At 40.3% G+C, this 144,179-nt stretch overlaps 1 protein-coding gene across 1 annotated transcript; it reads right to left on the bottom strand.

The window, feature by feature from the left end:
• Nucleotides 1-32,000: 32,000 nt before the first annotated feature.
• Nucleotides 32,001-99,847, bottom strand: OPRK1 (opioid receptor kappa 1). The gene is made up of 4 exons (XM_063450431.1): nucleotides 99,631-99,847; nucleotides 77,964-78,289; nucleotides 38,024-38,376; nucleotides 32,001-32,805 (listed from the first exon to the last, which is right to left on the bottom strand). The coding sequence occupies exons 2-4, from the start codon at nucleotides 78,263-78,265 to the stop codon at nucleotides 32,282-32,284; spliced, it is 1,179 nt and encodes a 392-aa protein (XP_063306501.1). The 5' UTR covers nucleotides 78,266-78,289; nucleotides 99,631-99,847; the 3' UTR covers nucleotides 32,001-32,281.
• Between the last annotated feature and the right edge of the window lie 44,332 nt (nucleotides 99,848-144,179).

The following is a 144,179-nucleotide window of genomic DNA, read 5'->3' as shown; positions in this document are numbered from 1 at the left end:
ATATTGTTTACCCTTAAAAAGTAAAAAAAAAAAATGTACTTTTCTTAAGTGCACAATCTCACCACAGGAACTGCTCCTACTGTGGCTGAGATCATCATTACAGTTGATTTCAGCCAATCCAATGGTTCCCCGTAGGAAGCACTGGGTGGCTAGTGTGCATTTGCTGCAGTCATTGTACTCCACCAACCAGTATCATCCTCATCTCCTCATTGGCAACTCTGTGGGAAGTGATTGACATCTTTATACAGACTTTGAAGATACCGAACATTGATCCTGAATGCACCAGGAGGTGGCCTTAGGAACAATTGACGGCTAGTAGACAGCCACAAAATGTTTATCTTATTCACAGACCAATGAGCAACAGAGAGAAAAATCTTTTTATATATATATATATATATATATATATATATATATTTATTTTTATTTTTTTATTCTTTATTTTGTCTCAGAAAACACGGGAGACATTTCAGAGGATATACATCTTAGCATATACAATAGAGATACAGGGTTGCATAAAAAGTAGAGGGCAATGTGTAAGGCATCAGACATCAAAGAAGGTTATGAATAGATCACTTTTGGTACAAGCATTTCAGTAGCTAGACAGCATTCAGGTAGACCCGGGTAAGGGCGCTATTTTTATAGAAGTAGAACACAGAGTACAAGCGATAGACCTTACTATGTGTCACATCCTGTTCCTCGCTGCGGATCATTTTGGCTATTGCGTCTGGTATCCAGTACTCTTTTTAAGATTCTTGTTTAGTTTTTCTTGTTTTTTTGGTTTTCTAGGTTCATTCCTATATTCCGTCACTGGATTTCCCAGTCTCTTGGATTCATTTAAATGTTTGTTTAATGTTGCCACACCCGTTTGTTTTCCATCATTCCTTTTGTTTCACTGTTCGTGCAGGCAGCTGCTCAAGTCTTCTGCCCTTTCTTGCAGGTAAGTACTATGTGTGTTTTCTTTGGTTGGTTTAGCTTGCATTAGGCAGAGTAGGACCTGCCAGATATGGGGTACATTGGCGTAGTTGGCAGGCTTATGCAATGTATGATCATATAATGTGACTAAATCCCCATGATTTCCATATATAGTGCTTAGTTATGTTATCTTGTCTTGTTTTAGTTTGTATACCCAGTCCATGTACAGTCCTGTTTTGTCCTGCCCATGTTATGTTCATGTTTCCCTCATGTCTTGTGTACATGTTCTGGGTTAAGCTTACTGTCCTTCTCTGGTTCTGGGTTCTATTAGTTCTGTCTTGTTTTCATGTTTGGTGTCTATCTCTAGTCTTGCCTTGTTTCTGTACTGGATACATGCTTGCTGCAGAGCCTCCCTATTCAGCTCCTGGGAGGTCTGCTTAATTCCAAGCTCCTTGTTCCTGGGATCCGCATAAGCTGCATTAGGGTTCTGGTTTGTGACTGCACAAACACTGGTGCACAACACCATCAGGCATACTGGGTCCCGGTCCTCGCACCGCCGCCCGGACAGTGTCTGGGTCCCAGGCTCCGGACCGCCACCCTAACACTATATACCTAAACATGTCAAGAGTGAAGGGGAGTAATATGCAGTCCCGGTTTTCGAGGATTTTATGAGTAATAAGAGAATCCCAGGAGATGTCTTTATTTATATTTTATGTATTTCATTAATGAAAACAATAAATAAAAACAATACAATTAAAGAGCCGTGGCGAAATAAAAGAAAAAAAGTGGACACTGGTTTGTAAAACTGATTCTCCAAAAGAGTCCTAAATACATCAATCTGTTCTGCTAAAGATTTTCTTGTCAAAACATAAAAGCATGTTACCTAAGGCCGAATGTACACTCATCAGCCACAACATTAAAACCCCTAACAGGTGATGTGAATAACATTGATTATATTGTTACAATGGCAGCTGTCAAGGGGTGGGATATATTAGGCAGCAAGTGAACAGTCAGTTCTTGAATTCCATGTGTTGGAAGCAGGACAAATGGGCAAGCAAAAAGATCTCAGTGATTTTGACAACAGCCAAATACTGACAACTAAATGACTGGATCAGAGCATTTCCAAAACAGCAAGTCATACGGTGAGTTCCTGATATGCAGTGGTTAGTACCTACCAAAAGTGGTGCAAGAAAAAACAACCAGTAAACCAGAATCATGGTCTTAAGCTCATTGATGCATGTAAGGAGTGAAGGCAAGCCCAACTGGTCTGATTACACATTAGTGTGGCTCAAATTGCTGAAAAACATAACGCTGGCCATGATAAAAATTTGCTGCGTATGGGGCTGTGTAGCTGCAGACCAGTCAGATTGCCCATGATGACACCTGTCCACTAACAAAGGTGCCTTCAATGGGGATGTGAGCATAAAGCAATGGAAGAAGGTTGCCAGGTCTGATGAATCACGCTTTTATTTAGATCAGGTGGATGGCCATGCGTGTCCTTTATCTGGAAAGAGATGGCAGCAGGATGCACTATGGGAAGAAGGGAGGCCGGCAGAGGCAGTGTTATGCTCTGGCAAATGTTCTGCTTTAAACCTTGGGTGCTGCCATTCATGTGGATGTTACAACTTAGAGATTATTGAGGATCACATACACCGTTAACTTGTTTTAACATGGATTAAATAATGGTGAAACCCAATAACGTTTTCCCCCATACAGCAATATTCAAGAGAGGGTGATTAGAGGGACACTCCAGTCAACATAACCACTACAGCTCGTTACAGCAATGGTGCCCCCCAACGGTAAGTAGTAAACCCATTTTTGAATGGTTTAATTTCTTGCCTGTGGTCTGCTGAGCATCCTTCCCCACCACCACTATTAATGCAAGAGCAAGAAAGTTGGAAGCTCCTAATAAGGGACTTCCATTAGCTTTTTTTGAGAACTAATTACTCTCAGTCAATGATATGTGCAGTGCAGTGCTTAGCTAAGAAGAGCTAGCAGAATTTCCTGCTTAAGAACCTCTGGCTCTCTGAAATTAGTAATGGTTTGACTCCTTACACTGGCCAGGACACCAAAACGTCTAAAGCAAGCTACTGTAGCTATGGTGCTTGGAGTGTTGCTTTAACAAGCCATTTAATACCAACCATTAAAAATAGGCGATTTAATTGTAGACTTGGGGTTTCTTTTCGGTCTCAACGGCAATTCGTCCGAATTTTGGCTAATCAGTCAAATGCTGTACTCCAACTGAAATGTACCCTAATTATGAACCAATGAGAATGTCCAATGGCCAAGTATGTTCATTTTGATTTGTGATTTGGAATTCTGCCTGTGGAACCAAAAAAAAGAGATGATTGATGGAAAAAATGATTGATTCCTAGGGGACAGTAACTAAATGTGGATTTTATTCACAGATCAAGTGAGAAATGACCAAAAGGGAACAGCAGTACAAAATATATATTGATATATATATTTCTTATCTAATTAATAAATATATAATATACATATATGGACCTTTCGTTGCTCCTCCTCTGTTTACCTCTTTTGACCTGTTCATAAAATGGCAGGAAAATGCGTGTCAATCAGTATACTGCACAGCGAAATATATACAGAATATTCATATATTTTGCAGTACACTGATTCACCCATTTTCACACCCTTTTTTGGCATATCAAAATCTTTCTATTGAATATTACTTCATGGATAATTTCAGCCAAACTGAACCAACACAGAAATGCATCGGACTTAAAGAGTGTCACAATTCTCACCATGACATCCAGACGTAGCCAGTCCACATGTGCCAAGAAGTGGATTTGAACTCTGGACTCTTGCTGCCTTAGTCCTGCTGTCTTGCCTCTGAGTCACACATCAGTTCATGCTGCTGCCTGATGTCCTTGTCTGCAGCACTAGGGGGCTGGACTTTACCTGTGGCTGCTCATGTCTCTCTATGTCGACCTGAGGCAGATAGCTCATTAGCAAGGTGTTTAAACCGGACTCTCCATGAGAACATTGTCAGTTGTTGATTCTGGTGATAGTGTGTTGTTCCTGTTTTTGTCTCCTGAAAACCTTTTCTCCTGATTGACCCCGGCTCCTGACCTTGGCTTTCCTCATTGTTTATCCTGACCTCTGGCATCCTCTGACTTTGACTTATCCTCGACGATCCTTCTGCTTGTGTCCTTGTCTGTACTGCGAATTGGAGCATCTTTCATGCACAGCCCCCGTGCACAGATTCACGGTCCTGGTGGTTTCTATCCTTATCATCTTGGACTGTGTGCAAGGGTGAGCACAAATCTCTGCCTATCAACTCCCACCTCAGGTAAACCCTGACAAAATGATCCTGTCAAGTCAAACTTTGCAGCCATTCACAAATCTAATTATTATAATTTTAAAACATTTAACAAAGAAAGACACCGTAAGCTTTCAAATACAGAATAGTATCTAGAAGTAATTATTACCAAACTTTAGGTCCTCCTATTTTTCTAGATCCAGAGCAGTAAAGGCAGCTTTAATCATGCCTGAAAACAATCCTGCAATTGCAAAATACTACGGTTTGAACCTCATCCATTGAACTTTATCACCAGCTGTAATTGGAATTTTTAATAATGCTAACACATAACATAGTCATGAGAATTAAAATAGGAAAAGGGAATTCAAAATACTATTGGCCAAGATTGTTTTTAACTAAATTTAACCTTGCCTTATATGATAAATGAAATATAGACACAGCTAGAATAAGTGATAGGTTATATACATTCTGCAAAAGACTGAAATATTGTCAAATAAAATTCACCACTTTACTGAGTGCTTTAGCATTCAGCAGCATAAGTCTTACGGTCTACCAAGATTACCTAGAATCCAGGTCTGTGAGTAGCCATTGAATCCATAAAATGTGCTTAGGGAATGGTAAATAACAATAATTTTTTTTTTTTTATATATAGTGCACCTTTTTAAGTAATGACCTTTCCATACAGTTTTGTGTGAATAGCAAAATATAAAAAGATGTCTGTACTCCATGTTGGAATGATAAATGGCCATAAGTGGTTGAAGGAACAATGAATATATTTTCTACTATAGTGGCTTTAAATATATGTGCTGCATTGTAATCTGTAGCAATTATTGTGCAGAAATGACTATTGTTCCAAGTGTTATATTCAGTTTCTATATCCATGGGTTCTATGAGCCAGGATTTTTACTTTTCTATTTCTATCATTTTAAACAAAACATTTTCAAAGACATTTACAAAGCAATTTTTCGAAATGGACAGATGCATAGTGGTAAACAACTTTGGCTGAGCATAACGCTACCTGTCTATTAGTGGATTCTGTTCTAATAGCAGTATGATAAAAAAAAATATCTAGTCACTGCCAATAACTGAATATTCATTCTCTTTATGAACAAATAGCACATATGGGATATGTTTACAAATTAAATGTATTTTCAATAGTTTTCTCAAAGGAAAAAAATGTTAATGTAGAATTCTCTGAACAAACAAAACTAACATATAATTGTAGCAGAATCAAACCTGGAAATGCTGCAGTTATAAAATATCATATATATTACTAACGGTAAGTGCCACTTAAAAATAGTAATTTACGAAGGATAAGAGAAATTAGTTTTTTCCTGGAAATCTGTGCAGTCATATAGATAATAACAAAAAAAAATCTCAAGTAACATAAAGAGGAAACAACTGCAAAAACAGAAGGAACAAAAACAAATGTTATGCATACCATGGAAAAATATTAATGTTTAAGTAGAGAGCAGAACGACACTAGAACAATTCTTTGTAGAATTTTCAGTGAGTTGGTATTCCTGATAACAAATCAGAGCTCCTATACAGCAGGTATCAAAACAAATAAATATATGAATTTGCATATATAAGTTTTGGATGGGGGTGGAGCGATGACGTGAGGACGTACGCAGCTCACTTCACGCGGTGTATGCAGGGCGCAAACTGAGCGAGAACCAGGAAAGGCGGTTCGAATGAGAAAAACGCTGAGGGAAAGCAGAGAGGAGAAGGGGAGCTACTGAGAATCAGAGATAAGGTGTAAAGTGCTGGGAAGTCAGAAGCAAGGCAGGAGTTCGCAAGACATTGGAATAACAGTCTGGAATCTGGCAGGCAATAATTGTAGCACCTGAAATAAGAGAAGCCACATGCAAAAGAGAACTGCAAGTACTTGTTAAAAACATATATTGTGCTGGAAGAATGGTCATTTCCTAATATAGTCATATATATACTAGCTAAACTGAAAGATCTATATGAGCTCAAGTGTATAATTTACTTAATAGTTTTTCAAATACTCCTGTATAAATTAAAGAAAATAAAAGAGAAGATAAAGGATGAATATAAACCGTGTCTCATATAAAATATGGAATTAAAGGGTGATATTCACTAAACAGTAAGAAAGGAAGAGGTTCTGGAGAAGAAAAAAAGGAAGGATGGAAAAGGGGAAAATCTTTGTTTGTTTTTTTAAAGTGTTTTTGGGTGTATACCACTGATAAGGATATATATCCTGCCTCCTCCCACCCATGGTGTCCAAAAAAGAGCCAAAGCAAGGTGGAAGAAAGGAGATGGGAAGGGAGTGGGGAGAGGGGGAGGAAAGTAGATTAAAAAAAAACAGAAAAGCAGCTTTCAAATATTTTTTCTCACCACATGAAAAAATGGTGGTCGCAGTGGTGAGAGTGAACTCTAGCCCAATAAACACACTGCCCCCACACACCATACACATTCACACACTGCCCCCCATACACACACACTGCCCCCACACAGACCATACACATTTACACACATTGCCTCACACACACACACATACACTGCCCACCCATACACACACAGCCCCCCATACTAACATTGCCACACACATACACAGCCCCCTCGTACACACATTGCCCCACACACCCTACACATTCACACACTACACCCCCTCACACACACTGAACCTTTCACACACACACACACACACTGCACCCCTTACACATTGCACCACTGCTCCTATACCCTACTACAATGCAGTTTGTTCGCCCAAACTTTGGTTGTATAATTTTGTTTCAAACGAAATTCACGTGAACTGATCTTTAACCTCTCACTCATTGCTTGCCAACTGAAACAGCTCAGCCATTAGACATTTTAGTTGCTTTGGTATTATTATTACATATGGCAATTCGGAATTCGTTTTTCTTCAGCTGAATAGCCCCTTTGCCAAAATTCAGTCAATTCTGATGAAACTGAATCTCCAAGTCTATATGATAGTATGGTGTATGGAAAAGTGCTTGATCTGCCAAGTTGGAATTTTTGCATGTAAACAATGAATGTTAATGAATAACAATTCACGTAAATAACACGAATCCCGGCAACCTTTGTGCCAGCCAATTGTTAGTGGTTGGGTAGTTGTGTGTATGCATAAAGCCTTTAATACAATGTGATGTGGGATAATGTAGAAAAGAAGATTTGCAGCTGACAAATCTACAATAACAAACATGATTACATCAATACCAATATGAACCAACAACATACTCATTACTTGAAGTGTATCTAATAAAATGGCCACTGAGCGTATATGTTTGCCAAGACTAGAGCGGTAATAAGTAAATTTTACACTGCAGGAGTCTCTGGGTTTACATTTCCCACAACGATTAGCCAGGCAAAATGCAAAAAAATAAAGAAGAAACAAAAACAGAAATCGAGAGTAAGCTACACTATAATAAACACAAAACATATTCACAAGGTTATCTTCATTGTAAAAGAGCATTTCATAGAGTTACTATGGAGATAACCTTATAAATATGTTTTGTGATTATTATATTGCAGCCTACTCTCACTTTCTGTTTTTGTATCTTTTTCTTTGTCGTTTTTGTCATATGGTCCTTTTGAAGTATTGTGTCAAAATTAAGGTGGCATCAGGTTTTTGTTTGGATTAAGACATAAAAGCAAAAAACTAAACTTTTTTTATAATATAGATTTTTTTATTTTTTTATTTCACATTACAAGATTCTTTTTTTCCCTACTCTGACCACAAAATACGTAGATTTACTGATCAAAAGTGTATGGAAATCGTATGTGGGCATTGAATTTTGACTATATTTATATTTTCAGACAAAAACTTGGCTGGTAGGTGTATACACTTATGGGAAGTATTGAAGCAAATAGTTTAAAATATAGTATAATATTATATAATTATATTGAATTTTTTGCTATGCACCTTCATATGCTATTTTTTCCCCAGGTAATTAATTTATAATATAAAGATTGCATTCAGTCCATGTTTGCAGAATTTGATTAACAAAATAGTTTTGCATATTCATTAGTTTCTTTAATGCTTGATAGACAACACTAATGGGTTCTTGAAATCAATCAAGAATAGCAATGAGGAAAAATGATGACTCTCTCAGTCAGTGTATCTAGGAGAGAGACGTTCTACAAGCGGGTCACTAGGTGGTATAGAACCCCACACAACTACACAGATTTTGGCCCACGATAAGTGACCAATGTTGGAGGTGTGGGGAGGAACCGGGACCATGGAACATATATGGTGGTTCTGCAGACAGATTAGGCAATATTGGGACCAAATCATACAGACCATACAAGGCATACTACCTCTGAAAAATACACTGACCCCATCCCAGGTTTTGCTGGGATGGCCAAACTCCATCCCACACAAGTACAACCAAAAATTACTACGCCTTCTTCTGCAAGAAGCCGAAGCATTAATCCCTGTTTACTGGCGACAAACCCATATCCCAAATAAGGAACAATGGCTCATCAGAGTAGAAAGTATGAGGGAAAAGGAGGACCTACACTGGTCGGTGGAGGGTAAACATACAACATACCTGCGAACATGGGAACCTTGGTTAGAACACTGGAGACATTAAACAGAACAATCAGCTCCAACAGAGCGGAATTACTGGGTAAGCTAGCAAGATAAAGGCTATAGGACACCCCCTCTACCCCATCCTATCCTTATCCCTTAATTTTCACCTACTGCATCAGTTACTAATGGTCGAGACTTTGTCGAGGGGCGGAGGATTGTGAGAGACCGGGGAAACACAGCGGGAATAGTACCTAGGGAACAGAGGAGACAGTATGTCTGACCTCCATGGAGCAGGTCCATGGAACAGAGACAACATGTGATACTAATTCATACCCTCAGATCGAAGTGACTCTCTGCATCAGGCAGTTGCCAGCAATACCCTCTTAAAGGCTTCAGAGGACAGCCGACATAGCACTGGTACAGCGAGCTAGGTAATACAGGGCCAGAAATGAACCCCCCATGTTCAATGCTCGCTAACCTGTATCACTCTGAAAATGTAACAGTACTTTAACAATGTTAATACATTTTGTCTAAGCCCTGACCCCCCACTATGTATGTAAAATGTTTCCCTTTTTTTTCCTTTCTGTATCCCCATTTTCTTTGCAATATGGAAAATAAAAACATATATGGGAAAGTCAATTTGAAACTCTTGAACTAAAAAAAATTTGTTGTTTTTTAAATAAAAGAACAGCAATGAGTTTTATTTTATTTCTTACTTATGTCTATGTTTCAAGTCATCACTTTAAAGTAATAATTTAAGCACTGTATTTTCATTTTAATTATCTGCATTAGTACCAAAACTGTACTAAATTGCTACTGTGGAAGTAAGAGTAAGATAAGATATTAAATTTACATTTTAGGGTAAGATTAACTATTGGTGAGTTAGATGTTATTAAGAAAACATATTATTTTACTGCAATACTGTACTCTATTGAAAAATCTATTTGCAATGTATTACATTAAACTAATGTAGCATTATAGTATGACCACAACATTGAGCAGGATAAAAATATAAAATGTTTCTGGTTAATATGTTGAATTAAATTGTATGCTCTCTTCAAATAATGGTGTTGCTTTGTGTCCCTGGAGGACTTGTAAACCAGAAAATGTTATGTTTCTTGTTTATGTTCCACAGGCTTTGCACTTCTGAAAAAGAGCATGTAAAATCAGGGCCGGACTGGGGATACAAAGCAGCCCTGGAAAAAAATGTTATGCCAGCCCCATGTCATTGCGACATATATTGCCGTATGTAATATGTAAGGCTATATCTTACCACCCCAGATGACAGATGATTGAGTAATATATATATATATATATATATATATATATATATATATTTTTTTTTTTTTTTCTAATATAAAATATTGGTCCTTTCAGAGTAAAACATTTAATTATACAGTAAGCATACTCACATGCAGACACAGACAATCTCACTGACACACGCAAGGTCATTGATACACAGCCTCATAGACAAACAATCTCACTGATATACATCAGCTCATTGACATAATAACACAAGCTCACTCACTCGCAGGCACACGCATGCAAGCAAGCTCACTCACTAGCAGACGCGCACACACACACACACACAGCTTAATCTAGTGGTATTATTATTATTATTATTATTGCCATTTATATAGCGCCAACAGATTCCGTAGCGCTTTACAATATTATGAGAGGGGACTTAACTATAAATAGGACAATTACAAATAAACTTACAGGAACAATAGGTTGAAGAGGACCCTGCTCAATCGAGCTTACATTCTATAGGGTACTGGTGTCTATAGCATGTCTCTACAGGTTTTCAACATAAACACTGACTTTTCAGAGAAAAGGCAGTGTTTACATTGCTTCAAAGTGACACCGTTAGTGACAGTCACTCAGACGGTCACTAGAGGTGCTTCCTGTGTCATTGCACCTACATTCAGGGCCTCCACACTCTGGAGGCGCTGAACGTTCCCCATAGAGATACATTGATTCAATGCATCTCTATGAGGAGATGCTGATTGGTGTAGTGTTTTGCAGCCAATCCTATGGCAACGCATTGGATTGGCTGAGATCATCAAGCTTGATGATCTTAGCCATAGAGGCAGGGCCAGTCGAGGGGAGACCAGCACGCTACGTGGGGGAAAAAAAGGTGAGCAAAAACATTATTTTTAAAACACACATATACACCATGACAGACACAGAAACACACATATACCATGACACACACACACCATGACACAGACAGAACCACACACACCATGACACACACCCCATGACGGGCAGACACACATCCCATGACAGACAGACAGACACACACACCATGACACAGGCAGACACACACACCATGACAGACAGACACACACACCATGACACAGACAGACACACACACCATGACAGACAGACAGACACACACACCATGACGGACAGACACACACACCATGACGGACAGACAGACAGACACACACACACACCATGACGGACAGACAGAGACACACACAATGACGGACAGACAGACACACACACACACACACACCATGACACAGACAGACACACACACACCATGATGGACAGACAGACACACACACACACCATGACACAGACAGACAGACACACACACACACACACACACCATGACAGACAGACACACACACCATACAGACACTATGACAGACAGACAGACCATAACAGACAGACAGACCATAACACACATTACTCCTACCTGGCTGCCAGGGGGCCGTGCAGTGCAGACTGCTGACTGTGCTGGCGGCCGCTGGGGGACTTGTGCTGGAGTCTGGCGGCCGCTGGGGGAGGTCTGCTGGCGGCCGCATGTGAAGCTGTGCTGTGCTGGCTCTGCTCTCCCGCCTTTGCGCGCTGCTGAATGAGACCGCGGCCGGAATATGACGTCATATTCCGGCCGCGGTCTCATTAAGCTGCACGCTGGGGAGCAGAGCCAGCACAGCTTCACATGCGGCCGCCAGCAGACCTCCCCCAGCGGACGCCAGCAGACCTTCCCCAGCGGCCGCCAGCAGACCCAGGTGTCTGCCCGGCCCCAGGTGCCGACGGCCCACCGGGAAATTTCCCGGTATCCCGGTGGGCCAGTCCGGCCCTGTGTAAAATGTAGTCCTAAATCCCAACTTACCTTGCTCAAGATGTCAACCTGACCTACCGACACATAAGCAGAAAAAGTAAAAATATTATTTACAGATAATATCTACCAATGAGAACTGCATTCTGCCATTATGTTAATCTTATTTTTAAGTTTTACCATCAGTGAAAAGTGATGCATGTATAATTTTTCATAATGTATTTATTAAGCTTCAATGATTCCTGCGTACAGTGGTAAACCAATTTTTAAAGGTCCAGGCAGGAAGAAGTGAATTATAAATAAAATACATTTTACTTGTTCGAAGGCTATTTGCATAGGCATTTCAATGCTAAATAGGTTGACTCAGTACTCTGAACACACATAGAAACCCTACCATTTAAAAACAAATATGCATAGACGGTCATGCAATAAAATCCCTGCTGGTACCAAGGAGTCCCATTTGATACCTGATACATTAGTGGCTCCAGACTGACAGATAAGCTATGTGCAGTGCTTAAAGTAAGCGCTTCATGTAGTCCTATAAATCTTTTGAGATTGCTCTGCTGCAATATTTCTAACTGTGCTCCCAGCCTGCTGCCTTAAAAATCAGGGACCCCCAGGTATCTTTTAATACCTGAGACTACCCTCTGTAAGTCGGGAGCACAAATAGTGGCCCCAGACTGACAGAAGAGCTATGGCAGTGCTCAAAGTGAGCGCATCACACAGTGCTTTAAATGGCCTTAAATACAGCACTCACTTAAATGAGAACTAATGTGATTGTGGTCCTTAAAGGGACACTATAGGCACCCAGATCACTTCAGCTCACTGAAGTGGTCTGGGTGCAGTGTCCCAGGTCTCTTAACGTTGCAGTGGTAATTATTGAGGTTTTTAATAAACTGCAATAATTACCTGCCATCTTTAACTCCACCTCTAGTGGTAGTCTACCAAACAGCCACTTTTGGTTGCTTAACTGACGCTGGATGTCCTCACTCTATGCATAAGGAAATCCAGCATCACCCAAAATGGGGGAAATCCAAAGGTGAGCGCAGCGATTGCCGCTCATGCCCATTAGGTCCCCCTTGCTGGCTGACGTTAATGGGGAAGGGGCAGAGATGGAGCCTGAACCAGTGTTGAGGAAATTGGGTAAGTGATAGAATGGGTTTGAAACCCATTTTGCACCACAGGGGAGAGGGTGCAAGGGAGGGGGGTTAGTATAGGGAACTATAGTGCCAGGAAAACAACTTTATTTTCCTGGCCCTATACAGTGAGTAGAAAAAAAAAAATGATCCCCTGCTGATTTTGAACCTTTGTCCACTGACAAAGAAATGATCAGTCTATAAATTTAATGGTAACTGTATTTTAATAGTGAGAGACAGAATAACAAAAAAAAAAAAAAAAAAAACTGAAAAACGCATGTCAAAAAAGTTATAAATTGATTTGCATGTCAATGAGTGAAATAAGTATTTGATCCTCTATCAATCAGCAAGATGTCTTGCTCCCAGGTGTATTTTATACAGGTAACACGCTGAGATTAGGAACACTCTCTTAACCCCTTAAGGACCAAACGTCTGGAATAAAAGGGAATCATGACATGTCACACATGTCATGTGTCCTTAAGGGGTTAAAGGGAGTGCTCTTATCTCAGCTCGTTACCTGTATAAAAGACAGCTGTCTTCAGAAGCACTCAATCAGATTCCAAACTCTCCACCATGGCCAAGACCAAAGAGCTGTCCAAGGATGTCAGAGACAAAATTGTAGACCTACACAAGGCTGAAATGGGCTACAAGACCATCGCCAAGCAGCTTGGTGAGAAGGTGACAACATTTGGTGTGATTGTTCTCAAATGGAAGAAACACAAAATAACTGTCAGTCTCCTTCAGTGTGAGCAACTAACGCTGCTGGGTTCTGAACCCTAGTTTCCATGCTACTGATCCTCTTCCTTACCAGTTCACCAGCCTGCCTTTTGCAGATTTATTTGAGATCTGATAACCTTGACTCTACAAGCAATGCTATTGGTGCCAACTCTCTTCAGCTATGTCTGGTCAGGTTTCTGGCCTTTATAAGCCACTTCCTGTCTCTGTACCTTTGCCAGATTATTGTGGTTCCTGTACGCTATAATCAAGCTTGTTCCTATTTGTTCTACCTGTTGTTGAATTTGGACCGTTTGACTTTGCTTCTCCTTCCCATTGACCTCAGCTTGCCTTACTATGATTATCATCTTTCTGTTCCAGTCTCTCATCTCTGCTTAAGACCAGATGGCCACTCAAGGCTCAGGGGCTCAACCACCTGGGTAACGAGTGGCTACTTCTGTCAGAAAACATTGCTAATCTGGCTACTCCAAACCTTTGTAACATCAATATCATTACAGAATAATCTGGCCTATTCATGGAGATCGCTGGATCAGATTCTGCACTGGCCCAGCATGTTGCTTTTAATGCAAGAACTATGCAGACTTAGGCACGTACAATTCAAGTGCTGCAGGATCAGGTAGCTGAGCTACAAAATGAAGTTTGTTCAATGCATAATGAACTTACCAGCTACAGGGCACATGATGTTGCAGCTGCTTCTACTACTTCTGTTACCCCTGCACAAGATGCCCACTTGTTTCTACCTGAAAAATGTGGAGGTGACCGCCAAAATGTTAGGGGCTTCCTAAATCAATTAAGTTTGCATTTCATGATGTTAACTAACCATTTTCCATCTGAAAGAGAGAAGTTGTGATTTATTTCCCCCTATTCAAAAATAAAGCCCTGGCCTGGGCTCCCCTTTTCTGGAACAGGATAGTCCAGTCTTGGGAAATGTAAAAGACTTTCTTGAGGCCATGTGCCTAGTTTTTTATTACCCCAATCACTGTGCTACAGCAGAGGCCACTCTCTTTCATTTACATCAAGGGAGGTGGCTGAATATGCTGCTGTGGCTGAATATGCTGCTGAATTCAGACAGTGGGTTGCTGATACTACTTGGAACCAATCGGCCCAGAGGTTCCACTTCGGGTCTCTCAGAAGCTATAAAAGATGGGCTAACTCGTGTTGACCTTCCTGTTGAGTTTGATGCATTTGTGTGGTTGGCTATCCGTATAGATCGGAGACTTTCAGGAAGAAGATGTGATAGACTGGGCTCTTTTAAACCAAGTGCTAGTCCTGCTTTTTGTTCAAGAATTTCTGCTCCGATCCCACAAATACCTACAGACTCTGAACCTGAGGCTATGCAGGTAGATCTAATACTAGGGCCATTGTCCAATGAAGAAAAACTGTGGTGATGCACTCACAATTTGTGGTAGTGCAGGGCATTATGCCATCAATTGCCCTAGCAAGTCTAAAAGAACAATAGCTATGATTGCTGAGGGTGCACAGATCCAACACCAATCCCAGATTTCAGACCAACTGGATTATGTTACACCACCCTTGTTTTATGTGGCTCAGGGTGAAGAGGGTATGATGACTCAACATCCTCATTTAGTGGTGCCTATCACTTTGCAATATGGTAATAATACAATTTCAACTACAATGATAGATTCTGGACCAGGCAGAAACTTTATTGACATTAAATTTGCAGCAGGAAATAAAATGTAGTCTATCCTTAAATCTTCACCTGTTAATGGAAACAGCAAACAGTTCTCCACTTATGTCAGGCCCAGTTACACATGAGACTGTGCCCTTAAAATTGATTCTGGAAGTGAATCACCATGATTCTATATCTTTCCAACTAATTTCCTCAACACAGTTTCCAGTGATTTGGGGTGTACCCTGGCTTGCTGTACATAACCCACAGATTGATTGGAAGACTTTGTCATTTCCTTCAGAACACTGTTTAATGAATTGTAAACCCTCTAAGGCAAAACCGGTTGCCACAACAATTAATGAAATGGTTGCTACAAACTTAATTGAGCTTCCACTACAATATTGGGATTTTGCAGATGTCTGTGATAAGAAGATCGCTGATAAGCTTCCAGCTCACAGGCCTTATAATTGCCCCATAGAGCTGACATCTGGAGCTGCTATCCCATTTGGCCATATATACTCCCTTTCTGAGCCTGAATTGAAAACACTTTGTGAATACTTACAAGAATATCTTCCCAAATGCTTTATTTGACCATCTACTTCTCCAGCAGGAGCTCCTATATTCTTCATAGAAAAGAAAGACGGCAGTCTATGGCCATGTGTCAATCACAGAGACATTAATAACATCACTGTTATAAAACGCTATTCCTTGCCTCTCATTCCTCAACTTCTGGAGAAACTTTGCTCAGCTAAAATATTTACAAAACTTGATCTACGGGGGGCATATAATTGGGTTTGCATAAGACCAAATGATGAATGGAAAACAGCTTTCAGAACTAGGTACGGACATTACGAATATCTAGTAATGCAATTTGGGCTTCGTAATTCCCCTGCAACTTTTCAGGATCTAATCAATGTTATACTATGGGATCTCCTGGATCAGGTTGTTGTGGCATATTTGGATAATATCCTGATATTTTCTGATTATCTTGAATATCACCGAAAACAAGTCTGTATTGTTCTTGAGCGCCTTCATACCCACCAGCTCTACATTTAACTGGAAAAATGTGAGTTTGAACAAACAGAAATTTAATTCCTGGGGTATGTAATAACTCCTAAAGGTTTGAGCATGGACACAAGTAAAATTAAAGCTGTACTGGACTGTCCCATCCTCAAGAATGAAAAAGATATTTAGAGGTTTTGTGAGGTTTTTATTTGTGAGGTTTGCCAATTTTTAGAGGCGTTTCATTAAGAATTTCTCTGATTTTTTTTATTACACCGATCACCGAACTTGCCCATAAAGGGACCCCTTTTCAGTGGTCCGTTAAGGCTGATACTAATTTTCCAGATTAAAAGCTCTGTTTACATCTGACCCTATTCTGGTATACCCTCAGCCAGAAATGCCATTCACTGTAGAGGTAGATGCTTCTGATTCAACTGTTGGGGCTATACTTTCTCAAAGGACTGGACCTAACCTGTTACATCCATGCGCCTTCTATTCCTATCAGATGTTACCAGCAGAAAGAAATTATGACATAGGGAATTTTGGCTATAAAATCTGCCTTCACCAAATTGAGACATCTCTTGGAGGGAGCCACCCATCCAATTATTGTCCTCACAGATCACAAAAATCTGGAATGTGTTCAATCAGCTAAAAGACTGTCAGCCAGACAAGAACGCTGGTCCCTATTTTACTCCAGGTTTAAATCTTTTGTTTAATACTGCCCTGGTTCCAGAAATGACAAGGGGCATGCCTTATCTAGGATAGCGGACCCTCTCCATACTACAATAACCAAAACCACCATCTTGCCAGAGAGTAGATTTTTTTAGGAGTTGCCATTCCTTCTGACCTAATGTCTCGCATTAAAAAGGGCTATGTTGAAGATCCAGTTTTTCGTGATCCTCCTCGTGATATTCATATGACCGTGGTTAATGGGTTTTAGATTTTTCAACATCGTTTGCGTGTTCCAGAATCAGTGAGACTAGATGTTTTACGTCTCTACCATCACTCAAAACTAGCAGGTCATCCAGGAATCCAAAAGATACAAGAACTACTTTCCTGATCCTTTTGGTGGCCTAAATATTATGAGGATGTTAAGAAGTATGTGTCCTCTTGTGATTTATGTGCCAGACATAAGACACCTCGCTCATCCCCTGTTGGATTGCTTCAGCTTCTTCCGATTCCTCATCGTCCCTGGGGATCTATATCCATGGACTTTATTGTGGAACTACCTCCTTCTAAGGAATACACTACTATCCTTGTTGTTGTGGACCGTTAACTAAAATGAGTCATTTCATACCAGCTCGTGGTCTCCCTTCAGCTAATCAGACTGCTGCCCTAGTTATTCAGGACATATTTTGCTTGCATGGAGTTCCAGTTGAAGTAATTTCTGACAGAGGAGTGCAGTTTACGTCTAATTTTTGGAAATATTTCTGTTCTATTCTAGGTATTAATGTAAATCTGTCATCAGATTGCCTATAACAATGTCCAACAATGCTCCATGTCTCTGAGCCCATTTTTTTGCCAATTATGGTTCCAATCTAAACTTTCTAGTGAATCTCCCAATAACTACTTCCATTCCTGCAGTCACTGATCGGCTAACCGCCTTACGAGATTCCCTGGAACAGTTGAAGGAGACTCTTTTGGAATGTTACAAAAGAGCTGCTGATAGTCATAGAAAGGAGGCCCCAGTTTATGTTGATGACAAGGTTTGGCTTTGAACAAAAAATCTCAAACTTAGGATTCCTTCTCATAAATTGGGTCATTAGTTCATGGGACTTTTTTGAGATCATCGCTCAGATCAATGCTGTCAGATGAGACCAAAATCAAACTCTTTGGCATCAACTCAACTTTCCGTGTTTGGAGGAGGAGGAATGCTGCCTATGGCCCCAAGAACACCATCCCCACCGTCAAACATGGGGGTGTTTTTCTGCTAAGGGGACAGGGCAACTGCACCGCATCAAAACGATGATGGATGGGGTCATGTACAGACAAATCTTGGGTGAGAACCTCCTTCCCTCAGGCAGGGCTTTGAAAATGGGTCGTGGATGGGTATTCCAGCATGACAATGACACAATACACACAGCCAAGGCAACAGATGAGTGGCTTAAAAAGAAGCACATTAAGGTCCTGGAGTGGCCTAGCCAGTCTCCATACCTTAATCCCATAGAAAATCTGTGGAGGGAGCTGAAGGTTTGAGTTGCCAAACGTCAGCCTCGAAACCTTAATGACTTGGAGAGGATCTGCAAAGAGGAGTGGGACAAAATCCTTCCTGAGATGTGTGCAAACCTGATGGCCAACTACAAGTAATGTCTGATCTCTGTGATTTCCAACAAAGGTTTTGCCACCAAGTACTAAGTCGAAGGGGTCAAATACTTATGTCACTCGTTGACATGCAAATCAATTTATAACTGTTTTTGTTATTCTGTCTCTCACTGTTAAAATACACCTACCATTAAAATTATAGACTGATCATTTCTTTGTCAGTGGGCAAACGTTCAAAATCAGAAGGGGATCAAATACTTTTTTCCCTCACTGTAGTTTCCCTTTAAATATTGTATAACGTATATAGGATATACAGAATCACATTATATACGTTTATTCTACTATTGAGGTGTTTACTGAAGTGGACACTAGAAGCATCATTGTATTGGTGCAACATGCATCTTTTATTGTGTATATTTTTCTTTTATAACAAAGGGTACTGAGGTTTTTTTTGGTTTTTTTATTCTTTATTTGCCATTCCACAGTAAAGCAAAATGGTATATGTTACAATGATATATAAAAGAAACGTCAGGAATACAACAGGTGTGTAAGACAAAAGTGTAACATAAGCAGATTATCGTTAAACAGACACTTGGGGACTGTGGAGGGGTATAAGCCAGTTAGGCCCATACCTGCTGCTCTCAGTGGCTCCATCAGGTTCTGGCTACACAGGTGTGCTTTGTGTTCAACGTGGCTTCATGCCGTGTAGGTGCCACCTGAGTAGGTGAACAGAAGTTGCTTGGGCAGTCCCCACTTGTATGGTATGTTCTTTGCCAGTAGGTGTTGTAGGAGAGGATGTAGGAATCTGCTCCAGCTGATGTTCCCTCTGGTGAGGTCTGGGTACAAGGCCAGGGTTGAGCCCTCAAACAGTAATGGGGCCTTACTCCAGGTTGCGGCCATTAGAAAAGCCTTATCTTGCAGGGAATAAAGCGGATGATTAGGTCAGTTTGTACCCGCTGGTGCTGTCCTTGGTCTTGGTAGGCGGAACATACCATCAAGTTTCACCGCCTTGCCTGCTTCGGTGGCAGCAGTCAGGCTATTAGTCTCCGGATGTAGTGAGGCACATCAGGAAGGCCTAGAGTCCAGGATACCTCGGACCTTGAGGTTTTAGCGCCTTTGTTGGTCTTCTATGGAGGCAACCCGCTCAGCAGTCACTGTTTGTCACTCCTCTAGCTTCTTTTCCACAGTGGACAGCCGTGTAGCCTGGGTGCTTGATGCGGCTTACAGCAAGGCGATGCGAGAGGTAGCGCCATCCAGGGTGTTCTTAAAGAAGGCCATCTAAAATGTCGGCCGTGATGTTGGCTCTATTTTGCTGGCTGGCAGTGACTGGCTCATCTGTAGCGGGTTGTTTGGGCTTAGGGCCTGGCAGTGATGCGCTTGAGGCCTCCACTCCTATTTCGAAGAGATTATCATGTGAGGAGTAAGTAGAACCCTTATCTCCCATCGCCATTTTGTCCCATGAGGTTGCCTTTGATCTCCGCAGCAGTTGCCCGATATCTCGGGATGTAGGGCCTTTGTCGGCTTTAGGTTTTTTTTGTGCTTGTGCTCAATAGCTTCCACTTGGTGACAGGGCACTAAAGGTAAGTTGGGGGGTAGATTATCCTCATCATACTCCTAACTTTCATTAGTTTCTCCAGGGTACTCTGTTTTAAAAGTAAATACTGTTTTAATTTGTTTAGAATGCAGTGAATACTCTGCTGGGTGGGTTATATTATCTAGGATCTATGTAAATCATGAGCAACAAATGTCCAGTTTCTCTTTACTGCAGTGCAGTATTTGTTCTTTATTACATGTGACCACACAAAACAAAGTTACAATTATAAATGAAATACAATTATATTCACATACATATACACTTTATTATAAATCCGGGCACATGCTGTTTTCCACAAGTACTCTCATTGGATGTGCCACATGACATTTAAGATTTTTATCATAATGCTAAATAGTTTTTATTGTGACACAAATGTGAATTAAACTAAATAAACAGATTTCCACGTTACATAAACATGTATCACCATTGAAATGAAACTCCTATGTAAGCTCTATAACCAACTCGGCTATAGTCATAGCTTGGCTGTTTTATCCCAAAATTTGACATTCACATTTAATTCATTAAAATAATTTTACAGTCTTTATGCATTAGAATTAAAACTAGAAATACTTAGTGGAAATTGTGCCATGTGAAGCTTTGTGTATAAATGCAGCTCTATATAAATCCACTAGCTGTAGGTTAGCTATAAAAAAAGATTATTTACCGAATTTGAGAAATCTACCTAATTGGCCAGGTAATTGCAAATGTGTAATCTAATATGATTTAATTGTAAAAATGATCCCACACAGCTTTTCCAGGTTTGGTATCTGGGTTTAAAATTTTAATTGCAAATCAATTCCCAACAATTCTTGATTGAATTATAACCTTAAGGGTGATTGTTGATAGTAGATTTATTATCGTTAAGTGCTTAAATTTGTGTCTTCTCTTTTAGTGAGTGAAAATCTGGTATGTTATAAGATAATTTCTTCAGGCTTACATGTTTATTTAAAGGAAAACTCCAGACACGCAAAGCATTTCAACTTGCTAAAGTGCTTTATGTGTCTGATGTCTGACATTATTTTTAAAATTATATTGAAGCTTTTCATATAGAAAAAGTGCAAACAATCATCAAGCTGCAAGTCTGCTAAATCAAAGCTGTGTAGACATATCATTGTATGCATGAAATATGGCAATTAGAAATAACAAACAAGTAGGAAATGAGACCTATAAAACTCAATATTCAGTAATGCAACTAGTAAGAGTGGAAGACATTATTGTAAATGTCCATGTGTGGTGGGATTTTGGGATGTGTAGGTAGCCTTAGTACTTGAGGTAAGGGTATCCTAAGCAGTGCTCTCCACTGCCGTAGAACTATAAAGGAAGCAGAGCCATGGAGACCAGGTGAGCTCACATATTTGATAGCTGGAGAGAAAGTGCATCTAAGTTACACCATCACCCTGATGGGTTCCACCTTATCCATCCATTCCCTAATAGAGGGAAGTTTGTTACACTTCCAATGTGCAGGTATTAAAGCTTTATTTGCATTCAATAAGTGTGATATTAGCGAGAGGGTGTACTGTTTCTGGGAGATGGGAGTAAAAGGAGCAAACATAATTCTAGGGTGTGGGGGACCTTTATTCTCAGAATAGCGACAGGAGGGATTTAATATCCCACTAGATAGTAATTTTTGGGCAGGACAACTGCATGTGGGCAGTGACACCAGCATGTGTGGTGCATCATCAGCAAAACTTAGATTCAGTGGGAATGATTTGATTAAGAATCTTTGGTGTTAGGTGCCACCTAACACCAATGTTTAGAGCTAATAATTGCATGGAAGAATCTACTAAGTAGTGATACATGTAAGTACATTTCTGATTTTCTGTTGGTAAATGATACCTCTAATTCAGCAGACCATGTTCTCATGAAAGAGGGAAGGTCATGGGTTACTGCATGTATCAACAGTATTTAAAAGAGATACATGTCAAGTAGAAGCCATGTGGCAGCCTCAATGTTTTGGGTTCAGTGTGGCTCCTATCTTTCTGTTACATTCTGCCTACTAGCCTTAACCCTATTCTGTGTGTTAGGATCTCCCGACCCTGACAGGGAATGAAGCAGGGAAGACCACAGTGACCAAAAGTGCATGTGTATGGCCAAAGGATCCTGTCCCTACTAAAGATCATTAAAACAAGCAATGTAGGGGGCGGAGCCTGACTAGCGAGCAGGGCAGATGTGCTCTGAACAAGCTCCCATGCACCGAGCACAAAAAGAGAGAATGAATCGGGCTACAATGTGCACATCCTCCTACAAGAGGGCCCAATGGACTGGGGAAACCGGCCCGAACCCAGAGACACCAAACTCGATTTCCGAGATAACCGGGCACCGCATCGGCAGACCAGCGCCTACCGAGGGAGACGGCAGAGAAAGGCGACCACTTTCCTGCCAGACGCACACAGCCAACAGTAAGCTTGGTGCACTACCTCCCCCCCCCCCATGGACCGGTGGGGTTATCCCGGTCCCCGCCAGCTGGAGCACCCCGCGCCCGGCACCTTCCGCATGAGCCTGCGACAACTCCAAACAAAACGGGGGAAGGGGCCTCCAAAATGGCGGAAGCATATAACTCAGCCCAGCTAACCAGACTAAGCCATACCAGATCGGACTACCCACTGCTGGACTTACCGGCTGGGCAGTTAAAGGGGATACCACCCGAACGAGACACAGCCAAGATGGCGGCCCAGCAAAGGTCCAAACCAATCGGCACAAACAACCAACTGCCAACGTAGTGCTTGGAGCAGTTTGACAAAATTTGTAAAAACTTCTGGACGACACTCTGCAACCAAGGAATGACCCACAGCCAAGCGGTGAGAGCAGTAGCAAAGCTGATTGGCCCGGACGCCCGGCGCCGCCACTACGACCTCCTGCCTCAAGCCCCCAGAACAGTTACCCGGCTACTCAGAGGCAAGCGACTGATAAGTCGGGAAATGGCGCCAAGAGGCTCGGACATAAACACCTGCTCCCACACACGCTGGAGCCCAGGGCAGGCCCCACACACACGCAACTCACAGGACCCAAGCCCCAGAAACCAGCATGGCGCGCCTCTGCCCCGTGGGATTACAATCTCCAACCGGGTCGCAACACAAGAGCACACCACACAGCTTATGGACAAAGCTAGATTCCACTGCAGAGACACCATCAAAGGGGACCCTGACGCCAACCTCTGGGACACTCCAGCGCTGGGCATAGGTTGAAGCGCCCACCATGCAGCCTCCCAAGGGTATTGCTGTCTTTCGCATGGCCCGTTCAGAGTCCCCACAACAGCTAAGTACCCAGACACAGAGGCCTGATGCATACCCCAAGTAGACTATGCTCCCGTTTTTTTTTTTTACTTTTATGCTCAGCGGTTATGGGACTACTAACCATGTTGAAACCAACTCCCGGTGGCTTAACGTCTGGTTAACTCTTGACCTAACAACTTGTACTTATGTTTAGATAGTTTCAACTATGTTACCTAGTGCTATAGGCATGACTTATCGAAATTACACAACCTTTAACTCCTTATAGCCTAGTATTGTGGGACACACCTATGCGTTACACAGAGCCCAGCTATAGTTATATGGTGCACCATAGTATTGTATTATCACTACACGAGAATAGCCAACCTAGCAAAATGCTTAGCTGAGCTTGCTTTCGAGAATTAGTTGAATCCCTAATAGCAACTGACTAACACTTGACTCTCCGATGTGTAAAAATTAAGCATGTAACTAATGGTCCTTATCTTACAGTTCGTATACGAAATCCACTAATGCTCCTGCTAATGTATAACCTATACGTTATAGAACAGTTTGTAATAGTTTGTTTCTTGTGATAAAATATTTTAAAAATTTGCTAGCCAATCACATGCCATAACAAGTCGATGTTCATGACAAGCCTGCAGATGCTGTTGTGGCGCTGCATGACTAACTGTAAGTTCTTTAATATGCACAAGAAAAATAAAAGAATTAAAAAAAAAAAATACATGTCTACAAATTGGTTTGCATGCCATACATAATTACTCAAATCTATTCTGGTGTATAGGTGCCATGAGCTGTCTGATGAGGGGCTTCAATAAATTACTCAATTGTTGGTACTTAAATCATAAGTGAAATGTTGGAATTCTGGGGTGAATAAGATGCTCTATTGGTAGGAGCTTTACATCATCCAGAATGTGAATTGCTTGTTACCTTCTGTCCTAGTTCCAAGATATATTCTAGCAAGTGTAACTGCAAGGTAATAACCATGTATGTTAGGTAGGTTTAAACTGCCCCTATGTCTAGAACGGTACAGACAGCATCACTAATTCTACATCTGCCAAGAGCCAAGATAAATTTAGTTAGGCAGTGTGCACTGAGCAAAAATAAGAGGAATGTATTAGAACATGTAGTGCCTGTAGCAAGAATACAATTTGGGGTAAAGCAATTATTTTGAGGATATGCACCCTTCCCAGGAGATTAAATCATGGTAGGTTCCATGCCAATAAATCATTTTCAATTGCAGCCAAACATTGTGGAAAGTTAAGTTCATATAGAAGAAATGGGTGAGGGGGGATGTTACCATTATCCCCAGGTATTTGAATGCTTTGACATGCCCATTGGAATGCAAAGTTGGTTTTGAGATTTGTTTCATCTTACTTAGGGACAGTAAGGTTAAATATGTTATTTTTCTCATATTCACCTTAAACTCAGAGAGACACCCATAGAGACCTAATTCCTGTAGCAAAGGAGGGAGATAGGTGGTAGGGGCTGTAAGAGAAAATGCAGAGACTTTATATTCTTGTTATGAGCGTATGGCTTGGATAAGAGGTTCTAAAATAACACAAACAGAAGGGGAGCATTCTTGGCAGGTGCCATTGTGCATATGAATATTAGTGGTCATTGATTAATGTCCTAGCTAAATTAGATAAATTTAAGTGAGTGAATCCACAATCCTTTTGGTGCCAAAGCCAAGTCATTCTAGTGTAGAAAATAGAAAGAACCAGTCCACCCTGTCAAATGCTTTTTCAGCATCAATTGCCAGCAGAATAGATGGAGAAACAGTATTTCTCCCCGCATAAATTAGATTTACAATTTTGGTGGTGTTATCCTTTGCTTCCGTCTGTGGCACAAAACCGGATTAATCAGGGTGGGCCCATCCTGGGAGAAGAGGTTGGAGGTTTTTTTTAAGTCAACATTTATAAAGATAGGGCACAGGAGGGAATCCTTACATAGCTTTGGGAGAATCGTGATAGATGGTTCTGATAACGAAGAAGGAACAGTCATGATGCACTGATGCACTTCTATGGGGGGTTGGCTAGTCATACAACTTAATAGTAAATACAGTATAACATTAGGCAAGAATTTATTAAATGTAAAAATATTAGCAAGAAGCCTGAAGGCATATAAAACCTTATAACACATTACTTGGACTCCACAAATCTCCGAATGTGTCCTGTGGTATCTGACACCAAGACATTAGCAGCAGATCTGGGGAAATTGGAGGCCTAGGCAACATCTTGAACTCTTTGTCATGGGTGGAGGTACGTGTAGGGGCTATAACTATCCAGTTATTTATCAGGCCCCATAAGGTGGGACCTTTCAAGTGGCAGCACAACAATGGCAACACTGCCCCATGGCAGATTAGGACATAGGGAGGTGAAATAGCTCCCTTCTAGTAATATGGGGTCCTTAAAGACTCTAGCAGGCTTTTTATTTTTTTATTTTTTGTTTAGATATTTACTGTGGTGGCTGGCTAGAAAGTGTTGGCCAGCCACCACATGGTTACTCCTGCTGACTATTAGTGATATTGGAGGGCAAATAATTCAGATTTTTTTTTTTTATCCAGGACCGGAAGAAGTATTAGTATTAGAAGTATTTCAGCCATACAGTTGCATTCTAATTAGTGTGAACAATGGCTAGATTGTGTAGTCTGAATTTGGACATTAGTAGATAACCCCATTAGTTTTTCAGAAATATAAGACCATCTAAGTTGTGTCCAAAATCAGAGTGAATTGTGTAGTGTTTTTCCCACAACTGCTCTCTATGGCACCAACACAACAAGACAGTGTTATTATTACTGAGCTCTATTGAGAGTTGTGCATACAAATGATAAGCAAAAATCGTTTATCACTATGACCTTTCGAAAGATAGAGCAATATAGGGTGGGACATATATTTATCTGTGGGGATTTTAATTGTGTTCCAGACCCCTCTTTCGATATCAAAAGAGTAGAGGATAAACCACCGAAACAGTCATCAGTTTACCTTGGTAAATACTTAAGGAATTTATTGCATGATTTTGATTACTATGACCTTTGGCGTAATCTTTACCCAAGTGAGAGGGACTTTACTTACTATTCAATTGCACATAAAACTTTTACTAGAATAGACCTCTGTCTGTTGGACATTAAAACCTTGCCCTTTGCAATTAGCGCACAAATAGGTTCAATAACGTGGTCAGACCATGCGCCTCTAAGCATTTAGATAAAAGTGCCATTTTCTGTAAGGGGGAAGAGTTCTTGGCGCCTAAATGAGAGCTTATTAGATAGTGAAGAATATCTCCCAAAGTTGCAATCTCAGGTAGAAATGTTTTTTAGAAATCACGTTAACTCCCAGACTAATGTCACTACTCAATAGTTAGCCCATAAGGCAGTTATAAGAGGCATGTTAATACAGCAAGGAGCAAGGGTAAAGAGATTACGGTCACAGGAAATGAGCAAATTAGAATTAGAGTTGACAAAGATGGAGGCCACTCATAAAGCTGCCCCTACTTCACGTTCACATTCACAACTGATGGTGATAAAGTCAGCCTTACAAGATTTACAACTATTAGAGACAGGGAAGCATATGAGACTATTAAACCAATCACATTATGCTATGGGGAATAAAGCGGGTAGACTTTTAGCTAATAAAGTTAAACAAAAAAAATTACAAGTTAAAATCCCTTATATTGTCTCCAAAAGGAATGATAAATTATATAATCCTCAAGATATAGCAAATGAACTGGCAAATTACTATTCAGAGCTCTATCAATTAGAGAGAGATACTAATACATATCAGCCAAAGGAGGAGGAGATCAAAATTTTTTTGGAGAAGGCAAATTTGCCTAGGTTAACACCACTTCAATGTACCTCCCTTGATAAACCATTTGAGGAAGAAGAGGTAGCAGTAGCAATAAATTCCCTCACTAAACATAAGGCTCCCGGGCCTGATGGGTTTTCAAATTATTATTATATAAAATTAGCAAAACAACTGATCCCTACTCTTACGAAACTTGTCAATTTTATAAAAGTTACTGGTGCCATTCCCCAAGAAATGTTGGAAGCAAATATCGTGGCTTTACCGAAACCTAACAAACCGCCTACACAGAGTGAAAATTTAAGACCGATATCCCTACTTAATACGGATATTAAGATCTACGCTAAATTGATAGCTTCACGAATTAAACACCTCCTCCCGGATCTTATCTCGGAGGAACAAGCAGGGTTTATACCTGGAAAACAGATAGGGGATAATACTAGACATTTTGTGAACTTGGTGGAATGGGCAAACACTTCATCACAACAAGGATTAATTTTAGCATTAGATGCTGAAAAAGCATTCGATCGTTTACATTGGGGGTATATGTCACTTACGCTTATTAAAATGGGTTTCCCATTACATTTTTTAGCAAGCATATTAGCACTATATCAAAATCCTAGTGCAAGAGTGCTTAATACTGGCTTTTTTCTGACAAAATAAAAATAAGTAACGGCTCTCGTCAAGGTTGTCCCCTTTCCCCTCTCATTTTTATTATATGTATGGAACCTGTAGTAAGGATGATTAAACAAGATAATAATATCAAAGGGTTGATTACACCAGGGGGTATTACAAAAATAGCGTTGTTTGCGGACGATATTCTGCTCTTTATTAAAGACCCAGAGTCTTCTTTACCAGCACTGATTAAACTACTAATAGAATATGGGCAGGTATCGTATTATAAAAATAACATAGCTAAAACACAGGCACTACCTATTAAATTACAACAAACAGTTATAGATAAATTGAAGCTACAATATAAATTTGATTGGCGTAATTCATTTATAAAATATTTGGGAATTAAACTTACTAAAGCAGCTAAAACATTAATTAAAGTAAACCATTATCCAATGCTTCAACAAATTAAAAATACAATGGCAAAGTGGGAAGGTTTGGAGATTTCATGGCTGGGACGCATAAATCTTATTAAAATGATGATACTACCTCAGATACTATATCTCTTTAGAACATTACCCATAGCACTCTCTAACAAATTACTTAAACAGATTCAGAGCACTATAAATGCTCACATTTGGAAGAGGAAACCCCCAAGAGTGGCACGAGGGAGTTCAGGTCTTTCATATGTAAAAGGGGGTCTGGGAATGCCAGACATTAAAATATATTATAGAGCATTCTTTTTAGCAGAAGGGTTTAGATTACTTAGAATGAGAAAAACCTCTCAATACCCAATTTGGCTAACATTTGAAAATGCATGCTTAAATGCAAATAACATAACATACTACTTATGGACATGCTCGGTCCCCAGTCTCCTTTAAAACCCATGTTACAAAGCACAGAACTCTTACTAAGAATATGGAAAAAATGGTGTCCATGTGTAATAAATCTTAATTTGATGTTTAAAGCTGCACCAATAATGGCGTTAGCAGCTCTTTCTTTGGACCTTCAGATGAGAAGGTGGCAAGAGAAGGGGGTAAGACAAATAGGCAATTTAATGATCGGGCCACAAGTAAAATTATTTCCTAATCTTCAAAAAGAATTTAACTTAGATGCTAATGAGATGTTCGTATACTTAAGGATTAAGAATATGATAAAGGCATATGCTATGGATAATCCAGATAATGAGGCAAATATCTTACCCTCACCAGAATTTATTTTGTCACGTAAGTCTATTAAACCACTTTCTTGGTGTTATAATGCACTGATTGAAAGCGAGGCACCAGAAAAATTAAAATATATGATTAAATGGGAGAATGAAATTGGGAAGCAATTTTCAAGGAGAGATTGGCACTTAGCTATGTTTAGCACCAAGCAAGCCTCACGTAGCTTATCGTTATGGGAGGCGTACTGTAAGGTGACAATGAGGTGGTACTTGGTACCGCAAAGATTAGCACATATGTATGCTGACTCATCAAGGCTGTGTTGGAGGTGTGAGAAAGAAGTTGGTTCTATGCTGCATATTTTTTGGGAGTGTCCATATTTAAGAGAGTTTTGGAAGCGAATTCAGAATTTAATATATGAAAAAACAAAGCTTATGATTCCATTGCATGCGGAGAAACTCGTACTTCATATTATTCCTGGGATTAATACACATGCTCACAGAAAGGTAATTTTAAATATCCTTACGGCAGCAAAAATAGCCCTAGCAGGCAACTGGAAGCAGAAAGCTATTCCTTCAGATGAGGCAGTATATGCTAAATTGAACAAGATTAGCTCATATGAAAAAATGGCCAGTGAAGTTAATGGATGTCTCGACAAGTATAAAAAAGAATAAAAAACGACTGAACTATGCTCTTTATATAGATATAGAGGGATTAAATAGAGTACATAAAGGTAATGGGTGACTAACCAGGGTAGGGCGGGGGGAATGGTGGTGAGGGCTTTTTTTTTTTTTTTTTTTTTTTTTTTTGTTTGTTTTGTTTTCTTGGATGTTGTTTAGTTAAGGAAATTAAAAAATGTAAATTAATTGATACTGCAACAAATTAAAGGGAGTATATTACAATTGTAAGATAAACCAGAAAAGAAGGCATTCATTTTTCTTTTCTTTTTTTATAATAGAAATATAATATGAATATAAATGATCACAATGTTAATGAACAATACTAAGGCAATGTTATAATGTAATGATTACAATATTAATGAATGATATAAAAGGCAGTGTTATAATACAATGGGGAAAATGTGCTATTCAACTGCGTTGTACTGCGTGTTAATACTCTTTTTGGAACTAATAAAAACTATAATTGGCAAAGAGAGTTTGTGCATTAGAAATTCAAGTGTAGCTGACCGCATATATCCTTGGCATGACCTAATACAGTTGTGTCACGTGTCAAAGGGAACGCAGCAGGAAATTTAGAGAAAACCATGTTAAATGTGTGTATCTCAAGTTATAATATCCAGTCTGATGTCTATATCCATGTACCAGTGAGTGCCACATCATTAATGTCATTACAATTTATGTAAATGGCAACAACACAAATTATTTCATGTACAGAAAGTATTTGAAATTAGAAATAGTTTTTTTTTTACCAGTACATTTTCCTGAAAATTTTTCAAACTAACAGAAGAGATTGAATTTATGTTTTAATGCAAAACATCTATTTACTGGAATTCTGATTTTTGCCATCATATTCAATGAGAGAGATTGTTTTCTTCAATATAAAAAGTTAAAATGTTTATAAACTAACCAAAATTATCAAAAAACTAATAAATTCACTTAAAGAATGAAATGAAAAGTATACATGCTGGTTTATGTTAGGTTTATATATAAGTGTGAACAATGGCTGGATTGTGTAGTCTGAATTTGGACATTAGTGGATAACCCTATTAGTTTTTCAGAAATATAAGACCATCTAAGTTGTGTCCAAAATCAGAGTGAATTGTGTAGTCTTTTTCCCACAACTGCTCTCTATGGCACCAACACAACAAGACAGTGTTATTATTACTGAGCTCTATTGAGAGTTTGTGCATTAGAAATTCAAGTGTAGCTGACCGCATATATCCTTGGCATGACCTAATACAGTTGTGTCACGTGTCATAGGGAACGCAGCATGAAATTTAGAGAAAACCATATAGAATGAAATGAAAAGTATACATGCTGGTTTATATGTTAATAACAAACAGTACTGATTCCTACTAAATTAATCTTTTATTACAATTGTCTTTATTTCAATAATGACACATACATAATTACGTATTATACTTTAAGTGCTTTGTTTGTTAAAATGACCAAGATGGATATAAGAGCATTTACCTTGTGAACTTAAGAAAATATTTTTTTTCAAGTAACAAAGCTTGTGGAACACACGTTTGTGCAAAATGTACAAATACACTTAGGCTAAAACATACAATTCAATAATACCTATAAAACATACATTAAATAAAAAATAATGTCAAGCTTTTTTTTGTTCTTTAGCAGCAAATGGTTAACTATTTTAACTTTGATTTATTTATCAATATTAATAAAGAATACTTTTTCAAATGAGTTCATGGCAAAACAGCAAGAGCAGTGAAACAAGTACATTGGAGATTGCAAGAACATTTCATTATGTATGAAATGTCAGCACTTGTTACAAAATGGATTACACCATTCTAGTGCTTAGCGTGTATTTAACAATATGTATATTAACTATACAGTTTATGTAAGTTCTTTTTTTAATTCCTTCCAACATTATAGGATCACGCAAATGAAGTGTGGGGTTGTGATTGTGCACTGACGTCCTCACAGTTCTCAAAAAAAATATTATGCTTGCATGGGCACTTCAAATGATTTGCGTTTCACCAAGTTTCTGTTGCTCAGAAGTCGCAGAGAAGTGACCAACTGGAAAATGTACAACGGATGGCAAGAGAACTCTGTGATATGTCCATCACATCCACAACTGGTTGGAAGTGTTCTTCTGAATTAGTTAGACAATAACAAAACACAAAAATATCTCAAAACTAAAAATGATGCCATCACCTTCCATTCCTTCTATCATTATTTGATCCATAATGACCACATTTCTCCCTTATGTCTGTGGTAACAAATCTATTATAGTATATTTAGATATTTTACATGAATATGAGAAAGTACCCCAAAGAAAGCACCTGACATAACTGTAATAGAACACTAGTGAAACATGGCATTTTTTAAAATATTTCATTTTTTTGTGCTATATTTCCTTACAGAAATACTTTTAAATATTTTCTATGAATTTACTAAATACTATTTATCATTTGTGTTCAAAATCGGAATTGGACTGTTTAGCATACGCATGGTGGATTAAGACAAGACGTTTGTCATTGAGTTCATTGAGTATCGATCTAAAGAAAAATAAATAGAGTTCTAACAAAGTCTGTTCCAGTTTTGTTTATACTGCAGAAGTTATCTGAGTTAATCCCAGTTCATTTTGATCCCCTCTTCCTTGGGGTGTAAAAGACGTCATTTCCACTGCTAGTCATACGGGTTTATCTGTCCTTTCACCATCCCTGGTATATGCTGGGTCGTGTACTGTGTTTCTGACTCTGCTGTTTCCTTGCCGATCCAATCTAAGCTTGGACGGAAAACAAAAATCTTTGAAGCATCTTTTGAAATTCTCATCTAAGAATGCATATAGTATTGGATTTAGGCTGCTATTGGTATAACCCAAAGCAATGCAAAAATAATAAATCGAGATAACTGCAATATTTTGTGGTACGTCTACAAGTGCTTCTACGAGCACAAAAATATGGATAGGAGTCCAACAAACAATAAACACAGCTACAACAACAAGTACCAGGCGTGTAATGCGGCGAAGATTTCGGTCCTTTTCACGAGATCCAGAAAGAAGACGAACACTTTTTAGTCGAAGGATCATTAGAGTATAACATATTGTTATAATAAATACAGGTATTATGAAGGCAAAAATGAACACACAAATTTTCATTACTGTATCCCAGTACCAATAATGACTTGGGAATTGTAGGGCACATTCTGTACTACCTAGAAGAAGAGAGAAATAAATGTTAAATTTTCATTTATTCATTTTATTAACACAGGGAAATAATCATTTAGATAATTATATAATGTGATTTGTTAAGATTCTAGGAACAATCTATGCAGTATACTATAATATATAATTACAATATTTGTTTAGTTGACACAATTGTCAGCTGTATTAATTATTATTTTCTAGAATAAGGGTTCTTTCCAACAAAAATAAATAAATAGATTTACAAAAAAAATAGTTTTTGGAGAAATTGAACCTCAAAATGATAGTTCTCACATCATCAACTTTGGTTCTATCATATTCCATTATAGTCACAAGAGATGTGCGAGTGTGCCAATGCCGGACTAATTTTATTCCCTACCCCTACAGATCATTATGACCACTTTTCCATACCCGTGGGTTAGCATATTATGTTCTTGAAAAAAACCTTATGGTTTTCTATGTTTACATCTGGTTATCACAAGAGTGAAAACAATATTTGTGTTTTCCTTTTAAAGTACTATTTAAAAATAAATTTGTAGATGCACATTTTCTGAGTGATACCCAATGTAAAGTTAAGTGTCTGCCTATACATTCCATTGTACATTTATTGGAGGTGTCAAGAATACCTGGTGACCTAATTCTTTTAATAAAAAAAAAAATTGTTACAATCATTTACAAACAAAACACAAATAAAGTGACTACTAATTCTTTGGACATATTTCTACCTTTCATACATTTAAAATAATTGTGAAAAAGAAAGCATTAAATTAAAAAAAATATAAAGTTACTTTCTTTTAAAGCTCCTTTATGGTGCACTAGTTAGTTGGTATCGTTGCAACTACAGGTAGAAGGTGAACATCAAATTCTGGACTTTAGAGTTTTTATTATCTCAAATATTCCTGTGCAGTTGGTGCAGGATGCTCTATTCATCATCAATTTTGGAAACAAGCAAAGTTGTTATGCTGCTTAGAGTGACTGTTTAATTGTATGTTTCACCCCTCGTCCTTTGAAAAACTTACCATGCCTACTTACTTCTAAAATGTGTCATATCACAGTCATATGTGATTGAGTCTTTTTTACTATTAGGTTGTGAGTATATGTCAAGACTAATTTGCTCCCATAAATGTCACATAGTGATGTCCCGAATGGTTCGCTGGCGAATAGTTCCTGGCGAACATAGCGATGTTCGGTCCGCACCCTATTCGTCATCATTGAGTAAACTTTGACCCTGTACCTCACAGTCAGCAGACACATTCCAGCCAATCAGCAGCAGACCCTCCCTCCCAGATCCTCCCACCTCCTGGACAGCATCCATTTTAGATTCATTCTGAAGCTGCATTCTTAGTGAGAGGAGGGACAGTGTGCTGCTGCTGATTTAATAGGGAAATCGATAGCTAGGCTAGTGTATTCAGTGTCCACTACAGTCCTGAAGGACTCATCTGATCTCTGCTGTAAGGACAGCACCCCAAAAAGCCCTTTTTAGGGCTAGAACATCAGTCTGTTTTTTTTTCCAGTTTGCAGTTGCCTGCCTGCCAGCGTGTGTGTCAGGCTCACAGCGTATACTGTGCCCACTTGCCCAGTGCCACCACTCATATCTGGTGTCACAATAGCTTGCATTTAAAAAAAAAAAAACCTTTTTTTGACTGTAATATAATAGCAGTCAGTTTCCTTCACATGTGTGCGTTTCAGGGCCTGCCAGAGCACAGTGTCACACCAGTGCAACTCATATCTGGTGTAACAGTAGTGTACATTAAAAAAAAAAATACAGGGGGTTTGTTGTCACCTTTCGGGGACCCTTGGTGTTGTCTGTGGCTGGGTGGAGGAAGAGACCTTCAATGACATCAGTGAGGACAAGGAGCGGGACATGGCTAGCTTGGTATCCAACCTTGTGCAAATGGGGAGTTTGCGGTTGTGCAAATGGACTGTTTGCGGTTGTTTGCGGTGCGTTAAATGGGGAGTTTGGTCTGTCACTGTGAAGCGGGCGTAACCCTTACACTACCTGATCGATACAACATCATACCTGATGTTTTAAAGCACGTTATTCCAAACAATTTAGGAATGTTAGGTTATTTATGCCCTTTATGGATTAAAACCAGACTCTGCATCAACTGTGTAATTTTCCATGGGAGTTTTGCCATGGATCCCCCTCCGGCATGCCACAGTCCAGGTGTTAGTCCCCTTGAAACAACTTTTCCATCACTATTGTGGCCAGAAAGAGTCCCTGTGGGTTTTAAAATTTGCCTGCCTATTGATGTCTATGGCGGTTCGCCCGGTTCGCCCGTTTGCGAACATTTGCGGAAGTTCGCGATCGCCGTTCGCGAACGGAAAATTTTATGTTCGCGACATCACTAATGTCACAATCTGTTGTGTCACACATACAGGGTTATTCTCTAAACTGAATTGGAAACATAGTTAAAAAGATTTGGAGAATGTTTCCAATTTAACTATTCTAGCCTAAATTTAATTCATTTTGAATTCTCAATGCATTTTGGACAATTCATACCTTGCATAAACATGTTAACCACAGTAAAAATCAAACAAAAAAGAAAAAAAATGCATCTCTAATTAAGATACTGTGAAAGAGGTAGTGAATCATTTTCATTTAGATGTTAACTACTAATGTCATCTTGATTTTTCTGTATTTTCTTAGGTCGGCTATATTTTAAATCAACCACGCCCATCGTGGGTTATTTAAAGTTTTAAAGAATTAGCAATAAAAAATATAATTTAGAGGTACTTGAAACTGTATCAAAATTGCAATGGTAAAATGATCACTTTTTTATTTGCTATTTAATTGACTGGTTAGTAAAAATAGTCCTCCTGATTATTAAATTGACTGGGGCGACAATCCTTTTATTAGACATTGTAGATTATCATATTATAAAAAGGACATTTTGCAGAATTACAATAATTAAAATGTTACTGAACCAACTCCTCCTTCTTTCTCAGTCACCTTGGTGATTTGATGACAAAGGTTTAATGTACATTATTCTTAAGATGAAAACTAAAATGTTATTTTTAGCATATTCATTGTGCGATAAGCTTTTCACGTCTAAGTAATTATTTAGAGGTGCATGTGAATGCTGTAGTTTTCATCAGGAAAAAAAATGATTTAAAAAGTTACTTAAAAACGTATACAAGAACTCCACATATAACATACAAAAACAGTCAGCTACAGATGTTAATCTAATAAATAGTATATATATATATATATATATATATATATATATATAGTCACTTGAAAGAACACTGAAACCATGGTTACTGAGTGTTCACAACAAATATTTGACACTGACACTGACACCTATTTAACGTTTCATACTGTGATATATAATTAGATCTCGGTAGTATAACTATAATACATTTTTGACAAATCAGTATATTTACACTTAAACTGCGCTAAACCTTTTTCTATACTGTATTATTTAAAAATAATAATAATAATAATAATAATATGTTACATGGATAAATATAGAAAAAAGTTATGGATCTTTTGGTCACAAGAGTGTCAAAATCATGATAAGAATAAACAATATGTAAATTAAATTAATTTGCTACAATACAATTCTATTACATGTTCAAATTCTGTGTTTATGAAATGCTTTTCCTAAACAATATAATTATCAAGTGTAGCAGCCAAATACACTAGATAAATTCTTTAAATATAGGTTTTTGCTCCAAACCACAGCACAAATTGAATTTCATTGCTAAAGGAATCAGTACAAATCTGCTTGGCATAACTGCTATTTTAATGTGTTTCTGTAATTGGTAGGTATTTAAGAGAATTGAAGCACAGCAGTATAATAGAATTTAATTTTCAGTTTGGCAATTCGAAATGTACAGCTTTTTGGGGGGAAATTACCGTAAAAAGTATTTATTTTTCTATTAAAAGAAATGGGTACTGCATTTACTAAAGGGTATTGGTGATGTCATCTATACTCATGAGTCGACTAACACATTCCCTAGTGTTGCTAAAGAACAGTAATCAATGTTTTCCAGTTTTAAATATGATCTTTTCTTTTTTGGGGTGAAATTGTACATGATTCACTATGTGTTTACTCCAAATGCATAAGCTCAAAATGAGGACACTAAAGCTGTTTTAAACACTTCATGACATTCAAGATTGTGTTATTCAGTCCTATCTATACTGGGCTTTAATTGCATTAAGACATTCGGACATGTCGTAATGGTGTGGTGTGAGCAGGGTTATAAATTGATACCTGGGGCTCCCCTTTGTCAGCTGGATCCATTTTTAGTGGCTCAAGATGTTCTTTACGCAGTGCTCAAAGTTAGTGCGTCATACAGCCTATTGACTGCAATGCAGTGTGAGCATTTAGTGGCCCCAGGCTGGTCAATAACAAAATGCAATGCGGTGTGAGCATTCAGTGACCCCAGCCTGACCAGTAAGCTATATGCAGCACTAAAAGTGAGCACTGCATACAGACCTTTAAATATATTAGGAACACCATGGTTGAGCAGATTGCACTTAGCCAGAGATCACAGTGAAATCAGCACACCTGATTTTCAGTCAGTAGATCGCAGCAACATGCCACTCTCTACTATTTTAAATAGGAAACACATCTGATGATATCACTGCTGATATCAGTAGAGAGCTTGCTTAGGCTTTGTGTTAAGGTTAGTGTTAGAATTAGGGGTAGTGGTAGGGTTATGGTAGGGCTAGTAGGGTTAAGCTTAAGGCTAAGGATAGGGCCATTTGTATAGAGGCACTTAACGAGAAGCCATTAAATTACAGTTACATATTAAGGTTTTGATTTGGTTCAGAAAATGGGCAATTACCTCTGTCCTTAAGGCGTTAATGTACTTTGAAATTTGAACAGGTCATGAACTATATTGATGGTTACTGTGGGTGCAATTACAATATGTTTCAAGGAGTGTTTACATAAGCATTTTAGGATTACAATCTTGTAAATCCACTCTGGAACTAAGTAGAAAATTTACAGGAAAAGTGGATTAGAGTAAAGTCCCATATTAACAGATATAGAAAGTATATGTAAAATGCAATGTCAATTATCTGTATTTATATAATTGCCTAACTAATATTCATTATATTTTACTTTTACAGCTATAATTATTAGTATTGTGTATAAAATGCATTTTCCAACTTTTCAGCAATTCTAATATTGTCCCTTCTTAAACTGTAATATGTAAAGTTTATTTTACATTGTAGAACATATATAACAAATATTTTTAGTGGAGTGTTATACATACCATCAACAATTTTTGTGCCTCCAAGTACAATAGCAGATATTCCAACAGAGGACGAAAGCATCCAGATAAATACATTAATACATTTTGCTTTCAGTGGTGTGCGGAAATCCAAAGCCTTGACGGGATGACAAACCGCAATATATCGATCAACACTCATCATGGTCAAAGTAAATATGCTAGTGAACATATTATAATAGTCAATAGAAACAACAATTTTACAGAGTACATCTCCAAAAGGCCAAGAACTCATTAGGAATGAAGTGCTTTGAAAAGGCATTGTGGTAGTCACTAACGCGTCCGCTAAAGCCAGGTTGAAAATATAAATGTTTGTTGCAGTTTTCATTTTTGTATACCTATTGGGAACAAAAAAAAAAGTATGAATATTGATTAAGCAAACATGTGTAATATCCTATGTGATGGCTAGCTTGAGCTATGTTTCTACAATCAGCAATTGATTTTGAGATTTTAAAGGATTCCTTTTAAAGAGAAACTATAACAACTGTCCCAGTTTGTCGTAGTAGGATCTTGAAAAAATGCATTCTGTGTTATGAGCCAAAATACATAATCCAAAGGGTTAAATCCCTGCTCACATGAGAAAGTCCTGGGAATCAATCAATATCTGGGGCTCACCTCTGTCAGATATTACCATTTTTAGTGGTTCCAGACTGACAGATGAACTGTATGAAATTATATACTGTCCTGTAAATAGTGATTTAAATCTCCATTAACAGACATACTAAAAATACATTTAACCCCTTAAGGACACATGACATGTCTGACACGTCATGATTCCATTTTATTCCAGAAGTTTGGTCCTTAAGGGGTTAATGAGAATAGCTTTGTTAAGTAACTAATTACATTTTGTATAATATATAATATATTTACAATTTCAAGCCAGTACTAGTGTGTTCCATGTCAACTGTTCTTAAATCAAAGGCATATGTATAATGTGTTTCAATGCTAAAAGAATATCAGTCATTTTAGTTATTGAAATTTCTACTTAAAATACCAACAAAAAAAATTTATAGTTAGTGTTTTCATGTCATACTCTGACACTCCAAGCACCATAACCACTACAGTTCATTGTAGTGGTTATGGTGACAGCAGAGCCCTGTCACCCCCACCCCACCCAACCCTTATTTTAAGGAGTCAAACCATTTCCAACAGCTTAACATCTTACTTGGGGTCCACCAGGAACTTCTTCCTATGAAGTTCTGTTAGCTCATATCAGAAAAGCACTGCAATTCAGGACTTAGCTTATTGATTGAGAACAGCTTAGGGAATGGGAGGCAGGAAGCGGCACCCAGCAGACCCCAGCTACAAAATAAAACCATTTGATAAGGATTTGACTCCTGGCACTCATAGCACCATAACCACTAAAGCAAACTCTAGGTGTTATGGTGCTTAAAATGATCCTTTATAATATATTGTTTGAATATCATCTGATTGGGTTAAATAATTGAAACATATTATCTATCTCAAATGTAAAAAACATTAGAAAATAAGACATGGTGATATTTACAGTAGGAAGAGAACAAGATAACAAATCTTGAAAAAGAGAACGTTGAAAGCTGAATATATAAGTAAAAAAGGGAAATGATCCAGGACAGAAACAAGTGGGTAACTAGACATGTGCAATTTGTTTTGTTCCAAATGTACATTCGTACAAATTTCATGCCATTCGGACATTCAAATGCTTCCGAATGTCCGAAGTGCCGAGGTTCCGAAGCGCTCAAGTGACAAAGTTCGGTAGTTCGGTAGTGCCAAAGCTCCGAAGCGTCGAAGTGATTCGGATTTCTGAGAAGTGGCAAAACAAGAGAGAGGGAGGAAAAATTACGTGAATGATGACAGGAATCTTGACCAATAATCGAATTCCTTTTGTGCAATGTCATGTTTGCTTGCCCAATCCGGTTTCACTATTCCCTGTCCAATAAAATTAGCACATTTTTGTGACTGATGTTAGAGGACAGCCAATTAATGGTGATTTTGTCACTGACACTTGGCCAATGAAGGCACCCAGAGTCATTGAGGTGGGATAGTATATAAATCAGGCTGTCAGGTTGTTGGCTTGCATTCATGTGACCAGATTAGTTGTGATAGCACAAGAGACTGAGAGAGATGAATTACATTACATTTATTGTAATTTACTTGTTGAAAACTTGGGGAGCCATATTGCTTTTAAGTGGAGGAAAAAGGAAGGAATAAGGGTGCGCCTAAAACAAGTGGAAATAACAAATAATAATATAAAAGTAGGTTTAACAGCAATATCAGAAACGTCAGAAAAATGTCCAAATATAATATAAAAAATTGGAATAACAACAGGTACCTATTAGTCCGAATATAAAATATCCAAATGTGCAAATGGTGGTCCTAGTAGTCCATCAGAAGGGTATGTAGCGTCCAAATGTATATTTGTAGTTTGGAGATAAATATGCGGGAAGAACAGAAGAGAGAAAAACTCCAATGGTGTAGTATAAAAACAAAATATGGATATTCTGTAAATAACAGTGGAACTACTCACAATATTCAGAGCTTAAATCCAGCTCTGGTATGGATAGTGTGAAGTGGAATAATCCCCACTCAAGGATACGTGGTGCTCCTCTTTGGTATTGCTTTTAAGTGTTTGTTCCAGGGAGAGAGAGGGAGTTTTGCCTTTTTTCTGCATTTATTTTTTAATTTTTTGAAGCATGGAGGGTGAGAGAGTGTGTGGCTGTGAAAGCCAGATAGTCTGATTGCCAGGGTGTCTCTCTGCTGCACTGTGACTTTGCTACAGTGATTGATACAGTGGTCCTTAGTCCCCCCTCCTTCTCCCCCAGTGGTCCTTAGTCCCCCCCCCTCATCCCCCAGTGATCCTTAGTGTCCCCTCCCCCTCCTCCCCCAGTGGTCCTTAGTCCCCTCCACCCCCCCTTGTGGTCCTTAGTCCCCCCCTCCTCCACCAGTGGTCCTTAGTCCCCCCTTTTCCCCAGTGGTCCTTAGTCCCCCCTCCTCCTCCACCAGTGGTCCTTAGTTCCCCCCTCCTCCCCAGTGGTCCTTTGTCCCCCCCTCCTCCTCCTCCAGTGGTCCTTAGTGTCCCCCTCCCTCCTGCCCCAGTGGTCCTTAGTGTCCTCCTTCCTTCTCCCCCAGTGGTCCTTAGTCCCCCCTCCTCCTCCCCCAGTGGTCCTTAGTGTCCCCCCTCCCTCCTCTCACAGTGGTCCTTAGTGTCCCCCCTCCCTCCTCCCCAAGGGGGGGTACAGGGCCAGACCCCCTTAGCCTCATGCTGTGCTCTGACCGCTGGTGGGTCCACTCACCGCCCGAGCGTTTCCCATCATGGAAGACGGAGAGCGCCCCACTGAGGGACTAAAACCTTGCGGCAAGCCTCTCCTCAGAACCAGGGTGGCTTCTCACTCCGGGCTGTTGCTGCCAGTCGTTTGGTGGGTATGTGATCTGTTTTTTAAAAGTGAAAACTGGGAAAATTTGCAGGAGCTGTTCTGTTGTGCGACCTGCCAGCATAGCGGTCCGGCCCCGCCTCCCCATGTTTTACTGTTTTAAAACACTAATATTTGTGTTTAGTGAAGTCTCCCGAGAATAACAGTACCCCCCCCCCCATGTACAGGTTTTATGGTGTTGAGGAAAGTTAGAGAGTCACATATAAGGCTTGCATTTCATTTTTTTTTACATTGAAATTTTCCAGATTGGTTATGTTGCTTTTGAGAGTGTATGGTAGCCCAGGAATTATAATTACCCCCATGATGGCATACCATTTGCAAAAGTAGACAACCCAAGGTATTGCAAGTGGGGTATGTCCAGTCTTTCTTAGTAGCCACTTAGTCACAAACACTGGCCAAATATTAGTTTTTTTGCTTTTTTCACACAAAAACAAATATGAACGTTAACTTTGGCCAGTGTTTGTGACTAAGTGGCTACTAAAAAAGACTAAACATACCCCACTTTCAATACCTTGGGTTGTCTACTTTTTCAAATGGTATGCCATTATGGGGGTAATTCTCATTCCTGGGCTACCACACCGTCTCAAAGGTAACATTACTAATCTGGCAAATTTCAATTTGAAAATGGAACGTTCTATATTTGACCCTGTAACTTTCCAAAACACCATAAAACCTGTTAATGGGGGGTACTGTATTTTTTGCAGTAAAACCTAACAGTATTATGACATTCACAGCTAAAATGTCAGACGGAAATACAAATTTTAAAAAATAAATCTTATTTTCTCAATTTTTTTTTACATTTTATTCATAATAGATTATGTTCCATATATGAATAGTTAATGGTAAATTAAAGCCCTGTTTCTCCTGAACAAAATTATATATAAGTAAGTAATGTATAAATAAGTGTGGGTTCACTTAATGTGACAGTGGTGAATTACGGTTGAACAGACATATAGCGCAAATTCCAGTTTTTGTTTACGTTTTGTTTTGATCAGAATGTGCACTATTGACTCCGTCCTGAAGGGGTTAAGAAAAAAAACCACAAATGTTTATTTTTCAAAATGAACGACATTCCGAACTGCCGAATGCCTGAAACGAATGACATGGCGAACTGCTGAATGCCTTAATGAATTCCTGAATGCTAAATGTCCGAACCGAATGTCATTCAACAGTTCCAAAGTGCCGAACCGAACCAAATGCCATTGGTTCAACTTGCCAAAGCAGATACATTTTTTTACTTACACGAATTTCAGAACCAAATGTTATGCCCATGCACATCCCTAGGGGTAACCCTATTAATGAATTCAAGGCAAGAAGGCAAGAAAATAAAAAATGTCCTTATAGGTGAGTATAAGTAGTGTCAGTACATTGTAACATTTATTAGATACATACTAAAAAATACATACTAAAAAATAAAAAAAAGTTAACAAAACTAAAAAACCAAAATGTACCAAGGAAATGGAAGTAGAAATAATAATAAAGTTGAAAGGGGGTTGCTCAGACAGTATGATACAATATATGGCTGTGTAAAAGGTATATGTAGTGGTTAGATTATTGAGATTGTATAAGACTCAAGAGAGACCACTAGATCTAATCATAGGAATTGTCCAGGAAGTGATAAAATGTTACAGCAGTGTATCCAAATGTACACCTTGTACACCAAGTTGGAGAGTATGTAACTAATCAATAAGTAATGGGGACGCTGCGACAATTACTAAACTGAATCCAAGCATAAAGCGTTAAGACAAAAAATAATAATAAAGGGGATATTATCCAAAAAAAGTCACATATGGTAATGCAGTAGAATTACACATTTTATCTCTATATTGCACTCCTTTATCGCAATAACACGTCTAAACGGAATGCCTGGGATAACAGAATTGTAAACACCAGTATATATCATCTAATTGAGCTTGAGCTGACAATGTAAAGATCCCTGATGCCAAACTAAAGTAGAGATTAACAATAATCTGTGCCTTCGAGGGCACCTACAATTCTCAATATAGTGAAAAGCACTCTAGTCTGGCTCAGTTAAGATAAATCCTGGACTGCTAAATATTATTATTGCAGAACCACACTGTCCAATAGTGTCCAATAGTGTCAGTGGTTAACAGTCAGAGTAATAAGATAAATGCCGACACCCCAGCCTTGTAGCCTCCTGTGTATATATACATATACACAGTCACAAAAAGTCAGCTGATTAACTGAAAAACCAGATCAGGACTTCCAACAAGGGATGAGGTATCCAGCTGAGCCTGATGCACATTTCACGACTAAACGGCTCTTAGTTATGATAGGTGAATAGGTGTGCTGATAATGACGTCATCTGAGAAGGATTTGTTTAGTTAGGGAAGCCGTAAAAGTGCCGATTACCAGAATGGCAAGAATATACAGAAGTAAGAAGAAGTACATGTAAGTAGTAAGTCTATCCTGAATGAAATCTCAGGTTAGTAGTAAGGTATAAAGGAAAGATCGTAAGTACAGTACAATATCTGTATTGAACGGGTGAAACCACCGGTGCAGATAAACTAGCTGCTCAATGTAATATCCACATGCAGATATATAAAATGTCATAGAGAAAGTATATATGTACCGACTGGTACAACAAAATGGGATGTGATATCCCATGATGATATTTACCCAGACTAACTACCGGTGTAGATGAACTGTCTACTAAATATAATATCCACATACTTTATATACAAAAGTAGAAAAAAAATTAAACAAGCACTCCCAAAACTAAAAGGATGTATAGATGAAGGAAAATAAGATGCACTATACTATCATCCTCAAGGGAAGTAGTTAACCCTGAGTCAGGGGCATACAAATAAGATAATGGAGGTGCAAAAAATCATATACACAAATGAAATTTGCAGTGCAAGCTATTGTGAATTGCCTACCCAATGTAAGGATATCTAAGTGAGAAAATCCTATATTATTATTATTATTTTATTATTTATATAGTGCCATCATATTCTGTAGCACTGTACAATGGGTGGACTAACAGACATGTAATTGTAACCAGGCAACTGGACATACAGGAATAGAGAGGTGGAGGGCCCTGCTCAATGAGCTTACATTCTGGAGTGGGGTATAGTGACACATAGGGTAAAAGTAGGGGTACGAAGTAGGTTGTTAGAAAAGTATTCACTGAGGGTTTAGTAGGTCATTTTTGACAGTTGCAGGAGAGGAGTCATGGGGAGTGGGGGATAAAACCTGCTAATAGTTTAATTGATATGCTTTCTTGAAGAAGTGAGCTTTCAATGATTATGAGCAAAAATGAAAGAAAAAAATATAAAGCTATAAGATAGATGACTGAGTTGATAAAGTATGATGTATTGTATGATAGTAATTAGATATTATTTTGAAGATCATTAAATTAACATCCAAATATGCTGTGACATTGGTGACAGATGCAATGTGCTGTAGTATCCTGCGTCAAAATTGCTGATAGGTCTTGCCGATGTATTGTACACCGCAACTGCAGATAACAAGATAAATGATACAGTGATACTGCAATTTATTAATCGTATATACCGGAATGTTTACTGGTTAGATTTGGCAAATTTAGCGGGCATGATGTACTGGCACGCTTTGCACTGGCCACTTCTAAAAGTACCTTTGGTCTGCATCAGCCAGTTGGACTTAGAGGGAATGGAATTGAACCTGTCCAGAGTAGCAGCATGTCATCTATGTGTTGTAGAATTATTAGGCCCCTTTAAATTTCTGCCTTAGGCCTCATAGTTCAAGTCTTACAAGAATGCTTTGTTCATAGAAATTGTGTGTCAGCGGAAATGTTAGGTTCCTGTTGAGTGAAACATTGTAGCAGCTAGTCTTAATAAAATGTAAAAGCCTTGAGAAACTAACCTTGAAACTAACGTGCCAACTACTCAAAATGGCTGCCAAAGCCCCCCTCCCATCGAGTGAACTCCTCGTGCTAACAAGATGGTGCTGGAATCTGGAGGAGAACTTCATGACGACAGTAATGACATAAGATGATACACCCAGTGGGGAGGGAATTTAACTAACCACTTAACACCTAAACCAATTAATAATGTTTACTTGTTGTTATCTTGAAATTCTATAGTGATGTAATTATGCCTTTATAAGGGTCTGCGCACCCACTTTTTAACAGATGCCATTAAATTTCCTGAAGTTCTTTCATTAACCTGAACCTCGTGTCTCAGTGTGAATTTACTTCTGCGTGCACGCAACTTTATTATTTCTAATTTGGACAGGAACAGATAGTCATTCAAACTTATTGGTTTGCATAAAAGAATCCACTACATATGTATGTTTACTATTTTAAGATGTAGTCATGGTAGATACCATATTTGGAGATATTAGCGACATGCTGTTCCCACCAACCCCGGAACAGGTTAGCATATGTCGGGGAACAGGATGTACCCATGGCAGTGCCAGTGATCTGAATATAGTATTTACCATCAAAGATAAAATAATTATGGGTAAGGACGAATTTCAATAGGGAAATAATTAAGTTATTTTGAGAATTGTCATAGGAAGTGGAATCCAAAAAGAAACCACAGGCTTGTATACCTCTGTCATGTGGGATGTTGGTATGTAGAGACAACATCAAGACTGGCAAATAACATTTAACGGGGAGCTTGTAGATCTTCCAGGGCTAATAGAGTAACTTTAGTATCTTGCAGATAAGAGGTTAGCTCTTTCACCAAGGGGTGTATATATCTATATATCTACTTGTATGTTCTGTCAAGCAGTTTTTGCCTGATACTGTCGGTCTATCTAGAGCTGCGTTAATGTTTTCATGCACCTTAGGTAGGGAGTAAAAAGTAGTGGTAGTCAGGTTTTTGTGTGGTAATAGGTATTTGTAGTCATCAGAAGTTATAATTTGATCTTGTAAGACAGTAGATAGTAAGGTGTCAAGCTCAGATACGTATTCTGTAGTTGGATCAGACAGAAGAGTCCTGTAGCATAGTCTATCATCCAGGTGTTCCATACACATTTTGATGTAATGGTAATGGGTCAATAATGCAATATTACCCCCTTTATCAGTGGGTTTGATGATAACATTGTCAAGTTGTCTTAGTTTATTTAAAGCCTTACGTTCATTAAAAGTTAAGTTGTTTACATGGGGATGTTATCAATGATACTGATTTCTAAGTCATTAGTTGACATTTGGACGAAGAGGTCAACGTGAGGTGTATCGTTAAAGTTAGGAGTGAACAAACTTTGTGGTTTAAAGTCAGGTTATGGTTTTGATGGGTCTTGTTCGTTTAGAAGGTCAGTGAGAGTCTGAGCTAAACGATAATCTTGTAATGTCAGACCTAAATCGTTAGCAAATAGTGAATCTTTTTTAGTATGTAAAATGTTGGGGGCCAACTTTCTTTAAAATAAGTTAATGTCTTTAGACCAATTAAACTTGTTACCATAACGGAGTTGGTACGAAAGATAAGCTCTTACTGAGAAGAGAGATATGCCGGGGCTGAAGAGTATAATTTGACAGGTTAATTATTTAGTTTGATGTTAAAATTTCTGGGTTTGTGCATGAATATTGTAGGCCCATCTGTCTCTGTCTCTCAGTCTCCCCCTCTGTTGGCGAGGGGGCTCCTGATCTAAAAAAGTAGACGAGGATGCAGATAGGGTAGATGTTTTATCTGTATCTGAAGGGATGGGTATATCTAAGAATAAGAGGAATAAGAGGTAGATTGACTCTTATCCCCACTAGTGCCAGATAAATAAACAGACAGCAGTTGATCTGCCATCAAACATTATGTTTCTATGGTATTTTTGAACTATGTTTAATCACTGCTTAAACTAATTGGGTAGCCCATGTTCTCAGAGGTAGCTCTCTAATTAGATGAGTTAGGCCTAAGGCCTCACAATGACTGGGACCTCATAGCTGCCCAGCTCACCTTAGGGGACAAGCCACCTAGCCACCTCTTGGTGTCCGGGCCCCTCCAATAAGTCTGCCCTGGGGGAGAGAGAGATCAGTGTCTCTGGTCTGCACTAGATGCAGAGCTACCGAATATGTGATAGAGGTCTCACTGTCAGACGCACACTCTCAGGCACATACAAAGGCAGACAATGCCAGACACAATCAAAATACACACAGCCAAAAATACTGTATGTATGTATTTGTCAATTTGTGTGTCTCTGTACATAATGTGTTTGTGTGTATGCATGTGCGTATATCAGAGCGTATATCAGAGTGTATATTTGTGTATATGTGTGCGTGTATGTTTGTGGCTGCAATGTGAGGGTGGTATGGTATGGACAATGCAAAGGTAAAGTGGACCCTTATATAATATGGATAATATGGATACATATACAATACATAAGGTAACCCATATAAAAAACATATAGGGTAATATATATGCAAAAGCATTATAGAATATGTGGGGAAAACGTCTATGGCACTGTTTTCTTATCTGTAACTCTATTTGCTAAATTATGTGTAAAAGTTTTTTTTGCCCAAAACAAATTTCCATTTTTGTTTTTAATACCCCATACCCTGTAATTGTGTATAAACAATAAGCATAATTGCAAATTAAAATGGTTTGTTGCAAATTAATTTAGTTTGGAAATTATGCCATAGCAACAGTCAGAGAGCTCACAACCCAGCGGCACAGGAAGCCATGACAAAACAAGCTTCTGAATGATGAATACAGAGACTCGCTCTCTGTATCCAGTGCTTCAAACCAACCCTTCAATATAACTATATCTACTTATTCACACAATGCACACAATGCAATCCCTATTTATTTATTTTTTGCTATGGGTTTTAGTGGGGGCCTCGTGTTTGAGTTTCGCCTAAGGCACCACAAAGTGCAGAGCAGCCACTCTATGTTCTAATAGAGAATTGTAGTTTGTTAGTATAAGTACTCCTTTGTACTTTTATGCTGGGCTAATCATTCCCAAGAAAGATTATACAATTTCAAATGTTATTTGCCGTTTAGCTAGTGTATGTTGGACTCTATTGCAGAATTATTAGCTTTCCATGTAATGTGTATGCTGAGAAGATTATACTGTTGATATTTATATTTAAATAAATTTATGGATTATGTTTCTATGGATAATTTATGTTAATTTTTAGAAATTGTTTTAGAAACTGTTTTGTAAACTTAATGGCAACAACCAGAATCCAAAAACCTGCTTCCATAGAATACTGCGAAAGGTTCAGTTCAGCCAAAAAGTTTTCAATATCTATGCAAGAAAGTTTTACAGTATTACACAATTGCGCCCAAAAATGTTTTTTATCTCTACAATCATTACATCATAGTATGTTAATACACTGGTTATGATGCCAGGGAAACAACAATGAATCTAACATTCATGAGAACACATTCAAGATACAGCAATAGTCAGGAACTTATGCCTCAATTTAATATTTTTGGATAAGCTAAGTCGAAAAGGTTTTGTAACCGATTAAGGTAATTTGAAAAGCTTATTCAAAAATATTAGATTAAGCCCATAGTTAAAAAGTAAATATTGATCCAGGCATTCAAGGATAAAAGCCAAAATAGCAGCTTTATTTAGAGCAAAACAGCAACGTTTCTACCCAGCAGGATCTTTGTCAAGCTTGGCAAAAACTCTGCTGGGTCAAAACATTGCTGTTGTTTTGCTCTAAACAAAGCTGCTACTTTGGCTTTTATCCTTCAGTGCCTAGATCAATGTGTATTTTCTATATCTGGAAGTGAGACCTGACTGTTCTTGGTTCCTGTGCACCCTGGAAGCCTGGAGAGTCCAGTATCCATTATGTTTTCTACATAGTTGAAGAACATTGTGTGTGTGTGCATGCCTGTTAAAGGCAAGAATTTAGAACACTGGGGTATAATATGCTTCAATATTATACACCAGTGTTCTAAATTCTTGTCTTTAACACCCCTCTAACAAAAAATATGTATTCTTATTTTTTTATCTTTATCTTTTTTTTTTATGATAATGTTACATGTTTTCTAACATCCAAGAAGACATTCAAAATATTATATCCAGGGTACTAAATTCTTGCCTTTAGCACCCCTCTGTTAACTAAAATATGTACTTGTTAGTTTTATATATATTATTTTTAATAATTTTACATGTTTTCTGACACCCGAAGACACTTAAAATGTGAATATCATGGAAAAAAGCATGTTTCACAGAGAGGATGTCAGTAGTGTTGCAAGGTTCAGTGGATAATTATCTGTAGAGTGAACACAGCAGAGTAGGCCTTTCAGCAGCAATAAACCACCATTTGGCTTAAATGACCTTGGCAGGAAACTATTAATACATACATTAATGTCTTCTGGCAAGGGAGAGATTATAACATTAGCAAATGCACATTTCTTCCAAAACAGCCTCCAATTTCAGAGACAGACCATAAAACTCTTACTATGATACATGATTTCATGAAATTATAATGTTCTCCTGTGAGGAGAAAAACATGTGCTGACATGTCATTCAATAATTTTTTTTTTCCTTTATATGTACCTTTATTATTATGACATTGGAAGGGTTACCCTTGAATTTTGTTACATTTAAGTGATTATGAATAAAATAAAAATATTTTTTTTTTAAAGCCATGGCAAAATCGTGGTTTTAAAACCTCAGTCTGAAAAAAGTATTAAATAACTCAATGTGTTATGCTAGACCTTTTCTGATTAATAAAACCATAGAGGCAATGTATCAACCTAAGCTAAATGTATACAGCATGCTGACAAGACATCACAAGAAAAACCTACCAACTGTGGACGCAAAAGAGCTGTCTCAATTCAATAAAACTCACAAGCTTGTGTTCATATGGTTTAAATAATGTTGAAGGCCAATACTTTTTCCCCTATACAACTCTACTGAAGAGAGTAATTAAAGGGACACTCCAATCACCATAACCACCACAATTTACTATAGCAATGCCCTGCCAACCCCCCTACCACATGCACACACAGTTGTATGTATTCAAACCATTTTTGAATGTTTTAGTTTCTTACCTGTGCTGCACAGGGCTACACTCGCTACCATATTTACAAACGTCAGAGACCTGGAACTTACGAGTGCTAGCGTAAGTTCCATGATTATTAACAGCTAATGACTCTCGGTCAATGAGGTAAGCTGTGCACTGCTAGCAGAAGTTCCTACTAAGGTAGGAACGTCCGTCTCCCTGCATTAGAAATGGAAGCAAGGAGCAATACCTCATGTATCCCAGGTAAAATGTCAAACCATCAAAACCCATATAGCAGGTGGTAGTTGTTATGTAGCTTGGAGTGTATTCTTTAATGATGTTTTATGCAACATATTAAAAATTACAAACATAATGATTAAAAAGTTTACCTCCATGCAATTAAACATGTTTATAACTTTCTAATGAGCAAATAAATGAGCACTAGGCAGTTTAATCATACCCAAACTTTAACTGTGCAAGCATATCTTACGCATATCAAACGTAAGCGTTTGTGTGATGTAGCTAAGAATGGTAAAGTACAACTTTCAGTCACAGCACTCAAAATAAACATTGTATGTAAATCAATATAAAATACAGTTAAAAATTATTGTGGATCCATAAATACCTTTAGTGGACCTAAAATGGATTGTGTATTAAAAAAAAAAAAAAAAAAAGGAATCCCAACACTGCATAAGTCTTGATGGATGGATGTCCCCCAAATACATTGGCAAATTGGTTGCCCAAAGGTCCTTTTATTTGTATTGTTTTCTATTAAAAATATCAGTAAAATACTTCTTTGAAACATACAATACAATACAAATACATAAACTGTAAAAGTATAGAATTGCATTTTACATTTATCTCAGCATCCATAACAAAGATATTATGGCAGATAAAACAGCTGTCCGTGAGTGGTTTACTGTCCTTTCTTTCACTATCTCTTCCTGAGCTGTGTTTCAAAGCTGTTGTATACAGCAAACACAAACTCCAAGGAATCCATGTTTAAAATGGATAATGAGGCAAACATGTGATTCTTTGTTGAGCAAATTTGCATATGCCTACCCAGAATCCTTTGCAGTAGTAGCATCACTGCAAATGTTAACTATGTAACTTACATGTTAAATATTATATCTATTTCCTATTATGGCGTCCCATTGCTGTATTTTTACCACAGATACACGATGCACATGCACCTTGTCATCATGATCCCAAAGAAATCGTTGTTGATCAGTCCATCAACCTTTTTCAATTGCTCCTTGGTCCAGTTCTCAAGTTCACACCCTCGTTGAAGGCAGTTTTGGTGATGAAAAGGGGTCATCGTGGACACTTTAACTGATCTGCGGCTACACAGACCCATGCACGGCACACTGTGATGCACTGTGTGTTCTGACACTTTTCTATCATGACCATTAATAAGTTCTCAGCAATTTGAGCTACAGTAGCTCTTCTGTGTGATTGGACCAGATGGGCTTGCTTTTGATCCCAATGTACATCAATGAGCCTTGGGTACTCATAGCCCTGTTGCTGGTGCACTGTTTATAATTAATTGCACCACTTTTGGTAGTAATCACTGCATACTAGGAACACTCATCAAAACTTGACTTTTTTGAGAGACGCTAACCCAGTTGTCTAACCATCATTATTTGGCCCTTGTCAAAGTAACTCAGATGTTTTTGCTTGTCAATTCTTTCTACTTCCAACACATGAAATTCAAGAATTGACTGTACATGGTGTCTAATATATCTCAGCTCTTGACAGGTGCCATTCTAACAATATAATCAATCTCTCTCATTTCACCTGTCATGTGGCTGATCAGTATTATATGTATATAGTATGTTGGTAACATTATATGAGCATTTTATTGTTTTTTTTATAATCATTGTATTAAAATATCCATTATATTAATTTTAAAACTTGGAATAAGTAATTTTGTTCCTGACTAATCCTGGTAGAGGAGATTTTTTGCAGTTCTTAAACTCAAATGTTAGTCTTTCTAGACAAACCCCTGTAGTGGTACTACCTAGGGCAAGGGTAGGCAACCTATGGCATGTGTGCCGTGCACGACACTCAAGGTGTCTTTGCATGGCACTCAAGGCTGCTAGGGCCAAACAGGCTCTGGCCTATCAGGAGTCCCAGTGAAACTTCAGATATCTGCTAATACGGAAAGGTGGTGAAGGACAATCCTTAATTTATGCATTACAGCACGTAGAGGAAGTGATCTCAGATCACTTCTTCCCAGCACTTGTGAATGGAAATCCACACTGTAGTAGAGCAGCCCACAGCTGCTGTTACAGCTCCTGTCCTTGACCTGTACCTGGCCAGACTGGGTCCCTACTGGAACCCAGGGAAACCACCCACACGTCTAGATATACACAGAAATACAGAATAACACTCCACTCATACTAATAATATGAACAGCCCACACACAAGCATACACACAATCCACACAAACTCAACACCACTAACAATCCACATAGATGCACACAACCCCACATGCAGCCTCTCACATGCAATACCACAAACAGGTCCTCACATACACACACTACCAAACACACAAAGTGACATATCCATCCACACAAAAAGGAGGAGATGAAGAAAGAAAAACAAATATGATGCTAAATGATACATATGAATGCACCAAAACTATGATTTTTAGAAGGCAGCTATATCCAATTCTTTAATTTATTCATCCATTATATAATGTACCTAACATGAAGATCCAATAGGACTCCCTTTGTCTTAGCATTTTAAATCTGTCACCCCCTCTTGGACATATGGTTTCTATACCTTTTCTAGAAGAAGTCTTTTTAGAGCGGAGTCTAATTGGTCTATGGTTTTAGATGTTGCAAATGTATTGGCTGCACTGATGTATGTACCATAAGGAAATATCAAGAAAATATGGTGAAACTATAGCTTTTAAGGAACTTGTAATGGCCAACATTACATTCTGTGCACAGAGATGGCATTAAATTATATAATATATTGGCTTGTGCCCATATCTCTATTTCCAGCTTTTTGACAGTTTGATATGAGGTTCGCACGCTAAGCTTTATTTTATCAGAAACTGAAAAATGCAAGTATGTAATCTTAAATCTAGCAGTGTTTAATAGATGTGTTCAGGAAATTCCATCTCAAGCTCATTGCTTAGTACAGTTCATAGCAAAAGACTGCTTATTAGATTCAGCTAACCATCTATTTAACACTTTTAGCTCAGCTGATGTACCTTAAAACTACCGACTAAAGTGACAGGTAAATTATATCGCACAATAGGAATAACTCATCAGAAATTCCAGAATTGTGACAAACATATACTGTTACAATAAATAAATACAGTTCATACCTCTGACATATATTAATATTTACTAAACTTCAAACTGCAGTACATTGAAATTTCAGGCTACAATAACCAAACTAAGAGTATAGCTGTTAGAGAATGTTTACCTGACTAACCATCTTACTCTGAATTCTGCTATTCCAACTTTCATTCATAAACAGTTTGACGTTTGGTGAATAAACCACAAATAATTTAGTGCATGCTTTCAAAGTTTACGGTTTACCAACTACATACTTATTGTTTCGATTTCTTGTTGTCTGCAAATGCTCTTCCAACATTTCATTCTTACACCAGATGTGTGAATGTAAACCTGAAATAGTTTCTCAATAATTTTTAGCGCAGCCTCTCTCTCATGGTTTATAACATTACAGTAGTGCTACGTTATAATGTAGTATTAGTAGTTACGCTACAGTATTACTGTAATGTCAGCCATAAAAAAAAAAAAAGGTTCTCTGCTAATGCCCGTTTTGATCTGTCAGACAGTCAACTACTTGTCCATGGACTAAAGCGTTTGCCCAATCTACTTGTCCACCGTGACAATCTACTTGATACAAAACATTTTTTTTTTTTTTCAATGTTTGATTTTTATTAACATTTTCTTCGAAATAACATGCAATGGGGTACAGAAAGGAAAAAGGGGAAGGGGTAAAGGTACGTTATGATATAATTGATGAGATCGGACACAGTCATATTACGCTTTTATAGGTTAGTTACAGGTGGGTATAAAAACATAGAGATTCTGTTACAACAGTGTGCATAGCATATAAACCGTCGCTTAATTATATTTGCAGAGATAGGATTAAGCATCATTTACCGTCAGATAAGATTTCAACTATGCCATATAGGAGGTAATGGCAAACTGTACCACAGTGTGTTGGTTGCAAGAGCCATGTACCCAAAATTATGGTTGTGCAAATGCATATAAACTTATACATATAAACAGAAACATATGTAATCATAAACACAGTCAAGATGTAATGTGTAGAAGCACAGCAAGATATAATATTGGTGTGTACATTTACGTCTTTGCCGAGACAAAAAGTAGGGATAAATAGCAGGTAGAGGTAGAGGGTGCAATAACCTATTACATAGGGCCATTTAGTGTATCTCGTTTACAAAGAACTTCAATTAAATGCAAGTTTGCACACAGCTGCAAGGTTGCGTACGTCTTCACTTGTGAGAGGGATAGGGGGTAGGGGGTGTCAACAAAACATTTTTTAAATCAAAACCGTATTTATTTATTTTTTCAGTGTAAATAGTGAGATATTTTAATAGAAGTAAATTAGCATAGAGAACAGAGATTGATATTAACATACAGTGTAAGCTAAAATACTAGATTCTGTTAAGGCGAGGAACATATGCATGGTTATTAACTAAAGTGAGAATTTTCGAGAACTCAAAATGAACCTCAAGTCTAAGGCCAAACTAGCCAAAGTGGAAGCCTAGATGACTTGGGGATTTTTTGGTGACAGTGAGGGAGGGGGTGACTGGTGACAGTGAGGGAGGGGGTGACTGGTGACAGTGAGGGAGGGGGTGACTGGTGACAGTGACTGAGGAAGGCGGTGACAGAGTGACTGAGGGAGGGGGTGACAGTGACTAAGGGAGTGGGTGACTGGTGACTGAGGGAGAGGGAGGGGTGTTAGACAGTTACTGAGGGAGGGGTGTTAGAAATACTTTTTTTTTTTTTCTTTCAATTGTGGTCCAGTGTCCTGGCTCCCTGGTCTGGGGGGCTCTCTCTCCAGTCTGCAGCTCCACCGGGTGTGAGCTCCAGAATGTGCTGTATCTCGCAAAGTCCAAAAGTCAGAGCGTTGCCGCAGGTTGTCACGAACGCAACCTACTTCAACAGTATGCGTGATGTAGTTGTGGTGGTGAAAGGGTTAAAGTTCACTATTTGTCTGCACTAGACTGGAAATAATGATAAAATCCCCCCCCCCCCTTAACACCACCCACACTTAAGCATAATAATACAAATATTACTATCTTAACACTGCCACCACCAAGACAATTTATAAATGGGGTGTCTTGGTCACCCAAGTAAATTAATAAGAAAAACCCACCAAATATAACTTAACACAATATTTAAGCAATTGCAAAACACTAATTAGTCTCTTCAGGTAACATGATTCTTTACCAGACAAAAGCAGAGCTTAATAAAGGACTATTTATAATGAGCAAAAAATAGTCACAGTGCATAAAAAAATATAGATGACAATCAAATTAGTTCCGCCAACAACAGATAAAAACAAAAGGGATAAAATAACAGAAGTCCTAATCACTTACTCTCCGGTAAGAAAGATGGTGACTCACTTAGAATTAGATTTCGGCCCCTCAAGCAAGTACAAATGCACACTTCAGTATCATTAGAGATATACCCTGTGGATTGCCAAGCTTCACCCAAAGGTGTAGATAAGGTGTACATATCGTATCTATAAGTGACCACCCCCTGTGTTCCAGACCAATAATATCAATCCAAAAGGGAACATTTGGTTCTACCTCCTCTTATGTACTTTTCACATAAATAATAATTGCATCTATGGATTTGTTACCATTTTCCCAATGCATACATATGTCACACTCCTTACTTGTGACCCAATATAGCAGGCATCACAATCCCTTCCCCTATGGTTAGGTTACGCAAATCATGCTTGGGCTTGATTAGAAGATTGTGCTTGTCACATTCCAAATATAACAAAAATGAGGCTTAAATTATATATATATATATGTGAATGGAAACACATAATATGGAAAACACAAATAGATAAACAGACACAAGGATAGGTGCACACATACATATACAGAAACAAATGCTTGTATCACTATGCCTTTCCTGCTGAAACTCTAGGTTCCCTTGGAGGTCCTTTGTCCTATCATCATGGTTTATTATCAGGATACATTTCAAATGATTAAGCTTTTGTATTCAGATAGCATTACTTTTCTCAGTTCTAAGTTCTCTGACTGCTTTCTTAGACCTGCCTTTAAACCATAATTTAATTGATTTTGTTTTACTTTTTTCATGCTTGGTTTTACAAGCTAACAGCAGTATCATAAGTATCAAAAAAATAATTGCTTGCACTTCTACTATTTTGTGAGATGTTCCCTATCAGCACTGTAATCTTATCAACTGATATCCCATTTATTTCCAATGCCTACATGTGATATGAACATTTTAAGTCCTTCATGCCATCAACTCATCCATCCACATCTATCAACCAAACTCCAAATGAACATTTTCAGCCAAAGTCACATACAGAAAATAACATCCAAGCCAAAATTGGCAAAATTGGCATATTTCATACTTTTTGAGGGATAATATTTTACAGGGAATTAGAAAAACAAGCATTCCTGTAGCTTGATAATAGGGCTGCTACGTAATTTTACACAGTCCAATCAAACATTATACAATTTGTTTAAATGTGTAACAACCACGTATATCTAAAATATCACTGATCGAGAGGAAGATGCAATTTCAACTCCTATTGCAAAAGCTGAAGACAAGAAAGTCATTTCTTGGGCCTTTATTCCTGACAATGCCCCTTTGAATTCCTGAGTTTGACTTCCCTACATGGCACAAACAGAATTACTGCCCTTGCTTATATATACCCACCCATTGGTTAACTATAATTTATTTTACGAGTGAACCTCTATTCCACACTTGAACAATGTACTCTTTGGTCTCTGAGCTTTTACCCACTTTTAATTCTCTGCTCATAGTGAGTGCAGGGGTCATTTGGAAAGGAAAATAATTATTTTCAGTTTGCACATAAAATATTTTAAAAATTTTAGCTTAACCAAAAAAGGTTGTGGCCAAGACACATATCAACTGCAACAGTACATAGTATTTAATTACCTCTGTGTACACTCTTTGAGCTATATAGATCAAGTAACACTGACTTGCAGTCTAGCATTAAAGGAATATCTATACAACTGTGGCAATCGAGCATGACAATTCTTCTTTATTAAAATGTGGAAAGTCAGGCAAAATAATAAAATATATGCTTGTATCAATTTTTCTTCAACATTTACAAATGTAAAAACGTTTTAGCGTTTTTGAGAGAAAATGTTGCAATTTATATATGATTGGACACGTTACTATGCTTTTTAACACTAGGGTACAAAAATTACATATACAAAAAATTGTTTTTCTGTTACCTGTTCTACTATAAAAAAAATAACAATAAAATGTTGACTACTATAGATTCAAAGTCTTTTGTTATATACTGTATTTATAAAAACATACAGTTGGCGTTAGCATTTCCATGGTGGTCAAGGTTATTATGTTTTCTAACTGACTATTATCATATTGCACAAATATATTCAAAAAAATACCTAACCTATACCTGAATAACACTATTTTTGCATACAAATAAAAGTACTGTATTTTTACAAAGAGAAAGAAACAGGAGACAATGCCATTACATCATAGTCTTACATGAAACTATTGTAGATAAATAAGTATTGTTTTATTTCTTACTAGTGGTACATCATTAAAATCATAATAGCACCAAAAGCTGGTCAGTCTGATAAGTAAGGTTATGGTGGAATAAATGACAGATGATGAAACATTGGTAAAGTTCTATAAAATAAAACCATAAAAGTATTTTGCACAATATGTTATAGCAGATGCTGGCATGGTTTAGGGTGATGAAATAGAGTATATTGTTTATGCATGCTGTATCCTCTGACATTTCGGTTAAATGACATTAACATGCATCAACGGGTACATTTATTTTTCTATATCTGTAGATCAAAATTACTGCATTATGAAAAAAAAAACAGTCAAAAAACAGTCAAAGCATTCATCCATTAACAATAATATATATATATATATATATATATATATATATATATAATAAATACACAAGATCCAGCGCACTCTCCTATCTACTAAACAGCAACTTCAATGTTGACAGATTTTATTAGTTTGTAAAAGTTTTTTTTAAAAACACCTAATCTAGGCAAAACAATGGGGATTTAGTTACATTATATGATCATACATTGCATAAGCCTGCCACAACGTCAATGTACCCCATCTTTGGCAGGTCCTACTCTCACAGTCTAATGTCTGCTCTTATGAGATTAACCACTTACTTGGGAAAAAATTCCATCTGAGGCTCTCTGCAGTACAAGGCTAAATAGGGACCTGAGATGAGGCACCTGTAACAGGGAGGGGTGCAGAACCAAGGAGTTGGCTAGACTCCCAAATATATATAGGAAACATGGGGGGATGGTTGCACTCACCTAAACATGCTTAAATGGGGTGCTGCTGGGGGCCATATTATACAATAAATACACAAGATCCAGCGCACTCTCCTATCTACTAAACAGCAACTTCAATGTTGACAGATTTTATTAGTTTGTAAAAGTTTTTTTTAAAAACACCTAATCTAGGCAAAACAATGGGGATTTAGTTACATTATATGATCATACATTGCATAAGCCTGCCACAACGTCAATGTACCCCATCTTTGGCAGGTCCTACTCTCACAGTCTAATGTCTGCTCTTATTACTTTTACAAACTAATAAAATCTGTCAACATTGAAGTTGCTGTTTAGTAGATAGGAGAGTGCGCTGGATCTTGTGTATTTATTGTATAATATGGCCCCCAGCAGCACCCCATTTAAGCATGTTTAGGTGAGTGCAACCATCCCCCCATGTTTCCTATATATATTTGGGAGTCTAGCCAACTCCTTGGTTCTGCACCCCTCCCTGTTACAGGTGCCTCATCTCAGGTCCCTATTTAGCCTTGTACTGCAGAGAGCCTCAGATGGAATTTTTTCCCAAGTAAGTGGTTAATCTCATAAGAGCAGACATTAGACTGTGAGAGTAGGACCTGCCAAAGATGGGGTACATTGACGTTGTGGCAGGCTTATGCAATGTATGTTCATATAATGTAACTAAATCCCCATTGTTTTGCCTAGATTAGGTGTTTTTTAAAAAAAAAAAAAAAAACTTTTACAAACTAATAAAATCTGTCAACATTGAAGTTGCTGTTTAGTAGATAGGAGAGTGCGCTGGATCTTGTGTATTTATTGTATAATATGGCCCCCAGCAGCACCCCATTTAAGCATGTTTAGGTGAGTGCAACCATCCCCCCATGTTTCCTATATATATTTGGGAGTCTAGCCAACTCCTTGGTTCTGCACCCCTCCCTGTTACAGGTGCCTCATCTCAGGTCCCTATTTAGCCTTGTACTGCAGAGAGCCTCAGATGGAATTTTTTCCCAAGTAAGTGGTTAATCTCATAAGAGCAGACATTAGACTGTGAGAGTAGGACCTGCCAAAGATGGGGTACATTGACGTTGTGGCAGGCTTATGCAATGTATGATCATATAATGTAACTAAATCCCCATTGTTTTGCCTAGATTAGGTGTTTTTAAAAAAAAAAAAAAAAAAAAAAAAAAACTTTTACAAACTAATAAAATCTGTCAACATTGAAGTTGCTGTTTAGTAGATAGGAGAGTGCGCTGGATCTTGTGTATTTATTGTATAATATGGCCCCCAGCAGCACCCCATTTAAGCATGTTTAGGTGAGTGCAACCATCCCCCCATGTTTCCTATATATATTTGGGAGTCTAGCCAACTCCTTGGTTCTGCACCCCTCCCTGTTACAGGTGCCTCATCTCAGGTCCCTATTTAGCCTTGTACTGCAGAGAGCCTCAGATGGAATTTTTTCCCAAGTAAGTGGTTAATCTCATAAGAGCAGACATTAGACTGTGAGAGTAGGACCTGCCAAAGATGGGGTACATTGACGTTGTGGCAGGCTTATGCAATGTATGATCATATAATGTAACTAAATCCCCATTGTTTTGCCTAGATTAGGTGTTTTTAAAAAAAACTTTTACAAACTAATAAAATCTGTCAACATTGAAGTTGCTGTTTAGTAGATAGGAGAGTGCGCTGGATCTTGTGTATTTATTGTATAATATGGCCCCCAGCAGCACCCCATTTAAGCATGTTTAGGTGAGTGCAACCATCCCCCCATGTTTCCTATATATATTTGGGAGTCTAGCCAACTCCTTGGTTCTGCACCCCTCCCTGTTACAGGTGCCTCATCTCAGGTCCCTATTTAGCCTTGTACTGCAGAGAGCCTCAGATGGAATTTTTTCCCAAGTAAGTGGTTAATCTCATAAGAGCAGACATTAGACTGTGAGAGTAGGACCTGCCAAAGATGGGGTACATTGACGTTGTGGCAGGCTTATGCAATGTATGATCATATAATGTAACTAAATCCCCATTGTTTTGCCTAGATTAGGTGTTTTTAAAAAAAACTTTTACAAACTAATAAAATCTGTCAACATTGAAGTTGCTGTTTAGTAGATAGGAGAGTGCGCTGGATCTTGTGTATTTATTGTATAATATGGCCCCCAGCAGCACCCCATTTAAGCATGTTTAGGTGAGTGCAACCATCCCCCCATGTTTCCTATATATATATATATATATATATAAATTCCTAGTTTATATAGTGTTCTTTTTGTAGATTCCCTAAGGAACATAAATCATACTTTTATTTTATAGATTGGATTTTTTTTTTACCACCTTTAATACAAGAAGTGCCATTATTCACAACACCTACATCTGCACCGGCTAATTAAGAAGTCCCCCATCACATTAATTTTCGTAAAGGCACTAGCAAACAGCATCTTTGAGTATCACTTCTAAACAGCTGCAAAGTGAATTTCAAATTCATGCACTATCTAACCATTCAAACATTTCATTTGCTAATACTGACTTACCAAAAACATGCATGCAAAAAATATGTATGAAAAGTACACAACTGTAGCGCCTGTTAAAATAAAGATTGTTACTGCTAATGCTGTCTTGTAATGTAAAATAGCCACTGCTGCTTGCTTTCAGTGGGATAATATAGAGAACCAACATAGAAAAACATTGGCACATGCAAAAGGTATGATAAAGAACTATGGTTGAAGACAACATTTATTCAAAAGAGCATAATAAACAATCTGCACATTTAAGGAGTTTCACTTGTTATATTTAGGGGCATTTATACTAATAAAGGGCAGTAGACAGAAACATTTGTTTTTATTATGATCTTCAGAATAAATTTACCAATGGGCCTTAATAATACAGTTTGCTTTTGCCAATATTTTGATCTGCAGTGGTTACCCAAAATATTGGTCCAGCACACTTCAGTTGTGGATCATCATTCAAGTTTTATTGGAGAAATTTAAATTTTGATACTAATAACTAGTTACTACTCCACTTAAAACCTATGTGCTTCTACAAGAAAAGAAAAAAACTAATAGAAAACACACTAACTTTTGGATGACAAATCGAGAATTGGCTTTCATTACTTATGAGGTGTCTTGGGGAAGCGCAACTAATGATTCTTCTGAATTAAAGTGGACCTGTACATATGGGATTTCCAGATTAACAAATGTTGCTGTCACTAACTCTAAAGTTACAGGCTGACACAAAAAGGTACAAAGGCTTGTACTTTATTTTTAAGGAGAACAATTTTGTTTGATAACTGTGTATAGATCACCCCATACTTCTTGTATCTTTTGTGATTCTAAGGTATCGTTAGATTTCTTTTAGTTTTTTTTTTCTCTAGTTCACTTTGTAGGAGGGTCATATTAAATTACTAAGGTGGCTTTTCTCAGAATTGTGTTTTTTTTGTAGTTTGAACTCTGTAAACCTTCTAACTGTAGACAAATATATCCATACAATAGCTCCCATCTCTATCATCCTTCAATTACTATACACTTTTTTCACTTGTATTGTAAGCAAAGTTATTTCTCTGAAGCTTTTTGCTTTCAGTCTATATCGAACATCCATGTTGTAATCGTTCTCTTTAAATGCCTTAGTGACTGACGCTTTTCCATAAATCCATACATTTGTGGTTGAGACCTTTCTTGCGCTTTTACTTTGTATTTCTTATGCTGTATTTTCTTAAACCTATATACACTGAGCAAAATTATAAACGCAGCCCTTTTGTTTTTGCCCCCATTTTTCATGAGCTGAATTTAGAGATCTAAGACTTATTCTATGTACACAAAAGGCCTATTTCTCTCAAAAATTGTTCACAAATCTGTCTAAATCTGTGTTAGTGAGCACTTCTCCTTTGCCGAGATAATCCATCCACTTCACAGGTGTGGCATATCAAGATGCTGATTAGACAGCATGATTATTGCAAAGGTGTGCCTTAGGCTTCCCACAATAAAAGGCCACTCTAAAATGTGCAGTTTTATCACACAGCACAATACCACAGATGTCGCAAGTTTTTAGGGAATGTGCAATTGGCATGATGACTGCAGGAATGTCCATCAGAGCTGTTGTCCATGAATTGAATGTTCATTTCTCTACCATAAGCCGTGTCCAAAGGCGTTTCAGAGAATTTGGCAGTACATCCAACCGGCCTCACAACTGCAGACTACATGTAACCACACAAGCCCAGGACCTCCACATCCAGCATCCTCACCTCCAAGATCGTCTGAGACCATCCACCCAAACAGCTGATGCAACAATCGGTTTGCATAACCAAAGAATTTCTGCACAAACTGTAGACGTCATGACGTCAGTCCGGACCGATCTGTCACTCAAGGGACTGGAAGCCACTCAGGACTCGTCGGAGGCGGGTATACTCACTGTAACCAGGGTATTTAAACCTGTTTCTCCCATTCACTCATTGCCCTGTCGTGGTTCTAGCCTGTCTAGTCACACAGTGCTCTGGCGATTTCAGTTATTCCTTTGGTTCCGACCCGGCTAGTTTGACTTACTCTGTTTCCCTCTGGTATCCTTGACCCGGCTTGTTCCTCGCTCACCTGTCCTCTCGTTCCCTCGACCTCGGCTTGTTTCTGACCATTCTCTTTACTCTCCGTACGTTAGTCCGGCCATTCTAAGGTCCGGTATACGTACCCTGTCCTGTTTGTACTTTGCGTGTTGGATCCCTGTCCCGATCCTGACATTACGACAGGGCCAATGGATCCTGCAGGTACAAACAGTCAGGTCGGTCCCTCTGATTCCAGGTTTGACGCCATGGAACACAGAATGGACCAGATGGCACTAGCACTACAGGCGCTATTATCTCGTGCCAATAACCCACCTGAGGAGATCCGTACTACTTCCATCTCTCCTGTAAGTTCTGGTCTAGAGGTAGCCACTGTAGGTGCCTCTTCCCGTATTACCCCACCTGTACGTTATGGTGGTTCACCGGAGAAGTGTCGTGGTTTTTTGAACCAGATTAGTATCCACTTCGAACTACAACCTCGCTCCTATCCCACAGATAGGGCGAAAGTTGGATTTATTATCACCCTACTCATTGAGAAAGCTCTGAGATGGGCCAACCCACTATGGGAGAATGATAACCCATTGGTATATAATTATAATGCCTTTGTAGCTGCATTTAGAAGAACTTTTGACCCTCCTGGTAGGAAGGTTAATGCAGCCAGATTACTGTTGCGCCTGAGACAGGAGAACCGAACACTTGTGGATTATGCACTAGAGTTCAGGTCTCTGGCGGCAGAAGTCAAGTGGAATGAGCAGGCTTATATAGATGTATTTTTGAACGGGCTATCAGATATTATCCTTGATGAGGTTGCTACTAGGGAGCTTCCTGAGAGTTTAGAGGACTTAATTTCGTTCATTTCTCGTATTGATGAGCGTTTAAGAGAGAGACAGAATACTAGAGAGAGGAACTTCAGACCTGCCTTTAAATTAGCCCCTACATTTCAAAGTCCTGAGTCCAATACCTCACTGAACCTATGCAGATAGGCAATACTCGCCTCTCTGAAGAGGAGAGGCAGTACAGGAGAAGGGAGGGTTTATGTATGTATTGTGGAGCCAGAGGTCATTTGCGTCTGAATTGTCCTACTCGCTCGGGAAACGCCCGCACCTAAGTTTCTCTAGAGGACAGGCCTTGGGTGTTTCTATTTTGTCCTCTACGCATAATTATAAAGATCACAGGCTTCTGCTACCAATTTCTTTAACGTGGGAGAAGGGAATGCTAAAGACCATGGCCTTGATAGATTCCGGAGCTGCTGAGAATTTTATCGACCAAGTCTTTGCTACTAAACACACTATCCCATCCCAGTTAAGGGATACACCCTTGGCCGTTGAGGCCATAGATGGTAGACCTTTACTTGAGCCTGTTATCTCTCGTGAGACTATACCCATTAACTTAACTATTGGTATCTTACACGAGGAGAACTTATCACGTATGCTCATTTCATCTCCTTCTGTTCCCATAGTCCTGGGCTACCCATGGTTAAAGAGACATAACCCTATTATCGATTGGGAATTAGGGGAGATAATCTCATGGGGCCAGGGTTGTCAGGAGAGGTGTTTACGCAGGGTGTCTCCATTGGCTATGATTAACACACCAGATAGTTCTACCCAGTCTACAGGGAGACAGATACCTCCTCTGTACATAGACTTGAAAGCAGTGTTCGATAAGAAGAATGCTGATACACTACCCCCACACAGGACCTTTGATTGTAAAATTAATCTTTTGCCCGGCACCATGCCCCCCAGGGGTAATGTATATCCTCTATCCATTAAAGAGAATTCTGTTTTAGAGGAATATATTCAGGAGAATTTAGACAAGGGATTCATTAGGAGATCCTCTTCTCCCGCCGGGGCTGGATTTTTTTTTGTTAAAAAGAAGGATGGCTCACTCAGACCATGTATTGATTACCGAGGTTTGAATAAAATAACCATTAGGAATGCCTATCCGATCCCCTTGATTACCGAGCTCTTTGATCGGCTAAAAGGTTCTAAGATTTTCACCAAGTTGGACCTCAGAGGGGCATATAACTTGGTGAGAATTCAACAAGGTCACGAGTGGAAGACGGCGTTTAATACCCGCTACGGGCATTATGAGTACACGGTCATGCCTTTTGGCCTTTGTAACGCACCGGCAGTATTCCAGGATCTAATTAACGAAGTTCTTAGGGAATTTCAACAGGATTGTGTTATTGTATACCTGGATGACATTCTCATACACTCTAGAGAGATTGAGACCCACCATAGACAAGTCAGAAAGGTATTACACAAACTTCTACAACACGGCTTATACTGCAAATTGGAGAAATGCAGCTTTGACCAGACCCAGATAGATTTTCTTGGATACGTGATTTCTGGGGAAGGCTTTAAGATGGATCCTGACAAACTCCAGTCTATTCTAGATTGGCCATTGCCTAAGGGACTCAAGGCTATCCAGAGGTTTATTGGGTTCTCCAATTATTATAGGCGCTTCATTAAGGGTTACTCTTCTATTATTGCACCTATTACCAATATGACCAAACAAGGGGCTGATACTAAGACTTGGTCTACTGAAGCTCTCGTTGCTTTCAAAAATCTCAAAGAACTTTTTGCTTCTGCTCCAATATTAGTCCATCCTGATACATCCTTGCCGTTCCTACTTGAGGTCGATGCCTCTGAGACAGGAGTAGGTGCCGTTCTCTCACAAAGGTTGGGGGTGGATAAACCGTTACATCCTTGTGGTTTTTTTTCCAAGAAACTTTCTGGGCCTGAGAGCAGGTATGACATCGGAGACAGGGAATTGTTAGCAGTCATTAAAGCCTTGAAAGAGTGGAGACATCTATTGGAGGGCACCTTACATCCGGTTACTATTTTGACGGACCACAAGAACTTGTCCTATATTGGGGAGGCTAAGCGTTTGTCCTCTAGGCAAGCTCGTTGGTCCTTATTCCTGAATCATTTCAATTATGTACTTACTTACAGACCTGGCTCTAAGAACTCTAAGGCCGATGCTTTGTCTCGACAATATGAACCTTTCACTGTATCTGAACCGATTCTTTCTTCTATAGTTCCTAAATGCAAGATTGTTGCTAATACGAATCTCAGGATTCATTCCCCGTTACTGGCCGAGATCATTAAGCTGCAACATCTAGCACCTAAACAGACTCCTGAGGGTCGACATTTCGTTCCTCCTACTCTTCAACTGGAGCTGTTGCAATGTTTCCATAACAGCAAGATGGCGGGACATCCTGGTATCCGCAAGACGTATGCTTTGATTTCTAAAGACTTCTGGTGGCCTGCTTTACGTAAAGATACTAAAGATTTCATTGCTGCGTGTGAAGTGTGTACTAAGACCAAACAACCTCATACGCTCCCAAGTGGATTCCTGCATCCCTTAGAGGTACCAGAGAAACCATGGTCTTGTTTGGCCATGGACTTTATTGTCGATCTACCTATCTCTAAAAAACAGACTGTTATCCTCACCGTGGTTGACAGATTCACCAAGATGGCCCACTTCATTCCCTTGCCTAAACTTCCATCCTCCCAAGAGTTGGCAGAGATATTCGCGAGGGAGATTTTTGGCTTACATGGGATACCTTCCCAAATCGTATCTGACAGAGGGTCCCAATTTGTTTCCCGTTTTTGGAGATCCTTTTGTTCTCAACTAGGTATTAAATTAAATTTCTCTTCTGCCTATCATCCCCAGTCTAACGGAGCTGCTGAACGTACTAACCAAAAGATTGAGCAATATCTACGTTGTTTTGTTTCCGAACACCAGGACGATTGGGTCGGTTTGATTCCTTGGGTGGAGTTTGCGCACAACAATCTCGTTTGTGACTCTACTCATTCAAGCCCCTTCTTCATGAACTATGGCTTTCATCCATCTATTCTTCCCTCGGTTTCTCCTTCCCAAGGTGTACCGTCGGTTGATGTACATGTTGCCAATTTGAGGAAGTTGTGGGATCAGACTCGACAAATTCTTCTACACAATTCTATGCTGGTTAAGAAACACGCCGATAAACGTAGAAGGGCGGCTCCGATTTTCGTTCCAGGCGATAGAGTATGGTTAAGCACTAGGAATATTCGGCTTAAAGTTCCTTCCATGAAATTTGCTCCTCGATATATTGGCCCTTACAGGATCTTGACTCGAATTAACCCAGTGGCGTATCGTCTAGCTGCCTTACGCATCCCTAACTCCTTTCACGTTTCATTGTTGAAACCCCTAGTTTGTAACAGATTCTCCTCCACGATCGCCCCTCCTCGCTCTGTTCAGGTGGAGGGTCAGGAGGAGTATGAGGTTAACTCCATCATTGATTCTCGTATCTCTCGAGGGAGAGTACAATATTTGGTCGACTGGAAGGGATATGGTCCTGAGGAGAGAAGTTGGGTACCACAAGAGGATGTTCATGATCCTCGCCTTCGCAGGGCGTTTCACTCACGCTTTCCGTCTCGTCCCGGTTCCTTCCGCCCGGTGGGCGTATCTGAGAGGGGGGGTACTGTCAGGGTACCTGAAGCCTCTACCTCCGAAAGAGGTAGAGACTTAGTAGTTTACTCCTCCAGCAGGTCGGCTTCCTCCATCCCTCACGGCTCTCCTAGAGACTCTCACGCCGGCCGCGAGGGATCCGTCTCATTTTATGACGTCACGCACGCTGCCAGACGTCATGACGTCAGTCCGGACCGATCTGTCACTCAAGGGACTGGAAGCCACTCAGGACTCGTCGGAGGCGGGTATACTCACTGTAACCAGGGTATTTAAACCTGTTTCTCCCATTCACTCATTGCCCTGTCGTGGTTCTAGCCTGTCTAGTCACACAGTGCTCTGGCGATTTCAGTTATTCCTTTGGTTCCGACCCGGCTAGTTTGACTTACTCTGTTTCCCTCTGGTATCCTTGACCCGGCTTGTTCCTCGCTCACCTGTCCTCTCGTTCCCTCGACCTCGGCTTGTTTCTGACCATTCTCTTTACTCTCCGTACGTTAGTCCGGCCATTCTAAGGTCCGGTATACGTACCCTGTCCTGTTTGTACTTTGCGTGTTGGATCCCTATCCCGATCCTGACACTAACACAGATTTAGACAGATTTGTGAACAATATTTGAGAGAAATAGGCCTTTTGTGTACATAGAAATGGTCTTAGATCTTTGAGTTCAGCTCATGAAAAATGGGGGCAAAAACAAAAGTGTTGCATTTATCATTTTGTCCAGTGTGTTTTATATGTATTTTATTAAAAGACATACAGGGCTATTGTCTGATACCCTATAAATGTGTGCATCATAACATTACAAATTAATTAAATATAACAAACTGAGAAATAAAGTTAAATTAAAAGCATTTTAATAGTATTGCTTATAATAATGTCAACACAAACACCCCACCCACACACATCCACACACTCTAACGAGGTAAAAATCCAAAAAAGTAAAGTGGTAGGGTTGGCCAAAGTCTCTGGCAATAAAAACACCTTAAAATAAAATGACCCCCTTAACAATGCATGATGGAATTATTATTCCAGTCCTTTTCTTAAGGATGCATGCCAGAATAATTCCATCATGTGGTATTTTACCAGGTTCTCAGGAGAACCCAATGTGTCATTAGATACCTGGGGCTCCACTTGGTCAGATGGGGCCTGAATTAATAGCCCCACACTGACAGAGAAGCTGCATGCCAGAGTGAGAGTTGAGCTCAACTTGGTGAGCACAGGGTTAAATCCCTGCTCACAAGAAGAGCCAGATGTCAGTGAATAATACCTGGGGCTACTCTATGTTAGCTGCTGCCATTTTTAGTGGCCCCAGACTGACAGATGAGCTGCATTTAGCTCTCAAAGTGAGCTAAATTCTTCAAGTTGGCTTCTCTCAGTCAGCGGGGGATTCAATTAGTAGCCCCATACTGGCCAATGAACTGTATGCAGTGCTCAAAGTGAGTACCATATACAGTCCTTAAAATAAATTAAAGTCAGTGCAGCTGAGCAATCAGGATTCGCTATGGTATTTCATGGCATGAAACTATTCTGTAGGAGACCCTTATGGTCAAACAGAGTCTCCCTGCAAGTTCCCATGCCATTTTTATTGGTGATGTGCTTTTATCAGTTGCCCAGCACCAATTACAGAGAAATATCAAATTCAGCATGACAGAATCCCCCTATCATACTGAAAACAGTCAGCAGATGGCATCAACATACCACTGTCTACTGTCTTAGCTTAGAATTCCCTTTGCTAATATTTGTACTGATAGGGATACCCTTGGGGTTATGATTAGATTAAGCAAGGTTTAAAATTGGTATTAGGCTAACAGACAGATGAAACAAGGCTGCCTGACCACAGACTGGTTCTACTAAGAACACATAGAACCTGGTACATGATTTATTACCCTATACTTTGATGGTTTTTAGAAATATGCTTTAAATAAAGATTCTGGTGATCCTGTCATCCTTGTAATGTAAGGATACTGCATCTCTACATCAAGCGCTCTCTATGGCCTGGTTCTCCCATTTCTCAGCTGTTTGAGTAGCACACAGCCACTTATATTTCGCTAGTTAATCCATGTAGGGTCTTTCTAGAGCATACATTGTTTAATTCTATTGCACTCTATGATTAGTATTATTTTTCACTTGTGTGTATGTTTTAGAATTGGCAATATATGTACCATTTTTAAAGAAAACATGAGTGAGCAGGCAAACATTTTATTTATTATGGGATTCATATTCAACTGTAGCTTATAACAGAATGGCACAATCATAAAACAATACATGACAACAAAGAACTAAAATGAAATGACCCCTTAATCACTAACAGCATGCAGTCTTTTGTAATAGTAGTCTATGAGGCCCTAAATTTTTCAGGTGGTATAGCTGCCTATTTGTCTTGGCAAAATGCTTCCAGGTCATGCAAAGTCTGTAGTCATCTTGCATGAACCACACATTTGATATCTCTCCAGAGTAGCTTGATGATACTAAGGTCAGGAGACTGTGATTGCCATTCCAGAACCTTCACCTTTGTTTGATGTAACCACTGGAGGGTCAACTTGGCCTTGTGCTTAAGTTCATTGTCATGCTGGAAAGTCCAAGAGCATCTTGTGTAGAGCCTTCGTGTAGAAGAATGCAAATTGTCTGCCAGTATTTTCTAATAACATGTTGTATTCATCTTGCCATCACTTTTCACAAGATTCCCTCACACACACCCAAAACACCGTATTTCAGAGTGGGGATAGAATTCTTTTTACTATAGGCTTTGTTGACCCCTCTATAAACATAACGATTATGGTTGTGACCACAAATCTCCATTTTGGTCTTGTCACTCCAAATTACAGTGTGCCAGAAGCTGTGAGGTGTGTCAAGGTGTTGGCATATTGTAACCAGGCTTTTTTGTGGCATCAGTGCAGTAAAGGCTTCTTTCAGGCAACTCGACTATGCAGCTCATTTTTGTTCAAGTATCGTCATAGTGTGCTCCTTGAAACAACCACATTGTCTTTTTCTAGAGTTGTGTAAAATACAAACAAATAGGGATCCAGCTAGTATCACTGAAAAAAATACATAAAACAAGACAGTGTAAAACTGTTAAAGCCTCTCAGTCACAAGACGCTTATTGGTTACACCCCCAGGGTAGCACAGGAGCCTCTTGAGAGTAGACCAGGATCACCCCCACCGGTCCAAAGGAGGGGGAAACGGGGCCTCAGTCAGCAGCGTGGGTTCAGGGCAGAGATCAGCCGCTTCTCCATTCCCCTGGATCCACTAGGCCGCCAAGTGAGCTCACAGGTCTCCAGTAGCATGGACACCCAAAGGCATCAGAACACATTTTGGAATCTCCCCTATTGATTCAGGATCACCCTCAGGACAGCTGGAGTCAATGGTGGGGTGGTAATCTGCCAGTTAAGCTTTTCACATTAGATAGTGTGCCAGAGCTCATACAAAATGTGTCCGTCCAGCATGGCAGGCAGGCCCTACCCCTTTAATTGCTATTTTAACCTCAATGTGCCACTTTTTGTGTCTGTAACAAGGTCAAACATTCAAGGGTATGTCAACTTTTGATCAGGGCCATTTGGGTGATTTCTGTTATAATTATGATTTTAAAAGGAGCCAAACAACTATGTGATAAGAAATGGCTTTATATGATCACTATCCTTCAATAAAATATTTTTTTTTGCATGATCAGTCATATTTTCAAAATTTAACAATTTCTGCCGCGGTATTCAAAATTGTGACCACAACTGAATACATATGTTTTAATGTAGATCTTTATTGTATACACAAAATATATAAAACTCACAACACAAGTGATCAAATGTGTAAGTGTCATTAACAAGAGAAGCTAACAGACCAAGGATCAAAGACAAAAATGTGCTCTTTCTCCAAAGTGTAGTGTTTTAAAGCACCTCCATTAGTATAGTAGCATTTAGCACAATCAATTTATAATAATGTGACAAGATCATCGTGGAACCCCTCCCCCGTAAAAAAAAATACATGTATATTTTGCACCGTTAAATAAACCTTTTTTTTTTTATGTGCCGGTGTGTGTCGAGGTGTGTGTATCGGTGTGTCAGTGTATCTGTGTGTGTGTGTGTGTGTGTGTGTACGTATCTGACACACAGATGTACACACACTGGCACATAGTGGCACACAGATACAAAAACATTGACTCACAGTGTCCGTGTGTGTGTGTGTGTATGTATGTATCTGTTTGTCAAGGTGTGTGTATCTGTGTTTGTATGTGCCAGTGTGTGTATCTGTGTATGTGTGTATGTGTGTATGTGTGTGTGTGTGTGTGTGTGTGTGTGTAAGTATCTGACATACAGATACACACACTAGTACATAGTGGCACACAGATACACACACTGACACAGATACACACACCTTGACACAGTGTGTATCTATGTGTGTGTATCTGTTTGTCTAGGTGTTTGTATCCATGTGTCAAAGTGTGTATCTGTGATACAGATACACACACTGGCACATACATACACACACTGACACGTAGATATACATACTGACAGATGCACACACTGGCATATACACACACACTGTTAGATACACACAGACATTGACACACACAGGCACTGACACACATATATACACACACAGTGATACATACACACACACCTTGACACAGACACACAAATTGGTACATACACACACAGATTCATACACATTGGGAGATACACACTGACATAAGTACAGACACAGACATGTTTATATTTGTTGTTCACTTACCTTTTTTCTGAAGGAGGATCTTCAGTGCTGCTGGCTGAGGTTGGCAGCTGCTTACTACCCGCTGCTCCCTTTCCCTCCAGCTGGCGTGCTCTGTCTGGGAGGGAGTGCTGTCACTTACTCCCAGCATCCAATACTACAGGGGTCCGGTCGCGGTTTTAGATTAACGCGGCGCCTGACCAGACCCCTGTTTAGCGATACCCATTGGGTGGCCCTAAATGCTTGGGCCAGCCGACGGGCAAATTTGTAACCAGACGAGTTGGACACACAGGAACAGAGGGCCCTGCTCAATGAGCTTACATACTAGAGGGAATGGGGTATAGTGACACAAAAGATAAGGTTATGGTAAAAACATAGGTTGCTAGGATAGTATTCACTGAGGGCTTAGGGTTTTGTTTTGATGACAGTTGCAGGAGAGGAGTCAGGGTGCGGGGAGGGAAAGCTGTTGACAGTTTCATTGATATGTTTTACTGAAGAATTAAGTTTTCAAAGATTTTTTTAAAGGAGTGGAAACTGGGTAAAAGTCTAACAGAGAGGGGAAGGGCGTTTCATAGGAATGTTGCAGCCCTAAAGAAGCATCAGACGTAGGAGTATGAACAGAGGATAGACGTATATATCCTAAGTGTTTAGATACAATCAAAGTTGTTAAGTTAAGTTAAGTTAAGTTAAGTCAGGGAAGATTAATATATTAGAAAAACTATAACACACATTTAATGGTTTTATTAACCAATTAACTTTTAAAGAAATACCATCTAATGTCATACACAGATCAAATATTCGCCAAAATAGCCTCACAGGAAGTTTTTAGCCCAGCCTTGAACTCTCAAGAATATACAAATGGCTGCTAGAATAATCAGGCTTTAAAGGGACACTATAGTCACCAGAACAACGACAGCTAATTTAATTTGTTCTGGTGAGTAGAATAATTACCTTCAGGCTTTTTGCTGTAAACACTGTCTTTTCAGAGAAAAAGCAGTGTTTACATTACAGCCTAGTGATAACTTCACTGGCCGTTAGAGATCCTTCCCGGGTCATGGCTGCATAAAATGCATCCAAACATTCAGTATCTCCTCCCTCTGCATGCAGACACTGAACTTTCCTCATAGAGATTCATTGATTCAATTCATCTCTATGAGGAGATGCTGATTGGCCAGGGCTGTGTTTGAATCATGCTGGCTCTGCCCCTGATCTGCCTCCTTGTCAGTCTCAGCCAATCCTATGGGGAAGCACTGTGATTGGATCAGGCTACCACTTCTGATGATGTCAACAGACTGCTTTTTTTTTTTTTTTTAGGCAAACAGCATGCAGAATTACAGCTTCTGGCTTGAATACAGTAAGATGTTGATATAGTTATGGAGGCATGGGGGGCCCAGGGGGGCTAGGTGGTGGTTTTAACACTATAGGGTCAGGAATACATGTTTGTGTTCCTGACCATATAGTGATCCTTAAAGTAAGATTAACCTTTGTAAGTAATGACCTAATTTGGACTTGTAAAATCATAGAGAGCGTAGGATCAATAATATAAAAGGTTACTAAAGGCATCCATAGCAGTTAGTCACAGCAGTTTCCAAATTAGTGTGGTAATAACTGGAGGCCATAGCGCAAATAACGTTCTCTTTGTTTTTAATAACTGAAGTACCAGCAACAATACAGTTATAGTTTGCCACAATTAAAGCACCACTATAGTTCCAGGAAAACATACTCGTTTTCCTGGCACTATAGTGCCCTGAGGGTGCCCCCACCCTCAGGGCCCCCCTCCCGCCGGGCTCTGGGGAGAGGAAAGGGATTAAAACTTACCTTTCTCCAGCGCCGGGGGTGGGGAGCTCTCCTCCTCCTCTCCTCCCATTCGGCTGCATGCGCACGCGCGGCAAGAGCTGCGCGCGCATTCAGCCGGCCTCATAGGAAAGCATTATCAATACTTTCCTATGGACGCTTGCGTGCTCTCACTGTGATTTTCACAGTGAGAATCACGCAGGCGCCTCTAGCGGCTGTCAATGAGACAGCCTCTAGAGGATTTGGAGGCTGGATTAACCCTCAGTATAAACATAGCAGTTTCTCTGAAACTGCTATGTTTATAAAAAAATGGGTTAACCCTAGCTGGACCTGGCACCCAGACCACTTCATTAAGCTGAAGTGGTCTGGGTGCCTAGAGTGGTCCTTTAAGGTGATACACGGTTACTCCCCACTAATTGCATAGATCCAATTCAATGGTTAAAGTTCGATCCGCTACAATTAGGATGATGGACATGATTAATCCCTACTCATAACATAGGTCCAATATAGTGGTTAAACATCAGAAATTTGAATCCCTCACAAAGGAAATATCAGGTATACTGAGTTCAGATTGTCCATGTGTAGATCAGAATTTTTTGTTTCCCTATGACGAAAATCCCAAAAGACCAAAAGCCCATAGAAATAATATTTAAAAAAAAAAAAAAAAATATATATATATATATATATATATATATATATATATATATATATATATATATATATAATATAGAATGATTGAATAAAGTAGTGCAGGAGGTAGGTTAAGTAGTAGAGTTAATTACAAAGTAAACAATTGTGTGCACAAATATAAAGTAGTTCATAGGGTGAGGATAGATTCCATTAGACTCACAGTTAGAACACGTGTAGTAGATACCAATATTACACTACCCTCCTCTCTCACTGCTTCAAGCTCATAAATCACTCATTGTTATTCCTATGGTTAATTCACCAATAAAATTAGAATACCCTATAGCTTCCCTAGAAAATAATCATTAAAATCAAGTGTCTATTAGATGTGCGTTTGAATGCTTCCAAACATGTTTATCAAGGGCAACACTTACACAGCATTGTTTAATCAAGCCACCCACATTACATATGGAGTCATGTCCCACTCTCCGCCCACACAAAGAGAGCCATTGTATCTCCAATTTGAATGTGGCAGTAATAGGGTGCAACTGTAAAAAGCTGTCCACAAATTTTGTCTCTCGAATTTACTAGAGAGAGACACATCGAGTTGTGTTAGCCCACTGCTGACAATGTTTACTCCAAATGTTGGGTTCCCTGCAGGAGGTGTAGCTACAGAGAACAGCCCACATAGTTATTCCTTCCTCCAAACAGAGCACAATTGCTTGACATTCCTGGACTGTATTCAATAAATACAATATTGTTCTCTTTTAACATCATAAATGATTATATATAAGCAATCTCTCAGGTGACTGGAGATTGGGGTCTTAATACTATTGAAAGGATGGAACATTTTCCCACATACTTAAAGTTGCATTTACATGTGATTAAATACACTGCAGTATTCAGTATTGCAGCTGAAAAAAGTGTTGATCTTAATAGTTCATTGTCAATCACTATCTGTCACTTTCTTGCAGTCACATTGGATAAATTTACATCACAGATCTCCCACACTTGAAAGTTCTTGAAATGGCACATTTAGGCTGAAAATGGCTCAGGACCGGAAAGGTTTTTACCCCTATGTGAGGTAATCTTAATATATGACTACCCAGAAGTTAATTCCTAGCGACCTCCAAAGCCCTCCTGTAAGCCTTCTTGAGGCATCTGTTGGTATAGTCTCTTTCTCTTTAAATTGTTGTTTCAGGGTTCTTTATTTCATCTTAAAATGCTGTTTGCCACTACAGTTTCTACATACCTTGAGGTACTGACCAGTTGGTATGCCCTGCCTCAGGGTTCTGGGGTGAAAGCTATCCCATTTTAGGAGGCTATTGGAAGTCGATGGTTTTCTGAATAGGGTGGTTCGAATCATTCAGAGGTGAATCTCAAATTCTCATTATCATTCATAATGGAGACAAAACTATTGAGGTCCTAGAGAGTACCATGCCACACAACTATATATCAATGACATAGAAATCAGGGGAAGATAATAGGCAAACAGCTCTGCTCTTACAACCTTCTCTTCCACCAACCAAGATGAAAATTGGCATACAATGGAGCTCATGCTGTCCCCATCACATTATCAACATTTGTTGATAAATAAAAAATAGTTGTGTGTCAGGATAAATTCAAGGAACATCAATGTAAACCTAGTGTGGAATTAGTAGTCCCCCCACCCCCTCTTGTCCAAGAAAAACTTGACATGTTGAATACCTCTTTCATGCGGGATGGAAGAAAACAACAAGTCAATGCCCAAGCTACATAAGCTGGCTGACTCTGGCAACCTTAGACTAGAGAGGAAAGTCAGGGCCTGTTTTGTTTCCTGGATGTATGAGGGTAAAGGTTCCATGAAGGGTCTCAAGATCCTGTCAATGTAAATACTTCTGTTCTGTGTTAAGTTGTCCACCCCTGACATAGTGGAGTGACCAGATGGATCTATCAAACTCTTATGGATTTTGGGTAAGCTGTACAGGTTTGCTACTCTAGGGTGGCAATTCAAGATAAACCTATACTCGTCACCTGATAGCAACCCCTCAATGCGTCCCATATCCAAAATCTCTTTAAAACCTGAAAGGAACTCATTTGGGGATCTGTTTTTAAAACCCTATGTCGCCTCATAATCCAGGAATCTTCGAACCATACCAATGTAATCATCTGAGTTCGTAATAACTACATTACCCCCCTTATCTTCAAAAATTTTTCATCATCGTTCCTAAGTGATGATAGTTCTTGTTGTACTTTCTTAGATAAACTGCTATTTGGTCAAAACTAGATACACCAGTTTATCAAATAGCAAGCCATGTAAATTGCATGGAGGTTATATACATTACATGTGTTATACAGTTTTTTTTTACTGACACTAGTAAATACATCACATAGCATGCAGACTAGGATGCTATAGGTTCGAAATAGTGAAAAGGAAGTTACATATTTACTAAAGGGTTTATTTCCTAATCGGGTTGCCAAAATAAGGAGTAAATGTCCATTTAAAACTTCAAAAACTAATGTACTGAAAGAAAAAATACTGGACTATTCTTGTAAGAGAAAATGTTTTAGTAAGAATTGGAAAATGTATTACCTTCAATAGATGTTGAAAGGAACAATTAAACTATGTGTTGTGGCCTATGATGAAATATGAGACATATGTTGCCACTTGTTATACATAACCATGGAAAATAAAGCACATTGAAAGAAAAAAAAAAGTTGGACTGTGAAGTCCCTTGGAGATTAGCAGTCACAATTTATAGACATAGCCTACATCCTACAGTCATGAACCTCTAAACAGTAAAAAAAAACAATGCTCCAAATATACAGTGTGTATATTTTAGTACATTATCAATAATTCAAACTAAATACAATTTCTGTAGTGATTTTCATTATATTAATTCATACCTACAGCAAGTAAATTCATATACATGACGAAAAAATAACAGATAAAGTATACTAAATCACAAATGAACTTATGTAACTCACCTGATTATTACAAACATCACTAGAGCATTTCCCACCAAGCCAACAACAAAAACCATAGAGTAGACAGCTGTAATGATGACAGACAGGGTGGGAGAGATGCTGGTGTGGTTGCTTTCATGGGCAGGTGAGTCAGAGTACTCACTATTGTTGTCATAGTCCCCCCAGCCAAGCAACCAGCTAGAGTTGGGACAACCTGTAGAACATGGAGGTGTACACCCAGGTGAGCAGGTAATGTCCTCTGGAAGTAATCTTTGACCCATCTCACCCTCACGGAAAATCTGCACTGGAGATTCCATCAGCATTGAAGAACACAAGATGGTGAAACCCTAAACAAAAAGAAAGGAAAAAGGGACCTTGCATTAAGATAACTATTTTTTCTTTTTTAAATTAATTAACAATTTACAGCAGTGCCATCCCTTAGAACCATACCTGTGTGGTATACAGCTTTATTGGAATAATAAAGTCAAATTTGTGCAATTTGTGGAATATTTGACCTATTGCAAGTCCCAAGACCATAAGAGAATGTACAATAGACATCTAGAAAATGCTATTCATCAACAACCCATGATCTATGTAGGATTATTGAATTTTGAAATAATAATAAGAGGGGTATAGTATTAACTTTAGCTTTTAGAACACATAATCTGTATATTTATACAGACAATGGAAAATTAAAAACTAAAACCTATATTAAAAAAGTAGATACAAGTTGTTTTATTGACACAACTAGTTATCATTTTAACTATTGATTGCAAAAGCATGTTGAACAATTTCTTGGACTATTCAATAATTGTAGTGATTTTCATAAGTTTTAAGAGCAAATATCTATCTTAAAATAATATTTATGGAAAATAACAATAAGACAGATGTTATTGATAGATAGCTCCAGGAAGTGTAGGCGTACAAAAGAGCAGATTGTTTATAACAGAAAAATAAATGTAAAAAAAGGTCAGCTACTGAACTACTGCGCTAACTGAAGCTACACACGTTCCACCTACTCTGCCTCATTAGGCCTACAATTGCTAATTTCATGTGAATGACACTTGGCCACGCGTCCAACATCCTAAATTCTACCTTTCACCCTGTACACAATAAACATTTAGCCTACACTTATTGCAGCCACCTTTTTTCATTCTTTTTCTGTTTTAAACAATTTGCTCTTTTATACCCCTTCACTTCCTGGAGCTGTCTATCCATAGTCTATATCCCATGTATTGGAATAATTACTAAAACTTATAAAGTATCTCAAGTTATATGGACACCAATAATTCTCATGGATATATTGTTGCATAATTTATGGCAACACTATCCCTTTCATGCTATGCAAGCAACTAACCACCTGCAGCAACATTTGGCTTGTTGCACTCAGTGAGCTATTTAAACGAAATAGAGGCCAAGTTACCTCTATCTATTTTTAACAATTGTCCATTTTTTTATTAGGCTTTCTACTACATACTTTTGTAGGTGCCAATTTCGCTACCACATTGTCACAATTTAGCAGACATTCCCTAATATTTATCTGTTATGTCTCGTTTTTTCTGTCTGTCTACTTACTTGTAGTACTATACGGTCCATGATTTTTTTATCTTAAGTTTTAGTAAAAGTTATGTTTTAACCATCAGGATCCTGTTAAGATATAGTTTATATTTATTTCCACTAATATATCTTTAAGCAATATTATGTGCTACGATCCTCTCTTCCCTTGCTTTGTTTATACCTTTATTGGAGCCACTTTTTTTCATTCTTTTTTCTGTTTTAAATAATTTGCTCTTTTATACCCCTTCACTTCCTGGAGATGGCTATCCATAATATCAGTCATCTGACTACAATCATAAAAAGATATGCAAATAGTCTATATCCCATGTATTGGAATAATTACTACAACTTATGTATCATTAAATCGCTGCTAAAGTATGTAAAGTTGTGATAGCTGTAATATTCAGCCAGCTAGTATACATACTTATTGACATTTTCAAATATAGGCTATTCTTTTGCTAAGCTGCACTGAGGTCTAGTGATGTCCCGAACGGTTCGCTGGCGAATAGTTCGCTGGCGAATAGTTGCTGGTGAACATCGCTTGTTCGCGTTCGCCACGGATGGCGAACATATGCGCTGTTCGGTCCGCCCCCAATTCATCATCATTGAGTAAACTTTGACCCTGTACCTCACAGTCAGCAGACACATTCCAGTCAATCAGCAGCAGACCCTCCCTCCCAGACCCTCCCACCTCCTGGACAGCATCCATTTTACATTCATTGCGAAGCTGCATTCTTAGTGAGAGGAGGGACAGTGTAGCTTCTGCTCATTTGATAGGGAAATTGATAGCTAGGCTAGTGTATTCAGTGTCCACTACAGTCCTGAAGGACTCATCTGATCTCTGCTGTAAGGACAGCACCCCAAAAAAGCACTTTTTAGGGCTTGAACATCAGTCTGCTTTTTTTTTTTCTGTGTAATGTAATTGCAGTTGCCTGCCTGCCAGTCTGTGTGTCAGGCTCACAGCATATACTGTGCCCACTTGCCCAGTGCCACCGCTCACTCACTGCTATCACAATAGCTTGCATTTAAAAAAACCAAAACTTTTTTGACTGTAATATAATAGCAGTCAGTTTCCTTCACGCGTGTGTGTTTCAGGGCCTGCCAGGGCACAGTGTCACACCAGTGCAACTCATATCTGGTGTAACAGTAGTGTACATTTTAAAAAAAAAAATTTTTTGACTGTAATAGATTGAATAGCAGTTAGTTGTCTGCCAGCGTGTGTCAGGCTCACAGCGTATACTGTGCCCACTTGCCCAGTGCCACCACTCATATCTGGTGTCACAATAGCTTGCATTTAAAAAAAAACTAAACTTTTTTGACTGTAATATAATAGCAGTCAGTTTCCTTCACGAGTATGCGTTTCAGGTCCTGCCCAGTGCCACCACTCACTCACTGGTGTCCCAATAGCTTGCATTTAAAAAAAAAAACTAAACTTTTTGACTGTAATATAATAGCAGTCAGTTTCCTTCACGCATGTGCGTTTCAGGGCCTGCCAGGGCACAGTGTCCCACCAGTGCAACTCATATCTGGTGTAACAGTAGTGTACATTTAAAAAAAAAAAATACAATTTTGACTGTAATAGATTGAATAGCAGTTAGTTGTCTGCAAGCGTGTGTGTCAGGCCTACAGCGTCTACTCTGCCAGCTTCTGCTACTGCACAGTGCCACTCATATCTGTTGTCACAGTAGCTTGCACGCATAGTACCACTAATTGAAAAAAAAATGACAGGCAGAGGCAGGCCACCCCGCAGGAGCCGTCGTGGTCGTGGTGCTGAGATTCCCTTTGGCCCTAGAATAATGCCCAGTGTTCAGAGGCCACGTACCCTGAACTTGAAAAGTCCTGAGGACATAGTTGACTGGCTAACACAGGACACCCAATCTTCTACAGCTTCCGCTCGGAACCTTGACGCACCATCCTCCTCCAGCTTAGCTTCGGGCACCTCTCAAGTTACCACTCGCCCGCCTGCCGCCACCACCAACACTAGCACCACAGCTGCTTCACTTGGTATGTCAGAGGAGTTATTTACACATCAGTTGGAAGAAATGAGTGATGTGCAACCATTATTGCCAGAGGATGTAGATAACAGGGATATGTCTCAGTCAGGCAATATTACACACGTACGGTGTGATGATGATGATGTTGTACCCGCTGCTGCTTCCTTTGCTGAGTTGTGAGATACAAGTGAAGCGGTTGATGATGACGATGAGTCCGTGGATGTCACGTGGGTGCCCGCTAGAAGAGAAGAAGAACAGGGGGTAAGTTCAGATGGGGAGACAGAGAGGAGGAGGAGGAGACGAGTTGGAAGCAGGGGGAGGTCATCGCAAGGAGCTAGTGGCACATTCAGACAGCATGCATCAGCACCCTGAGTCAGCCAGACAGCACGCCAATCAACGCATGCTGTTGCCACCACCAGAATGCCGTCATTGCAGAGCTCAGCAGTGTGGCATTTTTTTGTATGTCTGCCTCTGACAACAGCGATGCCATTTGCAACCTGTGCCAAAAGAAACTGAGTCCTGGGAAGTCCAACACCCACCTAGGTAAAACTGCTTTGCGAAGGCACATGATCGCACATCACAAACGCCTATGGGATCAACACATGAGTACAAGCAGCACACAAACTCAAAGCCTCCTCCTGGTCCAGCATTTTCAGCCACGTTAACCACTGCTGTCCTCCTTGCCTCCTCTCAACCATCCGCCCCTCCATCTCTCGCCTTGAGCAGTTCCTGCTCATCTGCACACAGTCAGGTGTCTGTCAAGAACATGTTTGAGCGTAAGAAGCCAATGTCACAAAGTCACCTCCTTGCCCAGCGTCTGACTGCTGGCTTGACTGAACTCTTAGCCCGCCAGCTTTTACCATACAAGCTGGTGGAGTCTGAGGCGTTCAAAAAATGTGTAGCTATTGGGACACCGCAGTGGAAGGTACCCGGACAAAATTTCTTTGCACAAAAGGCAATCCCCAACCTGTACTCGATTGTGCAAAAGGAAGTAATGGCATGTCTGGCACACAGTGTTGGGGCAAGGGTCCATCTGACCACTGATACCTGGTCTGGAATGCGTGGCTCTGCAGAAAGGGGTTGGTGACACCGCCACGACTTGCAGGCAGGCCTGCTGCCACCTCCTCTACTCCTCCTACTCCATCCTGTTCCATAACTTCCTCGGCTGAGTCCTCTTCTGCTGCTGCGTCTTGCTCCACATCAACGGCACCCCCCCAGCTCCCCAGGTACTGTTCCACATCCCGGATACGGCAGTGTCTTGGGGTTGACTTGCCTGAAAGCAGAGAGCCACACCGGACCAGCACTCCTGTCCGCCCTGAACGCACACGTGGATCAGTGGCTGACTCCGCATCAACTGGAGATCGGCAAAGTGGTTTGTGACAACGGAAGAAATTTGTTGGCGGCATTGCATTTGGGCAAGTTGACACATGTGCCGTGCATGGCACATGTGTGTAATCTGATCGTACAACACTTTGTGCATAAGTACCCAGGCTTACAGGACATCCTTAAGCAGGCCAGGAAAGTGTGTGGCCATTTTGGGCGTTCCTACACGGCCATGGCGCACTTTCCGATATCCAGTGGCGAAAAAGACATGCCAGTGAGGCGCTTGATTTGCGACAGCCCGACACGTTGGAATTCAACACTCCTAATGTTCGACCGCCTGCTCCAACAAGAAAAAGACGTTAACGACTATTTGTATGACCGGGGTGCTAGTACAGCCTCTGCGTAGCTGGGAATTTTTTTGCCACCTTACTGGACGCTCATGCGCAATGCCTGTAGTCTCATGCGTCCTTTTCAGGTGGTGACAAACCTAGTCAGTCGCACCGAAGTCACCATCAGCGACATCATACCATTTGTTTTCTTCCTGGAGCGTGCCCTGCGAAGAGTTCTGGATCAGGCCGTAGATGAGCGTGAAGAGGAAGAGTTGTGGCCACCATCACCACCAGAAACAGGCTTATCAGCATTGCTTGCTGGACCTGCGCAATGCTGGAAGAGGATTGTGAGGAAGAGGGGTCAGAGGAGGAATGTGGCTTTGAGGAGGAGGAGGAAGACCAACCACAACAGGCATCCCAGGGTGCTCGTTGTCACCTATCTGGTACCCGTGGTGTTGTACGTGGCTGGGGGGAAGAACATACCTTCAGTGAGATCACTGAGGACGAGGAACAGGACATGAGTAGCTCGGCATCCAACCTTGTGCAAATGGGGTCTTTCATGCTGTCGTGCCTGTTGAGGGACCCTCGTATAAAAAGGCTGAAGGAGAACGACCTGTACTGGGTGTCCACGCTACTAGACCCCCGGTATAAGCAGAAAGTGCCTGAAATGTTACCGAATTATGGCAAGTCGGAAAGGATGCAGCAGTTCTAAAATCAATTAAAAAGTATGCTTTACACAGCGTATAAGGGTGATGTCACAGCACAATGGGAATCTAACAGGGGAAGAGGTGAAAGTACCGTATATACTCGAGTATAAGCCGACCCGAATATAAGCCGAGGCCCCTAATTTTACCCCAAAAAACTGGGAAAACTTATTGACTCGAGTATAAGACTAGGGTGGGAAATGCAGCAGCTACTGGTAAATTTCTAAATAAAATTAGATCCTAAAAAAATTATATTAATTGAATATTTATTTCCAGTGTGTGTATATAATGAATGCAGTGTCTGTGTATGAATGCAGTGTGTGTGTATGAATGCAGTGTGTGTGTATGAATGCAGTGTGTGTGTATGAGTGCAGCGTGTGTGTATGAGTGCAGTGTGAGTATGAATGCAGTGTGTGTGTGTATGAGTGCAGTGTGTGTGTGTATGAATGCAGTGTGTGTGTATGAATGCAGTGTGTGTATGAGTGCAGTGTGTGTGTATATGAGTGCAGCGTGTGTGTATATGAGTGCAGCGTGTGTATGAGTGCAGTGTGTGTGTATGAGTGCAGTGTGTGTATGAATGCAGTGTGTGTGTATGAGTGCAGTGTGTATGTATGAATGCAGTGTGTGTGTATGAATGCAGTGTGTGTATATGAGTGCAGTGTGTGTATGAATGCAGTGTGTGTGTGCATATGAGTGCAGTGTGTGTATGAATGCAGTGTGTGTATGAATGCAGTGTGTGTGTGTGTGTGTGTGTGAGTGCAGTGTGCATGAATGCAGTGTGTATGAGTGCAGTGTGTATGAGTGCAGTGTGTGTATGAATGCTGTGTGTATGAATGAAGTGTGTGTGTGTGTGTGTGTGTGTATGAGTGCAGTGTGTATGAATGCAGTGTGTATGAATGCAGTGTGTGTGTATAAGTGCAGAGTGTGTGTATGAGTGCAGTGTGTATGAATGCAGTGTGTGTGTGTGTATGAGTGCAGTGTGTATGAGTGCAGTGTGTATGAATGCAGTGTGTGTGTGTGTATGAGTGCAGTGTGTGTATGAGTGCAGTGTGTGTATGAGTGCAGTGTGTGCATGAATGCAGTGTGTGTGTGTATGAGTGCAGTGTGTATGAGTGCAGTGTGTGTGTGTGTGTGTGTATGTGTGTGTTGCAGAGCCTTGGGGGGGGGGATTTTATTATTATTTTTTACATTATTTTAATATTTTTTTTCATTATTTTTTATTTACTTATTATTTTTTTTTAATTATTTTCATATTTTGTTATTATTATTTATTATTTGTAATGTTATTTTTTTTTAATTATTATTTTATTATTAATTTATTTTTGTTTCGTCCCCCCTCCCTGCTTGCTAGCTGGCCAGGGAGGGGGGCTCCTTCCCTGGTGGTCCAGTGGGGTTGGCAGTTCAGTGGGGGGGCTGTGGGGGCTGCAGAGATGTTACTTACCTTTCCTGCAGCTCCTGTCAGCTCTCTCCTCCTCCGCGCCGTCCGGTCAGCTCCCTCTGTCAGCTCACACTGTAAGTCTCGCGAGAGCCGTGGCTCTCGCAAGACTTACACTGGGAGCTGACCGAGGTGCTGAACGGACGGCGCGGAGGAGGAGAGAGCTGACAGGAGCTGCAGGAAAGGTAAGTAACATCTCTGCAGCCCCCAGTCTGTATTATGGCAATGAAAATTGCCATAATACAGACTATTGACTCGAGTATAAGCCGAGTTGGGGTTTTTCAGCACAAAAAATGTGCTGAAAAACTCGGCTTATACTCGAGTATATACGGTAATCCTCCTCCTCCCACGACCATGCCGGCAAGGACAGGACGCTTTACAGACGTGTTGTTGATGGAGGACATGCGGAGCTTTTTAAGTCCTACGCATCGCCACAGCCCTTCGGGGTCCACCCTCAGAGAACGACTCGACCGACAGGTAGCAGACTACCTCGCCTTAACTGCAGATATCGACACTCTGAGGAGCGATGAACCCCTTGACTACTGGGTGTGCAGGCTTGACCTGTGGCTTGAGCTATCCCAATTTGCGATAGAACTTCTGGCCTGCCCCGCTTCAAGTGTCCTGTCAGAAAGGACCTTCAGTGCAGCAGGAGGTATTGTCACTGGGAAGAGAAGTCGCCTAGGTCAAAAACGTCTAGATTACCTCACCTTTATTAAGATGAATGAGGGATGGATCCTGAAGGGACTGACAGTGGGCGATACATTCAACTAAAAAAGGCCTGTTGAGGGGGATGTAACAGGGTGTCGCGGCTGCTGGCCCGCCGCCTGATATTTAAATCCCTAGCTCACCCCAGTACCTTGCCCTGTCGTGGTTTCCTGTTCCTGGTTTCCTGAGAGTGCTTTATCATTGTGAATCTGATTTCCTGGTATCCTGATCTTGGCTTTTCCCTGGTTATTCTGAATTCTGGTTTCCCTGACTTGGCTTGTGTAAATGGTATTGTGTATTTTCTGGCTTCCTTGACCTCGGCTTTCCCTTTGCCCATTCTCTGTCTCTAGCGTATTAGTCTGGCCATTCTAAGGTCCGGTTTACGCTCTGTCCTTTTATTTTCCTTTTCTTGCCTATGTATATGTTTACATAGTTTCTGCGTGCTGGACCACACTAGTAGTCGTGACATTGGGATTAAACTGATAAGAATAGTACTACTTAACACACCACTCCTATCTGGTGGCACATTAGATTGCACGCGCAGTGCCCCAAATTTGAAGAAGGAGGACCGACCAAGCATCTTTTTCCATCTCCCGGTTCCTAAAATCGATGCCTTATATACACGTCCCCTGATAGGGATTAAACTGATAAGAATATTACCACTTAACACACCACTCCTATCTGGTGGCACATTAGATTGCACGCGCAGTGCCCCAAATTTGAAGTAGGAGGACCGACCAAGCATCTTTTTCCATCTCCCGGTTCCTAAAATCGATGCCTTATACACACGTCCCCTGATAGGGGACGTAACAGGGATTAAACTGAAAAGAATAGTACTACTTAACACACCACTCCTACCTAGTGGCACATTAGATTGCACGCGCAGTGCCCAAAATTTGAAGTAGGAGGACCGACCAAGCATCTTTTTCCATCTCCCGGTTCCTAAAATCGATGCCTTATACACACGTCCTCCGATAGGGGACGTAACAGGGATTAAACTGATAAGAATAGTACTACTTAACACACCACTCCTATCTGGTGGCACATTAGATTGCACGCGCAGTGCCCAAATTTGAAGTAGGAGGACCGACCAAGCATCTTTTTCCATCTCCTGGTTCCTAAAATCGATGCCATATACACGTCCCCTGATAGGGGACGTAACAGGGATTAAACTGATAGGAATAGTACTACTTAACACACCTTATAATAACGCAGAGAGAGGCAACGCAGAGAGAGGAGTCTGAAGAAGAGGAGTCAGAGGAGGAAGGTGGCTTTGAGGAGGTGGAAGACTAAACACAGCAGGCGTCCCAGGGGCCTTGTTGTCACCTTTCGTGGACCCTTGGTGTTGTACGTGGCTGGGTGGAGGAAGAGACCTTCAGTGACATCAGTGAGGACAAGGAACGGGACATGGCTAGCTTGGTATCCAACCTTGTGCAAATGGCGAGTTTGCGTTTGTGCAAATGGACTGTTTGCGGTGCGTTAAACGGGGAGTTTGGTCTGTCACTGTGAAGCAGGCGTAACCCTTACACTACCTGATCGATACAACATCATACCTGATGTTTTAAAGCAGGTTATTCCAAACAATTTAGGAATGCTAGGTGATTTATGCCCTTTATGGATTAAAACCAGACTCTGCATCAACTATGTAATTTTCCATGGTAGTTTTGCCATGGATCCCCCTCCGGCATGCCACAGTCCAGGTGTTAGTCCCCTTGAAACAACTTTTCCATCACTATTGTGGCCAGAAAGAGTCCCTGTGGGTTTTAAAATTCACCTGCCTTTTGAAGTCTATGGCCCGGTTCGGACGTTCGCGAACATTTGCAGAAGTACGCGTTCGCCGTTCGCGAACCGAAAATGTTATGTTCGCGACATCACTACTGAGGTCCTTTTCATTAGAAGGAGTCGAGCAGGATAACTTTTAGCCTATGCTGTAATACCTTTGCACACGTAATTTGCACTACCTTTCACACATGTATTTCTTTACCCTTTAGCCTATACTTTATAGATATCCTAATCCTTTAGATTCTCCTAATACCTTATCCCAGAGTGTTAATAAAATGTGGCTCTGTTTTCTGCGTAAGGTTTACCACTTTCACGGGACAAAACCCTAGGTCCCTTCACCTGGTTAATAATCCTAGGCATATGCCTCAACTCTACATCAATGCAACCCATTCTCGTAGATACAATTCAGCATATCAGGGTAGATGTAGAAACCTTCCTTACTAAATGACCTTTTTCACCATTAGATCTCCAGTCTCTCCTTGGTTTGCTGAACTTTGCAATGTGCATTTTCCCACAGGGATGCTCCTTTATATCAAGGCTGCTCTGCCTGTTGCCAGAATAGTCTAGCAGTGACAGTACAGTTACACTTGACATAGACTCTAGAGCAGACCCGACCATGTGGAAAAACTTCCTTTTACACTGGAATGGGAAGGCCATGTTCATTCCCTCACCGTCCGATGATTACCCTGTTATCTGTACTGATGCTGCAGTCCACACAGGATTTGCAGTGCTATACAAGGACAGATGGTTCATGAACCAATGGCCCACAGAAACATTACGATTACCATCTGTTAACAAAACCTCTGACCTTTTTAAAACTTACCCGCATACTTGGGGGTCTTTATGGTGAGGGAAATCTGTCAAATGTTATTCTGACAACATAGCTGCCTGTTAAATCATTAACAAAGGAAGGTCTTTTTCATTAACTATAGAGACTGATCAGGAAACCGACATGGCTAGCGGCAACACATCAGTTTTCCCTGGTCTGTGTGCAGGTCCCAGGCTACAATAACACAGCAGCTGATGCATGTCTTGTTTTAACTTACAGGTATTTTTCTGAATATAATCCACAGCAGCAAGACATGCAACCTAAACACCAGCATTCCAGGACCTCATTCTGGATTAACCCATCCGATGGCCCATTGAAAATCAATAGCAAATACAACACGTTCATACAAATGCACACTCACTAATTTCAATAACTTCATTACCGAATTACAGATTAGCAACCCGTTCACTATAGATACAATGGTGGTGTTCACTTCCATTTGCCACCTTAGCCTAACACTCTCACACAACACTACAAATCGATACCTCACAGGTTAACAACATCACGTACTAAGTGCTTTTCACAGCCACAAAACTTTCATGTCCTTTTATCCCATTAAAACCATACTCAAATGAAGCATTTTGATTGACCTTAAGCTACCAAATGTCAACCTATTGATAGGACAAACTTTAGGGCATTAACAGATCTGTTGGACACTAATCCATTTGAAACACAGACTAACTTAATAATTAAAACAGCTATATTCATAGCATTCTATGGTTTATTATGCCCAAATGAATTTACCATAGACATGTCTGTTGGTGCATCCCAATGTCAAAATCAATGATAGAAAAAAAATTGTAAAAAAATCAGAGAATAATTGTACACTTACACTGCAATATAGAGCTATAGTGCTATTAATACAGCTTTGTATTCCTGGCACTATAGTATCCCTTTAAGGCCTGAAACACTACACAATGTTATATTTCTTTAGAAAAACACAGTCCTTTTAATAATAGGTCTAGCAAACAAAAGAAAAATAAAGCAAACAAAAAAAAAGATTTGCTCTTCTGAGCACTATAATTCACAGTTAACTATGGTTGGTCAGCTTACCCACTGCCTACAAAAAAAATATGCAAAGCTAGACCTTTTCCAACTCAGTGTCTCCTTTTGGGAATAGATAGGTATCTGGATTCTTTCTTTGGATAGTAATGCAGTTTCCATGCTCCATGCTTGTGTCTTTTCTCACTGAGTCCCTGACAGTGAAATGTATTAGCACTCATTGATTACAGGTAAGGAATTACCGGATTAATCCAGAATTCTTAGACTGCATTGTTTATCTGCTGTTCTGTGTGTAAGCTGTGGAGTGGAAGAGTGGAGCACTGGCCCTTCCTTCTCTCCAAAGTCCCCAAACCAGGGACACAAATTAAATCACATATTTTTCTTTGCTAGATCAGCTTGGGCAACGTGGAACAGAAGCAAAACCAAAACTTGGACCATACAGCACTGCAGAACCTTTGGAGATAGAGAGATAGAGAGATCAATATATAGATATATAGATAGAGACAGTGAGGGGAAAAAGTTTTTGATCCCCTGCTGATTTTGAACGTTTGCTCACTGACAAAGAAATGATGAGTCTATCATTTTAATGGTAGGTGTATTTTAACAGAGAGACAGAATAACAAAACAAAACAAATCCAGAAAAATGCATTTCGAAAAAGCATGTTGATGAGTGAAATAAGTATTTGACCCCTTCGACTTAGTACTTGGTGGCAAAACCCTTGTTGGCAGTCACAGAGGTCTGACGTTTCTTGTAGTTGACCACCAGGTGTGCACACATCTCAGGAGGGATTTTGTCCCACTCCTCTTTGCAGATCCTCTCAAAGTCATTAAGGTTTTGAGGCTGATGTTTGGCAACTCAAACCTTCAGCTCCCTCCACAGATTTTCTATGGAAATAAAGGTCTGGAGACTGGCTAGGCCACTCCAGGACCTTAATGTGCTTCTTCTTGAGCCACTCCTTTGTTGCCTTGGCTGTGTGTTTTGGATCATTGCCATGCTGGAATACCCATCTACAACCCATTTTTTAATGTCCTGGCTGAAGGAAGGAGGTTCTCCCCAAAGATTTGACGGTACATGCTCGTGCATGATCGTCCCTTTGATGTTGTGCAGTTGCCCTGTCCCCTTAGCAGATAAACACCCCAAAGCATAATGTTTTCACTTCTATGTTTGACGGTGGGGATGGTGTTCTTGGGGTCATAGGCAGCATTCCTCCTCCTCCAAACACAGTGAGTTGAGTTGATGCCAAAGAGCTCGATTTTGGTCTCATCTGACCACAACACTTTCAACCAGTTCTCCGCTGAATCATTCAGATGTTCATAGGCAAACTTCAGACGGGCCAATGCATGTGCTTTTTTGAGCAGGGGGACCTTGTGGGACCTGCAGGATTTCAGCCCTTCACGGCATAGTGTGTCACCAATTGTTTTCTTGGTGACTATGGTTCCAGCTACCTTGAGATCATTAACAAGATCCTCCTGTGTAGTTCTCATTCCTCACTGTTCTCATGATCATTGAAACTCCATGAGGTGAGATCTTGCATGGATAGCCTGACCGAGGTATAACGAGAATATACCCCTACACGCAGGATCCAGCTAAACAGAAGGCAGAACAGAGGAGAGATACGTCTACCGGACCTTAGAATGGCCGGACTCAATGTATATAGGAGAAGTACAGAGTCAGGAACAATCCGAGGTCAAGGGCACAAAGAGACAGCGTAAACGAGGACAAGCCGGGGTCTGGTACACAGGAAACAGCAAGCCGGCAAACAGAACAGACAAGGATAAAGCGAAAACGAAGTCAGAATACAAAGCCAAGGTCAAGTACGGAGGAACACAACTGAACACAACAAGCGCTAAAGGGAACTGTAGAAGAAACCACGATAGGGCAAGGAACTAAGGGAAAAGGGTAAGTATAAATAGGTTCAAAACTAATGTGATTGGCTCCTGTCACTTCCACACCCCCAAAAGGTAAGTGTATGGGGTGTGTGGGATGACAGGGGCCAATGGGAGCCTTTTGGCAATTTAGGCTCCCACTGTCTCTTTAAGAGCGCGCCCGAAACTCGCGGCGCACTCTTAGATTCAGGCGGGACATGTGACCACATCTCGCGGTCACTGCCCGCCTTCCTGTCTGAAGCGTCGGATGAGCCGCGCGCGGCTCGTGCAGCCGCAGGACAGCGCGCGGCTTGAAGAGAGGACCGCGGCCGGCCCCTGGGAAAGGTGAGTAACGCTACACGAGGGAGACTGACAGTTATTTGCGTTTCTTCCATTTGCGAATAATCGCACCAACTGTTGTCACCTTCTTACCAAGCTGCTTGGTGATGGGCTTGTAGCATATTCCAGTCTTGAGTAGGTCTACAATCTTGTCCCTGACATACTTGGACAGCTCTTTGGTCTTGCAAGTGGTGGAGAGTTTCAAATCTGATTGATTGCTTCTATGTACAGGTGACTTTTATACAGGTAACAAGCTGAGATTAGGAGCACTCCCTTTAAGAGAGTGCTTCTAATCTCAGCTCATTACCTGTATAAAAAGACACCTGGGAGACAGAAATCTTGCTGAATACTTATTTAACGCATTGACATGCAAATCAATATATAGATTTTTTGACAGCGTTTTTCTGTTTTTGTTTTTTTTGTTATTCTGTCTCTGTTAAAATACACCTACCACTAAAATTATAGACTGATCATTTCTTTGTCAGTGGGCAAATGTTCAAAATCAGCAGGGGATCAAATACTTTTCTCCCTCACTGTAGATAGATAGAGTTGTAATCAAAATGATTCAACCCCCATTAAAAATCTGATTTTTTTGTCAAAATGTATAGACGTTTAGCTGTTTACTGTGAACAAATCAAACAAAAGCAAGTGAAATTGCTCAAAACAATGGATGCTTCAAGTAAATTTCCCAAATTCAACTGAAATACAACTTATAATGACTTTGCAGTGTCAAAATTATTCAATTCCCTGAATAGAATCCCTTACAACAGCACAAATATGCAAAACAGGTGTTGTCTCAAGCACACCTGATACAACTAATCAAGGGCTTCACTAGTTGCACCAGGTGTGCTTGAGCTGGAATACTTGAAATACCTGAACTTGCTAGGGGTTTGTTGAGTGTCATTTTCGATTGCGTGTTAGAAATATGGCTAAGTCAAAAGAATGGTCCACAAAGGTAAAAGAAGAGACCATTTCCCTACACAAACAAGGAACAGGATACAAAAAGATAATGAAGGCATTAACTGTCCCTAGAGACACATTTTAAAGCATAGTTTGCAAGTTCAAAGTTGAAGGAACAGTAACACTACCTGGACAGGGAAGAAAAATGAAGCAATCAATGGCTGGCACTAGATTTATGAAAAGGCAGGCTGTGAAAAACCCTTGAGTGACTGCAAAAGACCTGCAGCAAGGTTTCAGTGAGCAGCAAGGTTTCAGTGAGCACAGTAAGGCGTGTAATAAAACACAGAATGTTTTCATGCCAGAAATTTAAAGAAGGTGGTTGAAGAAGGAGGTTGCAGCACACAAACCCAAGAATATTACTAAACTGGAGGCCATTGCTCATGAGCAATGGGCTAAGATTTCTCAGGATCGCTGCCAAAAGCTGGTATCTGGTTATGCATCTGGCAGGTCATAACAGCAGAAGGGTGCTGTACTAAATACTAAAGATACTTGCTGTGAAGGGGTTGACTAATGTTGAGACTGGAGAAGTCATAAGTTGCATTTTCAGTTGCATTTGTGGAAACCACTTGAAGCATCCATTGTGTTGAGCTATTGTAATTGCTTTTGTTTTGTTTGTTCATTGCAAATAGTTGAAAGTCTGTACACCTTGTCCCGGTCTGTGCTTGCTGACGTAAGCAAGCAGGGTAAGCAATTTATTTTGATCCATTCGAAAATAAGGTTGACCCCTTTTCTTCTGGCAGTTTTTGTGTCATGTCTGAGGTTTTAGGTAAGTTGTTCTCTTCCTACTGCACTAGTGGCAGTGCTCAATTGGCAAGTTTACCCTTATATTTGTCTTCCAGGTTCATTAAATTCTGTTTAGATGACATCTCAAAATATCAAAGGGAATTTTCAGTGAATATATGTTAGTTGACACATATTGGTCCTACCTTATACATCTATAATAGCCTATACAAACATCCCATTTCCTTTAAGTGTTATATAGTTATTTTCATAACTATATGGTTATCGTCCGTTATCAACGTACGTTGTGATATCTGAGTCTTATAGTCTCATCTCAGCAGTTCTGCCACAGAAAGATAATTCATGTACATTTCCCAGAAGAAACCAGGCTGTGCTCAAAATCATGGTCATAAAATAACAAATCTTCAGAGTGTTAAATGAGAATCACGATTTGCTGAGTCACATCCTAGTTTGGTGGCACCTCTCTTTAGAACCTGTACAGACAGGGGATTTGCAGAAAATGTGGGAACTGTAGTAACTTTTTAATTGACAGTTTATATGTAAATTAGAAAAGGCAACTCAAGCCCAGAGTGCCTTAGCGAATTAAAACCATAACAAAATCAAACTGCTACATATGAAAATCATATTCATTTAAAATTATAACTTATCTTAGAAAACTAGTCATCTACAGTTGAGTCTGTTGTGCAAAGAAGATATGGATGACATTTGTTTTTACACTATAAGTCCCTGGTTTTACACTACTCCAACCACATTTCCACATTAGCGGATTAAAATTCTACTAATAGGGATAAAAAAAAAAAATTAAGGAAGCATATCCATCACAGAAAAATAGGGCCAAAGTAAGTGTATCCTCCATTGATATAGAGGCAAACATTTTACAAATGATAACACATGGCGAGAAAGGCAATATCAGCACTGCTGTCAAGTAAATGTACAGTCTCTCTTGTTAATATAATCATTTTGACAACACAAATACATTTTATAAGAGGTCCAACAATAAGCAATGTGAGTAAAGTATCCCATTGTATAATATATAAATGTTTTCATGGTCCTCGTCTTTTTTTCTCTATTTGTTAATATGAGCACCAAATACAGGTGGTCCTCATTTTACGACCTACCTGCTTTACGATGGCTCGCACTTACCACCAGCTCTCTCGCGGGGTAGTAAGTGCGAACCGTCATGGGAATTAGAGGGATACCCTGTTCTGCTGCGTTCTTCTATGTTCAGGGATATTTCCCCGAACATAGACGAACGCAACAGAGCAGGGAATCCCTCTAATCTATGTTCCTCGAGCATAGATTGGAGCAGGGGTGGGCAATCTGTGGCCCTCCAGAGGTTTTAGACTACATCTTCCATAATGCTCTTAGGACCATAATGCTAGCAAAGCATCAAGGGAGATGTAGTCCAAAACATTGAGAGGGCCGCATATGGCCCACCCCTGAATTAGAGGGATTCCCTGCTCTTGTGCGTTCGTCCATGTTCAGGGAAATGTCCCTGAACACAGACATGCGCACCAGAGTGGAGAATCCCTTATTCTATGTTCGGGGAAATTTCCCCGAACATAGATTGGAGGGATTCCCTGCTCTGTTGCGTTCGTCTATGTTCAGGGACATTTCCCCGAACATAGAAAATCGCAGCAGAGTAGGGAATCCCTTAACTCCTCAGTTATCGACCAATTTGTCCTACGACCGGGTCGTAGAACAGAACCCGGTCGGTAACTGAGGTGTGTTTGTAAAAGGAAAAATGTTCCTATCAGTATACTGCAAACTAGACTCATACTATTTATTTTATGTATATATTTTGCAGTACACCGATTGGCCCATTTGTGTGCCCTTTTGGTTTTTCTGAATCATATTCCTGAATTTGGATGAGCTGAATTGCCATATGGCTGAAATTCAGACATCCCCAAAACAAATGTATTTTTGGACAAAGTGATCTGACAAAAAAAAAAGTCTACTTCTTATTCATTATGAAGTTTTTTATTTAGACAGTTGTAACGTTCCTTTACGTTGAGTTGTCTGGTTACAATTAAACGTCTGCTAGTCCACCCTTTGTACAGCGCTACGGAATCTGATGGCGCTATATAAATAATAAAATAATAATAATAATCAGCACATGTTCCCCTCAATCACTTTATGCTTCTCTATTATAAACACACTATAGGCACTTCATCTCAATGAAATGGTCCAGGTGCCATATTCACCTTGTTTTACCCCTGCAATGTAAAATATTGCTATTCTACAGAAACAGCAATGTTTACAATGCATGTTTTAAATGCCTCCAATGAATCTCGGCTTTTTCAATCAGATGGCCTCACAGAAACCATTTGATTGGCACAGCATAGCATATTGCTGCACATTCTCATTAGCCTCCCAATGCTTTGTTATGGAAAAGCATTGGATTGGCTGAGATTATCAAGATTGATCTCAGCCAAGGAGGCAGGGCAACATGTAGCGCAGTGTGGCTTTGGATAAAAGGTACGTAAAATATCTTTTTAACCGTTGTTTAGTTTTTTTAAACTGTGATCCCTGTGTATTTCTGACGCCCTAGTGTTCCTATAAGGATGAAGAGTTCATTACATCCATGTGTTTTAAGTTTTATTTTTAATAGATTTCTTTTTGTAATACTTTAAATTACATGGACATTGATGACCATATAGGGATGTTTTATAAATAATTTAATACTGTATTCCAAGTATATTGGAAGATGTTAGCACTGTATGTTATGGTAGAAAGGACACTGTCACTAACCAATGCAGGGCAATTCATGAGCACTCAATGCACTGTTGAGGAGGAATGACATATTTATGGACCTCAGAATTGAGAAATCCAACAGGGATAGTCACAAAAGTGAGAATTGTCAGGAATTCAACGTGAATTCAAAATAAATTTCAAGTATAGTTGACTTCCAAGTCATCTATTGTGACCTTCAATTTGAAATTCCCTTTAAATTTAGTTTTAATTCCCTATATGGGGAAACAGTCATTTGGGTATTTATTGGTGCACCTTGGCTTAGCAGGGATACTAAGGAGCATTGTTAAGTTTGGAGTTTGTTTCACATCAGCCCTCTTAGAATGGATTGTCTACTTCTTAAATACCTAACTCCCAATCAACATAAATAGGGCTGCCATAGCTTGATTCTCTTTTCGGTTATCATTTATTATCAAATGCCAAAAGAATGGGTCAGTTTCAAGCTGCTTTATGATTACGTTCACAGCTGATGTATGTTAAAAATATGGTTGTCACAATTTAGTGAACAATCCCCCTTGAACCATGTTTTTTCTACCTAATCAAATAAGTAAGAAAAGCAACACCTTTTGGGATTTGTTTTCATCTCAATAAATCTCAATCCTCCTTCAAACTAATTATTTTCTCCCTGTGGCTGCTCTGCTGACCTCCCCTATATTTAACAGGAGAGTACTTAAAATTTAGCTGAAGTCCAGACCACAAATCATTTTTAAAGCCACTAGCTTGCCATGAAGATTGGATTCTCTTTCAGGAAGTGTATTGTATTCTGTGAGCTATGGAGAAAACAAGGAAAAAACTGATAAATCCAGTCAGAGGAAGGAGTCTTGATGGCTTTAATTTCAGTTAGTCAATATATATTTATTTGCTATCAGGTGGTCACATTATACATTTTTTCGGCTGTGCTTTTTTTCCTCTCTCTTGATTTAAACGTAATTTTTTCATTTATTTTTTTATTTATTTATAATTTTCATCACTCTATTTGTTTTCTTTACTAAAACTAGATTCTGTATTATTCTATAATGAGACATGTAACGTCACTTAGTGTTGATGGCTTACAGAGTATCATTAGCTATTTCAAAATGTATACTAGAGTGCTAAACCCTAAAGATCGTTAGTGGAGTTGCAAGGATCACAGAACTGGAAAAATGATTAAAAACTTCTGTTGATTCTGCTCTGTTTCAGGTAGAACCTTTATTTTAATTTTATATTTAATTATGCAAGAAGCTGATATAAAATACACTCCAATATGAGTTATGGAAATATAACTTTATTAAGCTATGCGTCAACAGAACAATAGTTCATTGATTGCAATCTAGTAGGATGATACATTTTCCCTTTTGTTAATATTTTTGAAACATACATTGATATGTTAAAAATGTAAATATTAGAATGCATTTTTTTTAAGATAACAATTAGTCATACTATCAGTCCCAGTTTTCCCATTTGCATGAAGTGTTTATTACATGTTTTCACTTTTGCAGTTACAATATAAAATAATTGTTTTCATTAATGGAGCTTTAAAATTTCTCTTAAAAAAAAAAAAAAAAAAATGATTTATATATATACACACACAGAAACCACAATCCAGCGCACTTGCTTATTCACTAAACAATGATTTAAAATCTTAGAGATTGTAATAGTTTTATTTAAAAACACCTCACCTAGGCAAAAAATAATGGGGGTTTAGTCACATTATATGATCTTATATTGCAAAAGCCTGCCACAATGTCAATGTACCCCATTCTTGGCAGGTCCTACTCTATTATGCAATATATGATCATATATTGTAACTAAACCCCCATTATTGTTTGCCTAGGTGAGGAGTTTTTAAATAAAACTATTACAATCTGTAAGATTTAAAATCATTGTTTAGTGAATAAGCGAGTGCGCTGGATTCTGTATTTTGTTTATTTTGGCCCCAGCAGCACCCTATAATGTATGCATGTTCAGCTGAGTGCAGCTCACTTGGTTTCATTTTTATATATATGCAAAGATCAAATAAATATATATATTTGATCTTTGCATGGTAGGCAAAGGTTCCTAATCCATACTCTGCAATAATACAAGAGTAAAATGTTGAATTGAATACTATGCATATATTGTAACTGAATACATGCATTAGGTAAATTGCTTTACATACACTGTCAAGAATTTTAAAGTGACCTAATCAAAGCTACTTACTCAGTACCTATGGAAACAAAAAACCTCTAGAGGAAAAAAAGAACACAGTAAATATCCCTCTGTTATATCTGTCAGTTACCATCTTCATGGTTAATGAATACTGTCTTTTCAAAATACCACGAGAGGTTAAGAGTGCTTTTGACATCAATCACTTCATCATTATGGGGAAAAAAATGTATTTCTGCACCTGTTAGGAAGGAAGGGTTAAAATATAGGTTGATTAAGTTTAATATATTGAACCTCCCTTTTCTAAGGCATCAAGTGGATGGTGTGTGTTAGTGGATAAAAGGTAGTATGTGTAGATTATGCATTATATATCAAAATGGAGAATATCTGCTTCTGCTATGTCTTGCATTTTAACCCTTCAATGACAAGTGGAATGAGCAACAAGTCACTGCTGAACTATATGGCACTGTATTAACTGTTTGAGTGACAATGGACTGGATTATAAATGTTCAGAAACTTGATGTCTACCTAATCCCCAGTTAATGCAGCCATTTACAAAACCGATTGTAGCAGGTTTGATTTGATGAGACTGTTCGCAAAAGTAGTCAGTTACAAGAGATGGTGCTCTTGAGAAATCAATGCACCCATAAGAATTACAATAATAGATAACTATTGTGAAACAAGCAATTTATCTTCAAACACACACATATATACACATACAGTTTGAACACAACACATACAGACACACACACACGGTTTGTACACAACACATAACAGACACACACACAGGAGACGGAAACAGACAAGTCTGAGTGAGACAACCACACTGATACACTTTAATTTCAAGATAATCGAATCCTCTAAAATGCACATTATAACATCATCCCTCTCTAACATTACCAGCCACTACCACATTGGTTGAAGAAAACTATGCAGAGTTTAAAGACTCTACTTTAAATGTTGTATTACTAAGCATCTTATCTATACACTTAACCCTTTGAGAGTCAGTGGAACGATCAATACAAACGCGTATTTTAGTGGCTTTTTATTTATTCTAATACCAGCACGTCAATTAAATACCTTGTATGCACAAATGAAGCACATTGACTTATTCAAATCTAGCTACAACCTATAGTTTAACTCGATTTCTAGTGAATCTTGGCTAAATGAGTTGCATTTCATGAATTAGTTTTTATGCCCATATCAAAAAGTAAAACTAAGTAATCAACATAGTAAAAGCAGGGTACCTGGTCCAGACACTTCCAAAGATGTGCACAGGTAAAAGCAGGTGTCCTTGTTTGGTGATCTTTCAGCACACTAAAGAGAGAGCGGGGTCTTCACATTAAGCTTTCTTCCAATGCACTGCAGCACTATTTGGTAAGTAACCCTTTCAGTGAAGTTCTTTTTGTTTGGCTTTGCATCTCTGACTTTGGTCCTGATGTATCTCTCTCAACAGCTTCTCGTGTATTGTTTCCTCTCCTAACCTCCTTGTATCTCTTTCTCCCAGTCTCTGCTACACAGCCCCTCCCCTCAACTTGCTCTCCAATTCCCTGTCTCACACAGCCCTTGTGTCTAACACAACACTCAGATGCCTGGATAAATCACAAGCAAGCATCATGGCATCTGCCTGCCAAATTCTGAATAAAGCTAACAAGGCAGGCATGGGTTCAGCAGGACGGTAAACGCCTTGGAGCAATGTCTCGTGTTAACATAATGTATCTCAGATTTTAGATCAATCCTAATTGACAATTCACAGCACTTAAAAATACAAATACCCAGTTAAGCAGGGTAATGCCTAAATGTGTGCATAGGAATAAAATATATATGTTTTAACAAAAGATCAGGATACTGGCATATTTATGTCTTTTACATGCATTATAGTGTTATAGCAAAATATATATATATATATTTTCAAAATTTAGAAATGGATTTCTGGACAAATGTAATGCACAGGTGTAACTATAGTGTAATTTAATTTAAGTTGGTATTTAAAACCAACAATAATTTTTATAAAATAGAAATAGGGTATAGTATGCCGCACAGTGGAATCATATATTAAAGTGGATACAGTAAAGCATTTTTCTGAATAATATATCATAATATAAATCCTTGAATTGAGTTTATTGTTACCTGTTGCCATAGCAGTATCATGGCGCATTCTACAGTAAAAAAAAAAAAGGCACTACTGTCCCTTTAGTACACAATAGAGTGAACTCAATGACGTTTTCTGATTTCCTGCAAACCATTCCATCATGGAAAGTATTTGTAAAACAATGTTCCTAGTGTTGATGAAAACTAGGATTCTATGAAATTAACCATTTGTAATCAATAGTGACAATGACGGGCACGCTAAGACCCTTGTAATATTCCGTGAATGAACATTCAATAATATTCACAATAAAACAATATTACTATTTCTTCGGTCTGTTCATTAAATAGTGAATTGTGATCATCTGATAAATGACTTGCTAAAAATGATAAAACAATGACTCTAAAAATAGCATATTTACAAGGACACTATGAACCAAATGCCATTATAAAGCCATTACAATAGTGTGTGCTGCTATAGTTCATGCTTGGGTATATATTCATGCGAGGTGTACTGTAAAGGACACTGGAAATTATATGGACTGAAATATAGCCAAGTGGATTATATATTGTTATATATTTTAGTCTATTGTTTGCTAATATAGTTTTGGTTCACTGTTTGTTAAATATATCCCATAATGAATTAAAAAAATCCTCATAATGGTTTCCTTGGTATCTACGTTTTCAATCTAAACATGTTCAAATGAACTCTGCCAACAGAGTACAGTACATGACAAAACTGGCAAACATTGGTTGAACATTGCTACTATATATCCTGGAAAAAGAAACATCAAAAGAATCATGATGCATAGATGAATTGGGACAAATATTCAGCCTGGACATTTAGAGACAGAGCAGCCCAACACAAAGGGCAGGGCCAGTAAATAGGCATGTTATGATATTTGATGCCTCTACAGGGCAGCCCATGCACAGATCCCTGCTATACAGCTCTGGCATGAGTATGTGTAGGCTGGGAACTTGTGTATGGTCTCCCCATAAGTGGAATACCAGAGGGCAAAAGAGGGACATAGTGTGGGGCAGGTGGGTGGAGGGTTTTGTATGTGTGAGTATGTGTGTGGAGAGGCTGCATGTGGTTTTTTTACATGTGTAAGGGCAGGCTGTTTTTAGTGTTGCATGTGGGGTAGACTGCTTGTGTTGTTTGTGTGTGTAAGGAGGCAAATTGCGGTGTTGCATGTGGGGTGAGACTACTTGTAGTTGTGTGTGAAGGAGATTTTTATTGTGAGGTTGTGTATTGTGACGAATTGCACTTCGCCACTGGGTTTTGGAGAGGCCTGCTTGCCATCCTATTGCCCTGTGACTATGGCCCCAGGGGTGTATTGCCTTTAAAAACTCAATTTGTGCAGATTGGATTCTAAAGTACTGTTTCTGCCCCTTTAAGAACTATTGGCAAGGATTTGCACTTTCGAAGTGGCATTTTAATTCAGTCGAATGCATTCAGCTGTGTTTGATCATCGAGTTCATGGAACTCAAATCGGATACGCGACGGCACGAACACCGCTGAACTTTACCTTCTCCAGACTTCAACGGAAATCAAAGTGCGTTCGACAATTCGAACGCCACTTTAACTTTGAGTATTTGCACAAACGGCCCCCGTTCGTGCATTCAAACGGAACGTAGCATTTGAACTATTGGAAATAGACCGGCCGCACAGCCAAGTTCGGTCGGTCAAATGCAGTCGGTCAAATATAACTTCCACAAAACTTTTGAACCCCTGCTCTGATCTGGGTGGTTTTTGGATATGTTGTTTGCCCAGATCAGAGCTATCCAGGGATGTATAATGGGGATTTATGGGGATATGTTCGTGTTTTGGGGTGTTTCTGGACTTTGGGTAAAAGTGGATATTTTCTGACTGTGGTTATTCCATTAGCTAGCTTAATTATATCACAGGCAGAGGGGAGGGATTGCTGACTGTATGTGGGAGTGTTACTGTGCTAATTATTGTTCCTATTGGGTTGTGCCCCTTTTGTCCCAGTTTAACATCAGGTCCAGGGGGTGTGCCTCTGGCCTGAAAATGTGTATAAAAGAAATGCCTGTGTGCTCATTAAACCAGATCTTCTTACCCTCAACTCGCAGCCTCGTCTCTGGTTGTCACTGCTAGCTTTGTAAAAGCTCTCTCTTCAGCTATATAGCTATACTCTCCTGGAGGAGAGATCCAGCTATGCTCTCCTGGAGGAGAGGTCCTTTCAACACGGTCCTGGATCCAGAGGGAGCACCAGGGTGGGAAGGAGACGGCAAGACCCCAACCAAGATACGGCGGTTTGTGGAGTCTGTTGTGGCCATGGTGTCCGGTGCGGTTCTGATGGTCCTTGGTAAGCACTAGGAGCATTGATTGGTTGATGGTCCATCACATATATACATGGTTGCATGTGGGTGGAGGAGGCTGTTTGTGGTTTAGTGTGTTTAGCGATGTTGTAGTAATAGGGGTTGCAGTGTGTCTGTGTGTGTGGGGGGACTGGAAGTATAGTGGCTACTGTGTGGGTGGGCAGGGGCTTTAGTGTGTTGGGAGATGGGCTGTGGTGTACGTGTCGGAGTAGTGCCTGTAGTGCATGGGAATTGTAACAAAATTGTTTGCAAATTGGGTTGTAGTTTGTGGGGGTGATAGGGACTGCAGTATGTTGGGGAGAGGGGCTGTGGCTTATGGGGGAAATATAGTCTGTAATGTATCAGAGAGATAGATGTTGTAGTATAAGTGAGGATATAACTGTAGTCTGTAGGGAAGGAAGGCTGTCTTATGCAGAAATATATGGTCTGCAGTGTATGGGAAGATAGGGGCTGTAGTTTGTGGCGGGATAGGGCTCTTGTATGTGGGGAGATAAGGGTTGTAGTGTGTGCAGGAAAAGGGGTTGTAGTGTGTTGGGTGTATAGGGGCAGTAGTATATAGGGGATAGTGGCTAAACGGGGTGTAGTAATAAGGGCTGTAGTGTATGGGGAGAGGGGCTGTAATATGTGGGGGGATTCAAACTATAGTATATGTGTGATATGATATATGGGGACTGGAGTGGGCTCAATGTAAGTTGCCAAACTGTTCACAAATAGTTTAATTGCTTACCCTGGGATGGCACCAGGTAACTGCAGCCAAAAAAGGAATCATTCACATGGTTTATAAATGATGTCAAGAATCAGACTGAACTGCTAAATTGATGTAAATCTGAATAAGTCTGTCCTAACGTCATTCAGGTAACCTCAAAGAAAACCCAAGATTAATACAAAACAGAAAAAAACTTCAGTTTTTCAGGTTTTCTGACCTCCCTGTTGTGGAATACACAAGTTTGTGAAGTCTTCTATTTGGGATCAGGAGACTAAATCAACACACGCCAACAGACATGTTCAGAATAGATATTTCTATTCTATTTTCACTCCAATTTCTATAATTTGTTGCAAAATCATTTGGATTAGGATATTAGTGACTCTAAAATTAGTTTATATCTGACTACATTTCTTCTACAAAGTCTAAGTAACAGGTTAACCCCTTAAGGACACATGACATAGAAACATAGAAACATAGAATGTGACGGCAGATAAGAACCATTCGGCCCATCTAGTCTGCCCAGTTTTCTAAATACTTTCATTAGTCCCTGGCCTTATCTTATACAGGGAGTGCCGAATTATTAGGCAAGTTGTATTTTTGAGGATTAATTTTATTATTGAACAACAACCATGTTCTCAATGAACCCAAAAAACTCATTAATATCAAAGCTGAATATTTTTGGAAGTAGTTTTTAGTTTGTTTTTAGTTATAGCTATTTTAGGGGGATATCTGTGTGTGCAGATGACTATTACTGTGCATAATTATTAGGCAACTTAACAAAAAACAAATATATACCCATTTCAATTATTTATTTTTACCAGTGAAACCAATATAACATCTCAACATTCACAAATATACATTTCTGACATTCAAAAACATAACAAAAACAAATCAGTGACCAATATAGCCACCTTTCTTTGCAAGGACACTCAAAAGCCTGCCATCCATGGATTCTGTCAGTGTTTTGATCTGTTCACCATCAACATTGCGTGCAGCAGCAACCACAGCCTCCCAGACACTGTTCAGAGAGGTGTACCGTTTTCCCTCCTTGTAAATCTCACATTTGATGATGGACCACAGGTTCTCAATGGGGTTCAGATCAGGTGAACAAGGAGGCCATGTCATTAGATTTTCTTCTTTTATACCCTTTCTTGCCAGCCACGCTGTGGAGTACTTGGACGCGTGTGATGGAGCATTGTCCTGCATGAAAATCATGTTTTTCTTGAAGGATGCAGACTTCTTCCTGTACCACTGCTTGAAGAAGGTGTCTTCCAGAAACTGGGAGTTGAGCTTGACTCCATCCTCAACCCGAAAAGGCCCCACAAGCTCATCTTTGATGATACCAGCACCTCCACCTTGCTGGCGTCTGAGTCGGACTGGAGCTCTCTGCCCTTTACCAATCCATCCATCTGGCCCATCAAGACTCACTCTCATTTCATCAGTCCATAAAACCTTAGAAAAATCAGTCTTGAGATATTTCTTGGCCCAGTCTTGACGTTTCAGCTTGTGTGTCTTGTTCCGTGGTGGTCGTTTTTCAGCCTTTCTTACCTTGGCCATGTCTCTGAGTATTGCACACCTTGTGCTTTTGGGCACTCCAGTGATGTTGCAGCTCTGAAATATGGCCAAACTGGTGGCAAGTGCATCTTGGCAGCTGCACGCTTGACTTTTCTCAGTTCATGGGCAGTTATTTTGCGCCTTGGTTTCTCCACACGCTTCTTGCGACCCTGTTGACTATTTTGAATGAAACGCTTGATTGTTCGATGATCACGCTTCAGAAGCTTTGCAATTTTAAGAGTGCTGCATCCCTCTGCAAGATATCTCACTATTTTTAACTTTTCTGAGCCTGTCAAGGCCTTCTTTTGACCCATTTTGCCAAAGGAAATGAAGTTGCCTAATAATTATGCACACCTGATATAGGGTGTTGATGTCATTAGACCACACCCCTTCTCATTACAGAGATGCACATCACCTAATATGCTTAATTGGTAGTAGGCTTTCGAGCCTATACAGCTTGGAGTAAGACAACATGCATAAAGAGGATGATGTGGTCAAAATACTCATTTGCCTAATAATTCTGCACACAGTGTAGTTAGGATAGCCTTATGCCTATCCCACGCATGCTTAAACTCCTTTACTGTGTTAACCTCTACCACTTCAGCTGGAAGGCTATTCCATGCATCTACTACCCTCTCAGTAAAGTAATACTTCCTGATATTATTTTTAAACCTTTGTCCCTCTAATGTAAGACTATGTCCTCTTGTTGTGGTAGTTTTTCTTCTTTTAAATATAGTCTCCTCCTTTACTGTGTTGATTCCCTTTATGTATTTAAATGTTTCTATCATATCCCCCCTGTCTCGTCTTTCCTCCAAGCTATACATGTTAAGATCCTTTAACCTTTCCTGCTAAGTTTTATCCTGCAATCCATGAACCAGTTTAGTAGCCCTTCTTTGAACTCTCTCCAAGGTATCAATATCCTTCAGAAGATATGGTCTCCAGTACTGTGTACAGTACTCGAAGTGAGGTCTCACCAGTGTTCTGTACAATGGCATGAGCACTTCCCTCTTTCTACTGCTAATACCTCTCCCTATACAACCAAGCATTCTGCTAGCATTTCCTGCTGCTCTGTTACATTGTCTGCCTACCTTTAAGTCATCAGAAATAATCACCCCTAAATCCCTTTCCTCAGATGTTGAGGTTAGGACTCTATCAAATATTCTGTACTCTGCCCTTGGGTTTTTACGTCCAAGATGCATTATCTTGCACTTATCCACATTAAATGTCAGTTGCCACAACTCTGACCATTTTTCTAGTTTACCTAAATCATTTGCCATTTGGCTTATCCCTCCTGGAACATCAACCCTGTTACATATCTTAGTATCATCCGCAAAAAAAACACACCTTACCATCAAGACCTTCTGCAATATCACTAATAAAAATATTAAAGAGAATGGGTCCAAGTACAGATCCCTGAGGTACCCCACTGGTGACAAGCCCAAGCTTCGAATATACTCCATTGACTACAACCCTCTGTTGCCTGTCACTCAGCCACTGCCTTACCCATTCAACAATATTGGAATCCAAACTCAAAGATTGCAGTTTATTGATAAGCCTTCTATGTGCAACAGTGTCAAAAGCCTTACTGAAATCTAGGTAAGCAATGTCTACTGCACCACCCTGATCTATAATTTTAGTTACCCAATCAAAAAAATCAATAAGATTAGTTTGGCATGATCTCCCTAAAGTAAACCCATGTTGTCTCTGATCTTGAAATCCATGTGTTTTTAGATGTGACATGTCATGATTCCCTTTTATTCCAGAAGTTTGGTCCTTAAGGGGTTAAATTAAAGGGCAAATATACGCTGAAATAAACCTGTATTCACTTGAGCTATTTAAAGAAAAGAAAATGGGAGCTGCATCAAGACTACAGAATGTAAATAGAGAAAAATGTTAAGCTGTGAATATATGAAATCTGCAGTGGTCAACATGAACAATGGGAACAATCAGGTAGGAAAGTTGGAGCAAGAAATGCTACTTCTTAGGATGTAGTGAACAGAATTGATATTTACCTACCGACTATGTACCAACAAAATGGCAAACAAGGGATAGCCAAGAGTAAACCTGTATAAACCTGCTGGTAAAAAAAAAGATGATTAACCACTTCATGACAATGGTTGTTTTCTACCTTAAAGAACATGTTTTAATTTTTTTTGTGTGCTTTCTTTAATTTTCCCCTTATTAAATATCATATACTTATTTTAAAGGACAGGTAGGGCTTTCATTTTATACTCTTAATAATTTGTGTTCCCTGTCATAATTTGTAGACATAATTGTAGACAAGTTATAGGTCCAAACAAAATGCAAATATTCCTGTATAAAAACGAAATGTTTTCCTATTTTTTATGTTGGTCTCTAAATTTAATAGTACTAGCATTACGTAGAATTTCTGAACCAATTTTTTTATATTTGTATATATATATATATGTGACACCCACAGTTACTTACCTATGGGGCATTCGACAATATTAACATTTTATTTCCAGTCTTCGTCTGTGTGTTTTAGCAAACCTGATTTATTATTCTGCAGTTATATACCAAGATTTGTAATCTGCTATAGTACAATAGAGGTTTTTTTTTTTTTTTTTAAAGGGTGTAGGTGGTTTGAGGATTCTGAGGGATCAGAAAAGTGACTTTGTATGCACTCAAGCCTTTATGTCATTCACAAACAATGTGACAGACCTCACTGGTGTATAAAACAGTGAAGAAGTGATTTATAGAATAAACTAACTATCTAAATATATATATATATATATATATACATATATATATATATATATATATATATATATATATATATATATATATATATATATATATATATATATGTATTTATCTGTCCCTCTGTCTATTTAATAGTTGTGATTGACAGCTCCAGTTCACATTGATATTTGATAACTTCATAATAATCTTTTTAGAGCAAAATAGGAATGATGACCAAACTAAAATCCTGGAAAAATTACTCAATAACATGATATTGAAATGAAAGGAAAACATGTTGAAAATGTTCTGTGAGTGATAAATAGCAATTAACCATAAATTACAACTACAAGTAACCATGAATCCAACGTTAAATAGCTTTGTAGAGGAGGGTTGCATTTGGGACACTATATTTTGCAAATCTACAAGTGGTTGCATTCTTCAACATGGAGACGTAACGATCAGCTAGTTGAGTTGAAAGCAACTGTAGCCTATTCTTCTACAGAGGTATTAGATAGTAGCACTAGCTTATTGCCAAGTAACTTTGATACATCATCTAATTCTCGAAAACTGGGTTTGTTAAATCCCATACCAATTATTGAAGACAATAAAGGTTGTATACAAATTACAGAGATCAGTTAGATCAATCCCAGCCCTAGGCACATTGATTTCAAGCATCAACTACGCAGGTCTTTGCAGAAATAAAGGATAATTTACCTCCAGTATTGCCCATTGAAGGAAAGGACAGTGCATGCACTCACTAAACATTTGCAAATAGACTCAAAACAGCAATCACAGAAAAAAAATGAGCATTGTACAATGATGCCTTTGAGAAGGAGTGTTGAGGGAGGCAATGTCATTTGTCACATTAGTCAAATATCATTCATTACATTCATCAAATTAGTCCCTGTATTTTCTCTCAATCGCATTCTAACTCTGACAACAGTTTGCTGTTATGTTTAAATATAATGCCCGTTTTAACAGTAAATTTAAGTATAAACTTACATTTGTCTGCAAGGTAGCACTCATATTATATACAGACTGATAAATAATGTTAATAATGACAACATTTTTATCACTTATAACAGTGTCCTTTACTACATGCTCCATAACAGCAGTTTTGTTAAGAGTATTTCTATATGTATACTAACACTCTAATATATATATTTGATTGCAATTGCGATTTTCCTCATAAAATATTTGTTCATGCTTGATTGCATTCAAGAATTGACCACAGATTGAATTTCCCTGGAGATTTTTTTGAGAGGTTTTTTGAGTAGCAAGCTATACAATTCTCCCATCACCTTACCTTACATGTACATTCTGAGTATGAAACTGTGTTCACAATTCTTATATATCTGTGGAAAACTGTTCCAGCTAAGACCTATTGAGAACCTGTGAACTGAGGACCAGTCTATCATGCTGTCTGCTAGAGCACGCTGTCAGGCCACGTGGTATGAATTATTGACTCTGATGATCTTCAAAGATGCCTTCGATGCACAGAACATGTATTTCCTGTTCCAGGGAGTCTTTTCAAAATCTAGCTATGAACATTTCTAATCCTCCAATTGTGTCTTAGCAGGCTAAGCGGAAGTGGTATTGGCTCTAGGCATATACAAATAGCTTGCAAGCAAATGAAAAAAAAAATAATAGCTTTGGGCATGCACAGCAAAACCTAAATAGCATTGATCTTGAGTGTGAGGATTACTCATGCATCTAAATACTGTAATATTCATAGAAATATCCCCCCCCAAAAAAACATTTGAACTCTAAATGTATTTGTAGATCAATAATCATACCTAAATGGAGGTTTATATTTGGAAAGTATAGCCATTTATAATGTATGACCTGTAAGAGCACATGTGGCGAAACCAACCTCGCCACTGGGCCCTGGAGAAGCCTGTTTGCTAGCCTCCTACCTGCTGACTATGGCCCCTGGGTTATTTGGGGCATATTGTACTGTATATTGCTGCTACTGGCCCTTTTAACAGCATCTATGGACATATTGGGACTTTTGGGACTACTGTCCCTTTAAGACTGTGATACATATTCTAGTGTACTGCCTGTAATATTATATGTGTATTTGTGTGTTAAGTTTAACCTGGGATATGTATGCAGCATTCACTGATTGTTCGGTAGAATCACTCCATTTATTATATTGAGTGAAACTACCGAACAACCAGACCACCCAGGAATAAGTGTGCCTCCAATTACAGTTTGCAACAATGTTGCAAACGGGTAATTGGCAATCAGTGTAATGTATGCTTTGTCCTCTGGGTGGCCGCCATTCGGGAAACAAACACGTGGCGGCGGCCATCTTAAACTACCGAACAGCGGTGTTTTGCCGTCGAGTGTCTGGAACTAAAATCGGACACTTGACTAGGCAAACACCGCTGAGACCTCCATACTTCCAGAAATTCGTATAGAAACTACCGAATGACCCGCCGTTCGGTAGAAAGAACCCCACAAACAAGGGAATTCATTCAAACCCTCTCCAGGCTCTATAACACAGGCAATTCGTCTGTTTTCATTCCCTTGTTTGTGACCGACCGCAGGGCCAAAATGCATGGAACTGTTTTCGGATACTTTACCCATGCGGTCGGTCAAATCTTTGGAACCTCATATCTCCCGAACTGTTCATCCGAATGACTTGAATTTTGGATATGTTGTCCCCCTGAATAAGGGCTATCCAGCGATGCTGGATTTAAAGGTGCACCCCCTGTTTTTGGGGTACATCCAGAACTTGGCTGGAAAAGTGTACCGGATAATTGGGTTTAATGTTATCTGAGGGGAGGGGATGTGTGGGCTGAACCATGTATGTGATTGGTTATTTTATGCCTCCCCCTGGGTGTGGCCTGTATGTGGATTATTGTAATAAAAGCCAGGCTGGATGAGCCAGTCCAGAGTTCCTGTTTTACCCTCAAAGTGATGTGTCGTCTCATTATTGGGGGAAGGATTTATTGTATGCTGTTCCAGTTGACTGCTAGGAGTACAAGCCTATTCGTATGGTTCCTATTCAATGGTCTACAGCATTCATACGTTTGGGAGAATTTAAAGGTTTCTCGGATTCGGTGATTATGGTGTCTGCCAGAGTGCTTGGAGTCCTCAGGAAGCACTAGGAGCATCCATTAACGGAGGTACCAAGTCGGGGTGCCAGGTGATCCGTTACATTGGTGGCAAGCGGTGGGATGGCGTCCTAGTGCGAGGTAAAGCAGCTCGGAGACACAGTTCGTTTGGATTACAAATTGAGGGCAACGCTAGCAGTCGTGCAGCGCCCCTGGGAGCAGACAAGTATGGAAGGTTCTGGCTCTGGAGATGATTGGCTGGCCGAGGTGAGGCAGCGAGTGGCCGAGTATGGGGATGATATACCCATGGAGACACGCCGGGTGATCTGGAACCAGGTCATGGCTGAGCGAAACACAAGGCTGGACCGAGAATTCCGGTTGGCAAAAGAGAGGAAGTATGCTCAGCAGCAGGAGCGTTACATCAGCCGAGTAGAGGCTGCATCCGAGGAGGTTAGCCGTCTTTCCCTGAGGCGGCGGGAGGAACCCGAAGTGGGGGTCCTCATAGACTGGTCCTGTGAGGAACCACAACAGGCAGGTAGAGATGGGACCAAGGTCTCTCCACCGGGCCCACCGGGATGCTGGGCAGCCGGCCCAAATCCCCAGCAGCAGCCAGAGTTGCCAGGTGGGGAAGCAGGTGGCCCTTACTCACAAATGTTGAGGGGCCTCACGGATTGGTCCTGGGAAGACCCACAGATGGCAGGTGGAGATGGGACTGCGGTCTCTCTACCGGCCCTACAGGGATGCTGGGCAGTCGGCCCAGATCCCCAGCGGCAGTGTGCGTTACAGGCAGCTGAAGGTGCCGTTCTTGCTCCCCAGCGGCAGTCTACGGTGCAGGGAGAGGAACCTGTTATCCCCTCTCCCCAGCGGCTGAAGGTGTGTAAGGGAGAGGAGTTTGTTACCCCCTCTCCCCACCGACAACCTAACCCACCAAGGGGAGACAGTAAACCCCTCACCAGCGCAGATGGGACCGTGGTCTCTGCGCCCTGCCTACAGGGAGTACAGAGGGTCAGCCCTGCTCCCCAGCTGCTGAAAGTGTGTAAGGGAGAGGAGTTTGTTACCCCCTCTTCCCAGCGGCAGCTTAGTACACCAAGGGGAGACAGTAAGCCCCACACCAGTGCAGATGGGACCGTGGTCTCTGCGCCCGAGTTACAGGGGGCAGAGGTAGTGGGTCCAACCCCCCAGCAGCAGCATGATTTATTGGGAATTGGGAGCCCAGTCTCCACTCCCCAGCGGCAGTGTGATTTGTTGGGAATTGGGAGCCCAGTCTCCATTCCCCAGCGGCAGTGTGAATTGCAGGGAATTGGGAGCCCAGTCCCCATTCCCCAGCGGCAGGCTGAGTTACAGGGGGCAGAGGTAGTTGGTCCTACCCCCCAGCAGCAGAGTGATATGCCGGGAAGGCAGTGTGAAGGGCAGGGAGAGGAGAGCAGCGTCCTCCCTCCCCAGCGGAAGGCTGAGTTACAGGGGGCAGAGGTAGTTGGTCCTACCCCCCAGCAACAGCGTGATTTTTTGGGAATAGAGAGCCCAGTCTCTATTCCCCAGCAGCAGGACACTGAATTGGGAGGAGAGACAGTCGGTCTCCCTCCACAAAGACTGAAAGTAGGCATGGGAGAGGAGATTGTTACCACCTCTCCCCAGCGGCGGATCATCAATGGGCAGAGTGTTCTAATGGGAGAGGAGCTGGTTACCACCTCTCCCCAGCGGCAGCTTAATGTACCAGGGGGAGACTGTAAGCCCCACACCTGTGCAGATGGGACCGTGGTCTCTGCACTTCCAGCACAGGGGGTAGGGACGGTCGGTCCTGCCCCCCCACAACAGGGCTGTTTAGCCAAAGGGGAGACAGTCTCTCTCCATCAGCAGAGCTGTGTAACTAAAGGGGAGACAGTCAGTCTCCAGCAGCAGAGCTGTGTAACTCAAGGGGAGACAGTCGGTCTCCAGCAGCAGAGCTGCGCAGCTAAAGGGGAGACAGTCGGTCTCCAGCAACCAGGCTCCACCCAGACTACTCCCGTAGTAGTGCTGGCACCAGGGCAGAATACCGCTGGTCTCTGCCCACTCAGCAACCCACCAAAACAGCCTACTAGTCCCACACACAGCCGGGGTGAGGCACCTGGACCTGGACAAGTTTTTCCATTACTCAGGTGTAGTGACCATTTATTGCGGGTGGGCTGTACTGCTGGTTCTGTCTTGTGGGTGGGCTGCTGGACTAACAAGGGCACTGACCGGCAAGAGGTCAGGTACCCTGTTAGTCTGTTTGGAAAAGGGGAGAAATGTGGCGAAACCAACCTCGCCACTGGGCCCTGGAGAAGCCTGTTTGCTAGCCTCCTACCTGCTGACTATGGCCCCTGGGTTATTTGGGGCATATTGTACTGTATATTGCTGCTACTGGCCCTTTTAACAGCATCTATGGACATATTGGGACTTTTGGGACTACTGTCCCTTTAAGACTGTGATACATATTCTAGTGTACTGCCTGTAATATTATATGTGTATTTGTGTGTTAAGTTTAACCTGGGATATGTATGCAGCATTCACTGATTGTTCGGTAGAATCACTCCATTTATTATATTGAGTGAAACTACCGAACAACCAGACCACCCAGGAATAAGTGTGCCTCCAATTACAGTTTGCAACAATGTTGCAAACGGGTAATTGGCAATCAGTGTAATGTATGCTTTGTCCTCTGGGTGGCCGCCATTCGGGAAACAAACACGTGGCGGCGGCCATCTTAAACTACCGAACAGCGGTGTTTTGCCGTCGAGTGTCTGGAACTAAAATCGGACACTTGACTAGGCAAACACCGCTGAGACCTCCATACTTCCAGAAATTCGTATAGAAACTACCGAATGACCCGCCGTTCGGTAGAAAGAACCCCACAAACAAGGGAATTCATTCAAACCCTCTCCAGGCTCTATAACACAGGCAATTCGTCTGTTTTCATTCCCTTGTTTGTGACCGACCGCAGGGCCAAAATGCATGGAACTGTTTTCGGATACTTTACCCATGCGGTCGGTCAAATCTTTGGAACCTCATATCTCCCGAACTGTTCATCCGAATGACTTGAATTTTGGATATGTTGTCCCCCTGAATAAGGGCTATCCAGCGATGCTGGATTTAAAGGTGCACCCCCTGTTTTTGGGGTACATCCAGAACTTGGCTGGAAAAGTGTACCGGATAATTGGGTTTAATGTTATCTGAGGGGAGGGGATGTGTGGGCTGAACCATGTATGTGATTGGTTATTTTATGCCTCCCCCTGGGTGTGGCCTGTATGTGGATTATTGTAATAAAAGCCAGGCTGGATGAGCCAGTCCAGAGTTCCTGTTTTACCCTCAAAGTGATGTGTCGTCTCATTATTGGGGGAAGGATTTATTGTATGCTGTTCCAGTTGACTGCTAGGAGTACAAGCCTATTCGTATGGTTCCTATTCAATGGTCTACAGCATTCATACGTTTGGGAGAATTTAAAGGTTTCTCGGATTCGGTGATTATGGTGTCTGCCAGAGTGCTTGGAGTCCTCAGGAAGCACTAGGAGCATCCATTAACGGAGGTACCAAGTCGGGGTGCCAGGTGATCCGTTACATTGGTGGCAAGCGGTGGGATGGCGTCCTAGTGCGAGGTAAAGCAGCTCGGAGACACAGTTCGTTTGGATTACAAATTGAGGGCAACGCTAGCAGTCGTGCAGCGCCCCTGGGAGCAGACAAGTATGGAAGGTTCTGGCTCTGGAGATGATTGGCTGGCCGAGGTGAGGCAGCGAGTGGCCGAGTATGGGGATGATATACCCATGGAGACACGCCGGGTGATCTGGAACCAGGTCATGGCTGAGCGAAACACAAGGCTGGACCGAGAATTCCGGTTGGCAAAAGAGAGGAAGTATGCTCAGCAGCAGGAGCGTTACATCAGCCGAGTAGAGGCTGCATCCGAGGAGGTTAGCCGTCTTTCCCTGAGGCGGCGGGAGGAACCCGAAGTGGGGGTCCTCATAGACTGGTCCTGTGAGGAACCACAACAGGCAGGTAGAGATGGGACCAAGGTCTCTCCACCGGGCCCACCGGGATGCTGGGCAGCCGGCCCAAATCCCCAGCAGCAGCCAGAGTTGCCAGGTGGGGAAGCAGGTGGCCCTTACTCACAAATGTTGAGGGGCCTCACGGATTGGTCCTGGGAAGACCCACAGATGGCAGGTGGAGATGGGACTGCGGTCTCTCTACCGGCCCTACAGGGATGCTGGGCAGTCGGCCCAGATCCCCAGCGGCAGTGTGCGTTACAGGCAGCTGAAGGTGCCGTTCTTGCTCCCCAGCGGCAGTCTACGGTGCAGGGAGAGGAACCTGTTATCCCCTCTCCCCAGCGGCTGAAGGTGTGTAAGGGAGAGGAGTTTGTTACCCCCTCTCCCCACCGACAACCTAACCCACCAAGGGGAGACAGTAAACCCCTCACCAGCGCAGATGGGACCGTGGTCTCTGCGCCCTGCCTACAGGGAGTACAGAGGGTCAGCCCTGCTCCCCAGCTGCTGAAAGTGTGTAAGGGAGAGGAGTTTGTTACCCCCTCTTCCCAGCGGCAGCTTAGTACACCAAGGGGAGACAGTAAGCCCCACACCAGTGCAGATGGGACCGTGGTCTCTGCGCCCGAGTTACAGGGGGCAGAGGTAGTGGGTCCAACCCCCCAGCAGCAGCATGATTTATTGGGAATTGGGAGCCCAGTCTCCACTCCCCAGCGGCAGTGTGATTTGTTGGGAATTGGGAGCCCAGTCTCCATTCCCCAGCGGCAGTGTGAATTGCAGGGAATTGGGAGCCCAGTCCCCATTCCCCAGCAGCAGGCTGAGTTACAGGGGGCAGAGGTAGTTGGTCCTACCCCCCAGCAGCAGAGTGATATGCCGGGAAGGCAGTGTGAAGGGCAGGGAGAGGAGAGCAGCGTCCTCCCTCCCCAGCGGAAGGCTGAGTTACAGGGGGCAGAGGTAGTTGGTCCTACCCCCCAGCAACAGCGTGATTTTTTGGGAATAGAGAGCCCAGTCTCTATTCCCCAGCAGCAGGACACTGAATTGGGAGGAGAGACAGTCGGTCTCCCTCCACAAAGACTGAAAGTAGGCATGGGAGAGGAGATTGTTACCACCTCTCCCCAGCGGCGGATCATCAATGGGCAGAGTGTTCTAATGGGAGAGGAGCTGGTTACCACCTCTCCCCAGCGGCAGCTTAATGTACCAGGGGGAGACTGTAAGCCCCACACCTGTGCAGATGGGACCGTGGTCTCTGCACTTCCAGCACAGGGGGTAGGGACGGTCGGTCCTGCCCCCCCACAACAGGGCTGTTTAGCCAAAGGGGAGACAGTCTCTCTCCATCAGCAGAGCTGTGTAACTAAAGGGGAGACAGTCGGTCTCCAGCAGCAGAGCTGTGTAACTCAAGGGGAGACAGTCGGTCTCCAGCAGCAGAGCTGCGCAGCTAAAGGGGAGACAGTCGGTCTCCAGCAACCAGGCTCCACCCAGACTACTCCCGTAGTAGTGCTGGCACCAGGGCAGAGTACCGCTGGTCTCTGCCCACTCAGCAACCCACCAAAACAGCCTACTAGTCCCACACACAGCCGGGGTGAGGCACCTGGACCTGGACAAGTTTTTCCATTACTCAGGTGTAGTGACCATTTATTGCGGGTGGGCTGTACTGCTGGTTCTGTCTTGTGGGTGGGCTGCTGGACTAACAAGGGCACTGACCGGCAAGAGGTCAGGTACCCTGTTAGTCTGTTTGGAAAAGGGGAGAAATGTGGCGAAACCAACCTCGCCACTGGGCCCTGGAGAAGCCTGTTTGCTAGCCTCCTACCTGCTGACTATGGCCCCTGGGTTATTTGGGGCATATTGTACTGTATATTGCTGCTACTGGCCCTTTTAACAGCATCTATGGACATATTGGGACTTTTGGGACTACTGTCCCTTTAAGACTGTGATACATATTCTAGTGTACTGCCTGTAATATTATATGTGTATTTGTGTGTTAAGTTTAACCTGGGATATGTATGCAGCATTCACTGATTGTTCGGTAGAATCACTCCATTTATTATATTGAGTGAAACTACCGAACAACCAGACCACCCAGGAATAAGTGTGCCTCCAATTACAGTTTGCAACAATGTTGCAAACGGGTAATTGGCAATCAGTGTAATGTATGCTTTGTCCTCTGGGTGGCCGCCATTCGGGAAACAAACACGTGGCGGCGGCCATCTTAAACTACCGAACAGCGGTGTTTTGCCGTCGAGTGTCTGGAACTAAAATCGGACACTTGACTAGGCAAACACCGCTGAGACCTCCATACTTCCAGAAATTCGTATAGAAACTACCGAATGACCCGCCGTTCGGTAGAAAGAACCCCACAAACAAGGGAATTCATTCAAACCCTCTCCAGGCTCTATAACACAGGCAATTCGTCTGTTTTCATTCCCTTGTTTGTGACCGACCGCAGGGCCAAAATGCATGGAACTGTTTTCGGATACTTTACCCATGCGGTCGGTCAAATCTTTGGAACCTCATATCTCCCGAACTGTTCATCCGAATGACTTGAATTTTGGATATGTTGTCCCCCTGAATAAGGGCTATCCAGCGATGCTGGATTTAAAGGTGCACCCCCTGTTTTTGGGGTACATCCAGAACTTGGCTGGAAAAGTGTACCGGATAATTGGGTTTAATGTTATCTGAGGGGAGGGGATGTGTGGGCTGAACCATGTATGTGATTGGTTATTTTATGCCTCCCCCTGGGTGTGGCCTGTATGTGGATTATTGTAATAAAAGCCAGGCTGGATGAGCCAGTCCAGAGTTCCTGTTTTACCCTCAAAGTGATGTGTCGTCTCATTATTGGGGGAAGGATTTATTGTATGCTGTTCCAGTTGACTGCTAGGAGTACAAGCCTATTCGTATGGTTCCTATTCAATGGTCTACAGCATTCATACGTTTGGGAGAATTTAAAGGTTTCTCGGATTCGGTGATTATGGTGTCTGCCAGAGTGCTTGGAGTCCTCAGGAAGCACTAGGAGCATCCATTAACGGAGGTACCAAGTCGGGGTGCCAGGTGATCCGTTACAGCACATGTGAAGTATTCCTCCTCAAGTGTTTTTGTAGTCTGAAATATGTTGTCTTAACTTTGAAAGAAATAGGGCTTTACTGATTATAGCAAAATAGGTGCCATGTTGGGACACTTTGTCCCGAATAGCCTATGTTTCAGCTTTGATACCTAAGACATCGTTCGACTTCTGCACAGCAAGAGGTTTTTGAATCTGCCACATTTTTCTGAACACCTGAAGTTCGGTCAATTGTCTGTTGTCTGTTCCAATTTGGAAACCAAATCAGGCAAATCAATGAAAAAGGTGTGAAAATGGGCCATATACATATATTATAAATGTTCCTGTCCATTTCTTTCACAGATCTGGTAAAAAAAAAAATAAACAAGGGAAAAACAGGAAGAGCAGAAGTTTATATATGTAAAGGTTTGCCTGGAGTTGTGGGAGGGGCGTGGTGATCCTATTTAAACTCACCCCCCTTTTTCTTCTTCACCGTGGAGTTTTGACTTCGGCAGGCCCCACCCACCACTCCCTCAACTCAATTTCATTTATTATTTTATATCTATTACAGGCCTACTGCATACGTCGGTTTCGGCACACTTTAACCTACTTGTTCATACCTATGGTTACACCATACGTTACATTACAAGAATAGCACCGAACACAAATATATATATGTCCAAAGTAGGCAGCAGCACTCACGGATTAAAAGTCCAAAATGTATTAGTACAAAAATATAAAAGACGATCAACGTTTCAGTCCTATATAGAGAACTTTCATCAGGTGTTTGATCCTGAAGAAAGTCCTCTATGTAGGACTGAAACATTGATCATCTTTTATATTTTTGTACTAATAAATTTTGGACTTTTAATCCGTGAGTGCTGCTGCCTACTTTGGACAAATGGATAATACTAGCCATGCCATGATAGCACCTGACTTCTCAAGGAACTTTTAAGCGTGAGTGCAGGAGGATTTTGTATTTGTTTTATATATATATATATATGTATTTATTATATATTTATGAAATATATACTGTAATATATAAATATAGCTTTTGAAATGCTTCTTGTTTTTCTCTCTATTGCTCACTTCTCAGTTGATCTGTGAATAAAATCAACGTTTAGTGAATGTCCCCTAGCCATCGATCATCTCCTTTTTTTGGTGCCACAGGCTCAATTCACATTACAAACCCTCCCCTGAACTTTAAGTCTAGTTCTAGATTCTCTGAATATAATACATTTCCACCTCTTGACTCCACTGGCTGAGACTCACACAGTCTCTCTACATATTGAAAAGAGCTGGATTATTTAGCTTCCCTTATTGCACAAGGTCTAGCAGCTTTGTTTATTGCCTGCTAGGGCCCAAAGCAGACTCCAGTTTGTGTATAAATAATAGTAACACATCTGGGCTAACTTTGACAACTCGGTAGTAAACCACTTCAGAGCAACTGGAAACACCACATCTCCTGCAAGTGAAGAAAACAAGCTCACAAGTATGAGCAGGCAGTGTGTGTTCCTACTTTATAAGTACTAGAATGACAGAATGTTTAAGTAATTAAAAAAAAGATGGGTAAGGACATGTAGGCCCAGAGATTTATCTAAAAAGAAAGACAAAAGGATAGAACGAATCCCCTAATGACATGCCCCTTCCTGTGGCAGTTCTAGGCTTCTGTTTTGAAGCATTTCAGCAAGCAGATTTTATGAGACCGCAGAGCCATGCGGCGCTGGAGAGAAAACTTGGGGGTTAAACCACTCATGAACAGTTTAATCCCTAAAGGTAAGTTCATTAAAATGTCTTGCACTATATTTAGGCAGAGAATGAGGGTACAGTTAGGCTAAGTGTTAGTTTAGAGTTAATGCTGTTTTGGGGTTAGAAATGGTATACTGTTAAAGTTAGGGGTAGGATTGGTATGGGGGTTTGGGGGATAAGGGTAGTGATAACTACCAAAAATTAATTTTGATCTGAGAGATAAAAGTCATTTAAAAATCAGGACTAATATGAGCACATATTTTGAATTTTATCTTTAGTTGCACTTGCTGTGTAAAAATTAGTATAAGCAAAGATTAGGGAAAATAATATGTTTTTAACATTTTATTAATACTTAAAGGGACACTATAGTCACCTAAAGACCTTTAGCTTAATGAAGCAGTTTTAGTGTATAGATCATGCTTCTCAGGTTTTACTGCTCATTTCACTGCCATTTAGGAGTTAAATCACTTTCTGTTTATGCAGCCATTGTCATATCTCCCCTTGCTCTGATTGTCACAGCCTGCATGAAAAAAGCTGGTTTCACTTTCAATCAGATGTAATTTACCTTAAATGTTATCTCTTGCTCTGTAAATTGAACTTTAATCACATACAGGAGGCTCCTGCAGGGTCTAGCAAGCTATTACCATAGCAGGGGATAAGAAAATCTAAATTAAACAGACCTTGCAATAAAGGAAGGATAAACATTAGATGATTCTTTACAGGAAGTGTTTAGGAAGACTGTGGTGTGACTAGGGTTCATAAACAAAGTTATTTAACTCCTAAATGGCAGAGAACTGAGCAGTCAGACTGCAGGGGCATGATATATACACCAAAACTGCTTCATTAACCACTTAAGGACACATGACGTGTGACATGTCATGATTCCCTTTTATTCCAGAAGTTTGGTCCTTAAGGGGTTAAGCTAAAGTTGTTTTGGTGACTAGTGTCCCTTTAACGTTTTGTTAGGTATACATATAGAATATTAACCCCTTAAGGACACATGACATGTGTGACATGTCATGATTCCCTTTTATTCCAGAAGTTTGGTCCTTAAGGGGTTAAAAGAATCTCTCATTTAAAATGCAATATATAATATGTATGGCTGCAGTTAAAGTGATACTCAAATTATGGTGGAAAAAACATAGCATTTATTCTAGGTTTTGTATTGGTTCAGTTGGACGATTGCCTCCATCCTTAAGGGCTTAAATGTAAAGCTTTCTGGGAAAGCTTCTTAGTAACATAATGACTACAACAAGCTGTAGTGGTTAGGTTATGGTGGTGGAAATGGAACCATTATCCTGCCTAAAGTATCCCTATATGCACCAAATTTAATTTTACATGTAATACTTTATTTATGGAAGTCTGGTAATTTACACATTGCATTTGATATGCGTGAACTATAAACACATTATCCCTGGAGCTAAAAAATCAATGTCAGTAATCTGTTATTTCCCTAGCAACAGTCACCAAAGGTTTCTGACTGCAAAAAAAAACAATATTTTATATGAGTAGTAAGTGTAATGATCACTATGATTTTTCTTTAAGGAAAGTCCTAAAATTACCCTAAGATAATGTAGTGCTAGTATTTAACTAGTATGTTAATTAACTCTCGTCTGGCTAAAATAAGGGAGTATTGAAATACTATTAGACTAGATTAATCAAAACATCTGGAGAAGTTGTTACAAGAGACATCGTCTATCACAAGATTTTTTCGCAAGCCTTGTCTTTTTGAAACACCTTTTTTGAAATCATCAGTTTGTATTCCCTTGTGAGCTGCACCTCCTTGTGAAACGTTGCACGTTTAGTTTGCTTTTGCTAAAAAATAATATATTGAGTTTAAAATTAAAGAAAATCTGAAATGAAAACAATTACAAACACAGAAAATCGTACATTTTGTATCTTGTGGTAAAATATGATACATGATTAGTGAAATCTGAGTGGGTTGCACTTACTTGGCCTAAAGCAAAATGGTTGCCCTAAATTGTAATATTGTTTCTTGTTGTCCCCCGAGAAATAATATGACATAAAACAGTTAAAATATTTAACCTGGATAAATATTCTGATTTAGGAAATACATAATACAATTTAATACTACTAATGTTCTCTTTGTAATGAAACAGTGCCATGTTTGTATAATCTGTGCTTTTAGAGAGAGAAAAAACACAAAACATTTCTGTAATGCAAACAAGTGTCATTGAATGCAAACTATAGATATTTGTACTGTTGGATAATTAGCCTTTTTTTTCTACATAATCAGTGACATTTTGCAGAGCTGAAAGCTTTTACTACTAAGGAAGAAAGGGTACAATAGAAAGAAAAAACGTATGTAATATAGAGATAATTTCACCATTTTTCTTTTCTTCAAGAGAGTATTAGGGAATGACTGGATAGTTTTGTTCTTCCCATTTTGAAAAGTTTTTGTAGATACAATCTTTAAATATATTAATGTTTGTCTCTTTATATATTTTTTTTTATCAAGGTTGCTTCTGACAATATAATCCCAAATTATTTAAACAGGAACAATATATTTTTAATGTATACTGGTCTTTACTAGACTTGGAGCTTTGTTTTTGGAAGAATCGATTCGTCCAAATTTTGGGCAATCATAGAAATGACCAAAATTCCAAATTCTGAGCTGACATATGAACATAACAATGCAACTGAAACAGCCAATGGGCAAGCCATTTCAGTACTTTTGAGATTCAGGGTTAACAATTTGCCCAGTAGTGACGATGGCATTGAGCGGGCAGTTAATTAAAAACTGCCTATGGGGTAGGCCCACATTAGTACAAGGGAAGTTTTATACTCCCCTGTCCCCCTCCATGCCCCATTCACCATGCCATAAGTGGGGGCATGTCTGCAAAACAATGATCAGCTAGTGGGTGCTCGCTGTAATTAAAGATTAGTAATATGTACCCACCCAGACACCCACCTGTGCTCAGAGAGGGGTTCTTTTGAAATAACATGGGACATATTGCATATTGTGACAAACTACATGAGGTTATACAGGTTTTGCTTTCTTCTCTTTCTGATACATATACCCATCTATACGGCTTGTCAGTTATGTTTCCAATTTCAATAATTCTGCAATAATCCACTACAGTGGTCCTTCAGTCAGTGGCGGATCCAGAAGCTAATCTCGGGAGGGGCACTGGCAGATCATTTTAAGAAACAATCCAGGCACAATAACCACTACAGCTCTCTGCAGTGGTTTTGGTGCCAGGATTTGCTGTGGTGCCCTCCCAGTGTAAGTAGTCAAACCGTTTTAAAAAAAAGTTTGATAACTTATCCAGGGTCTGCTGGGATAGTGGCTGTAGTGTGTGTGTGTGTGTGTGTGTGTGTGGTGCAGTGTATGTGAGGGTCGCAGTATGTGTATGGAGGGGTAGTGCGTGTGTGAGAGGGGTGCAGTGTATGTATGGGGTAGCAATTTGTATATTGGGAGCAGTGTGTTTGTGTGTTAAGGGTGCAGTGTTTGTGTGTGAGTGATGCTGTGTGTGTGTGTGTGTATGTATGGGGGGCTGTGTGTGTATTGGGGCAGTGTGTATAAGGGGGGAGTGTGTGTATTGGGGGCACTGTGTGTAAAGGGGGGCTGTTTATGTAAGGGGGCTGTGTATGTAAGGGGGGCTGTGTGTGTGTGTAAGGGGGGGCTGTGTGTGTGTAAGGGGGGCTGTGTATGTGTAAGGGAGGCTGTGTATGTAAGGGGGGGCTGTGTGTGTAAGTGGGGCTGTGTATGTAAGGGGGGCTGTGTGTAAGGGGGGCTGTGTGTGTAAGGGGGGCTGTGTGTGTAAGGGGGGCTGTGTGTGTAAGGGGGGCTGTGTATGTAAGGGGGACTGTGTGTGTAAGGGGGGCTGTGTGTGTAAGGGGGCTGTGTATGTAAGGGGGGCTGTGTGTGTAAGGGGGGCTGTGTGTGTAAGGGGGGCTGTGTGTGTGTGTAAGGGGGGCTGTGTATGTAAGGGGGGCTGTGTATGTAAGGGGGGGCTGTGTGTGTAAGGGGGGCTGTGTGTGTAAGGGGGCTGTGTATGTAAGGGGGGCTGTGTATGTAAGGGGGGCTGTGTGTGTAAGGGGGGCTGTGTATGTAAGGGGGGGGGGCTGTGTGTGTAAGGGGGGCTGTGTGTGTAAGGGGGGCTGTGTGTGTAAGGGGGGGCTGTGTGTGTAAGGGGGGGCTGTGTGTGTAAGGGGGGGCTGTGTATGTAAGGGGGGGCTGTGTATGTAAGGGGGGCTGTGTATGTAAGGGGGGGCTGTGTGTGTAAGGGGGGCTGTGTATGTAAGGGGGGGGCTGTGTGTGTAAGGGGGGCTGTGTGTGTAAGGGGGCTGTGTATGTAAGGGGGGCTGTGTATGTAAGGGGGGGGCTGTGTGTGTAAGGGGGGCTGTGTTTGTAAGGGGGGCTGTGTGTGTAAGGGGGGGCTGTGTGTGTAAGGGGGGGCTGTGTGTGTAAGGGGGGGCTGTGTATGTAAGGGGGGGCTGTGTATGTAAGGGGGGCTGTGTATGTAAGGGGGGGCTGTGTGTGTAAGGGGGGCTGTGTGTGTAAGGGGGCTGTGTATGTAAGGGGGGCTGTGTATCTAAGGGGGGCTGTGTATGTAAGGGGGGCTGTGTGTGTAAGGGGGGCTGTGTATGTAAGGGGGGGCTGTGTGTGTAAGGGGGGCTGTGTGTGTAAGGGGGGCTGTGTATGTAAGGGGGGCTGTGTGTGTAAGGGGGCTGTGTATGTAAGGGGGGCTGTGTATCTAAGGGGGGCTGTGTATGTAAGGGGGGCTGTGTGTGTAAGGGGGGGCTGTGTGTGTAAGGGGGGCTGTGTGTGTAAGGGGGGCTGTGTGTGTAAGGGGGGGGCTGTGTATGTAAGGGGGGGCTGTGTGTGTAAGGGGGGGTTGTGTGTGCAAGGGGGGGCTGTGTGTGTAAGGGGTGGGGCTGTGTGTGTAAGGGGGGCTGTGTATGAAAGGGGGGCTGTGTATGTAAGGGGGGGCTGTGTATGTAAGGGGGGGCTGTGTATGTAAGGGGGGCTGTGTATGTAAGGGGGGGCTGTGTATGTAAGGGGGGGGCTGTGTATGTAAGGGGGGCTGTGTATGTAAGGGGGGGCTGTGTATGTAAGGGGGGGCTGTGTATGAAAGGGGGGGCTGTGTATGTAAGGGGGGGCTGTGTATGTAAGGGGGGGCTGTGTATGTAAGGGGGGCTGTGTATGTAAGGGGGGGCTGTGTATGTAAGGGGGGGCTGTGTATGTAAGGGGGGCTGTGTATGTAAGGGGGGGCTGTATTTTTGTGTGTGGTGCACACACACTGTGAGGGGATAGGGGGGCAGATTTAAGATATTTTTTTTTGTTTTTATTATTAAATAATAACTATATAATTATAGCTAATGTCCCCCCTCCCTTCCTACCTTTGCTGAGAGAGGGGGAGACATTGCTTTCTCTTCCAGTCCCTGGTGGTTCTAGTGGGGGAGTGAACTCTAACCTGCAGCGCAGGCTAGAGTTCACTCTCGCGAGAACGGAGCGTTGCCATGGTAACGATCCGTGCTCGCGAGAGGAGAACCCGGCGGAGCTGCAGGTAATAGCTCCCCCGGGTTCTCTCTCCCATTCCCTCCCCTGCCGGCCGCCCAGCAATCTCCCCTCCGGTCCGTGCAGGCAATCAGCAGGGCTGGTGCTTGGATAGCGCCAGCCCTGCATGGGCCGGCAGGGGAGAGCCTCGGGCAGCAATATTTTCTCGGGGGGGGCAATTGCCCCGTTGCCCCCCCCCTGGATCCGCCAATGCCTTCAGTATCTACCTGGTAATCTGCTCATGCCAAATTTACACTGCAGTTCTGCCTTTCCTCTCTGCTCCCTTGCTCGTCCTCTGTTTTGATGCTGAGGTCAGAGTGAGGTAATATTCCAACTCCAAGCATTAGAGCAGAAAGGAAGTGGAAACACGTCAGCACTCCCTGGTATATTTCGGCAGAGTAGGCAACTGCCAGGTGGGGAAGCAGGTGCCTACTCTGCCTTGCTGAATAAGTACCCACTTTGGGGGTGCACTAAGGTGGTCAACCTCCTGGGGACCCTGTGATAAGTCATCAGGCTGCTTCTCGAAGTGCCCGCCACCTTCTGGTGGACGCCGTGGGGTTCTGTGTGAAAAACCCAAAACTCATATGCACTCCCCCGAAAACAGGTGTGCACATGCACAAGCGCACACCTGAGAGGGAACAGTGAATGTAAGCACTCAGACTGAGATTGCATAGTGTGGGAAAGCTCTTTCCACCTTGCAAGCTTAGTGTGTACAGAGCCCTCAAGGGCCAACAAGGATTAATTATTTTGATGTTGCATTTTTATTGTCTGTTTTTACTTGTTTGCAATATGTTTTTTTATTTTAATAGTATCGTCAGGACATTATGGATTTCTTTTAGGCCTCTTTTGAAGATTGAAGAAAAAATATATCTGATGGTAATTATAATTAACCCATATAAAACACTAACACTAAACATTTATCCCTGCAGCCCCCTAAAACTAACAATTAATCCCTAATACTAACCCTAACCTAAAATTATCATGGAATAAAAAACATACATAACACACTTGTTCAAAATAATGTCCTGTGTAAGATCTGAAACATTGATCCTAATGTCTTGCACTTTATAAATAAAGAAACACTCTAGACTACAATTCAACAAGCCTTGTGAGAGCACGCTATCTTGCAAAAATATGTATGTGTTACATGATTAAATATGATGCCATCAAACAAACATGTTTTTATTTTTGTTACCTAGACAACAAATACATTTGGTAAATCTACATTTTTGATTCAGCTCTATCTCAGGTAAAAAGGTGGGAAATATCATGGTTATTCCCTCAAGTTTGAATTGTCTGATATTTAAAGTCATTTCAAATTAATATCATCTTTAATGGAAAATAACACAGCCGGAAAGTGTCTCTATTATGACATTTTCTATATAGCTATTAACATTGGCTATTTTGCACTACACTTTGAAATTCACATTACATTTGCTTTGAAGTCTCAACAATTCACACTTTAATAAATAACTTTTATGTGTTAAAGAGAAACTAATGTACTGGTTATGTGGCAAAGAGACTGCCTCTGTCTCAGCAATGCAAAACACTGCATTCTCTAAGAAAGGGCAATATTTATATTGCTGTCTAAGCCCACCTTTAGTGACTGTCCCTCTAACAACAGTGAGAGAGGCTACCGAGATGCGGACATGCAAAGATTGCAAGGCCGACGTTAGCGTCCACGTGTTCTGCATGGAGATACAGTGAGTCAATAACTCTCTCTGTTCATTCATCAGTATTGATTATCTTGGCCAGTGAAGGACTGGTAGCTGTGGGTATACCTGTGTGCTGGGGGGAATTAGGTGAGTAAATTGCTTTATTTTGCTTCATTAAGGGGGTACCAAAGCACTATATAGTGAGTATATCTCTCTATAGTTTGGAATACATGTTTGTATTCCTAATGCTATAGTGTTCCTTTAACATTCTTACAGGTCACATATGTAGGAGCAAAAAACCGATTTAATGTTTGAATCTCCTCCCATATATTTTACATATTCCAAAATCTTCAAATATATATTTTTCTAAACAGAGGAACCCTTATATATTCAAAATGTCCTGCCATACCAGACTGTGCTGAATAAAGTAAAGACTCAACATATTCTAAAATGATCAATTAACATCTTGTTAATGTCACCTGGCAACATGGAATTGTAAAAAAAAAAAAAAAAAAGGAAAACACAAATACAACTACTTTTCTTATATATCATTGGCAGAGCATGGATAGCTGCCGTTCAGTTATGTTGCCACTTTGTTCTATCTACCATCATTGTATAGTGCACTAAACGGAGACACATTTTTGTAATCCAGTAAGTGCTGTATGGTATGACATGTGTCCGTTACATAAAGTTAGATTAATACATTTGTTCAAGCTATGAATTTCAGTTTAAAAATATGATCATTTTAGCAGTATGCTATCAATAACCAAGTTAAACATGGCATGTATTGAAAGAAAAAATAATAATAATTATGTCACACTATTCATAACACTGGGCTCAGAGATTACTATGATGTTCCAAAGCAATTATTTTCTTTTTTTCCTTATTACACAGTACACCACTATGTACCCTCTCTCTCTAAATATAAATAGAGAGATCGGTATATCTAATATATATTTAGTTTTATTTCTTTCTTTATCTATTTGAATGATTTTATACGTAAGAGAGAAGAGAGAAGTCTCCACACTGTAATATTTCACATCAGTAAATTGTTTCAATTTTCACCTATGTGGAATGGTCTGAAAGTTACCTGATTGAAAAACTACACTCAAGTTGACACACTTGGTCCCCCACTGTTGCTTCCCAACTAATTGATTCCTACAACCTTTCTTATTTGTCCCTCTCGCATACGTGGGGAATGTGCTGCTCCCATTATATATTGGCTTTAGAAACAGTGATTTGATATAGCATCATATATAAATCTGTATAACTTCAAAGTGTTGTCACAGTAACCTGTTGATCATACATTTGAAAAAGAAAAAAATGAAAAGAAAAGAAAAAAATTAATAATAATTTTGATATGTAGAAAAATGGTGAACTTTTAGCATATATATATATACATATACATATATTTATTTATTTATTATGAGCAATGGTATTCTACATAAGTATTAAATAAGACATATGAGTGAGACTGTGCTGAAGCAGATGTTAAGAAATTGTCTTCTAGATACAAGTAATTATAGTTACAATGTGGAGATAAAATATTGTGTTTAATTAAACAATAGTGATGTCGCGAACATTAAATTTTCCGTTCGCGAATGGCGAACGCGAACTTCCGCAAATGTTCGCGAACGGGCGAACGTGGCGAACCGCCATAGACTTCAATAGACAGGCGAATTTTAAAACCCACAGGGACTCTTTCTGGCCACAATAGTGATGGAAAAGTTGTTTCAAGGGGACTAACACCTGGACTGTGGCATGCCGGAGGGGGATCCATGGCAAACTCCCATGGAAAATGACATCGTTGATGCAGAGTCTGGTTTTAATCCATAAAGGGCATAAATCACCTAACATTCCTGATTTGTTTGGAATAACGTGCTTTAAAACATCAGGTATGATGTTGTATCGATCAGGTAGTGTAAGGGTTACGCCCGCTTCACAGTGACAGACCAAACTCCCCGTTTAACGCACCGCAAACAACCGCAAACTCCCCATTTGCACAAGGTTGGATACCAAGTTAGCCATGTCCCGTTCCTTGTCCTCAATGATGTCATTGAAGCTCTCTTCCTCCACCCAGCCACGTACAACACCAAGGGTCCCCGAAAGGTGACAACAAGCCCCCTGGGACGCCTGCGTGTTTGGTCTTCCACCTCCTCAAAGCCACCTTCCTCCTCTGACTCCTCTTCTTCAGACTCTTCTCTCTGCGTTGCCTCTCACAAATTTTTGGAACGCCTCAGACTCCACCAGCTTGTATGGTAAAAGCTGGTGGGCTAAGAGTTCAGACAAGCCAGCTGTCAGATGTCAAAAGGCCTCTGAGGCACACGCGGAGAGACAAGAGGCACCGGACCGGACCCGCGAGACGGACCGACCGGGCCCAGGAGCCAAAAACACCGGGGCCGACTCAGAGCCCTGTTGGACTACAAACCCCTCACAGTATGCTACAGCCCCTTCTGCAGGTACGAGACCAGACCGGCATCCTTACCAAGCACTGCAGTGCTGCTCCATGCGCCAGCCTCAGACCCAGGCCCCGAACGGGCATAGGATGACTGGGCAGTACCATGACTTTGGAGGGCCAGCACCGGGCTTTATGGACTCTAGCCCACCAGGAGGCTACAGGACTCACCCACCGAATAGCATTAGCAACAATACCCGGCAATCTATAGCTCCTGAATAGCATTGGCAACAATACCCGGCAATCTATGGCTCCTGAATAGCAGTCGCATAGATACAGCACCCACGGACTGGTGATCCTTAAGGTGCAGCTAAAGCCACTTCGTCTATAGACAGTCATAACAGTTAACCTTTCCACATCATATACATGTCGCAATGCATAGTCTCTGAGAGCGGTTGATCACGATTCATACTAGGATGTCTTCCATGTTTTAGTGCAAACTAGTCTAACTACTAATATAGTTGAAACATGCTACTTTTATTCATGCCAGACAACCATGCAGGCCAGACTAACAAACATGCCAGGGCCAATCATAGTTAACCACCTCAGATAGTAACATGGCTCCCTCTATATACAGTGTAACATGGCTCCCCTCTATATACAGTGTAACATGGCTCCCCTCTATATACAGAGTAACATGGCTCCCCTCTATATACAGTGTAAACATGGCTCCTCTCTATATACAGAGTAACATGGCTCCCTCTATATACAGAGTAACATGGCTCCCCTATATATACAGTGTAAACATGGCTCATATCTATATACAGAGTAACCTGGCTCCCTCTATATACAGTGTAAACATGGCTCCTCTCTATATACACAGTAACATGGCTTCCCTCTATATACTGTGCAAACATGGCTCCCTCTATATACAGAGTAACATGGCTCCCTCTATATACAGAGTAACATGGCTCCCTCTATATACAGAGTAACATGGCTCCCCTCTATATACAGTGTAAACATGGCTCCTCTCTATATACAGAGTAACATGACTCCCTCTATATACAGAGTAACATGGCTTCCCTCTATATACCGTGTAAACATGTATCCCTCTACATACAGAGTAACATGGCTCCCTCTATATACAGTGTAAACATGGCTCCTCTCTATATACAGCGTAACATGGCTTCCCTCTATATACCGTGTAAACATGGCTCCTCTCTATATACAGAGTAACATGGCTCCCTCTATATACAGAGTAACATGGCTCCCTCTATATACAGAGTAACATGGCTCCCCTCTATATACAGTGTAACATGGCTCCCCTCTATATACAGAGTAACATGGCTCCCCTCTATATACAGTGTAACATGGCTCCCCTCTATATACAGTGTAAACATGGCTCCTCTCTATATACAGAGTAACATGGCTCCCCTCTATATACCGTGTAAACATGGCTCCCTCTATATACAGAGTTACATGGCTCCCTCTATATACAGTGTAACATGGCTCCCCTCTATATACAGAGTAACATGGCTCCCCTCTATATACAGTGTAAACATGGCTCCTCTCTATATACAGAGTAACCTGGCCCCCTCTATATACAGTGTAAACATGGCTCCTCACTATATACACAGTAACATGGCTTCCCACTATATACAGTGTAAACATGGCTCCTCTCTATATACAGAGTAACATGGCTCCCTCTATATACAGAGTAACATGGCTCCCCTATATATACAGTGTAAACATGGCTCATATCTATATACAGAGTAACCTGGCTCCCTCTATATACAGTGTAAACATGGCTCCTCTCTATATACACAGTAACATGGCTTCCCTCTATATACTGTGCAAACATGGCTCCCTCTATATACAGAGTAACATGGCTCCCTCTATATACAGAGTAACATGGCTCCCCTCTATATACAGTGTAAACATGGCTCCTCTCTATATACAGAGTAACATGACTCCCTCTATATACAGAGTAACATGGCTTCCCTCTATATACCGTGTAAACATGTCTCCCTCTACATACAGAGTAACATGGCTCCCTCTATATACAGTGTAAACATGGCTCCTCTCTATATACAGCGTAACATGGCTTCCCTCTATATACCGTGTAAACATGGCTCCTCTCTATATACAGAGTAACATGGCTCCCTCTATATACAGAGTAACATGGCTCCCTCTATATACAGAGTAACATGGCTCCCCTCTATATACAGTGTAACATGGCTCCCCTCTATATACAGAGTAACATGGCTCCCCTCTATATACAGTGTAACATGGCTCCCCTCTATATACAGTGTAAACATGGCTCCTCTCTATATACAGAGTAACATGGCTCCCCTCTATATACCGTGTAAACATGGCTCCCTCTATATACAGAGTTACATGGCTCCCTCTATATACAGTGTAACATGGCTCCCCTCTATATACAGAGTAACATGGCTCCCCTCTATATACAGTGTAAACATGGCTCCTCTCTATATACAGAGTAACCTGGCCCCCTCTATATACAGTGTAAACATGGCTCCTCACTATATACACAGTAACATGGCTTCCCTCTATATACAGTGTAAACATGGCTCCTCACTATATACACAGTAACATGGCTTCCCTCTATATACTGTGTAAACATGTCTCCCTCTATATACAGAGTAACATGGCTCCCCTCTATATACAGTGTAAACATGGCTCCTCTCTATATACAGAGTAACATGGCTCCCTCTATATACAGAGTAACATGGCTCCCCTCTATATACAGAGTAACATGGCTCCCTCTATATACCGTGTAAACATGGCTCCTCTCTATATACAGAGTAACATGGCTCCCTCTATATACAATGTAACATGGCTCCCCTCTATATACAGAGTAACATGGCTCCCTCTATATACAGTGTAACATGGCTCCCCTCTATATACAGAGTAACATGGCTCCCCTCTATATACAGTGTAAACATGGCTCCTCTCTATATACAGAGTAACATGGCTCCCTCTATATACAGTGTAACATGGCTCCCCTCTATATACAGAGTAACATGGCTCCCCTCTATATACAGTGTAAACATGGCTCCTCTCTATATACAGAGTAGCATGGCTCCCTCTATATACAGTGTAAACATGGCTCCTCTCTATATACAGAGTAACATGCCCCCCCTCTATATACTGTGTAAACATGGCTCCCTCTATATACCGTGTAAACATGGCTCCCCTCTATATACAGAGTAACATGGCTCCCCTCTATATACAGTGTAAACATGCCTCATCTCTATATACAGAGTAACATGGCTCCCTCTATATACAGTGTAAACATGGCTCCTCTCTATATACAGAGTAACATGGCTCCCCTCTATATACCGTATAAACATGGCTCCTCTCTATATACAGAGTAACATGGCTCCCCTCTATATACCGTATAAACATGGCTCCCTCTATATACAGAGTAACATGGCTCCCCTCTATATACAGAGTAACATGGCTCCCTCTATATACAGAGTAACATGGCCCACCTCTATATACAGTGTAACATGGCTCCCCTCTATATGCCGTGTAAACATGGCTCCCTCTATATACAGAGTAACATGGCTCCTGAGCTGCGGGTGGGGTCCCTATAAAAGAATAATGGGGGGGGGACCTACTGTCCTTCCCCCCACCCCTGCGTGGCGGGTGGGGGCCCTAAGTTAAAATAAGAGGGGGGGACCTACTGTCCTCCCCCCCGGCCCCCACCCCTGCGCGGTGGGTGGGGGCCCTAAAAAACAATAAGGGGGGACCTACTGCCCCCCCCCTGGCCCCACCCCTGAGCGGCGGGTGGGGGCCCTAAATAAAAATCTCCCCCCCATCAAAGGTGACTAGGGGTCCCCAAGCCCCTAGTCACCCACCCCCCCCACTCAAATAAAAACGCCCCTACCTACCCCCCTCATCCTAAAAAATAGTGAGGGGGGAATAAAATTACTACCCTGTAAAGTCAAATTCACCATTCGACGTCTTCTATTTTCTAAAATCTTCATTTTTCAGCCCCAAAAAAGGGCAAATAAAAAGCCATCATACCCGTCGAACTTAAAAAAAAATAAAAAACCAGAGCGCAAAAAAAATTCCCGACGAAAAAGAAAAAACCTGACGCTCAAAAAATTAATCCATCTTCACCCATGGAGGGCTCTGCGCAGACTGAGCTCTGCAGGGCGCGGGAAGGCCACAGGGACTTCACCTACCCACACAAAGATGGCAGTGCCCTGAATATAGATCGGGGCAGAAAATACAGATTAATAAATAGATAATCTGTGGGCTTAGGGGCATTTGGGGGTGACTAAGGAGTCAATTGGATGTAGTGGAGGCGGGAGGGGGGTTAAAAAAAAAACGGGATTCGGCATGACAGTGCCGCTTTAAATTCAATGATGTTCTTAAATTATCTAAATGTAGATATATATACTCACGCACTGCTTAATATAACGTATTCACTATGGCGTAAGCTTAAGCCTGTTTAAATTCAAAGATGTTCTTAAATTGTCTAAGCCTGTCTAAACACTACCAAGTTGTTGAATCTGACTGACAAACCTCATAATAATTTAACATATAAAATGTGCACGTATTAACATATACCCTATTGTTACAATTGTTACTTGAAAAGCATGAGGAATGCTGTTGGGGTACCACATGCTCATTTGTTATACCTCCATGCACTACAAAAATAAAGAATTAAAAATAAAAAAAGAAAAAAAATAATAAAAAAAAAGAAAAAAAAAATGCAGCCCCCGAATGAATCTAAAATGGATGCTGTCCAGGAGGTTGGAGGTTCTGGGAGGGAGGGTCACGCTATGTTCGCCAGGAACTATTCACCAGCGAACCGTTCGGGACATCTCTATTAAAAACACATTTTCCAGAAGAGAAAATTACTAATTATTTTGTTTGTTTTTCCATTCTGTTTTCTGTATTTTACTGATTATACTCATGTCACTTTTTCTCCCTTGTGTCCTAGAGGGATAAATCCTGTGGTTGCTCATTAAGCTGCTTTTGACATAATTTATTTTAATTAGTAATTTTTAGTAGTTTTTTGTTTACATTTGGCATAGTAAAATAATATTTTTTAATAAAACAAAAAATGATAGAAAAATGCTAAAATTAATAATACTACCATATATTAAATATGTGCACTTAAATGTCAAATACAGACATTAGAAAAAATGCCATAAAAAACATTTATGTATGGCATTGAATCAGCTTCTGACTGTTTATAGAGCCCTAGCCCCATATCCACCGGCTGAGACTCACACAGTCTCTCTACACATTGAAAAGAGATGGGTTATTTAGCTTCCCTTATTGCACAGTGTCTAGCAGCTTTGTTTATTGCTTGTTAGAGCCCACAGCAGACTCCAGTTTGTGGTTGAAATTCAATTTAATATAGCAGGAGGTAAGAACACCCTGCGCTGTAAGATCTGATTGAGTGAGTCACAGCAAGGGGTGGTGTGGCTATGGCTGCATTAACAAAGTGATCCTAAACGGCAGAGAATTGAGCAATGATACTGCAGGGGCATGACCTATATAGCAAACTGCTAACGCTGTTATGGAGCTAAGAGTATGAGTATGAGTGTAAGTGATGTATCATTATTTTGCCTACATAACGTTCTAGTTTTAGGATAGATGTCTCAAAATCCAAGGGCACCAAAAGCGAATATTGACAAAAGGTGGCATTCAGAGGTATCTGCCCATTGGACCAGCAGGGAATAAATATTAGAGCCCACACACAATCCCTACCCTCCATCTCACTTTGCCAATTATGGTAACCCTGTCACACTCACACCATCACATACACTGCTACCCTGTCACTTACCCCTCTGCATACTCTGTCACCCTATCACACTCTACCCCCACAGTCACCCTGTCACAATCGCTCTGTCACAGTCACACAGAGTTAATCCCTTACATAGGCAACCATTGGCAGACAGCAAACCTCATACACACACAGTCACTTCTCACACACACACGTCTCACCATAAACAGGTACTCTTCAAAACTACAAGCAGCCCCTGATTCACATAACACACTGCAAACAGTTCTACTACACACATGCACTCCCAGATTCGGAGATACACATACCCACACAGATAAACAGACACATACAAACACAGTCATAAGATGCACAAGGGTACTCACTGCCAGACACACATTCTCAGGCACATACACCGTAACACAATACCAGACATGCACACACAGGTAGCAGTACACACTGCCTAACATACTCTGTGATTGTGTGCATATATCTATCACTGTGTTTGTATGTCATTGTGTGTTTGTTCATCAGTGCGTGTGTGTGTGTGTGTGTGTGTGCATGTATCAGAGTGTGCATGTGTGAATGTGTGTGCATGTATCAGAGTGTCTATATCTGTGCATGTATTTACATGTGTGTGTGTGTCCAAAGAGGTAACATGGTTGCAATGTGATGGTGATATGTATGGCATGCTTAATGTCATGATAATGTTGCAACATATGAACTATACATGATGATATATATATTTGTCTGTCCTGATGAAAGTCCCCTTCATGGGACTGAACCAAGTAAAACATTATTTTACTATGAATTAATAAAAGTTAAGTATTACTTCAAATGTATCCTTGCAAGTCCTTGGAGTGTGGTCAGTATTTTTTGATTTTGTATTTTGTAAGACCAACACCAGGCATAGAAATCACTGGCTTTACCAGGAGTGCAAACCTTTTGGGATTTTTATATATATAAGTCTTGGCCTGAAGGTGTGGGAGGGCTCCCCCCTTCCCCACTGTAATTGGTCTGACGTGCTGCAGGCTGATGAAACTATCTGGTTCAGTACAGAACCATCTACTTCCCGTTCTAAGGTCATCAACACAAACAGCCTAAACTCCAAACAAGCTGGTCTTGGCTTAGTGTGGCCCACGCAAGTATTTGTTTTACCTCACTCTAGTAAACAGCCGCCTCATTAGAAGCTCATGGGGCATGGCCGCGTCCAGCCCAGCTACGGCTTCTATAACTGTTGTTTTTTCAACAAAATCGTAAGTTTGTTTGTTCAGCCATTCGGATATGGCAAATTTTACTAGTAACGCAAATTCAGCCTATTTCAATCATACATAGCATTCTGCTTACTTTATTTAGCAGCGATGCTTCATTCTGCTTACTGTATTTGGCCCACACTAGGCCATATCCATATGCATTTTAGTTAGTCACCCTGCAATTTAATGTTTCACTCTACATTTTAAAGTTTTCTTTGTCTGTCCTGGGTTTTCATGCACTTATGTGGCTAGGTGTTGCAACTGACTCTAAATTCATGACTAGCTAAACTTTCTCTGTACACATAAATGTAAAATTTCTTATTTTCTGTAAAGAGGAATATCTTCTAAATGTCTTAAATATTTCTACTAAATGACCTCAAATTTATAAAACTGTATCATATGCATTTCAGTAAGTCACCCTACATTTTAATGTTTGTCTGCCCTCTAGGTATTCAAGTACTCATTCGGCCAACATTGTTCGGTAAATCGCTCTTTAGTAGATATACCCCAAGGGGCAGCTTGCATGCATTTAATTATGTAATTTTCATTGGGGTATAATCTAAAACAGCTTGCTAAACCTGCAGTTCTCTTGTCTGCTGCTTTTGCATTCCCTCACTTTCTAACCCCACCCAGACTTTCTCTGTATGGTCTACATGCATGCTAATATTACTGAGATATTCTAGCATTTCCTGTTGATTTCAACCCTAATCTTCCATGCCAGCTGTGTATGCATAAGTATTTATCATCCTCCTAAGCATTCCAAGTGTAGGTCTTTTTAATGTATGTTTTAAATCTCCTGTCTTTTCCTATGTATTATGTACGGCCATCACGGCCGCTAGCCTGTTCAGCCACTGTGGCATTCTAGAGGCCTCTGTTCCTGTTTTGATTCTGTCTTTCAACAACTGGTTTATTGGGCTAAGTGCATATGTATTATATGAGGTTTTATTTTATGTTATGTTATTATTTATATAGCGCTAACAAATTCCGCAGCTCTTTACAGTGGGAGGACGAACAAACATGTAGTATACCTGTTTATATAAAGTTTCACTTTTCACCATTTCATAAACTAGATGATTATTCGTAACTATCCGGTTCTTTACCATCTCATCACCAGCATGTCTTAGTTACATACACATACTCCACAACAATTCTCCGATTCACATCCTACCTTCAACCGCATTAATCACAACACAGCCCGCATAGCCACCCTGAAACTCTGGATACAAATCGGGATATGCATATTTCCTACTCCTGGCATCACTATGCCTTTACAATGTGTTAATATGCCCTGTAATGGGCAACCTGCAACTAATTTGGCACCCTGTTTGGGCATTTCATTAAAAACATTTACAGATTTTGCATTAAGAATATAATATCTTGTTTTAGGTTCTGGGTGGTACATTTATAGGCACCTAGTATATGAATATCATTATTTTACAGTTATGTAGCGGTAATATTTCTTAAATCTGGTTATCATAATGCCACAAACAGGTATTACCTTAGATGTGGCATATTAGATAGATGATATGCTTTGGGCCACACTGTCTATATGTACAAATGCATTTCTGCACAGTCTACGGTTTTGCTTACATGCTAAATATGATTGCATGGTTTAGCACTACAGTTTTCGTCTGTGGCTATTTGGTCCTGTGGCTTTACGGAACACCACGGGGCCTGTACATGGGAGTACAGTGGTACTCAAGAGGTCTTCTAACATCCATTTCCTTATTTCTTATCAAATCATATTGTTTTACAGGTTATCAATTTGGAACATCATTTGCTCTTCAGACCTCGCACCCATTTGTCAGTTACGGTTCTTTCCGTACGTCATAGATCGTCCCTTCCCCTCTCTGCCTCCTTTAAGTGATACTGCAGATTTCAGTTACAGGTTACAACCATACCATACAGAACTACATCAACTCTTATATGAATTCAGATACGTTTTTAGCCCACGATGGCTCCCCCGCAATATAGACCTTTTTAATGAGTAGGTTTTACTGGCTTATAGGGATCTAGGTGACCAATAGATGTTGAGTTTCTGGCATCTCTGCCTTGGAGTTAGTGGTCCCACGAGGCCAACACCCATCCTCTACGCATGTGGTATTACAACCCCCAGGCCAAAACATAGTTAGCCACCTCGCACAGTGGCATAGAGAGGGTCTCACTTGTCACACCCAATCTATCTCATGATTTAACTGTCACAGAAAGGCCAACACCCCACCACAATGTTTGTTGGCCAGGAATCCCTTTGTGCCAAAGCATAGATTGAGCTTATCAAGCCACTTGGCAACTAGCAGGGCCTCACCTGTCCCCAACCTAGTGAATTGCTTTGCCACTTGGCACTAGCTAGCCAGCCAGTAAAATGATCCAGATCCAATCTAATTATTAATATATTGCATCCAACAACGCCAGTTTCCTTTCATCCTATCCAATCAGACTGTACTTAAGGGTATCCAAAATATGTCTGATTTGCTAGAGTCAGCCCCTTGCAAACCCCTCACTAACGCTGTCATTAAAACCACATTGTACCTGTCCTTTTACGGCTTCCTGATAATTATATTTACATTTATTTACACGTGGAGAGGCAAATGAAGCCATTAAGTCTCATTGTAATAGACAAAACAGATCCAGTTACCTGCAGTTCCCAATATGTTATTAGTCACATTTAAACGATGATATTGCTATGGATATACTATGCAATGAAATACCAAAAGTGCTGAGCATATATAATATTTAATTCACTTCTATAGGTACCATTAGTAACCATCAATCAAATGATGTTCAGTAGGAGTCAAAAGGTTCCTGTTCAATGCATGGTTTCTTCAAATCTTGCATTAATTAAGATCAATATCGTTTACATTTTTTAAATGTTTAAACAAGGTTAATCTAGACGTATAACATATTTAAAGGGTTACTCCAACTTCTGCTTTTATAAGTGGTCATGGAGGAAGGAATCTGGATGTTTTTTTTTTTTTTTTTTGCTTTAAATATTTACAGACATTTGCTCTTGTGTGCCAGGAGCTAGTAACACCCCTAAGCACGCGTGACTTTGGCAACCCAGAACTTTGCCAAAGGTCAATTCTCTGCATATTTTATGTCTGCAATCAGCATGCACTGTATGTTGGAGATAGGTTTCACTGATTCTGTCCTTGTAGTCAGAGCCCACAAGGTAAAGCATGGGCATACCCTCCCTCACTGCAGCCCTCCCGTCTCCCTAACTCTTTCCCTTAAACCTTATTTTATTGCTATTCAAAAAGTTTGGAGAGAGAAGCTAATGAATAATACCAAATAGGAAAACTCCGAAACCCCATATGGATGTATCACAAAACAAAAGGCATTAACAATAGACAATCAGTTTCTTTTGACTTGTAATTTGGAGTTCTATCTATGGCACCAAAAAAACCCTGATGATTAATCGGGTGAGGAAGGATGGACACAACCAAACACTCAAAATCATGAATATTGACTGTGGGCCGAATTTGAATGCTAATTTGCCATTCTACTCGGTCAGGATTCAGTCAACCATCTGAAATTGCTTCATTAACCCCTTAAGGACCAAACTTCTGGAATAAAAGGGAATCATGACGTGTCAGACATGTCATGTGTCCTTAAGGGGTTAAATGGGTGCAAAAATGAGCTGCAAAAATATGTATACATAGTAATATTATATTTTTCCAGCCTTTTGCTTCACTTGATTTGTTTCTCCTGAATCGATTGCATGGCCAAAAGTCTGAGAAACCAAAATGCTTTGTTGACAAAATTTGGTAAAGAGTGTTTTTTTTTTAAGTCTAACTGTTAGTTTTCATTTTAACGAAGCATACATTTAAAGGGACACTACACTGCCTAAACTAAAAAATAAAACTTTTTTCCAAAAAGACAGGACTGGTTGCCTGATTGTCAGAGAGGTGTGAAGGCTATATTTATGAAAGCTGCTTGGCTTTGGTGGTAGATATGTGGAGAAGCTGGACTTATAGGGAAGAGGTGATCGCAATCCAGGTATGTCAGCCTCTAACTGTTTCTAAGTTTTTAAATAACCAAAGCTTTAACAAAAAAAAAAAAAAAGAGAAGAAAAAGAAGAATATATACCAAAATGCATTTGGTATAGAAATAGGATTTCCAAGATCTGTAAGTTCACGTGGTGGAACATGGTGGAAAGTGGGTCAAACTGGGAGGAGCAGAGCATTAACTGTCCATATCCTAATGCCCATATGGTAACCAAAATAAATGAGACATAATGGGTATGATAGGTTGGAAATTCATCCTGGCTTGTACCTGAAGAAATGTTACTTACTTTTTTCTAAAGCGCACATACCTAGTTAGCCAGATTTATAGATGTAGCACTTAAAACGGAATAAAGGATGACTCATTTAATGTTTCATTCAATGTCTAATCACAGTGAACGCCTAGCCTACTTTAGCATTAACTAATGTCCGATGAAGAGCAAACAGCTGAAAATATGTTTAAGCAAACAACCGTATTATATCAGAATATGAAATATGGCAGTATATGAGAATGCATGATCCTTATCCTGCTCTCACCCTGACTTATAAAAACACGACAAAAACAGATATGTTACAGGCAATCTCAAATGAAAAAAGAAAGTAACCTAATTCCAATAGCCTTCTCTCTACATTCAGAACAAGCAACTACTTTAAGGCGTATTTCACTTTTGGATTGACTCAAAAGGCAATAGGTGAACCACAAGAAAAGATTAAAATGAATGAAGAAGGCACACACTAAAGTAGCTCGAGCCTGCCAAGAGTGTACCTTTCCTGTAAATAATTGTGGAAGGCCAAAGAGACAATGTGTACAGTAGAGGATGCTGTGTTTCTAAGCTCAAATGACAGGGTTTAAAGCATTATTTGACACTACAATAGACTGAATATTTATTAACAAATAGAAAAGATTATGGGAAGAAATTACAGCATAGGAGCTATGATAAAAGGTTAAATGTTAAGATAGAATTAAAAGCAGGGAAAAGATAAAATTAAATTAATCCAGACTAGAAGCACATAATTAAACTGGAAATGGCCATATAAGCCAGAGTATAATTCCTGACTGTGCTTTAAAAAGTACAGAGAATGTAAGGGGCAAATGATACTGAGGAATAAAAAGAGAAATCCAGTCATTTTATGTAATAAAATGAAATTACTTAATTTTTGAGTTAGAAATTTCCAAAGTATGTTTAATTATTTATACACAATCAAATCATAGTTTAATATTTGATGTCGATATGAAAGTACAATCATATTTAAAATAATTATAATTTATTAAAACACTGACATCCTACCATTTAGTCTCTATTAGTTAGAAATCTACATTTTGGCTAATTTAAATTTTTGTCTTTTGTACTATGCTTTTGAGAATAAGAAGGAAATAAATCCAGAAGGACTTTGCGATTGTGTTTTCCCGAATCCAGGAATTTTCTTGAGATCATGCAATCCCAGCAATTTCGGCAGGACTATTTTCTGCAATCATTGAATTTTGTTCAGAAGCCTGGCCTCAAACAATGCTAGTAACTATCACAAAAAGATTTTCTGGTTTCAAAGTATGACTTATTTATGTGGTATCATGGTTTTGTAACCGCATTCAAAGGCTAAACTTGCTATGTTGCTTTTAAAATGTTAATAAACTTATCACTCAAACATTCGTACACAAATTCCTTACTATTAAAGTGAATGATACGCAGCATGAAATAAAACATCAAACATTATGTTATTTTGTATTAATCTAATACAGAAATGTTTCTGGAATAGGAAGTAAATGTATATTTCAAAGGGCTAGCCTTGTTTTAATTGAATAGGTTTGGCAAACAAGTAAATGTAATGTTCTCCAATTATAACTCATTTATGCTTGACAAGGAAAAGGGCAAAGGTAGCTCAGTATGTCTGTTTTAATAGATGGTCGAGCATCACCAATGGAGATTTAACTTGTGTTCAGATTGTCCTGTTGTTATGACAACCAATAAATCAAAGGCTATTTGTGGAACTCAATGAATCAATATCTGGAATCTAAATTGACAACTAATTTGTGTTATGCAACCTACGTAGTTTTAAAGAAGTTTTACATTGTTTAAGATTATTAACGGATAACTTGATTTTCATATGATTACATATTATCCCATAATTCAAGATTTTCCTAGCCCTTTGTGCCAGGAAATATAGATTTTATTGAGGACAGAAGGCGAGTATTATGCAATGTATCTTTCTTTACTACTCCCAACAGCAAAAGGGTTAATAAAAAACATAGGTAGAAGAAAAAACAGTGTGTAACCAAACCAAAGGCAACATGAAACAACCAGACAGCATGAGGCATAGGCAATAAAGCAGGTGTCCCCTCAATCAAATCTCTTCCTCTTTCATGCCACCAATGATGGATTGAAGAAACAAGAAAAATATGATTTCAAAACTGGGAATTCTTGAACAATCAACACCGGAGAAAAAAACAAATAAGAAAAATGTTCTTCTTCGAGGTTTTGTTTACACAGAAAAATAGAAAATAATAATGAAAACGTAGAGGTAGGTTTATATGTGTGGAATAATATGTCTCTCCTGTTTTTAATAAAAAACATATTTTCAGGCACAAAGGGCTAGGAAAATCTTGAAAGGAAGCTCATATTATGCAAGTTAGAAGTTAACTTATACAAATATTGAACTTTCAGATGTTGCACGGTACTGCAGCGAAGGCAGAGAGAAGGCCTACAATTTGGGCTATTGAACACAATGATATTATGTTTTTGTTCAGAGTTGACCATCTTTCCTTCTGAATTGTTTTTAATTTTTTGGATGAGAGACAGAGTAGCATTCTGAGAGTTAACTAAAAAATTTAGGAATTCTACTTGCCGAGAAGGGGTCAGCACAGATTCTTGGTGATTGATTAGAAATCCACAACTGATCAGTAGTGACATTGCCCGTTACATATGAATATGTAGAGACTGTAGTGTTTGAGACATCACAAAAATGTCATCTATATAGATTATAGGTCATACCCCTCAACTCCTGAAAAGGGCAATAACTCGCTTTAAAATTTTTGTAAAGCACCAAGGTGCTAAAGAAAATCCAAAGTGGTTCTTACCTTTTCTAAAAACCTTAGGCTGGAAAACATTTTTAAGCAAGATGAAGACAAAATGAAGACAAAAAGCTAACATATGTACTAATTTCCTTAATTAAGTATTCTCCGAACCATAATCTGTCTGCAAAAGGCCCAGGTTCAGAATAGGCTTGTTGTGTCAATTATGGATCTAAATTCATTAGAATTGATCTACATCTTTCACTGCATAAGGCAGAATTGGCATTTCCAAAGAAACGTATGGTCTTTGAATCCAGTCTATCAAATTGTCATTATAGACTGGGTTGCAAAAGTGAAAGGTTTCCTCAGTCAAATTAAAAAATGTTGTCAGAGGTCCTAGTACATCTAAAAATGTGTCCTGGCATGTTCTAAGAGATCTGTCCAGGTCTTTTTTAAGGTTCGTTCCTAATGTTCTCAAATAGTGGACAATGGGTGTGTTCAAATCAGGGGTCAATGCTATCTTATTTGGTAGAGAAGGTCTTGAGCTTTCTGCACTCAATTTATTTCTGGTTACTATATATAGTGTCCATAACTCCAGATATTTAGAGTGTGAGGATTCTGAATTATAATCAGATGTCACTTGAGGAGGCTTTGAAGGAATCAGGTTTATCATCTTGAGAGGCCTTGCAAGCTCATTTAATTAACTTTTTCATCTTGGTGTGCTCTAATAACACCTTTTTCAAAACTCTGTGAAAATTTGTATTTTTATTAATTTCCTGATGCTTCCCTTTTGAATGTGATCTATGTCACTTAAGGGGTGTAAAAGGATCATCATTTCAGCAAGAATTTCTGGGTGGAATTTACAGATTTTCTCAAGCCTTTGGCAAGGTACCATGTAGAATCCTCTGCTGACCATAACAGGAGTATTTGGACCCCGAGTTTGTCTATTTTCTAGAGTAGATTGAGCAAC

The sequence above is a fragment of the Pelobates fuscus genome, chromosome 4 (genome assembly GCF_036172605.1).
Source record: "Pelobates fuscus isolate aPelFus1 chromosome 4, aPelFus1.pri, whole genome shotgun sequence".
Lineage (NCBI taxonomy): Eukaryota > Metazoa > Chordata > Amphibia > Anura > Pelobatidae > Pelobates > Pelobates fuscus.
This window is presented reverse-complemented; position numbering and strand designations above follow the sequence as displayed.

Coding starts and splice junctions, on each gene's coding strand:
- OPRK1 (XM_063450431.1), bottom strand. CDS start 78,265: ATGCTGATGGAATCTCCAGTGCAGATTTTCCGTGAGGGTGAGATGGGT. Junction 38,377..77,963: donor GTGATGTTTGTAATAATCAG/GTGAGTTACATA, acceptor TGTTCCCAATAG/GTATACAAAAATGAAAACTG. Junction 32,806..38,023: donor AGGCACAAAAATTGTTGATG/GTATGTATAACA, acceptor CTCTTCTTCTAG/GTAGTACAGAATGTGCCCTA.